At 43.0% G+C, this 144,179-nt stretch overlaps 3 protein-coding genes across 3 annotated transcripts; 2 read left to right on the forward strand and 1 right to left on the reverse strand.

The window, feature by feature from the left end:
• Positions 1-5,755: 5,755 nt before the first annotated feature.
• On the forward strand, positions 5,756-18,468 carry shkbp1 (SH3KBP1 binding protein 1). The gene is made up of 16 exons (XM_072461984.1): positions 5,756-5,945; positions 6,880-6,933; positions 7,022-7,067; positions 7,875-8,007; positions 8,810-8,890; positions 11,028-11,283; positions 11,598-11,788; positions 11,864-11,979; positions 12,121-12,208; positions 12,608-12,724; positions 14,769-14,939; positions 16,284-16,439; positions 16,700-16,796; positions 17,050-17,234; positions 17,306-17,408; positions 17,874-18,468. Exons 1-16 carry the CDS (start codon positions 5,890-5,892, stop codon positions 18,391-18,393), a joined length of 2,370 nt encoding a protein of 789 aa, XP_072318085.1. The 5' UTR covers positions 5,756-5,889; the 3' UTR covers positions 18,394-18,468.
• Positions 18,469-21,341: 2,873 nt separating this feature from the next.
• On the reverse strand, positions 21,342-116,494 carry ltbp4 (latent transforming growth factor beta binding protein 4). Its single transcript, XM_072456579.1, has 32 exons — positions 116,156-116,494; positions 109,585-109,821; positions 108,600-108,676; positions 107,862-108,020; positions 107,382-107,484; positions 104,965-105,024; positions 104,028-104,150; positions 101,721-101,897; positions 101,300-101,443; positions 100,390-100,746; positions 100,086-100,205; positions 99,885-100,016; positions 99,637-99,753; positions 99,414-99,533; positions 97,231-97,344; positions 96,997-97,116; positions 95,963-96,085; positions 95,199-95,318; positions 94,520-94,642; positions 33,904-34,026; positions 33,631-33,753; positions 32,362-32,496; positions 30,982-31,848; positions 30,806-30,877; positions 29,425-29,553; positions 27,158-27,298; positions 26,809-26,961; positions 26,570-26,701; positions 25,116-25,869; positions 24,031-24,539; positions 23,134-23,271; positions 21,342-22,268 (listed from the first exon to the last, which is right to left on the reverse strand). Exons 1-32 carry the CDS (start codon positions 116,478-116,480, stop codon positions 22,126-22,128), a joined length of 6,270 nt encoding a protein of 2,089 aa, XP_072312680.1. The 5' UTR covers positions 116,481-116,494; the 3' UTR covers positions 21,342-22,125.
• An 11,792-nt stretch (positions 116,495-128,286) lies between these two features.
• LOC140371911 (zinc finger BED domain-containing protein 4-like) lies at positions 128,287-136,932 on the forward strand. The gene is made up of 4 exons (XM_072459148.1): positions 128,287-128,367; positions 130,134-131,618; positions 134,084-134,238; positions 134,883-136,932. The coding sequence occupies exons 1-4, from the start codon at positions 128,287-128,289 to the stop codon at positions 135,100-135,102; spliced, it is 1,941 nt and encodes a 646-aa protein (XP_072315249.1). The 3' UTR covers positions 135,103-136,932.
• The last annotated feature ends 7,247 nt before the right edge of the window (positions 136,933-144,179 follow it).

Below are 144,179 nucleotides of genomic sequence, written 5' to 3' on the forward strand. Positions count from 1 at the left end.
GATTAAGCCAGGACTAAACCAAGACTAAGCCAGGGTCTCCAAAACCAGGACTAAACCAGGGTCTACAAAACCAGGACTAAGCCAGGACTAAGACGGGACTAAACCAGGACTAAACTAGGATTAAGCCAGGACTAAGCCAGGACTAAACCAGGACTAAGACAGGACTAAACCAGGATTAAGCCAAGGTCTCCAAAACCAGGGCCGGGCCTCAGTCTCACCTCCCAGAGACAGCTGGAGTGGTTGGCTTTGGGAGGAGAAGTTGTGGTTGAAAACCTGCTGGTGGTAAACACAGGTGTAGACTCCAGTGTGGGCGGGGCCAGCGTCAGTGAACAGGAAATGAGCGGAGTGATTGACAGCCGGCCTGGTGTGGTTCTGAGTAGGAGCAAGCAGCTCGTAGACCCCGCCTCCGTTGAACTGAGGTTCAACGGAGCATTCGAGCCTGAAGTCTGAGCCCAGCAACACCCGGACCTCCTGCAGCACCCGGACCTCCTGCAGCACCCGGACCTCCTGTGGTACCCGGACCCCCTGCACCTATCAGAGACCAGGAGTTATAAAGAACACTGGAGGATCATGGCAAATGCTGAGCAAAATTCTGATAAATACTCTTGTAGTGTGTGTTTTATCCACTTCACACTTTGTTTTGTTGCTGTGGTTTATCCTCTCTATTTATCCTCTGTGAGTTGTTTTAAGTGATTCCGCCCTCGTTGCCATGACTCTGTACAACATGTGACTGATGTTCCTCCAAATGCTGAGCAGGTAAACACCACATCTGGGCATGGAAAGCAGCCAGGAGACGCCAGACCGCGATGGTGGGCTGATGGGAGACACATGGGACCAGGGCAGGGACCACGGCAGGGACCAGGGCAGGGACCTGGGCAGGGACTAGGGCAGGGACCTGGGCAGGGACTAGGGCAGGGACCGGGGCAGGGATTGGGGCAGGGACCAGGGCAGGGACCAGGGCAGGGACCAGGGCAGGGACCTGGGCAGGGACCAGGGCAGGGACCTGGGCAGGGACTAGGGCAGGGACCGGGCAGGGACCAGGGCAGGGACCAGGGCAGGGACCTGGGCAGGGACCAGGGCAGGGACCAGGGCAGGGACCTGGGCAGGGACTGGGGCAGGGACCGGGGCAGGGACCGGGGCAGGGACCAGGGCAGGGGCCAGGGCAGGGACCAGGGCAGGGACCAGGGCAGGGACCTGGGCAGGGACCTGGGCAGGGACCTGGGCAGGGACCAGGGCAGGGACCAAGGCAGGGAAGGGACCGGGGCAGGGACCGGGGGCAGGGACCGGGGGCAGGGACCGGGGGCAGGGACCGGGGCAGGGACCGGGGGCAGGGACCAGGGCAGGGACCAGGGGTGGAATAGGGTCAATAGATGCCTCTAGTTTTGTCCACACCTGATTGTCGGGGAGCTGCTGGTCCTGGACACCGCGGGGCCCCGACACGGAGACGTTTGGACGAGAGAGCAAATCTGTGGAGCAGAGATGTTTCAGACACAACACGTTTGGACACCATTTTCTTTCATATTTTGCTTTGTCAGTATCTGTGTCTGTCAACGGCCATAAGTTTAGAGTAAAAAGTATTTTATACAATGTTGGAAACTTATTTAAGTGTCAATTGTAGTGATCTTGATAAATAATTCTTCGGATTCATATTCTTGGTCATTTTTTCTTTTGTTGTTTGCTCAAACCCCTTTTCAGTCCAAGTAGAAGTGAAAGTATACAATCCAAAATGTATTCAAGTAAAATACAGATCCCTAAATAATGTACTTCTAAAAAAAGTACAGTACTTTTACTTTTCTACTTTGTTACTTTCCATCACTGGTAGATTCTGACAGCTCAAACTCAGACGTACCGGAGCAGACCAGATAAAGCCCATTTGAGCCGGTATTGTTGGTGTCCAGCTCCACACATGGAGGGAGGAGCGGTGACAGGAGAGCACAGCCGGGGAAGATGTTGTTGTTGTTGTTGTTGTTGTTGTTTTATGGCGGTTGGCATCCAAGTGTTGCATTACCGCCAGACTTTATTCCTCAGCCGGGGAAGATGTTCCACACCGCTCTCTTTGAAAACGCTGTGGCATTCGCCGTGACCACAGAGCCACAGAGCAGCTGCTCGCAGGCCCTCATCCTGAGGCCCCAATCCTCTTCTCCGTAATAAAACACTGGCCTCCACTGACCCTGGTGCCTGACCTCCAGAGTCCCTGCGCAGCGGCTCGGCCCCACCAGCCTCAGGCCAGCAGAGGGCGCTGAGGAGAGAGGTGTGTAAATGTGAACCCGCAACAGTCAAATTAGCCCAGGTCACTTCAACAAAGAGAACGGGCCAGTCATACAGTGTGCTAATCAGCAGCACATTACTGGGCTGACAGGGTAACAAAGAAGATTAGTGTCAGGTGAAACAGAAGGAGGCTCAAAGAACAGAAGGAGGCTCTAATCCTCAGAGCCTCCATCTGTCCTAAAAGCCTTCCTTCTGTCCTTAGACCCTCCTTCTGTCCTTAGAGCCTCCTTCTGTTCTTAGAGCCTCCTTCTGTCCTTAGATCTTCCTTCTGTCCTTAGAGCCTCCTTCTGTCCTCAGAGCCTCCTTCTGTCCTTAAAGGCTTTTTACTTTATACAATAAAAAGCCTTCCTTCTGTCCTTAGACCCTCCTTCTGTCCTTAGAGCCTCCTTCTGTCCTTGGACCCTCCTTCTGTCCTTAGAGCCTCCTCTAAGGACAGAAGGCGGCTCTGAGGACAGACGGAGGCTCTAAGGACAGAAGGAGGCTCTAATGACAGAAGGAGGCTCTGAGGACAGAAGGAGGCTCTAAGGACAGAAGGAGGCTCTAAGGACAGAAGGAGGCTCTGAGGACAGAAGGAGGCTCTAAGGACAGAAGGAGGCTTTAAGGACAGAAGGAGGCTCTAAGGACAGAAGGAGGCTCTGAGGACAGAAGGAGGCTCTAAGGACAGGGGACTCTGGGACATTGCCATGTCCCTATGAACACTGTTTAATCTGTTTTTCACTGTCGCCCTCCGAGGCAACCGATGTGATTTTGGGCGTTACAAAAATCCTCCTCCTGTGAAACGTGAAAGAGCTGCTAGAATCTAAAGGTCGACAAATCTGCAGCTAAATATGAAGTTTGGACCTGACATCTAATAGAAGAAAATGAAATAGTTGTCGAAAAGCAGATAAACAGAGGTTAAAATGGAGCAGAAGTGGAACTGGACCGGTCTGAGGGACGAGGCCTAATCGAATTTAAAACATATTGTATCTTTTGAATGGAAAAACATCCTACAATTTTGCACAAAACAGGAAACTCTGCAGTTCTGCAGTTATTTAAAGAACGTCTGAGCGTTTGACCTTCTGCTTTGTGTTAATCGCACCTCCAAACACTTATAACCGCTTTCATTTAGAGGATTGAGTTAAATGATCTCATAAATAAGGAACGACTGTGATGAGACGTAACTGTTTTATGGCTGAGAGCATTGTAGTTTTAGTGTATTATTATGTTTATTGTGTTATAGTTTCTTATTACATTGTTTGTTTTTACGATAAAGAGTTGGTAAATAATGGTCGTCACAGCAATAATTGTCCAGTGCATATTTACTAAAGCTGTGCCAGATCAGACCTTTAAATAAATAATACAAACATGTCTGAACCGCTGTCGTTGACTTATTTTTATCAATGCTGATCTTATTCTAATTTGAATGCATTGATTTTATTCTTGTTTTAAATTGTCCTCTTCAAACCCATTTTACGTAACGATCTCTATTTGATGGAGCTCGTGAACGTCGACGTTAATGTATTTTAAAGGCTCTTTTCACCAAACCAAGCGGCTTGTTCCTGTTGCCTTAAAAATGCGGAGCTCCACTTCCTGCTCCGTTCATGCCTCACGGGGAATTAGCCGAGTCTCGCTAAAATAAATCAAAGATAAACTTATGTTATTGCGGTTAATGCTCCAAATAAATAAACCTCTGTACTATTAAACACACAAAGTATAATATTAAGATTCATTCATTCATTTTATTTTTATTTTTATTGCTTTATACAGGGTCATTGTTAAAATACAACACAGGAAGAACAACAGACACAAGATATTAAAACACAAATAATAATAATAATAAACTGGATAAATAATTATCAGACAAAATGTAAAAAAGAGCCTCAAACACAAACAAAAGGCAGAGCTGTAATGAACCTTAGAGCTGAACTTTAGAGGTGAACCTTAGAGCTGAACTTTAGAGCTGAACTTTAGAGGTGAACCTTAGAGCTGAACCTTAGAGCTGAACCTTAGAGCTGAACTTTAGAGCTGGACCTTAGAGGTGAACCTTAGAGCTGAACCTTAGAGCTGAACTTTAGAGGTGAACCTTAGAGCTGAACTTTAGAGGTGAACCTTAGAGCTGAACCTTAGAGCTGAACTTTAGAGCTGAACCTTAGAGCTGAACTTTAGAGCTGGACCTTAGAGCTGAACCTTAGAGCTGAACTTTAGAGCTGAACCTTAGAGCTGAACTTTAGAGCTGGACCTTAGAGCTGAACCTTAGAGCTGAACCTTAGAGCTGAATCTTAGAGGTGAACCTTAGAGTTGAACCTTAGAGCTGAACTTTAGAGCTGAACCTTAGAGCTGAACCTTATAGCTGAACCTTAGAGCTGGACCTTAGAGCTGAACCTTAGAGCTGAACCTTAGAGCTGAATCTTAGAGCTGAATCTTAGAGGTGAACCTTAGAGGTGAACCTTAGAGCTGAATCTTAGAGGTGAACCTTAGAGGTGAACCTTAGAGCTGAACCTTAGATCTGAACCTTAGAGTTGAACCTTAGAGCTGAACCTTAGAGTTAAACCTTAGAGCTGAGCCTTAGAGTTAAACCTTAGAGCTGAACCTTAGAGTTGAATCTTAGAGGTGAACCCTTGTTAATTGAATTCATTAACAATTATTTTAAATAAAAACACAATATTTTTGGATGGAGTGAGAATGTTGACTCCCTTGTGCAGCAGGGGGCGCTCTAACATTCAGAACTGCATCATCTGCACCTGTGGACGCTGCTGTGTTTTAGATTATGTCCAATTGAGTTTATATAAATAGTAAATAACAATGGTCCTAGGACAGAGCCTTGAGGAACTCCTTTCTCACAGTAAGGACCTTCAGATTGAAAGCATCAGCAGAAACAGTTTGAGCTCTTTTTGTGACGAAAACCATTTTATAGAATTTGTCTTGAAGAGAATAAAATGATCCACTTAAAGCCTTTGACAGATCAACACAAGCAGCACATTCTTCATGATCCAGTGCAACAGAAATATCATCAACTTTAATATCAGCTGTGATAGTGCTATGTAGTACTATGTACTAGTACATAGTACATGTAGTACTATGTACTACTATGTACTAGTACATAGTACTGCCCTGGTCCAAATCCAGACTGGAGCCATTTAAAACTGAATATTTGCTTAAGAAAGCATCTGGTTATTTATTAACCAGTTTTGCTCGGCAGGGTAGTTTTGATATTGGACGGAAATATTTTTCTGGCCTCTTTTATGCAAAGTGAGAACAAAAGTAGGTTTCCATAGTAATGGGATCAGTTTGAATTGTGAGATCATAATAATAATATGAACTCATTATAATAACGTCCCATCCATTTTCTGCCGCTTGTTCCCTTTCGAGGTCGCGGGTAACGTTCTCCTCTCTGGGTCTCCTCTCCGGGTCCTCCGCTCCGGGTCTTCTCTCCGGTCCGGGTCTCCTCTCCGGGTCTTCGCTCGTCCTCTGCCGCAGATGAATGACTCCAGTCCGGGCTTTGCTTCGCGCCACACCCGCTGACCGGAAGCCGCTTCTGCTCCACAACAACAACTTTAGCCAAATCCCTCAAACATGGAGTAAAAATCCCGACAAAACACTTTCTAAACGGGGCGAAAGAGCGGCTGGACGGAGACAGAGAGGATGGCCAGTCCGAGCAGGAGCGGCGACATCATCCACCTGAATGTCGGCGGGAAAAGGTGATGGAAAAGCGGGCAAGACGCGAGCAGAGAGTCGGTATATTACGAGAGCTCCGGCGGCTACATGCTAACACGATGCTAACGCCTGCTAGCCACCGGAAACGCTCGCAAAGCCGCAGAAAAGCTCATTTAAACCAACATAAAGCGTTTAAAATATGTGAAGTGACAATAAAAGTTATTATTTCATTAAATCTGTTCATATATTATTCAGCCTGTGCATTTTAAAGTGTAAAGAAGTAGTTCTGCAAATGTAAACATTAGCCGACAATTATAACATTCCACATCACACATTGATAAATCTTATTGTTATTACTTATTATGTGATACTTAAAGTTACTTAAAGTTTTAAAGACAGAAGAGTGTACCTGTAACATTTAGTTCATAATTAAATCCTGCTATTATAGTTGTTTAAGGTGTCAAATATTCACTGGAATAATTGTGAATAGTCTTATAATATGAATAAAATAAATCGTATTTTGATCATGTAACGATTCTTTGGATTATACAGACTATAAATCATTATGTAAATACGTGTTTTCCTGTTTTAAATCAAAGACTGGGTCAAAGAATAATTATTTTCATCAGTAATACACTTTATTCATAAACAAGTTCAAATTAAAATGTATTTAAAAAGTGTCAACGTTCAATAGAATTAATCGTTGTTTATTAAGTACGTCATTAGTTGCAGTAGAGTTTGAACAATGAGGTTTTAAGGGTTTTTATGCCTTTGTTATTGTGATTATGTTTTCCCAATCATAATGTTTACAACTGTTTTTAATTTGCATTTGTCTCGTATTTATTAAATTCAGGGATTGTTTACATCTCAAATTGTCCTGAAAAATGCTCAAAAACAGATTAACTGACCAAAACCCTTATTCACAAAGTCCAGTTTCTCCCAAATAATGCTGAAGTCATGACGTGTGTGTGATTTCAGGTTCAGCACGTCCCGACAGACGCTCACCTGGGTCCCGGACTCTTTCTTCTCCAGGTTTGTGCTCAGATCCATGTGAACAAAGAAGATTTATAAGAGTCTTTTTGAAATGTTGATTATGAGCTGGACCTTTTGTTTTGTGCAGTTTGCTGAGCGGTCGGATCTCGACTTTGAAGGACGAGACTGGAGCCGTGTGTGACTTTCTTTCAATACGCTGTCGGTTTATTCTCTCATGAACACGATAATTACTGAATTAACTTGAGATTGGACACATATTTTTGTGGGTTCATTATTTATCATGTGTGCCGTTGTATTAATAGTGAATTTGAGATTTGATTTGAGTAATTTCTGTGACAAATTTAAAATTTTAGGTGAATTCCAAAGTGTTTCTGTTAGTTTTTTTGCTGTTTAATGAACAGTTACTGTGAAAAAGGATTTACTGGGATTATAAAGCTTTTACTGGGATTCTGGGATTATGAGATTTTTACTGGGATTATGAGACTTTTACTGGGATTATGAGACTTTTACTGGGATTATGAGATTTTTACTGGGATTGAGACTTTTACTGGGATTATTAGACTTTTACGTATTTTTTGTCAGTGTTATAAAGTTGTTTCAATATTCAAATCTATATAATATTGAAAAAAAAAATCTGTCACATGATATTGTACTTTGTTTTTGTGACAGGCTTAATTATATCATTATTACAAGTCTCATTATTAGTTGTCAAAATAGCTTTTTAAAATAAATGTAGATCAAACTAAACTCTAACTGTTTCTAAACACTATTATACTTATATCTTCATGTTTCTTTCCTTCACAGATTCTTAAGTTTGTTAATGTTCTGGTGTTTTTGACGAATAAAAACTGTTTCATTTTACTCTTGTGTTTTCATGGTTATCTTGCACAAACATTCAGTCATAGTTCTGTGTTCTTTATTCCATGTTTATTGCCGGATAAACTTGGCACTGGATGAAAGTCTGTGGTTTGTTTGTCCAGATCTTCATCGATCGAGACCCGTCGCTCTTCGCTCCCATCTTGAACTTCCTCCGCTCCAAAGAGCTTCACCCGCGCTCCATCCACGTCCAGCTGCTGCTGCACGAGGCCGAATTCTACGGCATCACGCCCCTGGGTACGTTCACACACGCCGGCATCACATACGCAAGCATCACGCCCCTGGGTACGTTCACACACACGCCAGCATCACACGCCAGCATCACACACGCCAGCATCACACACGCCGGCATCACACACGCCGGCATCACACACGCCGGCATCACACACGCCGGCATCACACACGCCGGCATCAGGCCACGCCCTTCGGTACGTTCACACACACCAGCATCACGCCCCTCGATGCATCATGCCCCTCGTTACTCGGAGTACCCCAGGGCTCTGTTTTTGGGCCACTCGTATTTGCATTGATGCCAGTTATCACTTGCCCATCTTGGATTACGTTGACCTGATTTAACTGAATTTTTGGACTCAGTTTACTTTCTCTCTGTGACAAACTGTAAACCTCAGACTCTAAACTGCACACGCGTGTCGGCAGCACTGGACACTGGACACTCACAGGCTGGAACACAAAGATCAACATAAACATAGATGGACAGAAGACTCATGTTGCTTTCTCAAGTGATCTCACATGGAAGAACTTACAAAAGCTCTGGAGACTAAAAGAACTGGTTCCAATAGGTCAGTTTAAGTGTTGAAAGCTGTGGAAATGGGATCTGTAGTTTGTAGATGTTTTTAAGTATTCAAAAGCTGCAAATGTTTTTGTATCTAATGCGTCGACACATTTAGACCTGCTCTGTCCATTTTTCTGATTTAAACGTCCCAAATATGTGACCTTTAGGCAACATGAAAACACGCCACGATGATAAACTCATAACTCGTGTCTGGTGCTAATGCCACATAATCTCCTGTTGTTTCAGTGCGTAAACTGCAGTTATGTGACGAACTGGACCGGTCGTCCTGTGGAAACGTGTTGTTCAACGGATACCTGCCCCCTCCTGGTAAAACACTACAATCGCAATAACCAAGAGTCACTCGCTGTGTTCACATTTTATATTTATTATTATTATTAGGCCCGAGCGCCACAAGCTGGCGAGAGGCCTATTAGTCCCGTAAGACCGTGCAGAGCATGGCTGCGAAAGTGCGCACGAAATCGAGCACTAAGCGCTCGCCCACTTCCAAACACTCACTAACGCACTCCTCCACGCCCCGTGCATACTAATTAGTAGTAGGAAAATGGAACATTACCGTTGTAAACGGGCGAAGTCCGTGCAAAAGTGCGCACAAAACGAGCACTTTACATTGGGATTTGCGTTAAGTAGCTCACGAATACGTTCCCCATCTCTTGCATGTTCCGTGCTTTCCGAAAATGTATAGTTTATGATATTTGAAAAATGGGAAACATTGTTTTCGCATCGGAATATTATTCTTTCTTTCTTCTTTCTTCTTCTCGGGACCAACCCCCCTATTTTTCACCCAGTGAACATTGACGAAAAGTCACAAAAATTTGCACACCTCTAAAAATCGTGCCTCTCTACATTCTGGCAATTTCCCTTTTCTAAAATAAAACAAATTGGCGCGTCAGCGCCCCCAAATGTACCAAAAATGCATTGAGAGATAGGAAATGACCCAAAAAAAATCTGCTCGTAGAAGGTAGATGGTGACAAGAGAAGTAAAAATATTAAGATGGCAACGCCGTCTGCCCAACCAAATGTCGGCCATATTGGTTCAAAAATGGCTAAGCATGACTCGGGAGTTTTTCCAAACGTCGTACTTTTACGAACTCCTCTCAGGGTGTTGGCCCTAAAAAGCTGAAATTTGGTGAAAATGGTACTGAGGAGTGGGACATCAAAAATTATTCAAATTACATTGATACCTGTCACGGTCTCTGTGCGGCGAAGCCTCAAACTGTAGCTAGGATTTCAGAAATCTCCCAAATTTAAAATTTCTGCCGTTTGCGCAAATAAAGTCTGAATGGTGTCAAATTAGAATCAGTCAACTCAATTTTGGCATCCCCATCAAAATCCCCCAAGTCATAATTGTTACGACTTTGCCAACAATGACCGAAACCTCCCATGTTATTCCAATGGGGAAATTGCCAGAACATGCTTTTACTTTATACTTTCACGAACTCCTCCTCGGGCATTAGCCCTATTAACCTGAAATTTGGTGGTCTTCAGGGGTAAAAGTTATACACATTTTTATTGAAAGAGGCACGGTCTCTGTGCGGCAAAGCCGCACATTTTGCCAAGAATTCAAAATAAAATTGTTTTTTGAATGGTAAAACAAAGGGTGGAAGATGTGACAGCGTCACAGATTCAGCAGTGGATGTCATAAAAGGACAATTGGGGCGCTAACGTGCCCCCTCCTCTGGCGGCGGCATGGTGAGGGCCGATCATTGCCGCTTGCGGCTATATTTATCAGTTATTACCGTATTTTCCGCACTATACGGCGCATTGGATTATAAGGCGCACTGGATTATAAGGCGCACTATCTATGAATGGTCTATTTTTGATCATTCTTCATATATAAAGCGCACCGGACTTTAAGGCGAATTAAGCCAAACAAAACATGTACCACACAAAAAAGCTTCGAGGTCGGTAAAGCACAACTAGAATTATTCCACATATAAATCACACTGGATTATAAGGCTGCACTGTCGTTTTTTGAGAAAATGAAAGGCTTTTAAGTGCGCCTTATAGTGCGGAAACTACGGTATTTATTTATTATTATTTATTTTGAGACACGGAAAAGTCGAAAGACCCAGAATGACCTGGGTAAAATATTTAGTTCAATATTTTCTCCACCCAGGGCTCTGCTGGGAATAATAATTAGAAACTGTTTTGTCACATTGCTTATTGCTTTTCCCAAACACACAAAAGCACAATTATCAAACCATTAAATTAATTTAATTGAAATTTGCGTTTTGTAGTTTCTTTAATTCAAATTCTTACTATGAAGTATTCTCACTCTTACGTCTAACCAACTTCACACATGGGTCTTATTTTATTTACAAATTTAATTGAGCAGTTTTTGGAAAGCAAAAAGGCGTTGATCAATAATCAATATCTCAGACGGAACGTGCACAAACGCTGCATAACGCTACCGTGGTAACGTGGTGCTCTGTGTTGGCCGCAGTTTACCCGCTGAAGCGCCGGAACCGCCACAGCGTCGCCGGCTCGCAGCTGTCCAGCAGAGCGCCCCCAGTGGAGAGAGCCGTGCGCCGCAGCAACACCATGCCCCCGAACCTGGGACACTCCGGGATCCTGAGCCCGCGCGGGCCCGAGGAACGCCCCGCCCCTTCGCCGTCACACGACCCCGGCCTCGTGCGCATCATCTGCGGACATCACAACTGGATCGCCGTGGGCTACGCGCAGTTCGTCGTTTGCTACCGGTGAACGTTTAGATCAGTTACCATATTTTCCGGACTATAAGTTGCACCTTTTTTCATAGTTTTGCCCGGGGTGCGACTTATACTTATATTTATACTTATATACTTATACTCTGGCTGGAGTGACTTATATGTGATATTATTTGTTATTTTCACCCCTGCAACTGCATTTAATCCTCCAGTGTGATTTATATATATTTTTTTCTTCTCTGTTATGCATTTTTTGGTGGAATATACGGTACTCTCACCAGCGGCGGTTCGGGAAAAGAACGCACATAAAAAGAGCGTTTGTTAAAGTGCTATACGTGTTGTTCCAGGGTGAAGGAGTCGACGGGCTGGCAGACCGTCTTCACATCGCCGCGCCTCGACTGGTTCATCGACCGTGTGGCCCTGAACGCTAAGGTGATGGGCGGGGCCCTGGGGGAGCATGACAAAATGGTGGCGGTGGCCTCGCTCACGGAGATCATCCTGTGGTCCATCTGCCCCGACGGCAATGGCAACGAGATCGGTGAGCAGACGCCCCAACGCCTCCGTTCAGTGAGCGTCCCATAAAGCTAACGCCGCTCCCGCCGTCTTTTGCCAGGAGTGTTCAGCCTGAACGTTCCCGTGGAGGCGCTGTTCTTCATCGGGAACCAGCTGATCGCCACCAGCCACACGGGGAAAGTGGGAGTGTGGAACGCTGTCACCAAACACTGGCAGGTACAGGAGCCGAGAGAACAGTTTTGAAGTGACAAATACTGCAGAGGCTCCTGTGTGACCCACGTGTGACCCCCGTGTGACCCCTACGTGACCCCCCGTGACCCTTACATGACCCACTGTGACCCCCTGTGTCTCTGTCAGAACCAGGACGTGGTGCCCATCAGCTCCTACGACACGGCCGGCTCGCTTCTCATCCTCGGCTGCAACAACGGCTCCATCTACTACATCGGTCAGACTCTACACAAGCACATCCCAAAATACTTCAAATGTACTTCATACTGCACTTCATACTTCCAGAATATGAAGTATGACATGTACACGTTGCGTCTCATGAGTAGTGAGTCTGTGTTTGTCTGGACTAAACTGACTCTAAAACACTTAAACGAAAAGATCAAGACTAAATTAAGACGAACATTGTGTAAAATCAAATATTTAAACACAAATACTGCACATTTCAGTCGATATTGCAACATATTTTCTTGCGATGTTGATTTCCCGCTGGTTCTTTTAGCCGTGTATGTTGCATGAAGGTTTTTGCCGCAGCGATGCACCTTTCTTCACACGTTCCAGTACTGATGCTATTGTGTTAGCCTGATTTAAACCTCCTCGTCCCCCCCGCTGTGTTCAGACGTGCAGAAGTTTCCCCTGAGGATGAAAGACAACGACCTGCTGGTGACGGAGCTGTACCGAGATCCAACTGAAGACGCCATCACGGCCCTGAGCGTCTACCTCACTCCAAAATCAAGTAATGATGAGAATAATGATGAGAATAATGATGAGAATAATGGTGAGAATAATGGTGAGAATAATGATGAGAATAATGATGAGAATAATGGTGAGAATAATGATGAGAATAATGATGAGAATAATGGTGAGAATAATGATGATAATAATGGTGAGAATAATTATGATAATGATGATAATGATGATAATAGATAATAATAATAATACTGGCGGCAGCAATTGGACTAAACAGACTATATCAAACTGTCCAAAAATTATTAAATATTTGCACTTGATTCTCTCTGGAAGCTTCAGTCGCCATATTTACTCCTTTTTTTGCTGATAATGTGTTTAAAAATTCTAAATATATTATAAAATAATTGTTTGACTATCTTTTTAAGGTTTTAATGGACAAATTCTCAGAAATGTTGAGCGTCGTTTTTCAGTTTATCTATAGATATATTACACACTTTACCTCATTATGTTGTGAAGATCTAAATAGGAGAGCACAATAATTCACAACAAGAAAAATGCATTTAAATCACAAAGACAGAAATCACAAAACCTTCATTTCTTTTCATTCAATGCATACATTTTTCTGACATGAGCCATACATTTTGTCCGCGCTGAATGATCCAGATGGAAAACCAAATCTACTGGCCCACACTGGCCCACACTGGCCCACACTGGCCCACACTGGCCCACACTGGCCCACACTGGCCCACACTGGCCCACACTGGCTCACACTGACTCACACTGGCTCACACTGGCTCACACTGGCACTCCAGACACTCTTTCCCATATTTATTTGACATTGTCATGGTGACAGACGTCACCATGACATCACTTTTAGACTGATTCTTTCCCATGTTTGACCGTCCCTAGATGTCAGCGCACTATCTGCCTCTGCACACGTCTGTGCTGAGCGTATGTATCTTTAACCACGACTCTCTGGGCAACGCCTCCATCTTATGGGTGGAGCTTTGTATCTTTAACGACCCAGTCTCGTCTGCCCCGCCCTAGATTTAACTCTCACTAAACTAATCGTCCCAGACAAAACTCGACCAAAGCTTTTAGTGTTAATCTGGCTCCTGACCAGTGGGTCAGTGCCGGGCTCTATCTGGACTTTACAGTGGCATTAGAGCCGAATGAACATCTGACCAGAGTGTGTTCTGACCCTCTCCCCAGACACCTCCTATGAGGCTGCGCTTGGCTTTTGTGTCCAGAGGAATTATTTACATGTTCAATTGTAATTGTGTCTAAATATTATTTGTAGAATTCTAAAGAATTTATTTTTTAATTTAAAGACATTAAAAGGTGCTAATCCTCTAAACTCTGCTTTTCTAAACTCTACACTCTGGTGTTCTAAACTCCAAACTCTAGTGTTCAAAACTCTGGTGTTTTAAACTCTGGTGTTCTAAACTCTAGTGTTCTAAACTCTGGTGTTCTAAACTCTGGTGTTTTAAACTCTGGTGTTCTAAACTCCAAACTCTAGTGTTCAAAACTCTGGTGTTTTAAACTCTGGTGTTCTAAACTCTAGTGTTCTAAACTCTGGTGTTCTAAACTCTGGTGTTTTAAACTCTGGTGTTCTAAACTCTAGTGTTCTAAACTCTGGTGTTCTAAACTCTAGTGTTCTAAACTCTGGTGTTCTAAACTCTGGTGTTTTAAACTCTGGTGTTCTAAACTCTGGTGTTCTAAACTCTAGTGTTCTAAACTCTGGTGTTCTAAACTCTAGTGTTCTAAACTCTGGTGTTCTAAACTCTAGTGTTCTAAACTCTGGTGTTCTAAACTCTAGTGTTCTAAACTCTGGTGTTCTAAACTCTGGTGTTCTAAACTCTGGTGTTCTAAACTCTGGTGTTCTAAACTCTGGTGTTCTAAACTCTGGTGTTCTAAACTCTGGTGTTCTAAACTCTAGTGTTCTAAACTCTGGTGTTCTAAACTCTGGTGTTCTAAACTCTGGTGTTCTAAACTCTAGTGTTCTAAACTCTAGTGTTCTAAACTCTAGTGTTCTAAACTCTAACCTCTGTTGTTCTAAACTCCAAACTCTGTGTGTCTCTCTCTTTGAGGCGATAGCGGGAACTGGATCGAGATCGCGTACGGGACGAGTTCTGGGACGGTCCGGGTCATCGTGCAGCATCCGGAGACGGTGGGATCTGGACCGATGCTGTTCCAGACCTTCAGCGTCCACCGCAGTCCAGTCACCAAGATCATGCTGTCGGAGAAGCACCTCATCTCAGGTACTGAAGCTCCTCCCCTCAGGTACTGAAGCTCCTCCCCTCAGGTACTGAAGCTCCTCCTCTCAGGTACTGAAGCTCCTCCTCTCAGGTACTGAAGCTCCTCCTCTCAGGTACTGAAGCTCAGGTACTGAAGCTCCTCCTCTTAGGTACTGAAGCTGAGGTACTGAAGCTCCTCCTCTCAGGTACTGAAGCTCCTCCTCTCAGGTACTGAAGCTCCTCCTCTCAGGTACTGAAGCTCCTCCTCTCAGGTACTGAAGCTCCTCCTCTCAGGTATTGAAGCTCCTCCTCTCAGGTACTGAAGCTCAGGTACTGAAGCTCAGGTACTGAAGCTCAGGTACTGAAGCTGAGGTACTAAAGCTCCTCCCCTCAGGTACTGAAGCTCCTCCCCTCAGGTACTGAAGCTCCTCCTCTCAGGTACTGAAGCTCCTCCTCTCAGGTACTGAGGCTCCTCCTCTCAGGTACTGAAGCTCAGGTACTGAAGCTCCTCCTCTCAGGTACTGAAGCTCAGGTACTGAACCGCCTCCTCTCAGGTACTGAAGCTGAGGTACTGAAGCTCCTCCCCTCAGGTACTGAAGCTCCTCCCCTCAGGTACTGAAGCGCCTCCTCTCAGGTACTGAAGCTGAGGTACTGAAGCTCCTCCCCTCAGGTACTGAAGCTCCTCCTCTCAGGTACTGAAGCTCCTCCTCTCAGGTACTGAGGCTCCTCCTCTCAGGTACTGAAGCTCAGGTACTGAAGCTCCTCCCCTCAGGTACTGAAGCTCAGGTACTGAAGCTCCTCCTCTCAGGTACTGAAGCTCCTCCCCTCAGGTACTGAGGCTCCTCCTCTCAGGTACTGAAGCTCCTCCCCTCAGGTACTGAGGCTCCTCCTCTCAGGTACTGAGGCTCCTCCTCTCAGGTACTGAGGCTCCTCCCCTCAGGTACTGAAGCTCCTCCTCTCAGGTACTGAGGCTCCTCCCCTCAGGTACTGAAGCTCCTCTCAGTCAAATGCTAAGCAGATGCTAAGCTGTAACAAGGAGCTGCATCCATCAAACGATGGGATTTCTATGACTCATCATAGGGCTGTTTGGGTAACAAAGAAGATTAGTTTCAAGTGAGACTTATGTTCAGTGTAAACAAATAAAAAGACAGGCTATTATCAGGTAACTCCTCCCTGAGGGCGGGGCTTACTGAACTTGGGACCTCAGATTGAGAATGACTTTAGGATGTCCAGACTGCACTCTCCTGGACAAATGAGGAATACACCGACTCATAAATGTTCTCTCTCTTGAAGCTTCAGACACATGTCAACCTCGTATTTGGTTGTGTTGTGTGTTCAGTGTTTGTTCAGTGTGTGTTGTGTGTTCAGTGTGTGCAGACAATAACCACGTGCGCACATGGACCGTGACACGCTTCAGAGGGATGATCTCCACACAGCCCGGCTCCACCCCCCTCACCTCCTTCAAGATCCTGAGTCTGGACGAGGGAGAAGGTCAAGGTGGCTGCAGCGCCGGCTCCGACATCGGTAACTTCACATCAGACTTTACTATCGCCTAGCAACAGGCTCACATGTACGATCAGAGCCAATGAAACAATAAGGTTTGTCCCAAGTCTGGATGTTTTTCAGCTCCTGAGCGTGTGAAGACAACACTTTGACTTTCATCACGTGTTTAAAAACTGTTTGTTTGTTTGTTTGTTTGTTACAGAAACAGTTATTCCACGTCTTCACAGCAGATTTGAGCTTCTTCCACATTTGAGTCTGTTTTACTTCCTGTTTTCCCTCAGGTCCGTACGGCGAGCGAGACGACCAGCAGGTCTTCATCCAGAGAGTCGTCCCAGACACCGAGAAGCTCTACGTCCGACTGTCCTCCAACGGCAAGAGGTGCTGAATCCGGTCTAAACCCGGTCTGAACCCGGTCTGATACCGGCCTAAACCCAGTTCAAACCCTGGTCTAAACCCGTTCTGAACCCAGTCTAAACCCGGTCTAAACCCGGTCTAAACCCGGTCTAAACCCAGTTCAAACCCTGGTCTAAACCCGTTCTGAACCCAGTCTAAACCCGGTCTAAACCCGGTCTAAACCCCGGTCTAAACCCCGGTCTAAACCCCGGTCTAAACCCCGGTCTCTCTGGTGCAGGGTGTGTGAGGTGCGCTCGGTGGATGGCACGTCCATCACGTCCTTCACGGTTCACGAGTGCGAAGGCTCCAGCAGAATTGGGTCCAGACCTCGACGATATCTTTTCTCTGGACACAGCAACGGAAGCATCCAGATGTGGGACCTGACCACGGCCATGGAGATCGCAGGGAAGGTGGACATCCGAGGTGAGACCGGGACCAGGACCTGAGACCGGGACATGAGACCGGGACCAGGACTGACCTGTGTGTTTCTGCAGCTCTGGGAGGCCCCACAGAGGAGGAGCTGCTGGAGCTGCTGGACCAGTGTGACCTGGCTCTAACCCGGACCCCGGACAGCACGCCGAGGGCGTCGACCTGCAGGTGCTGGAGGCGGAGCAGAGTCTGGATCCTCGTGTGTGATCTTTAAATCCAGCGACGGATCAGACGTCACACACGACGATCCAGAGACGCTCGTGTGTTCTGTCAAAACCATGAAGCAGTAACCAGGGGCTTCAGGGGCGGGGCTTCAGGGGCGGGGCTTTAGGCGCGGGGCTTTAGGGGCGGGGCTTTAGGGGTGGGGTTTTAGGCGCGGGGCTTTAGGGGCGGGGCTTTAGGGGTGGGGTTTTAGGGGCGGGGCGTAAGGAGCAGACAGAATGATTACTTTATTACTCACTTCTCCTAAAGTTCATGTTCTTTTATTCACTTGTACTTTTCAAACAGAAAATATTAATCAAATTCCTGCAAAATATTTATATCTATCATTTCTGCGCATAATATATTATGATATTTTTGGTTCTTCGTGTTACAAACTGTACAAACGTGGTGTTTTCTCGTTTCTGTTTCCAGTCTTCAGTCTCAGCTCTGCGACTTCCGCCCTGAGCGACCTCACTCCAGAGGGGGCGGGGCCAGTGTGGGTGGGGCGTCATCCTGCTCTCTGATTGGCTTGCTCCCTCGCCACGCCCCGCCCCCCGCGCTTCAGTCCAGGCCCAGTCCCAGACCCAGTCCCAGGCCCAGTCCCAGTCCGAGGCCGCTGAGGTTCGTGGAGCGCTGTCAGGAGCTTGCCAAGGAGGGGGCGGGGCCAGAGCCAGGAAGGAGGAGTTTAGCTCTCTGCGCCGAATCAGAGGCCAGGTTCGGTCTGAGGACGACGCCCACTTCCTTCACAACGCCATCGCCTGGTAACCGCCTCTCCACGGCAACGTCGTCGTCAGCGTCGTCATCGATGACATCACCGCCACACCGCAGAGCCACGCCCCCCTCACCCTCTGGACACGCCCCCTCACATGCTATTGCTGCGGCAACGCCACACAGCCCCGAAAACCCGGCCCCCATCAGCCCCAAGCCCGCCCTCAACGAGACCAGCTTCTGAACCAGGTCTAAACCAGGTCTAAGCCAGGACTAAGCCAGGTCTAAACCAGGTCTAAACCAGGTCTAAACCAGGTCTAAACCAGGTCTAAACCAGGTCTAAACCAGGTCTAAACCAGGTCTAAACCAGGTCTGAACCAGGTCTGAACCAGGTCTAAATCAGGACTAAATCAGGACTAAACCAGGTCTAAACCAGGTCTGAACCAGGTCTGAACCAGGTCTGAACCAGGTCTGAACCAGGTCTAAATCAGGACTAAATCAGGACTAAACCAGGACTAAACCAGGACTAAACCAGGACTAAACCAGGTCTAAACCAGGTCTGAACCAGGTCTGAACCAGGTCTAAATCAGGACTAAATCAGGACTAAACCAGGTCTAAACCAGGTCTGAACCAGGTCTGAACCAGGTCTAAATCAGGACTAAATCAGGACTAAACCAGGACTAAACCAGGACTAAACCAGGTCTAAACCAGGTCTGAACCAGGTCTGAACCAGGTCTAAATCAGGACTAAATCAGGACTAAACCAGGTCTAAACCAGGTCTGAACCAGGTTTGAACCAGGTCTAAATCAGGACTAAATCAGGACTAAATCAGGACTAAATCAAGACGAAACCAAGACGAAACCAAGACTAAACCAGGATATAAATTAAAAGCTTTCTTTACATTAAAATGTATTTGCATCTTGGACACAGAGTTCATGAAAGTAGAAATTAAAGTCTTACAATTTGGTCCATTTAAATTAAAACCTTTAACATAACATTAAACCAGGACCATCTTTAGGTTTTGTTTGGACACTGGAGTCGTTTAGCCTGGTCTCTCTTCTGGACTCTGCACTGGTCATTATCTCTCTTCTGGACTCTGCACTGGTCATTATCTCTTCTGGACTCTGCACTGGTCATTATCTCTTCTGGACTCTGCACTGGTCATTATCTCTCTTCTGGACTCTGCACTGGTCATTATCTCTTCTGGACTCTGCACTGGTCATTATCTCTCTTCTGGACTCTGCACTGGTCATTATCTCTTCTGGACTCTGCACTGGTCATTATCTCTCTTCTGGACTCTGCACTGGTCATTATCTCTCTTCTGGACTCTGCACTGGTCATTATCTCTCTTCTGGACTCTGCACTGGTCATTATCTCTTCTGGACTCTGCACTGGTCATTATCTCTCTTCTGGACTCTGCACTGGTCATTATCTCTTCTGGACTCTGCACTGGTCATTATCTCTCTTCTGGACTCTGCACTGGTCATTATCTCTTCTGGACTCTGCACTGGTCATTATCTCTCTTCTGGACTCTGCACTGGTCATTATCTCTCTTCTGGACTCTGCACTGGTCATTATCTCTTCTGGACTCTGCACTGGTCATTATCTCTTCTGGACTCTGCACTGGTCATTATCTCTCTTCTGGACTCTGCACTGGTCATTTCACTCGCTGGTTTCACTGAATCAGGGCCAAAGTCGTGACTTTAACTCGAGTCACAAACGTGGGAACAAACTGCTGTTTTAAACCTTTAAACTCTGTGTCGTCCTGACCACAGCTCCAGAGGGGACTGTGCAGAGGGGACTGTGCAGAGGGGACTGTGCAGAGGGGACTGTGCAGATTGGACTGTGCAGAGGGGACTGTCCAGAGGGAACTGTAGTGGTTCTGGAGACTTTCAGACCCAGGAATTAACTACAGTTCCCCAGCACAGACCCATGGACTAAACACTGACTTAACGAGGACTAAAGCACTGGACTAAACCATGACTAAACTGGGGATAAAACGGGGCAAAAAATGGCAAAAATTAGGGCTAAAAATGTGCAAAAATTTAGCTAAAAGAGGTAAATGAGGCACAAAAAAAAGCTAAAGATTGGGCTAAAACGGTGCTATAATGGTTTAAAAATGGGGCTAAATCACATGGATAACCCATGACTAAACTAGGACTAAACCAGGAGATAATTGGGCCTAAATAAAGCCTGAACCAGGAGAAAAATCTGACCAAATACAAACTGATACGGGACTAAAACTAGGGTCGAACAAAGGGCCAAACCAAGGGGCAAACCAAGGGCCAAACCGGGACCATAAGAGACTTTTGTCCACCTCACTTTTCCATGGGAGCGTTTCCAGGACGACGCAGCGTTAAACATTTGCAGATTATTTGAAGAGGACTCGTTTTAGCTGCTTTTGATAATTATTTGTATTTTATCTAAATCTTCTGTTTTTAAAAAAAAGTTTCTACCGCGGCTTTTCGATATGTTTGTATCAAAAAATAAACAGATTTGAACAAAGTTTATTCCGTGTCACGTTTGATGCGTCGGAAACGTTGGATTTGATCAAGTTTGCAGTGTCAAAATAAGAGAAAAACTGGCAAAATATTTGATAAAATCTTAAATATAATAAAAAAAAATGTAACCTACAAAGAGAACACCGGGGATAAACAATATCATTTAAAGTGTCTCTGATGGAGTTATATATATTTAAAATTTTGCAAAAATTCGAAAAAAAAAACATCCTGGATTTTTTTGGTTTTATTATTGTACTTCCTGTTTGTAATTGATGACATCACACTAGCAACCACTGGGCCAAAACGTATCTATTGTTAAAAAAAAATGCAAAATAAAATTGATGAATAGAAATATATGAAAGCAACTTTATTTTATTGAATTCATGTTCAGAGGGTCAATGAGTGTCCCTGGTGTGATGTCACTTCCTGTTATTTTCTACAGATTATTCCACTTTTTCTCCACAAACAGCTGCTAGATTTTTGTTAAACTATCATATATTATATTCACAACAGGCACAAATACGCCAAATAAAGTCCAAAAATAGGTTAATAAATGACTGTTACTATTAGAGCGTTGCAAAGGGGCGGGGCAAAGGTCAGAAGGGGGCGCGGCACAAACAACAGGACACTTTGTTCACATTAAAAATATAATTCATTAGACAGTGATGAACTCCACAGTGCAGGTGAAATATAAAGTTAATTTAGGACACTTCATTCATGTCGCTCATTAGTAAAAAACACGGGTACAAAAACATTCAGAGAAATAACAGAAATTACACTTTTACAAAACATTAAAGGCACATCTTAAGTTTCAGTCGGTGTTTTAAAGTCGTATTACGTGACTTTTCACCTGTACAAACTGTCCCAGGCGTTTAAAAGATCCTCAGCACAAATGTGAACTGTTTAATGAGGAAATGATGTGTTATTTATTTAAAAATGTCCTGATTTATGATCAAGGGCCAAGCCTTTCTTTGGTTTTGTCGTTCTAAAAAGTATTGCTTTTGAAGTAAAATGTATACTTCTTAGAAAAGTACAAGCTGTTTACTTTTGTTTTTTACGGTTTTCTTTGATGGTCCACGTTGAGAAAAGGCGTATCACTTTGGACGATACGGTTTCCTCTATTAGCTCCGTAAAAGCTCTGCATTTTGTTCTGGGGGCGGAGCTTAGCGTTTTTATTTGTTATTTATTTATTTGTGTTTATTTTTGACAGTATATCATTTCACAACCAGAGAGTCGTTTAGAGAGTCGCGCGTCTCAAAGCTAATGCTAACTATGATTAGAAGGCCAAGCATTCAATAAAGAACCGATTAAAATAGTAATAGCATTAGCGTTAGCATTAGCATTGACCCACAAATAACTCTCCGTCACATTTGTCTTTGAGTTGAGGCGGGAACGCGGTGGTCGGGGCAGTCGCTGCAGTCCAGACGGCGGGAGGCGGGGCAGTTCGGTCAGGCGTTCCCCCCGGTTGCCACGGTTCAGGCGGCCACGCAGTAGTGGGGGCGGTTGGACAGGACGTATCCGCGGCGACACACGCAGCGGTACGAACCGTCCGTGTTGACGCAGCGGGCGTTGACGCAGGGAAACTCGAGCCGCACGCCGCCGTCGCACTCGTTTATGTCTGAAACACAGAGAAAACGGGTTTTAATGTGTTCGGAGCGGCGTCGAGGCGTCGTTCGAGTTCAGGGTCGCGTGGATGTGTCCGGAAGGCGTCGTTCGTGTTCAGGGTCGGCGTGGATGTGTCCGGAAGGCGTCGTTCGTGTTCAGGGTCGGCGTGGATGTGTCCGGAAGGCGTCGTTCGTGTTCAGGGTCGGCGTGGATGTGTCCGGAAGGCGTCGTTCGTGTTCAGGGTCGATGTGGATGTGTCCGGAAGGCGTCGTTCGTGTTCAGGGTCGGCGTGGATGTGTCCGGAAGGCGTCGATTGTGTTCAAAGTCGGCGTGGATGTGTCCGGAAGGCGTCGTTCGTGTTCAAAGTCGGCGTGGATGTGTCCGGAAGGCGTCGTTCGTGTTCAGGGTCGGCGTGGATGTGTCCGGAAGGCGTCGTTCGTGTTCAGGGTCGGCGTGGATGTGTCCGGAAGGCGTCGATTGTGTTCAAAGTCGGCGTGGATGTGTCCGGAAGGCGTCGTTCGTGTTCAGGGTCGGCGTGGATGTGTCCGGAAGGCGTCGTTCGTGTTCAGGGTCGGCGTGGATGTGTCCGGAAGGCGTCGTTCGTGTTCAAAGTCGGCGTGGATGTGTCCGGAAGGCGTCGTTCGTGTTCAGGGTCGGCGTGGATGTGTCCGGAAGGCGTCGTTCGTGTTCAGGGTCGGCGTGGATGTGTCCGGAAGGCGTCGATTGTGTTCAGGGTCGGCGTGGATGTGTCCGGAAGGCGTCGTTCGTGTTCAGGGTCGGCGTGGAGGTGTCCGGAAGGCGTCGATCGTGTTCAGGGTTTACGAGCCGTAGCTTTAGCGTGGTGCGTTCACAGTGGGCGTGTGGGTTCGGGGTCTCACCTGTGCAGGTCATGGTGGTCAGGTCCAGTTCGTATCCCTGGTAACAGTCGCAGGTGTAACCCTCGGCGACGCGGATGCACCGGCCGTTCACGCAACCGTCCGCGATCCCGCAGTCCTCCTCCGCCGCCTCAAAGTGCCCTGAGCCGGGGAGAAACGGGACTGAAAACGAGACTAAACCAGGTTTAGAGGACTAAATGAGGACTAAACCAGCAGAGGAACCAGGACTAAATGAGGACTAAACCAGCAGAGGAACCAGGACTAAATGAGGACTAAACCAGGACTAAACTATGACTAAACCAGGACTAAACGAGGAATAAACCAGGACTAAACCAGCAAACGAACCAGAACAAGAACAGGAGAAGAACCAGGACTAAAACAGCAGAAGAACCAGGACTAAAATAGCAGAAGAACCAGGACTAAAACAGCAGAAGAACCAGGACTAAAATAGCAGAAGAACCAGGACTAAAACAGCAGAAGAACCAGGACTAAAACAGCAGAAGAACCAGGACTAAAATAGCAGAAGAACCAGGACTAAATAAGGACAAAACCAGAATTAAACCAGAGAGAAACAAGACCAAAACAGCAGAACAACCAGGACTAAAACAGCAGAAAATCCAGGACTAAATGAGGACTAAACCAGAACTAAACCAGAGAGAAACAGGACTAAAATAGCAGAAAAAACAGGACAAAAGCAGCAGAAGAACCAGGACTAAACTAAGGCCTAATAAGAGCTCAAACAGAACAAAACCCGGGTTAAGCGAGACATAAAAAAGGTCAAATGCAGAGCTAAATCAGGACTAGTTTTAGATCTGAGAGAAACAAAAGAAGAACCAGGGAAATAATTGCGACTAAACCAGCGCTAACGTAGATCTAAACCAGGTCTAAACTGGTACTGACTGTCGTAGAGCCTCCTTGGTCCGGGTCTTGGTCCGGGTCTTAGTCTTGGTCCGGGTCTGGTGAACGGGGGGAATCCTCTCCAGTCCTCCTCGTCTCCGGTCCCGGGGTAAAACCGGTCTGAGGCGGGCGGCGCTTGGCCCTCAAATACCTCCTCAGATCTGGGGTCAGGCGGGACCAGGAAGGGTCCGGAGTCCGGACTGAAACTAGACCCATCTGGACTGAACCTGGAACCATCTGGACTGAACCTGGAACCATCTGGACTGAAACTTGACCCATCAGGACTAAATCTGGACCCATCTGGACTAAATCTGGACCCATCAGGACTAAATCTGGACCCATCTGGACTAAATCTGGACCCATCAGGACTAAATCTGGACCCATCTGGACTAAATCTGGACCCATCAGGACTAAATCTGGACCCATCTGGACTAAATCTGGACCCATCTGGACTAAACCCAGGCTGGTCCGGACTGTAGGGGTCGTAGTCTGGTCCGGGGAAGTATTCTCCGCTGGAACAAGATGAAAACAAGGCTCAAAAATGGCTGACACAACTTAAAGCAAAGGTTTATCTGGACACAGCTTTAGAAATCAACACATTTGGACATCCATCTGAAAGTCAATTTCAATCTGATGAAATGGATTGAGGATCAGCATTTTTCCTGAGCTCTGAAATATTGGCCTAATGTCTGGACTAAACATAAAAAGAACTGAAATCCTCTCTTACTGGCGACTCCCTTTGACTTTCAGAAAGACTGACTCATTTAAATGGCAAAGATTCTCTCATATTTAGTGTGGTTCTCCATAAGGACTTGTCAATCATTTTAGAAAAACTAAGCACCCCTTTTGAAAGACTTTGAAACATGGAATCTTATTCCACATTTCAGTCTAAGCCAAAGGATTGATATCTAGCCCAGATTTCTCTATCTATTCCAGCCACTGCCAATCTCTGTTTGATGTGTGGAAGAAAACAATCTTTAGATTTATATGGCATGGTAAAAAAAAATCCTTTCTGTTGTTGATATATGTGCAAATAAAAAATAAAATGCAAAAAATAATAATTGACCATATACAGTATATTTACTCACCCATAAGGAGGACTTCCAGGGTCATAGCCCCCTCCAGTGCCCCCTACAGGAGCAGAGTCGCCGTAGCGTCCCCCTACAGGAACAGAGTCGCCGTAGCGCCCTCCAGTGCCCCCTACAGGAGCAGAGTCGCCGTAGCGCCCTCCAGTGCCCCCTACAGGAGCAGAGTCGCCGTAGCGTCCTCCAGTGCCCCCTACAGGAGCAGAGTCGCCGTAGCGTCCTCCAGTGCCCCCTACAGGAGCAGAGTCGCCGTAGCGTCCCCCTACAGGAACAGAGTCGCCGTAGCGCCCTCCAGTGCCCCCTACAGGAGCAGAGTCGCCGTAGCGTCCCCCTACAGGAACAGAGTCGCCGTAGCGCCCTCCAGTGCCCCCTACAGGAGCAGAGTCGCCGTAGCGCCCTCCAGTGCCCCCTACAGGAGCAGAGTCGCCGTAGCGCCCCCCTACAGGAACAGAGTCGCCGTAGCGCCCTCCAGTGCCCCCTACAGGAGCAGAGTCGCCGTAGCGTCCCCCTACAGGAACAGAGTCGCCGTAGCGCCCTCCAGTGCCCCCTACAGGAGCAGAGTCGCCGTAGCGCCCTCCAGTGCCCCCTACAGGAGCAGAGTCGCCGTAGCGCCCTCCAATGCCCCCTACAGGAGCAGAGTCGCCGTAGCGCCCTCCAGTGCCCCCTACAGGAGCAGAGTCGTCGTAGCGCCCTCTAGGGTCATCGTAGTCCGGCGCAGGAGGGAACAGCTCTGAGGCGAAGGGAGGGAAGTATGGCACTGGGGAACACAATAAACACAATAACACACGGTCACATGATCTGAATGTCCACCTCAGCCCGTAACCTCTCACTCACAGCACAACCCTGCACTCTTTAGACTCGCTACAGAAACAAAATGCCTGCATTCCATTACCTGGTACCATTTCATGAGTTAGAATGAAAGAGTTAGCGTTAGCCTCAGAGTTAGCATTAGCCTCAGAGTTAGCGTTAGTTTTAGAGTTAGCGTCAGCCTCAGAGTTAGCATCACAAACTATGAAAAACCACTCAACCACACAAGAGTAACACCAGAGATCATTAATTAATTATATTTAATTAGCGATTAGCTGTGAAATTAAACATTTGTTAGATACAATGTTTTGCTGGACAATACTGCTCCAGAAACCTAGCGGGTCACAACAGTTTGGCAGGAAGTTTTTGAAGGTACTACTTTTTTACCTGCTGGACATTCAAATAGAGTGAGACCTAAATAGCGCCCTCTGCAGGGACAAAGTGGAAATTCGGACGGTCAAAGTTCTCGACACGTTCCTACGCATGCACTCTCTCACCCCTCTAAAGGCAGTTTAACGATTAGGCCGTGGCTGCAGAGCCGCGGTCAAATAGCCCAGCAGTTTCAGGAGCCGCGGCACAAAAACCCATGCAATTTCGGCCGCGCGCCGCGGCTCTGTAGACACTCCATAAGGATTATGTCACGTGGTCACCTGGAGGTCCTTCTCTGGCAGGTCCTGGTCCCGCTCTCGACCCGGTTCTGGATCCGGTCGAGGTCCTGGAGTCTGGGAAAGGTTCTGGGTAAAGTGGAGAATGCACTGAGCTGCAGAGTCTGGCGTAGTCCTCTGTGAAGACACGTTTGTAGATTGGGAATTACAGCAGCAGTAGTAGTGGTAGTAGTAGTTGTAATAGTAACAGTAAAAGTAGCAGTAAAGCAGGTAGTGGTACTCACCCGTGTCAGATCGGGGGCAGAGCGCGCACTCCAGGCCCCACCCTTCTCCGTACAAACAGCAGCAGTCGGTGAAGCTGAGCTGGGCCCCGAGAAGAAGAGACTGGCACAACAAGTCTGCGTTCACATGCTGCCAGCAGAGGGAGACATTGTCATCTGAGGAGAGACAAAACCAGAGTCAGAGGAGGAGCAGCAGAGGAAGAGGAGGAGAGGAAGAGGAGGAGCAGAGGAAGAGGAGGAGAGGAAGAGGAGGAGCAGAGGAAGAGGAGGAGAGGAAGAGGAGGAAGAGGAGGAGAGGAAGAGGAGGGGCAGAGGAGGAGGAGAGGAAGAAGAGGAGGAGGGGAGTTTGTACCTAGATTTTGTTGCGTGGCGTTGACACAGTTGCGTTGGGTGTCGTCCAGGACCAGAGGGTGAGGGCAGCTGCAGTAGGAGGACCCTTGGGTGTTCACACAGAGTCCTCCAGAGCAGAGCTCCTCCTCACACTCGTTGTGATCTGAGACAGACACACAATCCATGTTTAGTCCTGACTCTGGCACCAGCAGGAGGCCGGTCCATGTTTAGTCCTGACTCTGGCACCAGCAGGAGGCCGGTCCATGTTTAGTCCTGACTCTGGCACCGGCAGGAGGCCAGTCCATGTTTAGTCCTGACTCTGGCACCAGCAGGAGGCCGGTCCATGTTTAGTCCTGACTCTGGCACCAGCAGGAGGCCGGTCCATGTTTAGTCCTGACTCTGGCACCGGCAGGAGGCCAGTCCATGTTTAGTCCTGACTCTGGCACCAGCAGGAGGCCGGTCCATGTTTAGTCCTGACTCTGGCACCAGCAGGAGGCCGGTCCATGTTTAGTCCTGACTCTGGCACCAGCAGGAGGCCGGTCCATGTTTAGTCCTGACTCTGGCACCAGCAGGAGGCCGGTCCATGTTTAGTCCTGACTCTGGCACCAGCAGGAGGCCGGTCCATGTTTAGTCCTTACTCTGGCACCAGCAGGAGGCCGGTCCATGTTTAGTCCTGACTCTGGCACCAGCAGGAGGCCGGTCCATGTTTAGTCCTGACTCTGGCACCAGCAGGAGGCCGGTTCATGTTTAGTCCTGACTCTGGCACCAGCAGGAGGCTGGTCCATGTTTAGTCCTGACTCTGGACACCAGCAGGAGGCCGGTCCATGTTTAGTCCTGACTCTGGGCACCAGCAGGAGGCCGGTCCATGTTTAGTCCTGACTCTGGGCACCAGCAGGAGGCCGGTCCATGTTTAGTCCTGACTCTGGCACCAGCAGGAGGCCGGTCCATGTTTAGTCCTGACTCTGGCACCAGCAGGAGGCTGGTCCCTGAGGTCCTCAGAGTTCATATGGCACTAACATGTTAGAGATGTACTTTGGTGCTAGGCCTTGGAGAGACAAAATCAGAGCTGCTTTAAAGTCTCTTCTCTGAGCCACAGGGAGCAGTGCAGAGACCTGAGAACAGGACTAATGTGATGGTACTTCCTGGTTCTAGTCAGGACTAATGTGATGGTACTTCCTGGTTCTAGTCAGGACCTGAGCAGCAGCGTTCTGAATGAACTGCAGCTGTTTTACAGCTCGTTTGGAGAGGCCAGTGAGCGGCCGTCTAATCTACTGGACACACTATACTTTTGATTTTACCAATGTTTTTAGATGGTAAAAATCTGTTGATGTTTAAGTTCAAGTCTGAGTCCATTATTACCTCCAGATTTCTAACTTGATTAGAGACTCTGGAGGTGACGCAACTGACTACTTTAAGAGGGGGTCTTACCCTCGCACATGAGCGTTGTGTGGTTGTGGTCTTACATGAGCGTTGTGTGGTTGAGGTCTTACATGAGCGTTGTGTGGTTGTGGTCTTACATGAGCGTTGTGTGGTTGTGGTCTTACATGAGCGTTGTGTGGTTGAGGTCTTACATGAGCGTTGTGTGGTTGTGGTCTTACATGAGCGTTGTGTGGTTGTGGTCTTACCCTCGCACGTGAGCGTTGTGCGGATGAGGTCTTACATGAGCATTGTGTGGTTGTGGTCTTGCATGAGCGTTGTGTGGTTGTGGTCTTACATGAGCGTTGTGTGGTTGTGGTCTTACATGAGCGTTGTGTGGTTGTGGTCTTACATGAGCGTTGTGTGGTTGAGGTCTTACATGAGCGTTGTGTGGTTGTGGTCTTACATGAGCGTTGTGTGGTTGTGGTCTTACCCTCGCACATGAGCGTTGTGTGGTTGAGGTCTTACATGAGCATTGTGTGGTTGAGGTCTTACATGAGCATTGTATGGTTGAGGTCTTACATGAGCATTGTGCGGTTGAGGTCTTACATGAGCATTGTGTGGTTGAGGTCTTACATGAGCATTGTGCGGTTGAGGTCTTACATGAGCATTGTGCGGTTGAGGTCTTACATGAGCATTTTGTGGTTGAGGTCTTACATGAGCATTGTGCGGTTGAGGTCTTACATGAGCGATGTGTGGTTGAGGTCTTACATGAGCATTGTGTGGTTGAGGTCTTACATGAGCATTGTGTGGTTGAGGTCTTACATGAGCGTTGTGTGGTTGAGGTCTTACATGAGCGATGTGTGGTTGAGGTCTTACATGAGCATTGTGTGGTTGAGGTCTTACATGAGCGATGTGTGGTTGTGGTCTTACCCTCGCACGTGAGCGTTGTGTGGTTGAAGACGTAGCCGCTGGTGCAGTAGCAGCTGAAGCCCGGGATGTTGTTCACACAGACACCGTTTTTACAAACCTCAGGACCAAAACGTTTGCACTCGTCCACATCTGAGAGAAAAGAAGAGTTATCAGGACTAAACCAGGGCTAAACCAGGACTAAACCAGGGCTAAACCAGGTCCAAACCAGGTCCAAACCAGGTCTAAACCAGGGCTAAATGTGATAAAATGTAAATATATGATTATATTTCTGTGATGTATTTTATCTGCATAATAGTGATATGACGATATTTGTATATTATCTGCATCATTAGTCTAAGAGAAAAACGGCATGTGTTCAAAACTGCATTTGTGAAGGTGTCGTGAAGATGGTGCAAAGGAATGTTTACTCCAGGGAGGGGTGTAGCACCCCAGGGGAGTTTAGGTAAACCTTACCCATGCTTTATCTCTAAGGAAAATACCAACTGTTGTAAAAGACAAGTGCCTTGATGTGAAGTTAACCAATGAGAATGTGACCCGCCTATTCCATAATTTGTAATACAGTGACCCCTCGCTATAACGCGGTTCACTTTTCGCGGTCTCGCTGCTTCGCGGATTTTCATCATGCATTGTGTTCTGCATTCTGATTGGCTAAACAGTCTCTGCGCGTCTTCTCTACCTGTGTGTCAATAACGTTATGGATTAATATGTACATGTACGTAAAACCGCTTGCCAAATTGAAGTTTGCGAGGCCGGTGAGAGCGGCGCGTGTGAGCTGCGGGACACGCCGGTGAGAGCACGCGTGTGAGAGGCCGGTGAGAGCGGCGCGTGTGAGCTTCAATGTTTTATTGAGTATTTCATTGTATAATAACTGTAAAAAAATAAAGGTTTCTACTTCGCGGATTTCGACTCCCGCGGGTTCTTCTTGGAACGTAACCCCCGCGATAAACGAGGGATCACTGTAAAACCAACCTGCAAGAGAAAAAACGTCGTGAGACCAAGGAGGGTCGGCAGGCTGCTTACAACAGCCTTGACGACCCGGCCCGACGGTTTCTCCCATGCATGCTACACAAAAGTCTGACGTTTCTGTATCGTTTCATATTCTAAGTTGAATTGTGTTCTCTGTGTGTTAAGGAATAGCATTGGTTTATGTCTAATTTCTTGACACTAAATCAGGGCTAAACCAGGGCTAAACCAAAGCTAAACCAGAGCTAAACCAGGGCTAAACCAGGGCTAAACCAGGACTAAACCAGGGCTACCCCAGGGCTAAACCAGGACCAAACCAGGACTAAACCAGGGCTACCCCAGGGCTAAACCAGGATTAAACCAGGACTAAACCAGGACTAAACCAGGGCTAAACCTCATTCTGTGCCTCAGGACTGACCTCTGTAGTCGAAGGCTCCTGGTCCTGTGGTCACGTAGCCTCGGCCGTTTGGACACAGACTCTGGAATTCCTCTGAAACAAAAGCAAAACAACCATAAATAAAGTGCTAAAAAATGAACCATAAACATTTGACTTGGATGAGCTGAGACATAGCCTGTGTGTGGGAGTGGTCTCACCTGTGTGTAGGCGGGGACAGGTATGGTAGACGCAGCCCCGCCCCCAACCCCGCCCCTCAGTGCAGCAGCATTCCTGCAGTGTGGTGTTGGACGAGAGAACGCTGCAGACGCCGCTCTCCAGGTTGTAGTAGCACTCGCGCAGCTTGCCTCGGCCAGCAGGGGGCAGAGGGGAGAGTGACACGGAGGGGGCGGGGTCAGGGGAGGCATCTGGGGAGAGGGGGGAGGGGACGGAGCCTGCAGAGGCGGGGGAGGAGCCTGCAGAGGCGGGGGAGAATTCTGCAGAGGATGAGGAGGAGCCTGCAGAGGCGGGGGAGGAGCCTGCAGAGGAGGAGGAGCCTGCAGAGGCGGGGGAGGAGCCTGCAGAGGAGGAGGAGCCTGCAGAGGCGGGGGAGGAGCCTACAGAGGAGGAAGAGAAGCCTGCAGAGGAGGAAGAGGAGCCTGCAGAGGAGGAAGAGGAGCCTGCAGAGGAGGAGCCTACAGAGCCTGCAGAGGCGGGGGAGGAGCCTACAGAGGATGAGGAGGAGCCTGGGACCAAGACAGAGGTGTGTGAGACAGAAGAAGAGCCTGAGATGGAGGAGTCTAATGTAGAGGAGGAGGAGCCTGCAGAGGCGGGGGAGGAGCTTGCAGAGGAGGAGGAGCCTGCAGAGGCAGGGGAGGAGTCTGCAGAGGAAGGGCCTGCAGAGATGGAGGAGGAGCCTGCAGTGGAGAGGGAGGAGCTTTCAGTGAAGGAGGAGGAGCCTTCAGTGGAGGAGGAGGAGCCTTCAGTGGAGGGGGAAGAGCCTGCATGGGAATGGGAAGAGCCTCTGGTAGCGTGGGAGGAGTCTTTAGAAGAGGAGTGGTCAGAGGAAGGGGCTGATGCTGAAGTCGCTGTGAAGAGAAACAGAACCAAAACTTATAATTCACTTAATTTAATCCACATCAAAGTGAGGCCTGGTGAGACTGGACACATGGTCAGGCCGTTTACACTGGTCAAAGTGAAGCCTGGTGTGACCGGACACATGGTCAGGCCGTTCACACTGGTCAAAGTGAAGCCTGGTGTGACTGGACACATGGTCAGGCCGTTCACACTGGTCAAAGTGAAGCCTGGTGTGACTGGACACATGGTCAGGCCGTTCACACTGGTCAAAGTGAACCGCAGGACGACTGCCCCAGATTCATTTAAAGTAAAACCACTGAGTGTCTAAAGACTAAAGCTGGTGCAGAATTAGCAGAATTAGCAGTATATTTAAAAGTATTAAAAGTCGTATTAGCAGCATTGGCATAAGCAGAATCATTAGCATTAGCAGCATTAGCATTAGCAGCATTACCTCCCTGTGTGTCAAATGCCCTCCCCGTGTGTCAGATGCCCTCCCTGTGTGTCAGATGCCCTCCCGCACTCACCCACACACTCTCCACCTCCGGGCGATGCCCTGAACCCAGGCTGACACGACGTGAGGCAGCGGAACGAGCCGATGGTGTTCTGACAGCGCCGAGATCCACAGACTAAGCCCTGAGACGACACGCACTCGTCCACATCTGAGACGAGAGAGGGGGAGAGAGAGGAGGAGAGAGGGGGAAGGAAGGAGGAGAAAGGGGGGAGGGGGAGAGAAAGGGGGGAGAGCGAGAGAGAGGGGTAGAGTGTCACATATATTTATATAATTAATTCCAAAATATATCCAAATTTGCCCATTTCCCTCTCACTTCTGCTGCTGAAACTGGGCCTAAGTCACAGTTTCTTTAGTGACCTCTACAGGCCGCTGAGCAGCACTGCAGGAAGCTTGGTACTTCTTCTCCTTCAGCTTCTCAGTCTGTGGGCGTGTTCAGAGGCCCGTACATGCTCCGCCCTCTAACATGAGCTTCTAGAACCAGAAGTGAAGCCCAAACTGAGCATGTGCAGAGAAGAGAAGAGAAGCTCTAACTGAGCATGTGCAGAGAGGAAGAGAAGCTCTAACTGAGCATGTGCAGAGGAGAAGAGAAGCTCTAACTGAGCATGTGCAGAGGAGAAGAGAAGCTCTAACTGAGCATGTGCAGAGGAGAAGAGAAGCCCTAACTGAGCATGTGCAGAGGAGAAGCTCTAATTGAGCATGTGCAGATGAGAAGAGAAGCTCTAACTGAGCATGTGCAGAGGAGAAGAGAAGCCCTAACTGAGCATGTGCAGAAGAGAAGAGAAGCTCTAACTGAGCATGTGCAGATGAGAAGAGAAGCTCTAACTGAGCATGTGCAGATGAGAAGAGAAGCTTTAACTGAGCATGTGCAGAGGAGAAGAGAAGCCCTAACTGAGCATGTGCAGAGGAGAAGAGAAGCTCTAACTGAGCATGTGCAGATGAGAAGAGAAGCTCTAACTGAGCATGTGCAGATGAGAAGTGAAGCTCTAAGTGAGCATGTGCAGAGGAGAAGTGAAGCCCTAACTGCTACTGTTTTATAGACGAGTAATATTAAACCGTCTCGGAGCATGTTGGACAATCTGTACAGTATGAGTATGTGACATTTTGCTCCTCTGACTTTTTAAAGACGGCAGAAGGACATGAGCTTTCGTATCTTTGATCTGTATCTTTGCCCTTGGGCATCATGTGACGCTCCTCTGCTGGCACTAAAACCCTCGGCCATTCTTCACACACGCTCCACAAACATGCAGTGGCTTCAGTGTTTCAGTTTCAGTGAGAGTTTTACCCAGGCAGTGGTTCTTCTCTGGGCTGGGGCTGAAGCCTCGGTCACAGAGGCAGTGATAAGAACCGTCTGAGTTCACACAGCGACCTCCTTCACACACTCCAGACCTCGAGCACTCGTCTATATCTGAGAGAGAGGTTTAGATACAGTGATGTCACAGCTGCAGTACTGTGCAGTACTGTGCAGTACTGTGCAGTACTGTGCAGTACTGTGCTGTATTGTTTATGTTTAAATAAAAAATGATTTTTTTATTTAAACATTCTCCTGATGTCTCACCGCTGCAGCTGGTTTTGTTGAGGCTCAGACTGAAGCCCTGAGCACAATCACAAGTGAAGGAGCCCAGAGAGTTCACACAGTCTCCTCCAGAACAGACTCCACGCTGCAGGCACTCGTTTATATCTAGGAGAGAAACATGAGAGAGAAACATGAGAGAGAAACATGAGAGAAACATGAGAGAGAAACATGAGAGAGAAACATGAGAGAAACATGAGAGAGAACATGAGAGAGAACATGAGAGAGAAACATGAGAGAGAAACATGAGGGAGAAACATGAGAGAGAAACATGAAAAAGAAACATGAGAGAGAACATGAGAGAGAAACATGAGAGAGAAACATGAAAAAGAAACATGAGAGAGAACATGAGAGAGAAACATGAGAGAGAAACATGAGAGAGAAACATGAGAGAGAAACATGAGAGAGAAACATGAGAGAGAAACATGAGAGAAACATGAGAGAGAAACATGAGAGAGAAACATGAGAGAAACATGAGAGAGAACATGAGAGAGAACATGAGAGAGAAACGAGAGAGAAACATGAGAGAGAAACGAGAGAGAAACATGAGAGAGAACATGAGAGAGAAACATGAGAGAGAAACATGAGAGAGAAACATGAGAGAGAAACATGAGTGAAACATGAGAGAAACATGAGAGAGAAACATGAAAGAGAAACATGAGAGAGAAACATGAGAGAGAAACACGAGAGAGAACATGAGAGAAGCATGAGAGAGAAACATGAGAGAGAAACATGAGAGAGAAATGAGAGAGAAACATGAGAGAAACATGAGAGAGAAATGAGAGAGAAACATGAGAGAGACACATGAGAGAAACATGAGAAACATGAGAGAGAAACATGAGAGAAACATGAGAGAGAAACATGAGAGAGAAACATGAGAGAGAAACATGAAAAAGAAACATGAGAGAGAACATGAGAGAGAAACATGAGAGAGAAACATGAGAGAGAAACATGAGAGAGAAACATGAGAGAAACATGAGAGAGAAACATGAGAGAGAAACATGAGAGAAACATGAGAGAGAAACATGAGAGAGAAACATGAGAGAGAAACATGAGAGAGAAACATGAGAGAAACATGAGAGAGAAACATGAGAGAGAAACATGAGAGAAACATGAGAGAAACACGAGAGAGAAACATGAGAGAACATGAGAGAGAAACATGAGAGAGAACATGAGAGAGAAACATGAGAGAGAACATGAGAGAGAAACATGAGAGAGAAACATGAGAGAGAACATGAGAGAGAAGCATGAGAGAGAAATGAGAGAGAAACATGAGAGAGAAACATGAGAGAGAAACATGAGAGAGAAACATGAGAGAGAAACATGAGAGAGAAACATGAAAAAGAAACATGAGAGAGAACATGAGAGAGAAACATGAGAGAGAAACACGAGAGAGAACATGAGAGAGAAACATGAGAGAGAACATTAGAGAGAAACATGAGAGAGAAACATGAGAGAGAAACATGAGAGAGAAACATGAGAGAGAAACATGAGAGAGAACATGAGAGAGAACATGAGAGAGAAACATGAGAGAGAAACATGAGAGAGAAACATGAGAGAAACATGAGAGAGAAACATGAGTGAAACATGAGAGAAACATGAGAGAGAAACATGAAAGAGAAACATGAGAGAGAAACATGATAGAGAAACACGAGAGAGAACATGAGAAAGAAACATGAGAGAGAACATGAGAGAGAAACATGAGAGAGAAACATGAGAGAGAAAATGAGAGAGAAACATGAGAGAAACATGAGAGAGAACATGAGAGAGAAACATGAGAGAGAAACATGAGAGAAGCATGAGAAACATGAGAGAGAAATATGAGAGAAACATGAGAGAGAAACATGAGAGAGAAACATGAGAGAGAAACATGAGAGAGAAACATGAGGGAGAAACATGAGAGAGAAACATGAAAAAGAAACATGAGAGAGAACATGAGAGAGAAACATGAGAGAGAAACATGAGAGAGAAACATGAGAGAGAAACATGAGAGAGAAACATGAGAGAGAAACATGAAAGAAACATGAGAGAGAAACATGAGAGAGAAACATCAGAGAAACATGAGAGAGAACATGAGAGAGAACATGAGAGAGAAACGAGAGAGAAACATGAGAGAGAAACGAGAGAGAAACATGAGAGAGAACATGAGAGAGAAACATGAGAGAGAAACATGAGAGAGAAACATGAGAGAGAAACATGAGAGAGAAACATGAGTGAAACATGAGAGAAACATGAGAGAGAAACATGAAAGAGAAACATGAGAGAGAAACATGAGAGAGAAACACGAGAGAGAACATGAGAGAGAAACATGAGAGAGAAACATGAGAGAGAAACATGAGAGAGAAAATGAGAGAGAAACATGAGAGAAACATGAGAGAGAAATGAGAGAGAAACATGAGAGAGACACATGAGAGAAACATGAGAGAGAAATGAGAGAGAAACATGAGAGAGAAACATGAGAGAGAAAATGAGAGAGAAACATGAGAGAAACATGAGAGAGAAATGAGAGAGAAACATGAGAGAGACACATGAGAGAAACATGAGAGAGAAACATGAGAGAAACATCAGAGAGAAACATGAGAGAGAAACATGAGAGAGAAACATGAAAAAGAAACATGAGAGAGAACATGAGAGAGAAACATGAGAGAGAAACATGAGAGAGAAACATGAGAGAGAAACATGAGAGAAACATGAGAGAGAAACATGAGAGAGAAACATGAGAGAAACATAAGAGAGAAACATGAGAGAGAAACATGAGAGAAACATGAGAGAAACACGAGAGAGAAACATGATAGAGAACATGAGAGAGAAACATGAGAGAGAACATGAGAGAGAAACATGAAAGAGAACATGAGAGAGAAACATGAGAGAGAAACATGAGAGAGAACATGAGAGAGAAGCATGAGAGAGAAATGAGAGAGAAACATGAGAGAGAAACATGAGAGAGAAACATGAGAGAGAAACATGAGAGAGAACATGAGAGAGAAACATGAGAGAGAAACACGAGAGAGAACATGAGAGAGAAACATGAGAGAGAACATGAGAGAGAAACATGAGAGAGAAACATGAGAGAGAAACATGAGAGAGAACATGAGAGAGAACATGAGAGAGAAACATGAGAGAGAAACATGAGAGAGAAACATGAGAGAAACATGAGAGAGAAACATGAGTGAAACACTAGAGAAACATGAGAGAGAAACATGAAAGAGAAACATGAGAGAGAAACATGATAGAGAAACACGAGAGAGAACACGAGAGAGAAACATGAGAGAGAACATGAGAGAGAAACATGAGAGAAACATGAGAGAGAAACATGAGAGAGAAACATGAGTGAAACATGAGAGAAACATGAGAGAGAAACATGAAAGAGAAACATGAGAGAGAAACATGATAGAGAAACACGAGAGAGAACACGAGAGAGAAACATGAGAGAGAACATGAGAGAGAAACATGAAAAAGAAACATGAGAGAGAAACATGAGAGAGAAACATGAGAGAGAAACATGAGAGAAACATGAGAGAGAAACATGAGAGAGAAACATGAGAGAGAAACATGAGAGAGAAACATGAGAGAAACATGAGAGAAACATGAGAGAGAACATCAGAGAGAAACATGAGAGAGAAACACGAGAGAGAAACATGAGAGAGAACATGAGAGAGAAACATGAGAGAGAACATGAGAGAGAAACATGAGAGAAACATGAGAGAGAACATGAGAGAGAAACATGAGAGAGAAACACGAGAGAGAAACATGAGAGAGAACATGAGAGAGAAACATGAGAGAGAACATGAGAGAGAAACATGAGAGAGAACATGAGAGAGAACATGAAAGAGAAACATGAGAGAGAAACATGAGAGAGAAACATGAGAGAGAAGCATGAGAGAGAAATGAGAGAGAAACATGAGAGAGAAACATGAGAGAGAACATGAGAGAGAAGCATGAGAGAGAAATGAGAGAGAAACATGAGAGAGAAACATGAGAGAGAAACATGAGAGAGAAACATGAGAGAGAAACATGAGAGAGAAACATGAGGGAGAAACATGAGAGAAACATGAGAGAGAAACATGAGAGAAACATGAGAGAAACATGAGAGAGAAACATGAGAGAGAAACATGAGGGAGAAACATGGGAGAGAACATGAGAGAGAACATGAGAGAGAAACATGAGAGAGAAACATGAGAGAGAACATGAGAGAGAAACATGAGAGAGAAACATGAGAGAGAAACATGAGAGAGAAACATGAGAGAGAACATGAGAGAGAAAATGAGAGAGAAACATGAGAGAGAAACATGAAAGAGAAACCTGAGAGAGAACATGAGAGAGAAACATGAGAGAGAAACATGAGTGAGAAATGAGAGAGAAACATGAGAGAGAAACATGAGAGAGAACATGAGAGAGAACATGAGAGAGAAACATGAGAGAGAAACATGAGAGAGAAACATGAGAGAGAACATGAGCGAGAACATGAGAGAGAAACATGAGAGAGAACATGAGAGAGAAACATGAGAGAGAAACATGAGAGAGAAACATGAAAGAGAAACATGAGAGAGAAACATGATAGAGAAACACGAGAGAGAACACGAGAGAGAAACATGAGAGAGAACATGAGAGAGAAACATGAGAGAGAAACATGAGAGAGAAAATGAGAGAGAAACATGAGAGAAACATGAGAGAGAAATGAGAGAGAAACATGAGAGAGAATCATGAGAGAAACATGAAAAACATGAGAGAGAAACATGAGAGAAACATGAGAGAGAAACATGAAAAAGAAACATGAGAGAGAAACATGAGAGAAACATGAGAGAGAAACATGAGAGAGAAACATGAAAAAGAAACATGAGAGAGAAACATGAGAGAGAAACATGAGAGAAACATGAGAGAAACATGAGAGAGAACATGAGAGAGAAACATGAGAGAGAAACACGAGAGAGAAACACGAGAGAGAACATGAGAGAGAAACATGAGAGAGAACATGAGAGAGAAACATGAGAGAGAAACATGAGAGAGAAACATGAGAGAGAAACATGAGAGAAACATGAGAGAAACATGAGAGAGAACATGAGAGAGAAACATGAGAGAGAAACACGAGAGAGAAACATGAGAGAGAACATGAGAGAGAAACATGAGAGAGAACATGAGAGAGAAACATGAGAGAGAACATGAGAGAGAACATGAGAGAGAAACATGAGAGAGAAACATGAGAGAGAACATGAGAGAGAAGCATGAGAGAGAAATGAGAGAGAAACATGAGAGAGAAACATGAGAGAGAAGCATGAGAGAGAAATGAGAGAGAAACATGAGAGAGAAACATGAGAGAGAAACATGAGAGAGAAACATGAGGGAGAAACATGAGAGAAACATGAGAGAGAAACATGAGAGAAACATGAGAGAAACATGAGAGAGAAACATGAGAGAGAAACATGAGGGAGAAACATGGGAGAGAACATGAGAGAGAACATGAGAGAGAAACATGAGAGAGAAACATGAGAGAGAACATGAGAGAGAAACATGAGAGAGAAACATGAGAGAGAAACATGAGAGAGAAACATGAGAGAGAACATGAGAGAGAAAATGAGAGAGAAACATGAGAGAGAAACATGAAAGAGAAACCTGAGAGAAAACATGAGAGAGAAACATGAGAGAGAAACATGAGTGAGAAATGAGAGAGAAACATGAGAGAGAAACATGAGAGAGAACATGAGAGAGAACATGAGAGAGAAACATGAGAGAGAAACATGAGAGAGAAACATGAGAGAGAACATGAGCGAGAACATGAGAGAGAAACATGAGAGAGAACATGAGAGAGAAACATGAGAGAGAAACATGAGAGAGAAAATGAGAGAGAAACATGAAAAAGAAACATGAGAGAGAAACATGAGAGAGAAACATGAGAGAAACATGAGAGAAACATGAGAGAGAAACATGAGAGAGAAACATGAGAGAGAAACACGAGAGAGAACATGAGAGAGAAACATGAGAGAGAACATGAGAGAGAAACATGAGAGAGAACAAGAGAGAGAAACATGAGAGAAACATGAAAGAAACATGAGAGAGAAACACGAGAGAGAACATGAGAGAGAAACATGAGAGAGAACATGAGAGAGAAACATGAGAGAGAAACATGAGAGAGAAACATGAGAGAAACATGAGAGAGAAACATGAGAGAGAAACATGAGAGAGAAACATGAGAGAGAAACATGAGAGAAACATGAGAGAGAAACATGAGAGAGAAACATGAGAGAGAACACGAGAGAGAACATGAGAGAGAAACATGAGTGAGAAATGAGAGAGAAACATGAGAGAAACATGAGAGAGAACATGAGAAAGAAGCATGAGAGAGAAATGAGAGAGAAACAAGAGAGAGAAACATGAGAGAGAAAATGAGAGAGAAGCATGAGAGAGAAATGAGAGAGAAACATGAGAGAGAAACAAGAGAGAAACATGAGAAACATGAGAGAGAAACATGAGAGGAACATGGGAGAGAAACATGAGAGAGAAACATGAGAGAGAAAATGAAAAAGAAACATGAGAGAGAACATGAGAGAGAAACGAGAGAGAAACTTGAGAGAGAAACATGAGGGAGTAACATGAGATAGAAACATGAAAAAGAAACATGAGAGAGAACTTGAGAGAGAAACATGAGAGAGAAACATGAGAGAGAAACATGAGAGAGAAACATGAGAGAAACATGAGAGAGAAACATGAGAGAAACATGAGAGAGAAACATGAGAGAAACATGAGAGAGAAACATGAGAGACACATGAGAGAGAACATGAGAGAGAACATGAGAGAGAAACGAGAGAGAAACATGAGAGAGAAACGATAGAGAAACATGAGAGAGAACATGAGAGAGAAACATGAGAGAAACATGAGAGAGAAACATGAGAGAGAAAATGAGAGAGAAACATGAGAGAAACATGAGAGAGAAATGAGAGAGAAACATGAGAGAGACACATGAGAGAGAAACATGAAAAAGAAACATGAGAGAGAACATGAGAGAGAAACATGAGAGAGAAACATGAGAGAGAAACATGAGAGAGAAACATGAGAGAAACATGAGAGAGAAACATGAGAGAGAAACATGAGAGAAACATGAGAGAGAAACATGAGAGAGAAACATGAGAGAAACATGAGAGAAACACGAGAGAGAAACATGAGAGAGAACATGAGAGAGAAACATGAGAGAGAACATGAGAGAGAAACATGAGAGAGAACATGAGAGAGAAACATGAGAGAGAAACATGAGAGAGAACATGAGAGAGAAGCATGAGAGAGAAATGAGAGAGAAACATGAGAGAGAAACATGAGAGAGAAACATGAGAGAGAAACATGAGAGAGAAACATGAGAGAGAAACATGAAAAGGAAACATGAGAGAGAACATGAGAGAGAAACATGAGAGAGAAACACGAGAGAGAACATGAGAGAGAAACATGAGAGAGAACATGAGAGAGAAACATGAGAGAGAAACATGAGAGAGAAACATGAGAGAGAAACATGAGAGAGAAACATGAGAGAGAACATGAGAGAGAACATGAGAGAGAAACATGAGAGAGAAACATGAGAGAGAAACATGAGAGAAACATGAGAGAGAAACATGAGAGAGAAACATGAGTGAAACATGAGAGAAACATGAGAGAGAAACATGAGAGAAACATGAGAGAGAAACATGAAAGAGAAACATGAGAGAGAAACATGATAGAGAAACACGAGAGAGAACATGAGAGAGAAACATGAGAGAGAACATGAGAGAAAAACATGAGAGAGAAACATGAGAGAGAAAATGAGAGAGAAACATGAGAGAAACATTATAGAGAAATGAGAGAGAAACATGAGAGAGACTCATGAGAGAAACATGAGAAACATGAGAGAGAAACATGAGAGAAACATGAGAGAGAAACATGAGAGAGAAACATGAGAGAGAAACATGAGAGAGAAACATGAAAAAGAAACATGAGAGAGAAACATGAGAGAGAAACATGAGAGAGAAACTTGAGAGAGAAACATGAGAGAAACATGAGAGAGAAACATGAGAGAGAAACATGAGAGAGAAACATGAGAGAGAAACATGAGAGAAACATGAGAGAAACATGAGAGAGAACATGAGAGAGAAACATGAGAGAGAAACACGAGAGAGAAACATGAGAGAGAACATGAGAGAGAAACATGAGAGAGAACATGAGAGAGAAACATGAGAGAGAACATGAGAGAGAAGCATGAGAGAGAAATGAGAGAGAAACATGAGAGAGAAACATGAGAGAGAAACATGAGAGAGAAACATGAGGGAGAAACATGAGAGAAACATGAGAGAGAAACATGAGAGAAACATGAGAGAGAACATGAGAGAGAACATGAGAGAGAAACATGAGAGAGAAACATGAGAGAGAAACATGAGAGAGAAACATGAGAGAGAAACATGAAAAAGAAACATGAGAGAGAAACATGAGAGAGAAACATGAGAGAGAAACATGAGAGAGAAACATGAGAGAGAACATGAGAGAGAAACATGAAAAAGAAACATGAGAGAGAACATGAGAGAGAAACATGAGAGAGAAACACGAGAGAGAACATGAGAGAGAAACATGAGAGAGAACATGAGAGAAACATGAGAAACATGAGAGAGAAACATGAGAGAAACATGAGAGAGAAAAATGAGAGAGAAACATGAGAGAGAAACATGAAAAAGAAACATGAGAGAGAACATGAGAGAGAAACATGAGAGAGAAACATGAGAGAGAAACATGAGAGAAACATGAGAGAGAAACATGAGAGAGAAACATGAGAGAGAAACATGAGAGAGAAACATGAGAGAAACATGAGAGAAACACGAGAGAGAAACATGAGAGAGAACATGAGAGAGAAACATGAGAGAGAACATGAGAGAGAAACATGAGAGAGAACATGAGAGAGAAACATGAGAGAGAAACATGAGAGAGAACATGAGAGAGAAGCATGAGAGAGAAATGAGAGAGAAACATGAGAGAGAAACATGAGAGAGAAACATGAGAGAGAAACATGAGAGAGAAACATGAGAGAGAAACATGAGAGAGAAACATGAAAAAGAAACATGAGAGAGAACATGAGAGAGAAACATGAGAGAGAAACACGAGAGAGAACATGAGAGAGAAACATGAGAGAGAACATGAGAGAGAAACATGAGAGAGAAACATGAGAGAGAAACATGAGAGAGAAACATGAGAGAGAAACATGAGAGAGAACATGAGAGAGACCATGAGAGAGAAACATGAGAGAGAAACATGAGAGAGAAACATGAGAGAAACATGAGAGAGAAACATGAGTGAAACATGAGAGAAACATGAGAGAGAAACATGAGAGAAACATGAGAGAGAAACATGAAAGAGAAACATGAGAGAGAAACATGATAGAGAAACACGAGAGAGAACATGAGAGAGAAACATGAGAGAGAACATGAGAGAAAAACATGAGAGAGAAACATGAGAGAGAAAATGAGAGAGAAACATGAGAGAAACATGAGAGAGAAATGAGAGAGAAACATGAGAGAGAATCATGAGAGAAACATGAGAAACATGAGAGAGAAACATGAGAGAAACATGAGAGAGAAACATGAGAGAGAAACATGAGAGAGAAACATGAAAAAGAAACATGAGAGAGAAACATGAGAGAGAAACATGAGAGAGAAACTTGAGAGAGAAACATGAGAGAAACATGAGAGAGAAACATGAGAGAGAAACATGAGAGAGAAACATGAGAGAAACATGAGAGAAACATGAGAGAGAACATGAGAGAGAAACATGAGAGAGAAACACGAGAGAGAAACATGAGAGAGAACATGAGAGAGAAACATGAGAGAGAACATGAGAGAGAAACATGAGAGAGAACATGAGAGAGAACATGAGAGAGAAACATGAGAGAGAAATATGAGAGAGAACATGAGAGAGAGGCATGAGAGAGAGATGAGAGAGAAACATGGGAGAGAAACATGAGAGAGAAACATGAGAGAGAAACATGAGGGAGAAACATGAGAGAAACATGAGAGAGAACATGAGAGAAACATGAGAGAAACATGAGAGAGAACATGAGAGAGAACATGAGAGAGAAACATGAGAGAGAAACATGAGAGAGAAACATGAGAGAGAAACATGAGAGAGAAACATGAAAAAGAAACATGAGAGAGAAACATGAGAGAGAAACATGAGAGAGAAACATGAGAGAGAAACATGAGAGAGAACATGAGAGAGAAAAATGAGAGGGAAACATGAGAGAGAAACATGAGAGAGAAACATGAGAGAGAACATGAGAGAGAAAATGAGAGAGAAACATGAGAGAGAAACATGAAAGAGAAACCTGAGAGAGAACATGAGAGAGAAACATGAGAGAGAAACATGAGTGAGAAATGAGAGAGAAACATGAGAGAGAAACATGAGAGAGAACATGAGAGAGAACATGAGAGAGAAACATGAGAGAGAAACATGAGAGAGAAACATGAGAGAGAACATGAGCGAGAACATGAGAGAGAAACATGAGAGAGAACATGAGAGAGAAACATGAGAGAGAAACATGAGAGAGAACATGAGAGAGAAACATTAAAAAGAAACATGAGAGAGAAACATGAGAGAAACATGAGAGAGAAACATGAGAGAAACATGAGAGAAACATGAGAGAGAAACATGAGAGAGAAACATGAGAGAGAAACACGAGAGAGAAACATGAGAGAGAACATGAGAGAGAAACATGAGAGAGAACAAGAGAGAGAAACATGAGAGAAACATGAAAGAAACATGAGAGAGAAACACGAGAGAGAACATGAGAGAGAAACATGAGAGAGAACATGAGAGAGAAACATGAGAGAGAAACATGAGAGAGAAACATGAGAGAAACATGAGAGAGAAACATGAGAGAGAAACATGAGAGAGAAACATGAGAGAGAAACATGAGAGAAACATGAGAGAGAAACATGAGAGAGAAACATGAGAGAGAAACACGAGAGAGAACATGAGAGAGAAACATGAGAGAGAAAATGAGAGAGAAACATGACTGAGAAATGAGAGAGAAACATGAGAGAAACATGAGAGAGAACATGAGAAAGAAGCATGAGAGAGAAATGAGAGAGAAACAAGAGAGAGAAACATGAGAGAGAAAATGAGAGAGAAGCATGAGAGAGAAATGAGAGAGAAACATGAGAGAGAAACAAGAGAGAAACATGAGAAACATGAGAGAGAAACATGAGAGAAACATGGGAGAGAAACATGAGAGAGAAACATGAGAGAGAAACATGAGAGAGAAACATGAAAAAGAAACATGAGAGAGAACATGAGAGAGAAACATGAAAAAGAAACACGAGGGAGAACATGAGAGAGAAACGAGAGAGAAACTTGAGAGAGAAACATGAGGGAGTAACATGAGATAGAAACATGAAAAAGAAACATGAGAGAGAACATGAGAGAGAAACATGAGAGAGAAACATGAGAGAGAAACATGAGAGAGAAACATGACAGAAACATGAGAGAGAAACATGAGAGAAACATGAGAGAGAAACATGAGAGAAACATGAGAGAGAAACATGAGAGACACATGAGAGAGAACATGAGAGAGAACATGAGAGAGAAACATGAGAGAGAAAATGAGAGAGAAACATGAGAGAAACATGATAGAGAACATGAGAGAGAAACATGAGAGAAACATGAGAGAGAAACATGAGAGAGAAACATGAGAGAGAAACATGAGAGAGAAACATGAGAGAAACATGAGAGAGAAACATGAGAGAAACATGAGAGAGAAACATGAGAGAGAAACATGAGAGAGAAACATGAGAGAGAAACATGAAAAAGAAACATGAGAGAGAACATGAGAGAGAAACATGAGAGAGAAACATGAGAGAGAAACATGAGAGAAACATGAGAGAGAAACATGAGAGAAACATGAGAGAGAAACATGAGAGAACCATGAGAGTGAAACATGAGAGAGAAACATGAGAGAAACATGAGAGAGAAAATGAGAGAGAACATGAGAGAGAACATGAGAGAGAAACATGAGAGAGAAACATGAGAGAGAAACATGAGAGAAACATGAGAGAGAAACATGAGAGAAACATGAGAGAAACATGAGAGAGAAACATGAGAGAGAAACCTTAGAGAAACATGAGAGAGAAACATGAAAGAGAAACATGAGAGAGAAACATGAGAGAGAAACATGAGAGAGAAACATGAGAGAGAAGCATGAGCGAGAAATGAGAGAGAAACATGAGAGAGAACATGACAGAGAAACAAGAGAGAGAAACATGAGAGAGAAACATGAGAGATAACATGAGAGAGAAGCATGAGAGAGAAATGAGAGAGAAACATGAGAGAGAAACATGAGAGAAACATGAGAAACATGAGAGAGAAACATGAGAGAAACATGAGAGAGAAACATGAAAGAGAAACATGAGAGAGAAACATGAGAGAAACATGAGAGAGAAAATGAGAGAGAACATGAGAGAGAACATGAGAGAGAAACATGAGAGAGAAACATGAGAGAGAAACATGAGAGAGAAACATGAGAGAAACATGAGAGAGAAACATGAGAGAAACATGAGAGAAACATGAGAGAGAAACATGAGAGAGAAACCTTAGAGAAACATGAGAGAGAAACATGAAAGAGAAACATGAGAGAGAAACATGAAAGAGAAACATGAGAGAGAAACATGAGAGAGAAAATGAGGGAGAACATGAGAGAGAAGCATGAGCGAGAAATGAGAGAGAAACATGAGAGAAACATGAGAGAGAAGCATGAGCGAGAAATGAGAGAGAAACATGAGAGAGAACATGAGAGAGAAACAAGAGAGAGAAACATGAGAGAGAAACATGAGAGATAACATGAGAGAGAAGCATGAGAGAGAAATGAGAGAGAAACATGAGAGAGAAACATGAGAGAAACATGAGAAACATGAGAGAGAAACATGAGAGAAACATGAAAAAGAAACATGAGAGAGAAAATGAGGGAGAACATGAGAGAGAAGCATGAGCGAGAAATGAGAGAGAAACATGAGAGAAACATGAGAGAGAAGCATGAGCGAGAAATGAGAGAGAAACATGAGAGAGAACATGAGAGAGAAACAAGAGAGAGAAACATGAGAGAGAAACATGAGAGATAACATGAGAGAGAAGCATGAGAGAGAAATGAGAGAGAAACATGAGAGAGAAACATGAGAGAAACATGAGAAACATGAGAGAGAAACATGAGAGAAACATGAAAAAGAAACATGAGAGAGAAACAAGAGAGAGAAACATGAGAGAGAAACATGAGAGATAACATGAGAGAGAAGCATGAGAGAGAAATGAGAGAGAAACATGAGAGAGAAACATGAGAGAAACATGAGAAACATGAGAGAGAAACATGAGAGAAACATGAAAAAGAAACATGAGAGAGAAAATGAGGGAGAACATGAGAGAGAAGCATGAGCGAGAAATGAGAGAGAAACATGAGAGAAACATGAGAGAGAAGCATGAGCGAGAAATGAGAGAGAAACATGAGAGAGAACATGAGAGAGAAACAAGAGAGAGAAACATGAGAGAGAAACATGAGAGATAACATGAGAGAGAAGCATGAGAGAGAAATGAGAGAGAAACATGAGAGAGAAACATGAGAGAAACATGAGAAACATGAGAGAGAAACATGAGAGAAACATGAAAAAGAAACATGAGAGAGAACATGAGAGTGAAACATGAGAGAGAAACACGAGGGAGAACATGAGAGAGAAACATGAGAGAGAACATGAGAGAGAAACATGAGAGAGAAACATGAGAGAGAAACATGAGAGAAACATGAGAGAAACATGAGAGAAAAACATGAGAGAAACATGAGAGAGAAACATGAGAGAAACATGAGAGAGAACATGAGAGAGAACATCAGAGAGAAACGAGAGAGAAACATGAGAGAGAAACATGAGGGAGAAACATGAGAGAGAAACATGAAAAAGAAACATGAGAGAGAACATGAGAGAGAAACATGAGAGAGAAACATGAGAGAGAAACATGAGAGAAACATGAGAGAGAACATGAGAGAGAAACATGAGAGAGAAACATGAGAGAGAAACATGAGAGAAACATGAGAGAGAAACATGAGAGAAACATGAGAGAGAAACATGAGAGAAACATGAGAGAGAAACATGAGAGAAACATGAGAGAGAACATGAGAGAACATGAGAGAGAAACGAGAGAGAAAGATGAGAGAGAAACGAGAGAGAAACATGAGAGAGAACATGAGAGAGAAACATGAGAGAGAAACATGAAAGAGAAAAATGAGAGAGAAACATGAGAGAGAAACACGAGAGAGAACATGAGAGAGAAACACGAGAGAGAACATGAGAGAGAAACATGAGAGAGAAACATGAGAGAGAAACATGAGAGAAACATGAGAGAAATGAGAGAGAAACATGAGAGAGAAACATGAGAGAAACATGAGAAACATGAGAGAGAAACATGAGAGAAACATGAGAGAGAAACATGAGAGAGAAACATGAGAGAGAAACATGAGAGAAACATGAGAGAGAAACATGAGAGAAACATGAGAGAGAAACATGAGAGAACCATGAGAGAGAAACATGAGAGAGAAACATGAGAGAAACATGAGAGAGAAAATGAGAGAGAACATGAGAGAGAACATGAGAGAGAAACATGAGAGAGAAACATGAGAGAGAAACATGAGAGAAACATGAGAGAGAAACATGAGAGAAAAATGAGAGAAACATGAGAGAGAAACATGAGAGAGAAACATGAGAGAGAAACATGAGAGAGAAACATGAGAGAGAAAATGAGGGAGAACATGAGAGAGAAGCATGAGCGAGAAATGAGAGAGAAACATGAGAGAAACATGAGAGAGAAGCATGAGAGAGAAACATGAGAGAGAAACATGAGAGAGAAACATGAGAGAAACATGAGAGAGAAACATGAGAGAAACATGAGAGAAACATGAGAGAGAAACATGAGAGAGAAAACTTAGAGAAACATGAGAGAGAAACATGAGAGAGAAAATGAGAGATAACATGAGAGAGAACATGAGAGAGAAACATGAGAGAGAAACATGAGAGAGAAACATGAGAGAGAAACATGAGAGAAACATGAGAGAGAAACATGAGAGAAACATGAGAGAAACATGAGAGAGAAACATGAGAGAGAAAACTTAGAGAAACATGAGAGAGAAACATGAAAGAGAAACATGAGAGAGAAACATGAGAGAGAAACATGAGAGAGAAACATGAGAGAGAAACATGAGAGAGAAACATGAGAGAGAAACATGAAAAAGAAACATGAGAGAGAACATGAGAGATAAACATGAAAAAGAAACACGAGGGAGAACATGAGAGAGAAACGAGAGAGAAACTTGAGAGAGAAACATGAGGGAGTAACATGAGATAGAAACATGAAAAAGAAACATGAGAGAGAACATGAGAGAGAAACATGAGAGAGAAACATGAGAGAGAAACATGAGAGAGAAACATGAGAGAAACATGAGAGAGAAACATGAGAGAAACATGAGAGAGAAACATGAGAGAAACATGAGAGAGAAACATGAGAGACACATGAGAGAGAACATGAGAGAGAACATGAGAGAGAAACGAGAGAGAAACATGAGAGAGAAACGATAGAGAAACATGAGAGAGAACATGAGAGAGAAACATGAGAGAAACATGAGAGAGAAACATGAGAGAGAAACATGAGAGAGAAACATGAGAGAGAAACATGAGAGAGAAACATGAGAGAAACATGAGAGAGAAACATGAGAGAAACATGAGAGAGAAACATGAGAGAGAAACATGAGAGAGAAACATGAAAAAGAAACATGAGAGAGAACATGAGAAAGAAACAATAGAGAGAAACATGAAAAAGAAACATGAGAGAGAACATGAGAGAGATACATGAGAGAGAAACATGAGAGAGAAACATGAGAGAAACATGAGAGAGAAACATGAGAGAAACATGAGAGAGAAACATTAAAGAGAAACATGAGAGAGAAACATGAGAGAGAAACATGAGAGAGAAAATGAGGGAGAACATGAGAGAGAAGCATGAGCGAGAAATGAGAGAGAAACTTGAGAGAAACATGAGAGAGAAGCATGAGCGAGAAATGAGAGAGAAACATGAGAGAGAACATGAGAGAGAAACAAGAGAGAGAAACATGAGAGAGAAACATGAGAGATAACATGAGAGAGAAGCATGAGAGAGAAATGAGAGAGAAACATGAGAGAGAAACATGAGAGAAACATGAGAAACATGAGAGAGAAACATGAGAGAAACATGAGAGAGAAACATGAGAGAAACATGAGAGAGAAACATGAGAGAGAAACATTAGAGAGAAACATGAGAGAGAAACATGAGAGAAACATGAGAGAGAAAATGAGAGATAACATGAGAGAGAACATGAGAGAGAAACATGAGAGAGAAACATGAGAGAGAAACATGAGAGAGAAACATGAGAGAAACATGAGAGAGAAACATGAGAGAAACATGAGAGAAACATGAGAGAGAAACATGAGAGAGAAACCTTAGAGAAACATGAGAGAGAAACATGAAAGAGAAACATGAGAGAGAAACATGAGAGAGAAACATGAGAGAGAAACATGAGAGAGAAACATGAGAGAGAAACATGAGAGAGAAACATGAGAGAGAAACATGAAAAAGAAACATGAGAGAGAACATGAGAGAGAAACATGAAAAAGAAACACGAGGGAGAACATGAGAGAGAAACGAGAGAGAAACTTGAGAGAGAAACATGAGGGAGTAACATGAGATAGAAACATGAAAAAGAAACATGAGAGAGAACATGAGAGAGAAACATGAGAGAGAAACATGAGAGAGAAACATGAGAGAGAAACATGAGAGAGAAACATGAGAGAAACATGAGAGAGAAACATGAGAGAAACATGAGAGAGAAACATGAGAGAAACATGAGAGAGAAACATGAGAGACACATGAGAGAGAACATGAGAGAGAACATGAGAGAGAAACGAGAGAGAAACATGAGAGAGAAACATGAGAGAGAAACATGAGAGAGAAACATGAGAGAGAAACATGAGAGAAACATGAGAGAGAAACATGAGAGAAACATGAGAGAGAAACATGAGAGAAACATGAGAGAGAAACATGAGAGACACATGAGAGAGAACATGAGAGAGAACATGAGAGAGAAATGAGAGAGAAACATGAGAGAGAAACAATAGAGAAACATGAGAGAGAACATGAGAGAGAAACATGAGAGAAACATGAGAGAGAAACATGAGAGAGAAACATGAGAGAGAAACATGAGAGAGAAACATGAGAGAGAAACATGAGAGAAACATGAGAGAGAAACATGAGAGAAACATGAGAGAGAAAAATGAGAGAGAAACATGAGAGAGAAACATGAGAGAGAAAAATGAGAGAGAAACATGAAAAAGAAACATGAGAGAGAACATGAGAGAGAAACATGAGAGAGAAACATGAGAGAAACATGAGAGAGAAACATGAGAGAAACATGAGAGAGAAACATGAGAGAACCATGAGAGAGAAACATGAGAGAGAAACATGAGAGAAACATGAGAGAGAAACATGAGAGAGAAACATGAGAGAGAAACATGAGAGAGAAACATGAGAGAGAAAATGAGGGAGAACATGAGAGAGAAGCATGAGCGAGAAATGAGAGAGAAACATGAGAGAAACATGAGAGAGAAGCATGAGCGAGAAATGAGAGAGAAACATGAGAGAGAACATGAGAGAGAAACAAGAGAGAGAAACATGAGAGAGAAACATGAGAGATAACATGAGAGAGAAGCATGAGAGAGAAATGAGAGAGAAACATGAGAGAGAAACATGAGAGAAACATGAGAAACATGAGAGAGAAACATGAGAGAAACATGAGAGAGAAACATGAGAGAAACATGAGAGAGAAACATGAGAGAGAAACATTAGAGAGAAACATGAGAGAGAAACATGAGAGAGAAACATGAGAGAAACATGAGAGAGAAAATGAGAGATAACATGAGAGAGAACATGAGAGAGAAACATGAGAGAGAAACATGAGAGAGAAACATGAGAGAAACATGAGAGAGAAACATGAGAGAAACATGAGAGAAACATGAGAGAGAAACATGAGAGAGAAAACTTAGAGAAACATGAGAGAGAAACATGAAAGAGAAACATGAGAGAGAAACATGAGAGAGAAACATGAGAGAGAAACATGAGAGAGAAACATGAGAGAGAAACATGAGAGAGAAACATGAAAAAGAAACATGAGAGAGAACATGAGAGAGAAACATGAAAAAGAAACACGAGGGAGAACATGAGAGAGAAACGAGAGAGAAACTTGAGAGAGAAACATGAGGGAGTAACATGAGATAGAAACATGAAAAAGAAACATGAGAGAGAACATGAGAGAGAAACATGAGAGAGAAACATGAGAGAGAAACATGAGAGAGAAACATGAGAGAAACATGAGAGAGAAACATGAGAGAAACATGAGAGAGAAACATGAGAGAAACATGAGAGAGAAACATGAGAGACACATGAGAGAGAACATGAGAGAGAACATGAGAGAGAAACGAGAGAGAAACATGAGAGAGAAACGATAGAGAAACATGAGAGAGAACATGAGAGAGAAACATGAGAGAAACATGAGAGAGAAACATGAGAGAGAAACATGAGAGAGAAACATGAGAGAGAAACATGAGAGAGAAACATGAGAGAAACATGAGAGAGAAACATGAGAGAAACATGAGAGAGAAACATGAGAGAGAAACATGAGAGAGAAACATGAAAAAGAAACATGAGAGAGAACATGAGAAAGAAACAATAGAGAGAAACATGAAAAAGAAACATGAGAGAGAACATGAGAGAGATACATGAGAGAGAAACATGAGAGAGAAACATGAGAGAAACATGAGAGAGAAACATGAGAGAAACATGAGAGAGAAACATTAAAGAGAAACATGAGAGAGAAACATGAGAGAGAAACATGAGAGAGAAACATGAGAGAGAAAATGAGGGAGAACATGAGAGAGAAGCATGAGCGAGAAATGAGAGAGAAACATGAGAGAAACATGAGAGAGAAGCATGAGCGAGAAATGAGAGAGAAACATGAGAGAGAACATGAGAGAGAAACAAGAGAGAGAAACATGAGAGAGAAACATGAGAGATAACATGAGAGAGAAACATGAGAGAAACATGAGAGAGAAACATGAGAGAGAAACATTAGAGAGAAACATGAGAGAGAAACATGAGAGAAACATGAGAGAGAAAATGAGAGATAACATGAGAGAGAACATGAGAGAGAAACATGAGAGAGAAACATGAGAGAGAAACATGAGAGAGAAACATTAGAGAAACATGAGAGAGAAACATGAGAGAAACATGAGAGAAACATGAGAGAGAAACATGAGAGAGAAACCTTAGAGAAACATGAGAGAGAAACATGAAAGAGAAACATGAGAGAGAAACATGAGAGAGAAACATGAGAGAGAAACATGAGAGAGAAACATGAGAGAGAAACATGAGAGAGAAACATGAGAGAGAAACATGAAAAAGAAACATGAGAGAGAACATGAGAGAGAAACATGAAAAAGAAACACGAGGGAGAACATGAGAGAGAAACGAGAGAGAAACTTGAGAGAGAAACATGAGGGAGTAACATGAGATAGAAACATGAAAAAGAAACATGAGAGAGAACATGAGAGAGAAACATGAGAGAGAAACATGAGAGAGAAACATGAGAGAGAAACATGAGAGAGAAACATGAGAGAAACATGAGAGAGAAACATGAGAGAAACATGAGAGAGAAACATGAGAGAAACATGAGAGAGAAACATGAGAGACACATGAGAGAGAACATGAGAGAGAACATGAGAGAGAAACGAGAGAGAAACATGAGAGAGAAACATGAGAGAGAAACATGAGAGAGAAACATGAGAGAGAAACATGAGAGAAACATGAGAGAGAAACATGAGAGAAACATGAGAGAGAAACATGAGAGAAACATGAGAGAGAAACATGAGAGACACATGAGAGAGAACATGAGAGAGAACATGAGAGAGAAATGAGAGAGAAACATGAGAGAGAACATGAGAGAGAAACATGAGAGAAACATGAGAGAGAAACATGAGAGAGAAACATGAGAGAGAAACATGAGAGAGAAACATGAGAGAGAAACATGAGAGAAACATGAGAGAGAAACATGAGAGAAACATGAGAGAGAAAAATGAGAGAGAAACATGAGAGAGAAACATGAGAGAGAAAAATGAGAGAGAAACATGAAAAAGAAACATGAGAGAGAACATGAGAGAGAAACATGAGAGAGAAACATGAGAGAAACATGAGAGAGAAACATGAGAGAAACATGAGAGAGAAACATGAGAGAACCATGAGAGAGAAACATGAGAGAGAAACATGAGAGAAACATGAGAGAGAAAATGAGAGAGAACATGAGAGAGAACATGAGAGAGAAACATGAGAGAGAAACATGAGAGAGAAACATGAGAGAAACATGAGAGAGAAACATGAGAGAAACATGAGAGAAACATGAGAGAGAAACATGAGAGAGAAACCTTAGAGAAACATGAGAGAGAAACATGAAAGAGAAACATGAGAGAGAAACATGAGAGAGAAACATGAGAGAGAAACATGAGAGAGAAAATGAGGGAGAACATGAGAGAGAAGCGTGAGCGAGAAATGAGAGAGAAACATGAGAGAAACATGAGAGAGAAGCATGAGCGAGAAATGAGAGAGAAACATGAGAGAGAACATGACAGAGAAACAAGAGAGAGAAACATGAGAGAGAAACATGAGAGATAACATGAGAGAGAAGCATGAGAGAGAAATGAGAGAGAAACATGAGAGAGAAACATGAGAGAAACATGAGAAACATGAGAGAGAAACATGAGAGAAACATGAGAGAGAAACATGAAAGAGAAACATGAGAGAGAAACATGAGAGAAACATGAGAGAGAAAATGAGAGAGAACATGAGAGAGAACATGAGAGAGAAACATGAGAGAGAAACATGAGAGAGAAACATGAGAGAGAAACATGAGAGAAACATGAGAGAGAAACATGAGAGAAACATGAGAGAAACATGAGAGAGAAACATGAGAGAGAAACCTTAGAGAAACATGAGAGAGAAACATGAAAGAGAAACATGAGAAAGAAACATGAGAGAGAAACATGAGAGAGAAACATGAGAGAGAAAATGAGGGAGAACATGAGAGAGAAGCATGAGCGAGAAATGAGAGAGAAACATGAGAGAAACATGAGAGAGAAGCATGAGCGAGAAATGAGAGAGAAACATGAGAGAGAACATGAGAGAGAAACAAGAGAGAGAAACATGAGAGAGAAACATGAGAGATAACATGAGAGAGAAGCATGAGAGAGAAATGAGAGAGAAACATGAGAGAGAAACATTAGAGAAACATGAGAAACATGAGAGAGAAACATGAGAGAAACATGAGAGAGAAACATGAGAGAAACTTGAGAGAGAAACATGAGAGAGAAACATTAGAGAGAAACATGAGAGAGAAACATGAAAAAGAAACATGAGAGAGAACATGAGAGAGAAACATGAGAGAGAAACACGAGGGAGAACATGAGAGAGAAACATGAGAGAGAACATGAGAGAGAAACATGAGAGAGAAACATGAGAGAGAAACATGAGAGAAACATGAGAGAAAAACATGAGAGAAACATGAGAGAGAAACATGAGAGAAACATGAGAGAGAAACATGAGAGAAACATGAGAGAGAACATGAGAGAACATGAGAGAGAAACGAGAGAGAAACATGAGAGAGAAACGAGAGAGAAACATGAGAGAGAACATGAGAGAGAAACATGAGAGAGAAACATGAGAGGGAAACATGAGAGAGAAACATGAGTGAAACATGAGAGAAACATGAGAGAGAAACATGAAAGAGAAAAATGAGAGAGAAACATGAGAGAGAAACACGAGAGAGAACATGAGAGAGAAACACGAGAGAGAACATGAGAGAGAAACATGAGAGAGAAACATGAGAGAGAAACATGAGAGAAACATGAGAGAGAAATGAGAGAGAAACATGAGAGAGAAACATGAGAGAAACATGAGAAACATGAGAGAGAAACATGAGAGAAACATGAGAGAGAAACATGAGAGAGAAACATGAGAGAGAAACATGAGAGAGAAACATGAGAGAGAAACATGAAAAAGAAACATGAGAGAGAACATGAGAGAGAAACATGAGAGAGAAACATGAAAAAGAAACATGAGAGAGAACATGAGAGAGAAACATGAGAGAGAAACATGAGAGAGAAACATGAGAGAAACATGAGAGAGAACATGAGAGAGAAACATGAGAGAGAAATATGAGAGAGACATGAGAGAAACATGAGAGAGAACATGAGAGAGAAACATGAGAGAGAAACATGAGAGAGAAACATGAGAGAAACATGAGAGAGAAACATGAGAGAAACATGAGAGAGAAACATGAGAGAAACATGAGAGAGAACATGAGAGAACATGAGAGAGAAACGAGAGAGAAACATGAGAGAGAAACGAGAGAGAAACATGAGAGAGAACATGAGAGAGAAACATGAGAGAGAAACATGAGAGAGAAACATGAGAGAGAAACATGAGTGAAACATGAGAGAAACATGAGAGAGAAACATGAAAGAGAAAAATGAGAGAGAAACATGAGAGAGAAACACGAGAGAGAACATGAGAGAGAAAGACGAGAGAGAACATGAGAGAGAAACATGAGAGAGAAACATGAGAGAGAAACATGAGAGAAACATGAGAGAAACATGAGAGAAACATGAGAAACATGAGAGAGAAACATGAGAGAAACATGAGAGAGAAACATGAGAGAGAAACATGAGAGAGAAACATGAGAGAGAAACATGAGAGAGAAACATGAAAAAGAAACATGAGAGAGAACATGAGAGTGAAACATGAGAGAGAAACATGAAAAAGAAACATGAGAGAGAACATGAGAGAGAAACATGAGAGAGAAACATGAGAGAGAAACATGAGAGAGAAACATGAGAGAAACATGAGAGAGAAACATGAGAGAGAAACATGAGAGAGAAACATGAGAGAAACATGAGAGAAACATGAGAGAGAACATGAGAGAGAAACATGAGAGAGAAACACGAGAGAGAAACATGAGAGAGAACATGAGAGAGAAACATGAGAGAGAACATGAGAGAGAAACATGAGAGAGAACATGAGAGAAGCATGAGAGAGAAATGAGAGAGAAACATGAGAGAGAAACGTGAGAGAAACATGAGAGAGAAACATGAGAGAAACATGAGAAACATGAGAGAGAAACATGAGAGAGAAACATGAGAGAACCATGAGAGAGAAACATGAGAGAGAAACATGAGAGAGAAACATGAAAAAGAAACATGAGAGAGAACATGAGAGAGAAACATGAGAGAGAAACACGAGAGAGAACATGAGAGAGAAACATGAGAGAGAACATGAGAGAGAAACATGAGAGAGAAACATGAGAGAGAAACATGAGAGAAACATGAGAGAGAAACATGAGAGAAACATGAGAGAGAAACATGAGAGATAACATGGGAGAGAACATGAGGGAGAAACATGAGAGAGAAACATGAGAGAGAAACATGAGAGAGAAACATGAGCGAGAAACATGAGAGAGAAACATGAGAGAGAAACATGAGAGAAACATGAGAAACATGAGAGAGAAACATGAGAGAGAAACATGAGAGAACCATGAGAGAGAAACATGAGAGAGAAACATGAGAGAGAAACATAAAACAGAAACATGAGAGAGAACATGAGAGAGAAACATGAGAGAGAAAAACGAGAGAGAACATGAGAGAGAAACATGAGAGAGAACATGAGAGAGAAACATGAGAGAGAAACATGAGAGAGAAACAAGAGAGAAACATGAGAGAGAAACATGAGAGAAACATGAGAGAAACATGAGAGAGAACATGAGAGAGAACATGAGAGAGAAACATGAGAGAGAAACATGAGAGAGAAACATGAGGGAGAAACATGGGAGAGAACATGAGGGAGAACATGAGAGAGAAACATGAGAGAGAAACATGAGAGAGAAACATGAGAGAGAAACATGAGAGAAACATGAGAGAGAAACATGAGAGAGAAACATGAGAGAGAAAATGAGAGAGAAACATGAGAGAGAAACATGAAAGAGAAACCTGAGAGAGAACATGAGAGAGAAACATGAGAGAGAAACATGAGAGAGAACATGAGAGAGAAAAATGAGAGAGAACATGAGAGAGAAACATGACAGAGAAACATGAGAGAGAAACATGAGAGAGAACATGAGAGAGAAACATGAGAGAGAAACATGAGAGAGAACATGAGAGAGAAAAATGAGAGAGAACATGAGAGAGAAACATGACAGAGAAACATGAGAGAGAAACATGAGAGAGAAACATGAAAAAGAAACATGAGAGAGAAACATGAGAGAAACATATGAGAGAAACATGAGAGAGAGACATGAGAGAGAAACATGAGAGAGAAACATGAGAGAGAAACACGAGAGAGAACATGAGAGAGAAACATGAGAGAGAACATGAGAGAAACATGAGAGAGAACCATGAGAGAGAACATGAGAGAGAACATGAGAGAGAAACATGAGAGAGAAACATGAGAGAGAACATGAGAGAGAAAAATGAGAGAGAACATGAGAGAGAAACATGACAGAGAAACATGAGAGAGAAACATGAGAGAGAAACATGAAAAAGAAACATGAGAGAGAAACATGAGAGAAACATATGAGAGAAACATGAGAGAAACATGAGAGAGAGACATGAGAGAGAAACATGAGAGAGAAACATGAGAGAGAAACACGAGAGAGAACATGAGAGAGAAACATGAGAGAGAACATGAGAGAAACATGAGAGAGAACCACGAGAGAGAAACATGAGAGAGAAACATGAGAGAGAACATGAGAGAGAAACATGAGAGAGAAACATGAGAGAGAAACATGAGAGAGAAACATGAGAGAGAAACATGAGAGAGAACATGAGAGAGAAACATGAGAGAGAAATATGAGAGAGACATGAGAGAAACATGAGAGAGAACATGAGAGAGAAACATGAGAGAGAAACATGAGAGAAACATGAGAGAGAAACATGAGAGAAACATGAGAGAGAAACATGAGAGAAACATGAGTGAGAAACATGAGAGAAACATGAGAGAGAACATGAGAGAACATGAGAGAGAAACGAGAGAGAAACATGAAAGAGAAAAATGAGAGAGAAACATGAGAGAGAAACACGAGAGAGAACATGAGAGAGAAACACGAGACAGAACATGAGAGAGAAACATGAGAGAGAAACATGAGAGAGAAACATGAGAGAAACATGAGAGAGAAATGAGAGAGAAACATGAGAGAGAAACATGAGAGAAACATGAGAAACATGAGAGAGAAACATGAGAGAGAAACATGAGAGAGAAACATGAGAGAGAAACATGAAAAAGAAACACGAGAGAGAAACATGAGAGAGAAACATGAGAGAGAAACATGAGAGAGAACATGAGAGAGAAACATGAGAGAGAAACATGAGAGAGAAACATGAGAGAGAAACATGAGAGAAACATGAGAGAGAAACATGAGAGAGAAACATGAGAGAGAAACATGAGAGAAACATGAGAGAAACATGAGAGAGAACATGAGAGAGAAACATGAGAGAGAAACACGAGAGAGAAACATGAGAGAGAACATGAGAGAGAAACATGAGAGAGAACATGAGAGAGAAACATGAGAGAGAACATGAGAGAAGCATGAGAGAGAAATGAGAGAGAAACATGAGAGAGAAACGTGAGAGAAACATGAGAGAGAAACATGAGAGAAACATGAGAAACATGAGAGAGAAACATGAGAGAGAAACATGAGAGAACCATGAGAGAGAAACATGAGAGAGAAACATGAGAGAGAAACATGAAAAAGAAACATGAGAGAGAACATGAGAGAGAAAATTGAGAGAGAAACACGAGAGAGAACATGAGAGAGAAACATGAGAGAGAACATGAGAGAGAAACATGAGAGAGAAACATGAGAGAGAAACATGAGAGAAACATGAGAGAGAAACATGAGAGAAACATGAGAGAGAAACATGAGAGATAACATGGGAGAGAACATGAGGGAGAAACATGAGAGAGAAACATGAGAGAGAAACATGAGAGAACCATGAGAGAGAAACATGAGAGAGAAACATGAGAGAGAAACATGAAAAAGAAACATGAGAGAGAACATGAGAGAGAAACATGAGAGAGAAACACGAGAGAGAACATGAGAGAGAAACATGAGAGAGAACATGAGAGAGAAACATGAGAGAGAAACATGAGAGAGAAACAAGAGAGAAACATGAGAGAGAAACATGAGAGAAACATGAGAGAAACATGAGAGAGAACATGAGAGAGAACATGAGAGAGAAACATGAGAGAGAAACATGAGAGAGAAACATGAGGGAGAAACATGGGAGAAACATGAGAGAGAAAAATGAGAGAGAAACATGAGAGAGAAAATGAGAGAGAAACATGAGAGAGAAACATGAAAGAGAAACCTGAGAGAGAACATGAGAGAGAAACATGAGAGAGAAACGTGAGTGAGAAATGAGAGAGAAACATGAGAGAGAAACATGAGAGAGAACATGAGAGAGAACATGAGAGAGAAACATGAGAGAGAAACATGAGAGAGAACATGAGAGAGAAAAATGAGAGAGAACATGAGAGAGAAACATGACAGAGAAACATAAGAGAGAAACATGAGAGAGAAACATGAAAAAGAAACATGAGAGAGAAACATGAGAGAAACATATGAGAGAAACATGAGAGAAACATGAGAGAGAGACATGAGAGAGAAACATGAGAGAGAAACATGAGAGAGAAACACGAGAGAGAACATGAGAGAGAAACATGAGAGAGAACATGAGAGAAACATGAGAGAGAACCACGAGAGAGAAACATGAGAGAGAAACATGAGAGAGAACATGAGAGAGAAACATGAGAGAGAAACATGAGAGAGAAACATGAGAGAGAAACATGAGAGAGAAACATGAGAGAAACATGAGAGAGAAACATGAGAGAGAAACATGAGAGAGAAACATGAGAGAAACATGAGAGAGAACATGAGAGAGAAACATGAGAGAGAAACATGAGAGAGAAACATGAAAAAGAAACATGAGAGAGAAACATGAGAGAGAAACATGAGAGAAACATGAGAGAGAAACATGAGAGAAACATGAGAGAAACACGAGAGAGAACATGAGAGAGAAACATGAGAGAGAAAATGAGAGAGAAACATGAGTGAGAAATGAGAGAGAAACATGAGAGAGAAACATGAGAGAGAAACATGAGAGAGAACATGAGAGAGAAGCATGAGAGAGAAATGAGAGAGAAACATGAGAGAGAAAAATGAGAGAGAACATGAGAGAGAAGCATGAGAGAGAAATGAGAGAGAAACATGAGAGAGAAACATGAGAGATAACATGAGAGAGAAGCATGAGAGAGAAATGAGAGAGAAACATGAGAGAGAAACATGAGAGAAACATGAGAAACATGAGAGAGAAACATGAGAGAAACATGAGAGAGAAACATGAGAGAAACATGAAGGAGAAACATGAGAGAGAAACATGAGAGAGAAACATGAAAAAGAAACATGAGAGAGAAACATGAGAGAGAAACATGAGAGAAACATGAGAGAGAAACATGAGAGAAACATGAGAGAGAAACATGAGAGAACCATGAGAGAGAAACTTGAGAGAGAAACATGAGAGAGAAACATGAGAGAAACATGAGAGAGAAACATGAGAGAGAAACATGAAAAAGAAACATGAGAGAGAAACATGAGAGAAACATATGAGAGAAACATGAGAGAAACATGAGAGAGAGACATGAGAGAGAAACATGAGAGAGAAACATGAGAGAGAAACACGAGAGAGAACATGAGAGAGAAACATGAGAGAGAACATGAGAGAAACATGAGAGAGAACCACGAGAGAGAAACATGAGAGAGAAACATGAGAGAGAACATGAGAGAGAAACATGAGAGAGAAACATGAGAGAGAAACATGAGAGAGAAACATGAGAGAGAAACATGAGAGAGAACATGAGAGAGAAACATGAGAGAGAAATATGAGAGAGACATGAGAGAAACATGAGAGAGAACATGAGAGAGAAACATGAGAGAGAAACATGAGAGAAACATGAGAGAGAACATGAGAGAGAAACATGAGAGAGAAACATGAGAGAGAAACATGAGAGAGAAACATGAGAGAAACATGAGAGAGAAAAATGAGAGAGAAACATGAGAGAGAAAATGAGAGAGAAACATGAGAGAGAAACATGAAAGAGAAACCTGAGAGAGAACATGAGAGAGAAACGTGAGTGAGAAATGAGAGAGGAACATGAGAGAGAAACATGAGAGAGAACATGAGAGAGAACATGAGAGAGAAACATGAGAGAGAAACATGAGAGAGAACATGAGAGAGAAAAATGAGAGAGAACATGAGAGAGAAACATGACAGAGAAACATGAGAGAGAAACATGAGAGAGAAACATGAAAAAGAAACATGAGAGAGAAACATGAGAGAAACATATGAGAGAAACATGAGAGAAACATGAGAGAGAGACATGAGAGAGAAACATGAGAGAGAAACATGAGAGAGAAACACGAGAGAGAACATGAGAGAGAAACATGAGAGAGAACATGAGAGAAACATGAGAGAGAACCACGAGAGAGAAACATGAGAGAGAAACATGAGAGAGAACATGAGAGAGAAACATGAGAGAGAAACATGAGAGAGAAACATGAGAGAGAAACATGAGAGAGAAACATGAGAGAAACATGAGAGAGAAACATGAGAGAGAAACATGAGAGAGAAACATGAGAGAAACATGAGAGAGAACATGAGAGAGAAACATGAGAGAGAAACACGAGAGAGAACATGAGAGAGAAACATGAGAGAGAAAATGAGAGAGAAACATGAGTGAGAAATGAGAGAGAAACATGAGAGAGAAACATGAGAGAGAAACATGAGAGAGAACATGAGAGAGAAGCATGAGAGAGAAATGAGAGAGAAACATGAGAGAGAAAAATGAGAGAGAACATGAGAGAGAAGCATGAGAGAGAAATGAGAGAGAAACATGAGAGAGAAACATGAGAGATAACATGAGAGAGAAGCATGAGAGAGAAATGAGAGAGAAACATGAGAGAGAAACATGAGAGAAACATGAGAAACATGAGAGAGAAACATGAGATAAACAAGAGAGAGAAACATGAGAGAAACATGAGAGAGAAACATGAGAGAGAAACATGAAAAAGAAACATGAGAGAGAAACATGAGAGAGAAACATGAGAGAAACATGAGAGAGAAACATGAGAGAAACATGAGAGAGAAACATGAGAGAACCATGAGAGAGAAACTTGAGAGAGAAACATGAGAGAGAAACATGAGAGAAACATGAGAGAGAAACATGAGAGAGAAACATGAAAAAGAAACATGAGAGAGAAACATGAGAGAAACATATGAGAGAAACATGAGAGAAACATGAGAGAGAGACATGAGAGAGAAACATGAGAGAGAAACATGAGAGAGAAACACGAGAGAGAACATGAGAGAGAAACATGAGAGAGAACATGAGAGAAACATGAGAGAGAACCACGAGAGAGAAACATGAGAGAGAAACATGAGAGAGAACATGAGAGAGAAACATGAGAGAGAAACATGAGAGAGAAACATGAGAGAGAAACATGAGAGAGAAACATGAGAGAGAACATGAGAGAGAAACATGAGAGAGAAATATGAGAGAGACATGAGAGAAACATGAGAGAGAACATGAGAGAGAAACATGAGAGAGAAACATGAGAGAAACATGAGAGAGAAACATGAGAGAAACATGAGAGAGAAACATGAGAGAAACATGAGAGAGAAACATGAGAGAAACATGAGAGAGAACATGAGAGAACATGAGAGAGAAACGAGAGAGAAACATGAGAGAGAAACGAGAGAGAAACATGAGAGAGAACATGAGAGAGAAACATGAGAGAGAAACATGAGAGAGAAACATGAGAGAGAAACATGAGTGAAACATGAGAGAAACATGAGAGAGAAACATGAAAGAGAAAAATGAGAGAGAAACATGAGAGAGAAACACGAGAGAGAACATGAGAGAGAAACACGAGACAGAACATGAGAGAGAAACATGAGAGAGAAACATGAGAGAGAAACATGAGAGAAACATGAGAGAGAAATGAGAGAGAAACATGAGAGAGAAACATGAGAGAGAACCACGAGAGAGAAACATGAGAGAGAAACATGAGAGAGAACATGAGAGAGAAACATGAGAGAGAAACATGAGAGAGAAACATGAGAGAGAAACATGAGAGAGAAACATGAGAGAGAACATGAGAGAGAAACATGAGAGAGAAATATGAGAGAGACATGAGAGAAACATGAGAGAGAACATGAGAGAGAAACATGAGAGAGAAACATGAGAGAAACATGAGAGAGAACATGAGAGAGAAACATGAGAGAGAAACATGAGAGAGAAACATGAGAGAGAAACATGAGAGAAACATGAGAGAGAAAAATGAGAGAGAAACATGAGAGAGAAAATGAGAGAGAAACATGAGAGAGAAACATGAAAGAGAAACCTGAGAGAGAACATGAGAGAGAAACGTGAGTGAGAAATGAGAGAGGAACATGAGAGAGAAACATGAGAGAGAACATGAGAGAGAACATGAGAGAGAAACATGAGAGAGAAACATGAGAGAGAACATGAGAGAGAAAAATGAGAGAGAACATGAGAGAGAAACATGACAGAGAAACATGAGAGAGAAACATGAGAGAGAAACATGAAAAAGAAACATGAGAGAGAAACATGAGAGAAACATATGAGAGAAACATGAGAGAAACATGAGAGAGAGACATGAGAGAGAAACATGAGAGAGAAACATGAGAGAGAAACACGAGAGAGAACATGAGAGAGAAACATGAGAGAGAACATGAGAGAAACATGAGAGAGAACCACGAGAGAGAAACATGAGAGAGAAACATGAGAGAGAACATGAGAGAGAAACATGAGAGAGAAACATGAGAGAGAAACATGAGAGAGAAACATGAGAGAGAAACATGAGAGAAACATGAGAGAGAAACATGAGAGAGAAACATGAGAGAGAAACATGAGAGAAACATGAGAGAGAACATGAGAGAGAAACATGAGAGAGAAACACGAGAGAGAACATGAGAGAGAAACATGAGAGAAAATGAGAGAGAAACATGAGTGAGAAATGAGAGAGAAACATGAGAGAGAAACATGAGAGAGAAACATGAGAGAGAACATGAGAGAGAAGCATGAGAGAGAAATGAGAGAGAAACATGAGAGAGAAAAATGAGAGAGAACATGAGAGAGAAGCATGAGAGAGAAATGAGAGAGAAACATGAGAGAGAAACATGAGAGATAACATGAGAGAGAAGCATGAGAGAGAAATGAGAGAGAAACATGAGAGAGAAACATGAGAGAAACATGAGAAACATGAGAGAGAAACATGAGATAAACAAGAGAGAGAAACATGAGAGAAACATGAGAGAGAAACATGAGAGAGAAACATGAAAAAGAAACATGAGAGAGAAACATGAGAGAGAAACATGAGAGAAACATGAGAGAGAAACATGAGAGAAACATGAGAGAGAAACATGAGAGAACCATGAGAGAGAAACTTGAGAGAGAAACATGAGAGAGAAACATGAGAGAAACATGAGAGAGAAACATGAGAGAGAAACATGAAAAAGAAACATGAGAGAGAAACATGAGAGAAACATATGAGAGAAACATGAGAGAAACATGAGAGAGAGACATGAGAGAGAAACATGAGAGAGAAACATGAGAGAGAAACACGAGAGAGAACATGAGAGAGAAACATGAGAGAGAACATGAGAGAAACATGAGAGAGAACCACGAGAGAGAAACATGAGAGAGAAACATGAGAGAGAACATGAGAGAGAAACATGAGAGAGAAACATGAGAGAGAAACATGAGAGAGAAACATGAGAGAGAAACATGAGAGAGAACATGAGAGAGAAACATGAGAGAGAAATATGAGAGAGACATGAGAGAAACATGAGAGAGAACATGAGAGAGAAACATGAGAGAGAAACATGAGAGAAACATGAGAGAGAAACATGAGAGAAACATGAGAGAGAAACATGAGAGAAACATGAGAGAGAAACATGAGAGAAACATGAGAGAGAACATGAGAGAACATGAGAGAGAAACGAGAGAGAAACATGAGAGAGAAACGAGAGAGAAACATGAGAGAGAACATGAGAGAGAAACATGAGAGAGAAACATGAGAGAGAAACATGAGAGAGAAACATGAGTGAAACATGAGAGAAACATGAGAGAGAAACATGAAAGAGAAAAATGAGAGAGAAACATGAGAGAGAAACACGAGAGAGAACATGAGAGAGAAACACGAGACAGAACATGAGAGAGAAACATGAGAGAGAAACATGAGAGAGAAACATGAGAGAAACATGAGAGAGAAATGAGAGAGAAACATGAGAGAGAAACATGAGAGAAACATGAGAAACATGAGAGAGAAACATGAGAGAGAAACATGAGAGAGAAACATGAGAGAGAAACATGAAAAAGAAACATGAGAGAGAAACATGAGAGAGAAACATTAGAGAGAAACATGAGAGAGAACATGAGAGAGAAACATGAGAGAGAAACATGAGAGAGAAACATGAGAGAGAAACATGAGAGAAACATGAGAGAGAAACATGAGAGAGAAACATGAGAGAGAAACATGAGAGAAACATGAGAGAAACATGAGAGAGAACATGAGAGAGAAACATGAGAGAGAAAATTGAGAGAGAAACATGAGAGAGAACATGAGAGAGAAACATGAGAGAGAAACATGAGAGAGAAACATGAGAGAAACATGAGAGAGAAACATGAGAGAAACATGAGAGAGAAACATGAGAGATAACATGGGAGAGAACATGAGGGAGAAACATGAGAGAGAAACATGAGAGAGAAACATGAGAGAGAAACATGAGCGAGAAACATGAGAGAGAAACATGAGAGAGAAACATGAGAGAAACATGAGAAACATGAGAGAGAAACATGAGAGAGAAACATGAGAGAACCATGAGAGAGAAACATGAGAGAGAAACATGAGAGAGAAACATGAAAAAGAAACATGAGAGAGAACATGAGAGAGAAACATGAGAGAGAAACACGAGAGAGAACATGAGAGAGAAACATGAGAGAGAACATGAGAGAGAAACATGAGAGAGAAACATGAGAGAGAAACAAGAGAGAAACATGAGAAAGAAACATGAGAGAAACATGAGAGAAACATGAGAGAGAACATGAGAGAGAACATGAGAGAGAAACATGAGAGAGAAACATGAGAGAGAAACATGAGGGAGAAACATGGGAGAGAACATGAGGGAGAACATGAGAGAGAAACATGAGAGAGAAACATGAGAGAGAAACATGAGAGAGAAACATGAGAGAAACATGAGAGAGAAAAATGAGAGAGAAACATGAGAGAGAAAATGAGAGAGAAACATGAGAGAGAAACATGAAAGAGAAACCTGAGAGAGAACATGAGAGAGAAACATGAGAGAGAAACGTGAGTGAGAAATGAGAGAGAAACATGAGAGAGAAACATGAGAGAGAACATGAGAGAGAACATGAGAGAGAAACATGAGAGAGAAACATGAGAGAGAACATGAGAGAGAAAAATGAGAGAGAACATGAGAGAGAAACATGACAGAGAAACATGAGAGAGAAACATGAGAGAGAAACATGAAAAAGAAACATGAGAGAGAAACATGAGAGAAACATATGAGAGAAACATGAGAGAAACATGAGAGAGAGACATGAGAGAGAAACATGAGAGAGAAACATGAGAGAGAAACACGAGAGAGAACATGAGAGAGAAACATGAGAGAGAACATGAGAGAAACATGAGAGAGAACCACGAGAGAGAAACATGAGAGAGAAACATGAGAGAGAACATGAGAGAGAAACATGAGAGAGAAACATGAGAGAGAAACATGAGAGAAACATGAGAGAGAAACATGAGAGAGAAACATGAGAGAGAAACATGAGAGAAACATGAGAGAGAACATGAGAGAGAAACATGAGAGAGAAACACGAGAGAGAACATGAGAGAGAAACATGAGAGAGAAAATGAGAGAGAAACATGAGTGAGAAATGAGAGAGAAACATGAGAGAGAAACATGAGAGAGAAACATGAGAGAGAACATGAGAGAGAAGCATGAGAGAGAAATGAGAGAGAAACATGAGAGAGAAAAATGAGAGAGAACATGAGAGAGAAGCATGAGAGAGAAATGAGAGAGAAACATGAGAGAGAAACATGAGAGATAACATGAGAGAGAAGCATGAGAGAGAAATGAGAGAGAAACATGAGAGAGAAACATGAGAGAAACATGAGAAACATGAGAGAGAAACATGAGAGAAACATGAGAGAGAAACATGAGAGAAACATGAGAGAGAAACATGAGAGAGAAACATGAGAGAGAAACATGAAAAAGAAACATGAGAGAGAAACATGAGAGAGAAACATGAGAGAAACATGAGAGAGAAACATGAGAGAAACATGAGAGAGAAACATGAGAGAACCATGAGAGAGAAACTTGAGAGAGAAACATGAGAGAGAAACATGAGAGAAACATGAGAGAGAAACATGAAAGAGAAACATGAGAGAGAAACATGAAAGAGAAACATGAGAGAGAAACATGAGAGAAAAATGAGAGAGAAAATGAGAGATAACATGAGAGAGAACATGAGAGAGAAACATGAGAGAGAAACATGAGAGAGAAACAGGAGAGAAACATGAGAGAGAAACATGAGAGAAACATGAGAGAGAAACATGAGAGAGAAACATGAGAGAGAAACATGAGAGAGAAACATGAGCGAGAAACATGAGAGAGAAAATGAGGGAGAACATGAGAGAGAAGCATGAGCGAGAAATGAGAGAGAAACATGAGAGAAACATGAGAGAGAAGCATGAGCGAGAAATGAGAAACATGAGAGAGAACATGAGAGAGAAACAAGAGAGAGAAACATGAGAGAGAAACATGAGAGATAACATGAGAGAGAAGCATGAGAGAGAAATGAGAGAGAAACATGAGAGAGAAACATGAGAGAAACATGAGAAACATGAGAGAGAAACATGAGAGAAACATGAGAGAGAAACAAGAGAAACATGAGAGAGAAACATGAGAGAGAAACATTAGAGAGAAACATGAGAGAGAAACATGAAAAAGGAACATGAGAGAGAACATGAGAGAGAAACATGAGAGAGAAACAAGAGGGAGAACATGAGAGAGAAACATGAGAGAGAACATGAGAGAGAAACATGAGAGAGAAACATGAGAGAGAAACATGAGAGAAACATGAGAGAAAAACATGAGAGAAACATGAGAGAAACATGAGAAACATGAGAGAGAAACATGAGAGAAACATGAGAGAGAAACATGAGAGAGAAACATGAGAGAGAAACATGAGAGAAACATGAGAGAGAAACATGAAAGAGAAACATGAGAGAGAAACATGAAAGAGAAACATGAGAGAGAAACATGAGAGAAAAATGAGAGAGAAAATGAGAGATAACATGAGAGAGAACATGAGAGAGAAACATGAGAGAGAAACATGAGAGAGAAACATGAGAGAAACATGAGAGAGAAACATGAGAGAAACATGAGAGAAACATGAGAGAGAAACATGAGAGAGAAACATGAGAGAGAAACATGAGAGAGAAACATGAGCGAGAAACATGAGAGAGAAAATGAGGGAGAACATGAGAGAGAAGCATGAGCGAGAATTGAGAGAGAAACATGAGAGAAACATGAGAGAGAAGCATGAGCGAGAAATGAGAGAGAAACATGAGAGAGAACATGAGAGAGAAACAAGAGAGAGAAACATGAGAGAGAAACATGAGAGATAACATGAGAGAGAAGCATGAGAGAGAAATGAGAGAGAAACATGAGAGAGAAACATGAGAGAAACATGAGAAACATGAGAGAGAAACATGAGAGAAACATGAGAGAGAAACATGAGAGAAACATGAGAGAGAAACATGAGAGAGAAACATGAGAGAGAAACATGAGAGAAACATGAGAGAAACATGAGAGAGAACATGAGAGAGAAACATGAGAGAGAAACACGAGAGAGAAACATGAGAGAGAACATGAGAGAGAAACATGAGAGAGAACATGAGAGAGAAACATGAGAGAGAACATGAGAGAAGCATGAGAGAGAAATGAGAGAGAAACATGAGAGAGAAACGTGAGAGAAACATGAGAGAGAAACATGAAAAAGAAACATGAGAGAGAACATGAGAGAGAAAATTGAGAGAGAAACACGAGAGAGAACATGAGAGAGAAACATGAGAGAGAACATGAGAGAGAAACATGAGAGAGAAACATGAGAGAGAAACATGAGAGAAACATGAGAGAGAAACATGAGAGAAACATGAGAGAGAAACATGAGAGATAACATGGGAGAGAACATGAGGGAGAAACATGAGAGAGAAACATGAGAGAGAAACATGAGAGAGAAACATGAGCGAGAAACATGAGAGAGAAACATGAGAGAGAAACATGAGAGAAACATGAGAAACATGAGAGAGAAACATGAGAGAGAAACATGAGAGAACCATGAGAGAGAAACATGAGAGAGAAACATGAGAGAGAAACATGAAAAAGAAACATGAGAGAGAACATGAGAGAGAAACATGAGAGAGAAACACGAGAGAGAACATGAGAGAGAAACATGAGAGAGAACATGAGAGAGAAACATGAGAGAGAAACATGAGAGAGAAACAAGAGAGAAACATGAGAGAGAAACATGAGAGAAACATGAGAGAAACATGAGAGAGAACATGAGAGAGAACATGAGAGAGAAACATGAGAGAGAAACATGAGAGAGAAACATGAGGGAGAAACATGGGAGAGAACATGAGGGAGAACATGAGAGAGAAACATGAGAGAGAAACATGAGAGAGAAAATGAGGGAGAACATGAGAGAGAAGCATGAGCGAGAATTGAGAGAGAAACATGAGAGAAACATGAGAGAGAAGCATGAGCGAGAAATGAGAGAGAAACATGAGAGAGAACATGAGAGAGAAACAAGAGAGAGAAACATGAGAGAGAAACATGAGAGATAACATGAGAGAGAAGCATGAGAGAGAAATGAGAGAGAAACATGAGAGAGAAACATGAGAGAAACATGAGAAACATGAGAGAGAAACATGAGAGAAACATGAGAGAGAAACATGAGAGAAACATGAGAGAGAAACATGAGAGAGAAACATGAGAGAGAAACATGAGAGAAACATGAGAGAAACATGAGAGAGAACATGAGAGAGAAACATGAGAGAGAAACACGAGAGAGAAACATGAGAGAGAACATGAGAGAGAAACATGAGAGAGAACATGAGAGAGAAACATGAGAGAGAACATGAGAGAAGCATGAGAGAGAAATGAGAGAGAAACATGAGAGAGAAACGTGAGAGAAACATGAGAGAGAAACATGAAAAAGAAACATGAGAGAGAACATGAGAGAGAAAATTGAGAGAGAAACACGAGAGAGAACATGAGAGAGAAACATGAGAGAGAACATGAGAGAGAAACATGAGAGAGAAACATGAGAGAGAAACATGAGAGAAACATGAGAGAGAAACATGAGAGAAACATGAGAGAGAAACATGAGAGATAACATGGGAGAGAACATGAGGGAGAAACATGAGAGAGAAACATGAGAGAGAAACATGAGAGAGAAACATGAGCGAGAAACATGAGAGAGAAACATGAGAGAGAAACATGAGAGAAACATGAGAAACATGAGAGAGAAACATGAGAGAGAAACATGAGAGAACCATGAGAGAGAAACATGAGAGAGAAACATGAGAGAGAAACATGAAAAAGAAACATGAGAGAGAACATGAGAGAGAAACATGAGAGAGAAACACGAGAGAGAACATGAGAGAGAAACATGAGAGAGAACATGAGAGAGAAACATGAGAGAGAAACATGAGAGAGAAACAAGAGAGAAACATGAGAGAGAAACATGAGAGAAACATGAGAGAAACATGAGAGAGAACATGAGAGAGAACATGAGAGAGAAACATGAGAGAGAAACATGAGAGAGAAACATGAGGGAGAAACATGGGAGAGAACATGAGGGAGAACATGAGAGAGAAACATGAGAGAGAAACATGAGAGAGAAACATGAGAGAGAAACATGAGAGAAACATGAGAGAGAAAATGAGAGAGAAACATGAGAGAGAAAATGAGAGAGAAACATGAGAGAGAAACATGAAAGAGAAACCTGAGAGAGAACATGAGAGAGAAACATGAGAGAGAAACGTGAGTGAGAAATGAGAGAGAAACATGAGAGAGAAACATGAGAGAGAACATGAGAGAGAACATGAGAGAGAAACATGAGAGAGAAACATGAGAGAGAACATGAGAGAGAAAAATGAGAGAGAACATGAGAGAGAAACATGACAGAGAAACATGAGAGAGAAACATGAGAGAGAAACATGAAAAAGAAACATGAGAGAGAAACATGAGAGAAACATATGAGAGAAACATGTGAGAAACATGAGAGAGAGACATGAGAGAGAAACATGAGAGAGAAACATGAGAGAGAAACACGAGAGAGAACATGAGAGAGAAACATGAGAGAGAACATGAGAGAAACATGAGAGAGAAAAATGAGAGAGAACATGAGAGAGAAGCATGAGAGAGAAATGAGAGAGAAACATGAGAGAGAAACATGAGAGATAACATGAGAGAGAAGCATGAGAGAGAAATGAGAGAGAAACATGAGAGAGAAACATGAGAGAAACATGAGAGAGAACATGAGAGAGAAACATGAGAGAGAAACACGAGAGAGAACATGAGAGAGAAACATGAGAGAGAAAATGAGAGAGAAACATGAGTGAGAAATGAGAGAGAAACATGAGAGAGAAACATGAGAGAGAAACATGAGAGAGAACATGAGAGAGAAGCATGAGAGAGAAATGAGAGAGAAACATGAGAGAGAAAAATGAGAGAGAACATGAGAGAGAAGCATGAGAGAGAAATGAGAGAGAAACATGAGAGAGAAACGTGAGAGAAACATGAGAGAGAAACATGAGAGAAACATGAGAAACATGAGAGAGAAACATGAGAGAGAAACATGAGGGAGAAACATGGGAGAGAACATGAGGGAGAACATGAGAGAGAAACATGAGAGAGAAACATGAGTGAGAAATGAGAGAGAAACATGAGAGAGAAACATGAGAGAGAAACATGAGAGAGAACATGAGAGAGAAGCATGAGAGAGAAATGAGAGAGAAACATGAGAGAGAAAAATGAGAGAGAACATGAGAGAGAAGCATGAGAGAGAAATGAGAGAGAAACATGAGAGAGAAACATGAGAGATAACATGAGAGAGAAGCATGAGAGAGAAATGAGAGAGAAACATGAGAGAGAAACATGAGAGAAACATGAGAAACATGAGAGAGAAACATGAGAGAAACATGAGAGAGAAACATGAGAGAAACATGAGAGAGAAACATGAGAGAGAAACATGAGAGAGAAACATGAAAAAGAAACATGAGAGAGAAACATGAGAGAGAAACATGAGAGAAACATGAGAGAGAAACATGAGAGAAACATGAGAGAGAAACATGAGAGAACCATGAGAGAGAAACTTGAGAGAGAAACATGAGAGAGAAACATGAGAGAAACATGAGAGAGAAACATGAAAGAGAAACATGAGAGAGAAACATGAAAGAGAAACATGAGAGAGAAACATGAGAGAAAAATGAGAGAGAAAATGAGAGATAACATGAGAGAGAACATGAGAGAGAAACATGAGAGAGAAACATGAGAGAGAAACAGGAGAGAAACATGAGAGAGAAACATGAGAGAAACATGAGAGAGAAACATGAGAGAGAAACATGAGAGAGAAACATGAGAGAGAAACATGAGCGAGAAACATGAGAGAGAAAATGAGGGAGAACATGAGAGAGAAGCATGAGCGAGAAATGAGAGAGAAACATGAGAGAAACATGAGAGAGAAGCATGAGCGAGAAATGAGAAACATGAGAGAGAACATGAGAGAGAAACAAGAGAGAGAAACATGAGAGAGAAACATGAGAGATAACATGAGAGAGAAGCATGAGAGAGAAATGAGAGAGAAACATGAGAGAGAAACATGAGAGAAACATGAGAAACATGAGAGAGAAACATGAGAGAAACATGAGAGAGAAACAAGAGAAACATGAGAGAGAAACATGAGAGAGAAACATTAGAGAGAAACATGAGAGAGAAACATGAAAAAGGAACATGAGAGAGAACATGAGAGAGAAACATGAGAGAGAAACAAGAGGGAGAACATGAGAGAGAAACATGAGAGAGAACATGAGAGAGAAACATGAGAGAGAAACATGAGAGAGAAACATGAGAGAAACATGAGAGAAAAACATGAGAGAAACATGAGAGAAACATGAGAAACATGAGAGAGAAACATGAGAGAAACATGAGAGAGAAACATGAGAGAGAAACATGAGAGAGAAACATGAGAGAAACATGAGAGAGAAACATGAAAGAGAAACATGAGAGAGAAACATGAAAGAGAAACATGAGAGAGAAACATGAGAGAAAAATGAGAGAGAAAATGAGAGATAACATGAGAGAGAACATGAGAGAGAAACATGAGAGAGAAACATGAGAGAGAAACATGAGAGAAACATGAGAGAGAAACATGAGAGAAACATGAGAGAAACATGAGAGAGAAACATGAGAGAGAAACATGAGAGAGAAACATGAGAGAGAAACATGAGCGAGAAACATGAGAGAGAAAATGAGGGAGAACATGAGAGAGAAGCATGAGCGAGAATTGAGAGAGAAACATGAGAGAAACATGAGAGAGAAGCATGAGCGAGAAATGAGAGAGAAACATGAGAGAGAACATGAGAGAGAAACAAGAGAGAGAAACATGAGAGAGAAACATGAGAGATAACATGAGAGAGAAGCATGAGAGAGAAATGAGAGAGAAACATGAGAGAGAAACATGAGAGAAACATGAGAAACATGAGAGAGAAACATGAGAGAAACATGAGAGAGAAACATGAGAGAAACATGAGAGAGAAACATGAGAGAGAAACATGAGAGAGAAACATGAGAGAAACATGAGAGAAACATGAGAGAGAACATGAGAGAGAAACATGAGAGAGAAACACGAGAGAGAAACATGAGAGAGAACATGAGAGAGAAACATGAGAGAGAACATGAGAGAGAAACATGAGAGAGAACATGAGAGAAGCATGAGAGAGAAATGAGAGAGAAACATGAGAGAGAAACGTGAGAGAAACATGAGAGAGAAACATGAGAGAAACATGAGAAACATGAGAGAGAAAAATGAGAGAGAAACATGAGAGAACCATGAGAGAGAAACATGAGAGAGAAACATGAGAGAGAAACATGAAAAAGAAACATGAGAGAGAACATGAGAGAGAAAATTGAGAGAGAAACACGAGAGAGAACATGAGAGAGAAACATGAGAGAGAACATGAGAGAGAAACATGAGAGAGAAACATGAGAGAGAAACATGAGAGAAACATGAGAGAGAAACATGAGAGAAACATGAGAGAGAAACATGAGAGATAACATGGGAGAGAACATGAGGGAGAAACATGAGAGAGAAACATGAGAGAGAAACATGAGAGAGAAACATGAGCGAGAAACATGAGAGAGAAACATGAGAGAGAAACATGAGAGAAACATGAGAAACATGAGAGAGAAACATGAGAGAGAAACATGAGAGAACCATGAGAGAGAAACATGAGAGAGAAACATGAGAGAGAAACATGAAAAAGAAACATGAGAGAGAACATGAGAGAGAAACATGAGAGAGAAACACGAGAGAGAACATGAGAGAGAAACATGAGAGAGAACATGAGAGAGAAACATGAGAGAGAAACATGAGAGAGAAACAAGAGAGAAACATGAGAGAGAAACATGAGAGAAACATGAGAGAAACATGAGAGAGAACATGAGAGAGAACATGAGAGAGAAACATGAGAGAGAAACATGAGAGAGAAACATGAGGGAGAAACATGGGAGAGAACATGAGGGAGAACATGAGAGAGAAACATGAGAGAGAAACATGAGAGAGAAACATGAGAGAGAAACATGAGAGAAACATGAGAGAGAAAAATGAGAGAGAAACATGAGAGAGAAAATGAGAGAGAAACATGAGAGAGAAACATGAAAGAGAAACCTGAGAGAGAACATGAGAGAGAAACATGAGAGAGAAACGTGAGTGAGAAATGAGAGAGAAACATGAGAGAGAAACATGAGAGAGAACATGAGAGAGAACATGAGAGAGAAACATGAGAGAGAAACATGAGAGAGAACATGAGAGAGAAAAATGAGAGAGAACATGAGAGAGAAACATGACAGAGAAACATGAGAGAGAAACATGAGAGAGAAACATGAAAAAGAAACATGAGAGAGAAACATGAGAGAAACATATGAGAGAAACATGTGAGAAACATGAGAGAGAGACATGAGAGAGAAACATGAGAGAGAAACATGAGAGAGAAACACGAGAGAGAACATGAGAGAGAAACATGAGAGAGAACATGAGAGAAACATGAGAGAGAAAAATGAGAGAGAACATGAGAGAGAAGCATGAGAGAGAAATGAGAGAGAAACATGAGAGAGAAACATGAGAGATAACATGAGAGAGAAGCATGAGAGAGAAATGAGAGAGAAACATGAGAGAGAAACATGAGAGAAACATGAGAGAGAACATGAGAGAGAAACATGAGAGAGAAACACGAGAGAGAACATGAGAGAGAAACATGAGAGAGAAAATGAGAGAGAAACATGAGTGAGAAATGAGAGAGAAACATGAGAGAGAAACATGAGAGAGAAACATGAGAGAGAACATGAGAGAGAAGCATGAGAGAGAAATGAGAGAGAAACATGAGAGAGAAAAATGAGAGAGAACATGAGAGAGAAGCATGAGAGAGAAATGAGAGAGAAACATGAGAGAGAAACATGAGAGATAACATGAGAGAGAAGCATGAGAGAGAAATGAGAGAGAAACATGAGAGAGAAACATGAGAGAAACATGAGAAACATGAGAGAGAAACATGAGAGAAACATGAGAGAGAAACATGAGAGAAACATGAGAGAGAAACATGAGAGAGAAACATGAGAGAGAAACATGAAAAAGAAACATGAGAGAGAAACATGAGAGAGAAACATGAGAGAAACATGAGAGAGAAACATGAGAGAAACATGAGAGAGAAACATGAGAGAACCATGAGAGAGAAACTTGAGAGAGAAACATGAGAGAGAAACATGAGAGAAACATGAGAGAGAAACATGAAAGAGAAACATGAGAGAGAAACATGAAAGAGAAACATGAGAGAGAAACATGAGAGAAAAATGAGAGAGAAAATGAGAGATAACATGAGAGAGAACATGAGAGAGAAACATGAGAGAGAAACATGAGAGAGAAACAGGAGAGAAACATGAGAGAGAAACATGAGAGAAACATGAGAGAGAAACATGAGAGAGAAACATGAGAGAGAAACATGAGAGAGAAACATGAGCGAGACACATGAGAGAGAAAATGAGGGAGAACATGAGAGAGAAGCATGAGCGAGAAATGAGAGAGAAACATGAGAGAAACATGAGAGAGAAGCATGAGCGAGAAATGAGAGAGAAACATGAGAGAGAACATGAGAGAGAAACAAGAGAGAGAAACATGAGAGAGAAACATGAGAGATAACATGAGAGAGAAGCATGAGAGAGAAATGAGAGAGAAACATGAGAGAGAAACATGAGAGAAACATGAGAAACATGAGAGAGAAACATGAGAGAAACATGAGAGAGAAACATGAGAGAAACATGAGAGAGAAACATGAGAGAGAAACATTAGAGAGAAACATGAGAGAGAAACATGAAAAAGGAACATGAGAGAGAACATGAGAGAGAAACATGAGAGAGAAACAAGAGGGAGAACATGAGAGAGAAACATGAGAGAGAACATGAGAGAGAAACATGAGAGAGAAACATGAGAGAGAAACATGAGAGAAACATGAGAGAAAAACATGAGAGAAACATGAGAGAAACATGAGAAACATGAGAGAGAAACATGAGAGAAACATGAGAGAGAAACATGAGAGAGAAACATGAGAGAGAAACATGAGAGAAACATGAGAGAGAAACATGAAAGAGAAACATGAGAGAGAAACATGAAAGAGAAACATGAGAGAGAAACATGAGAGAAAAATGAGAGAGAAAATGAGAGAGAACATGAGAGAGAACATGAGAGAGAAACATGAGAGAGAAACATGAGAGAGAAACATGAGAGAAACATGAGAGAGAAACATGAGAGAAACATGAGAGAAACATGAGAGAGAAACATGAGAGAGAAACATGAGAGAGAAACATGAGAGAGAAACATGAGCGAGAAACATGAGAGAGAAAATGAGGGAGAACATGAGAGAGAAGCATGAGCGAGAATTGAGAGAGAAACATGAGAGAAACATGAGAGAGAAGCATGAGCGAGAAATGAGAGAGAAACATGAGAGAGAACATGAGAGAGAAACAAGAGAGAGAAACATGAGAGAGAAACATGAGAGATAACATGAGAGAGAAGCATGAGAGAGAAATGAGAGAGAAACATGAGAGAGAAACATGAGAGAAACATGAGAAACATGAGAGAGAAACATGAGAGAAACATGAGAGAGAAACATGAGAGAAACATGAGAGAGAAACATGAGAGAGAAACATGAGAGAGAAACATGAGAGAAACATGAGAGAAACATGAGAGAGAACATGAGAGAGAAACATGAGAGAGAAACACGAGAGAGAAACATGAGAGAGAACATGAGAGAGAAACATGAGAGAGAACATGAGAGAGAAACATGAGAGAGAACATGAGAGAAGCATGAGAGAGAAATGAGAGAGAAACATGAGAGAGAAACGTGAGAGAAACATGAGAGAGAAACATGAGAGAAACATGAGAAACATGAGAGAGAAAAATGAGAGAGAAACATGAGAGAACCATGAGAGAGAAACATGAGAGAGAAACATGAGAGAGAAACATGAAAAAGAAACATGAGAGAGAACATGAGAGAGAAAATTGAGAGAGAAACACGAGAGAGAACATGAGAGAGAAACATGAGAGAGAACATGAGAGAGAAACATGAGAGAGAAACATGAGAGAGAAACATGAGAGAAACATGAGAGAGAAACATGAGAGAAACATGAGAGAGAAACATGAGAGATAACATGGGAGAGAACATGAGGGAGAAACATGAGAGAGAAACATGAGAGAGAAACATGAGAGAGAAACATGAGCGAGAAACATGAGAGAGAAACATGAGAGAGAAACATGAGAGAAACATGAGAAACATGAGAGAGAAACATGAGAGAGAAACATGAGAGAACCATGAGAGAGAAACATGAGAGAGAAACATGAGAGAGAAACATGAAAAAGAAACATGAGAGAGAACATGAGAGAGAAACATGAGAGAGAAACACGAGAGAGAACATGAGAGAGAAACATGAGAGAGAACATGAGAGAGAAACATGAGAGAGAAACATGAGAGAGAAACAAGAGAGAAACATGAGAGAGAAACATGAGAGAAACATGAGAGAAACATGAGAGAGAACATGAGAGAGAACATGAGAGAGAAACATGAGAGAGAAACATGAGAGAGAAACATGAGGGAGAAACATGGGAGAGAACATGAGGGAGAACATGAGAGAGAAACATGAGAGAGAAACATGAGAGAGAAACATGAGAGAGAAACATGAGAGAAACATGAGAGAGAAAAATGAGAGAGAAACATGAGAGAGAAAATGAGAGAGAAACATGAGAGAGAAACATGAAAGAGAAACCTGAGAGAGAACATGAGAGAGAAACATGAGAGAGAAACGTGAGTGAGAAATGAGAGAGAAACATGAGAGAGAAACATGAGAGAGAACATGAGAGAGAACATGAGAGAGAAACATGAGAGAGAAACATGAGAGAGAACATGAGAGAGAAAAATGAGAGAGAACATGAGAGAGAAACATGACAGAGAAACATGAGAGAGAAACATGAGAGAGAAACATGAAAAAGAAACATGAGAGAGAAACATGAGAGAAACATATGAGAGAAACATGTGAGAAACATGAGAGAGAGACATGAGAGAGAAACATGAGAGAGAAACATGAGAGAGAAACACGAGAGAGAACATGAGAGAGAAACATGAGAGAGAACATGAGAGAAACATGAGAGAGAAAAATGAGAGAGAACATGAGAGAGAAGCATGAGAGAGAAATGAGAGAGAAACATGAGAGAGAAACATGAGAGATAACATGAGAGAGAAGCATGAGAGAGAAATGAGAGAGAAACATGAGAGAGAAACATGAGAGAAACATGAGAGAGAACATGAGAGAGAAACATGAGAGAGAAACACGAGAGAGAACATGAGAGAGAAACATGAGAGAGAAAATGAGAGAGAAACATGAGTGAGAAATGAGAGAGAAACATGAGAGAGAAACATGAGAGAGAAACATGAGAGAGAACATGAGAGAGAAGCATGAGAGAGAAATGAGAGAGAAACATGAGAGAGAAAAATGAGAGAGAACATGAGAGAGAAGCATGAGAGAGAAATGAGAGAGAAACATGAGAGAGAAACATGAGAGATAACATGAGAGAGAAGCATGAGAGAGAAATGAGAGAGAAACATGAGAGAGAAACATGAGAGAAACATGAGAAACATGAGAGAGAAACATGAGAGAAACATGAGAGAGAAACATGAGAGAAACATGAGAGAGAAACATGAGAGAGAAACATGAGAGAGAAACATGAAAAAGAAACATGAGAGAGAAACATGAGAGAGAAACATGAGAGAAACATGAGAGAGAAACATGAGAGAAACATGAGAGAGAAACATGAGAGAACCATGAGAGAGAAACTTGAGAGAGAAACATGAGAGAGAAACATGAGAGAAACATGAGAGAGAAACATGAAAGAGAAACATGAGAGAGAAACATGAAAGAGAAACATGAGAGAGAAACATGAGAGAAAAATGAGAGAGAAAATGAGAGATAACATGAGAGAGAACATGAGAGAGAAACATGAGAGAGAAACATGAGAGAGAAACAGGAGAGAAACATGAGAGAGAAACATGAGAGAAACATGAGAGAGAAACATGAGAGAAAAACATGAGAGAGAAACATGAGAGAGAAACATGAGCGAGACACATGAGAGAGAAAATGAGGGAGAACATGAGAGAGAAGCATGAGCGAGAAATGAGAGAGAAACATGAGAGAAACATGAGAGAGAAGCATGAGCGAGAAATGAGAGAGAAACATGAGAGAGAACATGAGAGAGAAACAAGAGAGAGAAACATGAGAGAGAAACATGAGAGATAACATGAGAGAGAAGCATGAGAGAGAAATGAGAGAGAAACATGAGAGAGAAACATGAGAGAAACATGAGAAACATGAGAGAGAAACATGAGAGAAACATGAGAGAGAAACATGAGAGAAACATGAGAGAGAAACATGAGAGAGAAACATTAGAGAGAAACATGAGAGAGAAACATGAAAAAGGAACATGAGAGAGAACATGAGAGAGAAACATGAGAGAGAAACAAGAGGGAGAACATGAGAGAGAAACATGAGAGAGAACATGAGAGAGAAACATGAGAGAGAAACATGAGAGAGAAACATGAGAGAAACATGAGAGAAAAACATGAGAGAAACATGAGAGAAACATGAGAAACATGAGAGAGAAACATGAGAGAAACATGAGAGAGAAACATGAGAGAGAAACATGAGAGAGAAACATGAGAGAAACATGAGAGAGAAACATGAAAGAGAAACATGAGAGAGAAACATGAAAGAGAAACATGAGAGAGAAACATGAGAGAAAAATGAGAGAGAAAATGAGAGATAACATGAGAGAGAACATGAGAGAGAAACATGAGAGAGAAACATGAGAGAGAAACATGAGAGAAACATGAGAGAGAAACATGAGAGAAACATGAGAGAAACATGAGAGAGAAACATGAGAGAGAAACATGAGAGAGAAACATGAGAGAGAAACATGAGCGAGAAACATGAGAGAGAAAATGAGGGAGAACATGAGAGAGAAGCATGAGCGAGAAATGAGAGAGAAACATGAGAGAAACATGAGAGAGAAGCATGAGCGAGAAATGAGAGAGAAACATGAGAGAGAACATGAGAGAGAAACAAGAGAGAGAAACATGAGAGAGAAACATGAGAGATAACATGAGAGAGAAGCATGAGAGAGAAATGAGAGAGAAACATGAGAGAGAAACATGAGAGAAACATGAGAAACATGAGAGAGAAACATGAGAGAAACATGAGAGAGAAACATTAGAGAGAAACATGAGAGAGAAACATGAAAAAGAAACATGAGAGAGAACATGAGAGAGAAACATGAGAGAGAAACACGAGGGAGAACATGAGAGAGAAACATGAGAGAGAACATGAGAGAGAAACATGAGAGAGAAACATGAGAGAGAAACATGAGAGAAACATGAGAGAAAAACATGAGAGAAACATGAGAGAAACATGAGAGAGAAACATGAGAGAAACATGAGAGAGAAACATGAGAGAGAAACATTAGAGAGAAACATGAGAGAGAAACATGAAAAAGAAACATGAGAGAGAAACATGAGCGAGAAACATGAGAGAGAAACATGAGAGAGAAACATGAGAGAAACATGAGAAACATGAGAGAGAAACATGAGAGAGAAACATGAGAGAACCATGAGAGAGAAACATGAGAGAGAGACATGAGAGAGAAACATGAAAAAGAAACATGAAAGAGAACATGAGAGAGAAACATGAGAGAGAAACACGAGAGAGAACATGAGAGAGAAACATGAGAGAGAACATGAGAGAGAAACATGAGAGAGAAACATGAGAGAGAAACAAGAGAGAAACATGAGAGAGAAACATGAGAGAAACATGAGAGAAACATGAGAGAGAACATGAGAGAGAACATGAGAGAGAAACATGAGAGAGAAACATGAGAGAGAAACATGAGGGAGAAACATGGGAGAGAACATGAGGGAGAACATGAGAGAGAAACATGAGAGAGAAACATGAGAGAGAAACATGAGAGAGAAACATGAGAGAGAAACATGAGAGAAACATGAGAGAGAAACATGAGAGAGAAAATGAGAGAGAAACATGAGAGAGAAACATGAAAGAGAAACCTGAGAGAGAACATGAGAGAGAAACATGAGAGAGAAACGTGAGTGAGAAATGAGAGAGAAACATGAGAGAGAAACATGAGAGAGAACATGAGAGAGAACATGAGAGAGAAACATGTGAGAGAAACATGAGAGAGAAACATGAGAGAGAACATGAGAGAGAAAAATGAGAGAGAACATGAGAGAGAAACATGAGAGAGAAACATGAGAGAGAAACATGAGGGAGAAACATGAGAGAGAAACATGAAAAAGAAACATGAGAGAGAACATGAGAGAGAAACATGAGAGAGAAACATGAGAGAAACATGAGAGAGAAACATGAGAGAAACATGAGAGAGAACATGAGAGAACATGAGAGAGAAACGAGAGAGAAACATGAGAGAGAAACGAGAGAGAAACATGAGAGAAACATGAGAAACATGAAAGAGAAAAATGAGAGAGAAACATGAGAGAGAAACACGAGAGAGAACATGAGAGAGAAACACGAGAGAGAACATGAGAGAGAAACATGAGAGAGAAACATGAGAGAGAAAATGAGAGAGAAACATGAGAGAAACATGAGAGAGAAACATGAGAGAAACATGAGAGAGAAACATGAGAGAAACATGAGAGAGAAACATGAGAGAGAAACATTAGAGAGAAACATGAGAGAGAAACATGAAAAAGGAACATGAGAGAGAACATGAGAGAGAAACATGAGAGAGAAACAAGAGGGAGAACATGAGAGAGAAACATGAGAGAGAACATGAGAGAGAAACATGAGAGAGAAACATGAGAGAGAAACATGAGAGAAACATGAGAGAAAAACATGAGAGAAACATGAGAGAAACATGAGAAACATGAGAGAGAAACATGAGAGAAACATGAGAGAGAAACATGAGAGAGAAACATGAGAGAGAAACATGAGAGAAACATGAGAGAGAAACATGAAAGAGAAACATGAGAGAGAAACATGAAAGAGAAACATGAGAGAGAAACATGAGAGAAAAATGAGAGAGAAAATGAGAGATAACATGAGAGAGAACATGAGAGAGAAACATGAGAGAGAAACATGAGAGAGAAACATGAGAGAAACATGAGAGAGAAACATGAGAGAAACATGAGAGAAACATGAGAGAGAAACATGAGAGAGAAACATGAGAGAGAAACATGAGAGAGAAACATGAGCGAGAAACATGAGAGAGAAAATGAGGGAGAACATGAGAGAGAAGCATGAGCGAGAAATGAGAGAGAAACATGAGAGAAACATGAGAGAGAAGCATGAGCGAGAAATGAGAGAGAAACATGAGAGAGAACATGAGAGAGAAACAAGAGAGAGAAACATGAGAGAGAAACATGAGAGATAACATGAGAGAGAAGCATGAGAGAGAAATGAGAGAGAAACATGAGAGAGAAACATGAGAGAAACATGAGAAACATGAGAGAGAAACATGAGAGAAACATGAGAGAGAAACATTAGAGAGAAACATGAGAGAGAAACATGAAAAAGAAACATGAGAGAGAACATGAGAGAGAAACATGAGAGAGAAACACGAGGGAGAACATGAGAGAGAAACATGAGAGAGAACATGAGAGAGAAACATGAGAGAGAAACATGAGAGAGAAACATGAGAGAAACATGAGAGAAAAACATGAGAGAAACATGAGAGAAACATGAGAGAGAAACATGAGAGAAACATGAGAGAGAAACATGAGAGAGAAACATTAGAGAGAAACATGAGAGAGAAACATGAAAAAGAAACATGAGAGAGAAACATGAGCGAGAAACATGAGAGAGAAACATGAGAGAGAAACATGAGAGAAACATGAGAAACATGAGAGAGAAACATGAGAGAGAAACATGAGAGAACCATGAGAGAGAAACATGAGAGAGAGACATGAGAGAGAAACATGAAAAAGAAACATGAAAGAGAACATGAGAGAGAAACATGAGAGAGAAACACGAGAGAGAACATGAGAGAGAAACATGAGAGAGAACATGAGAGAGAAACATGAGAGAGAAACATGAGAGAGAAACAAGAGAGAAACATGAGAGAGAAACATGAGAGAAACATGAGAGAAACATGAGAGAGAACATGAGAGAGAACATGAGAGAGAAACATGAGAGAGAAACATGAGAGAGAAACATGAGGGAGAAACATGGGAGAGAACATGAGGGAGAACATGAGAGAGAAACATGAGAGAGAAACATGAGAGAGAAACATGAGAGAGAAACATGAGAGAGAAACATGAGAGAAACATGAGAGAGAAACATGAGAGAGAAAATGAGAGAGAAACATGAGAGAGAAACATGAAAGAGAAACCTGAGAGAGAACATGAGAGAGAAACATGAGAGAGAAACGTGAGTGAGAAATGAGAGAGAAACATGAGAGAGAAACATGAGAGAGAACATGAGAGAGAACATGAGAGAGAAACATGTGAGAGAAACATGAGAGAGAAACATGAGAGAGAACATGAGAGAGAAAAATGAGAGAGAACATGAGAGAGAAACATGAGAGAGAAACATGAGAGAGAAACATGAGGGAGAAACATGAGAGAGAAACATGAAAAAGAAACATGAGAGAGAACATGAGAGAGAAACATGAGAGAGAAACATGAGAGAAACATGAGAGAGAAACATGAGAGAAACATGAGAGAGAACATGAGAGAACATGAGAGAGAAACGATAGAGAAACATGAGAGAGAAACGAGAGAGAAACATGAGAGAAACATGAGAAACATGAAAGAGAAAAATGAGAGAGAAACATGAGAGAGAAACACGAGAGAGAACATGAGAGAGAAACACGAGAGAGAACATGAGAGAGAAACATGAGAGAGAAACATGAGAGAGAAAATGAGAGAGAAACATGAGAGAAACATGAGAGAGAAACATGAGAGAAACATGAGAGAGAAACATGAGAGAACCATGAGAGAGAAACTTGAGAGAGAAACATGAGAGAGAAACATGAGAGAAACATGAGAGAGAAACATGAAAGAGAAACATGAGAGAGAAACATGAAAGAGAAACATGAGAGAGAAACATGAGAGAAACATGAGAGAGAAAATGAGAGATAACATGAGAGAGAACATGAGAGAGAAACATGAGAGAGAAACATGAGAGAGAAACATGAGAGAAACATGAGAGAGAAACATGAGAGAAACATGAGAGAAACATGAGAGAGAAACATGAGAGAGAAACATGAGATATAAACATGAGAGAGAAACATGAGCGAGAAACATGAGAGAGAAACATGAGAGAGAAACATGAAAAAGAAACATGAGAGAGAACATGAGAGAGAAACATGAGAGAGAAACACGAGAGAGAACATGAGAGAGAAACATGAGAGAGAACATGAGAGAGAAACATGAGAGAGAAACATGAGAGAGAAACATGAGAGAAACATGAGAGAGAAACATGAGAGAAACATGAGAGAAACATGAGAGAGAACATGAGAGAGAACATGAGAGAGAAACATGAGAGAGAAACATGAGAGAGAAACATGAGGGAGAAACATGGGAGAGAACATGAGGGAGAACATGAGAGAGAAACATGAGAGAAAAACATGAGAGAGAAACATGAGAGAGAAACATTAGAGAGAACATGAGAGAGAAAATGGAGAGAAACATGAGAGAGAAACATGAAAGAGAAACCTGAGAGAGAACATGAGAGAGAAACATGAGAGAGAAACGTGAGTGAGAAATGAGAGAGAAACATGAGAGAGAAACATGAGAGAGAACATGAGAGAGAACATGAGAGAGAAACATGAGAGAGAAACATGAGAGAGAAACATGAGAGAGAACATGAGAGAGAAACATGAGAGAGAACATGAGAGAGAACATGAGAGCGAAACATGAGAGAGAAACATGAGAGAGAAACATGAGAGAGAACATGAGAGAGAAACATGAGAGAGAACATGAGAGAGAAACATGAGAGAGAAACATGAGAGAGAAACATGAGAGAGAAACATGAAAAAGAAACATGAGAGAGAAACATGAGAGAAACATATGAGAGAAACATGAGAGAAACATGAGAGAGAAACATGAGAGAGAAACATGAGAGAGAAACACGAGAGAGAACATGAGAGAGAAACATGAGAGAGAACATGAGAGAGAAACATGAGAGAGAACATGAGAGAGAAACATGAGAGAAACATGAGAGAAACATGAGAGAGAAACACGAGAGAGAAACATGAGAGAGAACATGAGAGAGAAACATGAGAGAGAAACATGAGAGAGAAACATGAGAGAGAAACATGAGAGAAACATGAGAGAGAAACATGAGAGAGAAACATGAGAGAGAAACATGAGAGAAACATGAGAGAGAACATGAGAGAGAAACATGAGAGAGAAACACGAGAGAGAACATGAGAGAGAAACATGAGAGAGAAAATGAGAGAGAAACATGAGTGAGAAATGAGAGAGAAACATGAGAGAGAAACATGAGAGAGAACATGAGAGAGAAGCATGAGAGAGAAATGAGAGAGAAACATGAGAGAGAAACATGAGAGAGAACATGAGAGAGAAGCATGAGAGAGAAATGAGAGAGAAACATGAGAGAGAAACATGAGAGATAACATGAGAGAGAAGCATGAGAGAGAAATGAGAGAGAAACATGAGAGAGAAACATGAGAGAAACATGAGAAACATGAGAGAGAAACATGAGAGAAACATGAGAGAGAAACATGAGAGAAACATGAGAGAGAAACATGAGAGAGAAACATGAGTGAGAAACATGAGAGAGAAACATGAAAAAGAAACATGAGAGAGAACATGAGAGAGAAACATGAAAAAGAAACACGAGGGAGAACATGAGAGAGAAACGAGAGAGAAACATGAGAGAGAAACATGAGGGAGAAACATGAGAGAGAAACATGAAAAAGAAACATGAGAGAGAACATGAGAGAGAAACATGAGAGAGAAACATGAGAGAGAAACATGAGAGAGAAACATTAGAGAGAAACATGAGAGAAACATGAGAGAGAAACATGAGAGAAACATGAGAGAGAAACATGAGAAACATGAGAGAGAAACATGAGAGAAACATGAGAGAGAACATGAGAAAGAACATGAGAGAGAAACGAGAGAGAAACATGAGAGAGAAACGAGAGAGAAACATGAGAGAGAAACATGAGAGAGAAAATGAGAGAGAAACATGGGAGAAACATGAGAGAGAAATGAGAGAGAAACATGAGAGAGAAACATGAGAGAGAAACATGAAAGAGAAAAATGAGAGAGAAACATGAGAGAGAAACACGAGAGAGAACATGAGAGAGAAACATGAGAGAGAACATGAGAGAGAAACATGAGAGAGAAACATGAGAGAGAAACATGAGAGAGAAACATGAGAGAGAAACGAGAGAGAAACATGAGAGAGAACATGAGAGAGAAACATGAGAGAAAGATGAGAGAGAAACATGAGAGAGAAACATGAGAGAGAAACATGAGAGAGAAAATTGAGAGAGAAACATGAGTGAAACATGAGAGAAACATGAGAGAGAAACATGAAAGAGAAAAATGAGAGAGAAACATGAGAGAGAAACACGAGAGAGAACATGAGAGAGAACATGAGAGAGAAACATGAGAGAGAAACATGAGAGGGAAACATGAGAGAAACATGAGAGAGAAACATGAGAGAACCATGAGAGAGAAACATGAGAGAGAAACATGAGAGAGAAACATGAGAGAAACATGAGAGAGAAATGAGAGAGAAACATGAGAGAGAAACATGAGATAAACATGAGAAACATGAGAGAGAAACATGAGAGAAACATGAGAAACATAAGAGAGAAACATGAGAGAGAAACATGAGAGAAACATGAGAGAAACATGAGAGAGAAACATGAGAGAGAAACATGAGAGAGAAACATGAAAAAGAAACATGAGAGAGAACATGAGAGAGAAACATGAGAGAGAAACATGAGAGGGAAACATGAGAGAAACATGAGAGAGAAACATGAGAGAAACATGAGAGAGAAACATGAGAGAAACATGAGAGAGAAACATGAGAGAACCATGAGAGAGAAACATGAGAGAGAAACATGAGAGAGAAACATGAGAGAAACATGAGAGAGAAACATGAAAGAGAAACATGAGAGAGAAACATGAGAGGGAAACATGAGAGAAACATGAGAGAGAAAATGAGAGAGAACATGAGAGAGAACATGAGAGAGAAACATGAGAGAGAAACATGAGAGAGAAACATGAGAGAAACATGAGAGAGAAACATGAGAGAAACATGAGAGAGAAAATGAGAGAGAACATGAGAGAGAACATGAGAGAGAAACATGAGAGAGAAACCTGAGAGAGAAAAATGAGAGAAACATGAGAGAGAAACATGAGAGAAACATGAGAGAGAAACATGAGAGAGAAACATTAGAGAAACATGAGAGAAAAACATGAAAGAGAAACATGAGAGAGAAACATGAGAGAGAAACATGAGAGAGAAACATGAGAGAAACATGAGAAACATGAGAGAGAAACATGAGAGAAACATGAGAGAGAAACATGAGAGAAACAGGAGAGAGAAACATGAGAAAGAAACAGGAGAGAAAAACATGAAAAAGAAACATGAGAGAGAACATGAGAGTGAAACATGAGAGAGAAACAAGAGGGAGAACATGAGAGAGAAACATGAGAGAGAACATGAGAGAGAAACATGAGAGAGAAACATGAGAGAGAAACATGAGAGAGAAACATGAAAAGGAAACATGAGAGAGAACATGAGAGTGAAACATGAGAGAGAAACACGAGGGAGAACATGAGAGAGAAACATGAGAGAGAACATGAGAGAGAAACATGAGAGAGAAACATGAGGGAGAAACATGAGAGAGAAACATGAAAAGGAAACATGAGAGAGAAACATGAGAGAGAAACATGAGAGAAACATGAGAGAGAAATGAGAGAGAAACATGAGAGAGAAACATGAGAGAAGCATGAGAAACATGAGAGAGAAACATGAGAGAGAAACATGAGAGAGAAACATGAGAGAGAAACATGAGAGAGAAACATGAGAGAGAAACATGAGAGAAACATGAGAGAGAAACATGAGAGAAACATGAGAGAGAAACATGAGAGAAACATGAGAGAGAAACATGAGAGAAACATGAGAGAGAACATGAGAAAGAACATGAGAGAGAAACGAGAGAGAAACATGAGAGAGAAACGAGAGAGAAACATGAGAGAGAACATGAGAGAGAAACATGAGAGAGAAACATGAGAGAGAAATATGAGAGAGAAACATGAGTGAAACATGAGAGAAACATGAGAGAGAAACATGAAAGAGAAACATGAGAGAGAAACATGAGAGAGAAACACGAGAGAGAACATGAGAGAGAAACATGAGAGAGAACATGAGAGAGAAACATGAGAGAGAAACATGAGAGAGAAAATGAGAGAGAAACATGAGAGAAACATGAGAGAGAAACGAGAGAGAAACATGAGAGAGAAACGAGAGAGAAACATGAGAGAGAACATGAGAGAGAAACATGAGAGAGAAACATGAGAGAGAAATATGAGAGAGAAACATGAGTGAAACATGAGAGAAACATGAGAGAGAAACATGAAAGAGAAACATGAGAGAGAAACATGAGAGAGAAACACGAGAGAGAACATGAGAGAGAAACATGAGAGAGAACATGAGAGAGAAACATGAGAGAGAAACATGAGAGAGAAAATGAGAGAGAAACATGAGAGAAACATGAGAGAGAAATGAGAGAGAAACATGAGAGAGAAACATGAGAGAAGCATGAGAAACATGAGAGAGAAATATGAGAGAAACATGAGAGAGAAACATGAGAGAGAAACATGAGAGACAAACATGAAAAAGAAACATGAAAGAGAACATGAGAGAGAAACATGAGAGAGAAACATGAGAGAGAAACATGAGAGAGAAACATGAGAGAGAAACATGAAAAAGAAACATGAGAGAGAACATGAGAGAGAAACATGAGGGAGAAACATGAGAGAGAAACATGAGAGAGAAACATGAGAGAGAAACATGAGAGAGAAACATGAGAGAGAAACATGAGAGAGAAACATGAGAGAGAAACATGAGAGAAACATGAGAGAAACATGAGAGAGAACATGAGAGAGAAACATGAGAGAGAAACACGAGAGAGAAACATGAGAGAGAACATGAGAGAGAAACATGAGAGAGAACATGAGAGAGAAACATGAGAGAGAACATGAGAGAGAACATGAGAGAGAAACATGAGAGAGAAACATGAGAGAGAACATGAGAGAGAAACATGAGAGAGAAACATGAGAGAAACATGAGAGAGAAACATGAGAGAGAAATGAGAGAGAAACATGAGAGAGAAACATGAGAGAAACATGAGAGAGAAACATGAGAGAAACATGAGAGAGAAACATGAGAGAGAAACATGAGAAAGAAACATGAAAAAGAAACATGAGACAGAAATGAGAGAGAAACATGAGAGAGAACATGAGAGAGAAACATGAGAGAGAACATGAGAGAGAAACATGAGAGAGAAACATGAGAGAAACATGAGAGAGAAACATGAGAGAAACATGAGAGAAACATGAGAGAGAAACAGGAGAGAGAACATGAGAGAGAAACATGAGAGAGAACATGAGAGAGAAACATGAGAGAGAACATGAGAGAGAAACATGAGAGAAGCATGAGAGAAACATGAGAGAGAAACACGAGAGAGAACATGAGAGAGAAACATGAGAGAGAACATGAGAGAGAAACATGAGAGAGAAACATGAGAGAGAAACATGAGAGAGAAACATGAGAGAAACATGAGAGAGAAACATGAGAGAGAAACATGAGAGAGAAACATGAGAGAGAAACATGAGAGAAACATGAGAGAGAACATGAGAGAGAAACATGAGAGAGAAACACGAGAGAGAACATGAGAGAGAAACATGAGAGAGAAAATGAGAGAGAAACATGAGTGAGAAATGAGAGAGAAACATGAGAGAGAAACATGAGAGAGAAACATGAGAGAGAAACATGAGAGAAACATGAGAAACATGAGAGAGAAACATGAGAGAAACATGAGAGAGAAACATGAGAGAAACATGAGAGAGAAACATGAGAGAGAAACATGAGAGAGAAACATGAAAAAGAAACATGAGAGAGAACATGAGAGAGAAACATGAAAAAGAAACACGAGGGAGAACATGAGAGAGAAACGAGAGAGAAACATGAGAGAGAAACATGAGGGAGAAACATGAGAGAGAAACATGAGAGAGAACATGAGAGAGAAGCATGAAAGAGAAATGAGAGAGAAACATGAGAGAGAAACATGAGAGAAACATGAGAAACATGAGAGAGAAACATGAGAGAAACATGAGAGGGAAACATGAGAGAAACATGAGAGAGAAACATGAGAGAGAAACATGAGAGAGAAACATGAAAAAGAAACATGAGAGAGAACATGAGAGAGAAACATGAAAAAGAAACACGAGGGAGAAACATGAGAGAGAAACATGAGAGAAACATGAGAGAGAAACATGAGAGAGAAATATGAGAGAAACATGAGAGAGAAACATGAGAGAAACATGAGAGAGAAATATGAGAGAGAAACATGAGAGAGAAAAATGAGAGAGAAACATGAGAGAAACATGAGAGAGAAACATGAGAGAAACATGAGAGAGAACATGAGAGAGAAACATGAGAGAGAAACACGAGAGAGAAACATGAGAGAGAACATGAGAGAGAAACATGAGAGAGAACATGAGAGAGAAACATGAGAGAGAACATGAGAGAGAACATGAGAGAGAAACATGAGAGAGAAACATGAGAGAGAACATGAGAGAGAAACATGAGAGAGAAACATGAGAGAAACATGAGAGAGAAACATGAGAGAGAAATGAGAGAGAAACATGAGAGAGAAACATGAGAGAAACATGAGAGAGAAACATGAGAGAAACATGAGAGAGAAACATGAGAGAGAAACATGAGAAAGAAACATGAAAAAGAAACATGAGACAGAAATGAGAGAGAAACATGAGAGAGAACATGAGAGAGAAACATGAGAGAGAACATGAGAGAGAAACATGAGAGAGAAACATGAGAGAAACATGAGAGAGAAACATGAGAGAAACATGAGAGAGAAACATGAGAGAAACATGAGAGAGAAACAGGAGAGAGAACATGAGAGAGAAACATGAGAGAGAACATGAGAGAGAAACATGAGAGAGAACATGAGAGAGAAACATGAGAGAAGCATGAGAGAAACATGAGAGAGAAACACGAGAGAGAACATGAGAGAGAAACATGAGAGAGAACATGAGAGAGAAACATGAGAGAGAAACATGAGAGAGAAACATGAGAGAGAAACATGAGAGAAACATGAGAGAGAAACATGAGAGAGAAACATGAGAGAGAAACATGAGAGAGAAACATGAGAGAAACATGAGAGAGAACATGAGAGAGAAACATGAGAGAGAAACACGAGAGAGAACATGAGAGAGAAACATGAGAGAGAAAATGAGAGAGAAACATGAGTGAGAAATGAGAGAGAAACATGAGAGAGAAACATGAGAGAGAAACATGAGAGAGAAACATGAGAGAAACATGAGAAACATGAGAGAGAAACATGAGAGAAACATGAGAGAGAAACATGAGAGAAACATGAGAGAGAAACATGAGAGAGAAACATGAGAGAGAAACATGAAAAAGAAACATGAGAGAGAACATGAGAGAGAAACATGAAAAAGAAACACGAGGGAGAACATGAGAGAGAAACGAGAGAGAAACATGAGAGAGAAACATGAGGGAGAAACATGAGAGAGAAACATGAGAGAGAACATGAGAGAGAAGCATGAAAGAGAAATGAGAGAGAAACATGAGAGAGAAACATGAGAGAAACATGAGAAACATGAGAGAGAAACATGAGAGAAACATGAGAGGGAAACATGAGAGAAACATGAGAGAGAAACATGAGAGAGAAACATGAGAGAGAAACATGAAAAAGAAACATGAGAGAGAACATGAGAGAGAAACATGAAAAAGAAACACGAGGGAGAAACATGAGAGAGAAACATGAGAGAAACATGAGAGAGAAACATGAGAGAGAAATATGAGAGAAACATGAGAGAGAAACATGAGAGAAACATGAGAGAGAAATATGAGAGAGAAACATGAGAGAGAAACATGAGAGAGAAACATGAGAGAAACATGAGAGAGAAACATGAGAGAAACATGAGAGAGAAATATGAGAGAGAAACATGAGAGAGAAACATGAGAGAGAAACATGAGAGAAACATGAGAGGGAAACATGAGGGAAATTTAAAATGTCAGAAGACGCTCCAGTGTGCGTTGACCATTAGACCCAGTCCTGTAAACAGACTATGACCTCTAACCTCTGACCTCAGCCTCTGACCTCAGCCTCTCACCTGAGCAGCTTCGACCTGGTCCTGGTTTATATCCTGGAGAACAGTCACAGCTGAAAGAGCCCAGAGTGTTGACACAGAGACTGTCTGAGGGACAAGAGCCGGGGTCCAGGCACTCGTCTGTGTCTGAGAGAGAGAGAATGTGTTAAAGGAGAACGACAGAGAACTCGTCTGTGTCTGAGAGAGAGAGAATGTGTTAAAGGAAAACGACAGAACACTCGTCTGTGTCTGAGAGAGAGAGAATGTGTTAAAGGGGAACGACAGAACACTCGTCTGTGTCTGAGAGAGAGAATGTGTTAAAGGAGAACGACAGAACACTCGTCTGTGTCTGAGAGAGAGAGAATGTGTTAAAGGAGAACGACAGAGCACTCGTCTGTGTCTGAGAGAGAGAGAATGTGTTAAAGGAGAACGACAGAGCACTCGTCTGTGTCTGAGAGAGAGAGAATGTGTTAAAGGAGAACGACAGAGCACTTGTCTGTGTCAGAGAGAGAGAATGTGTTAAAGGAGAATGACAGGATTCAAAGGAGCGAGGCGCAGTCACATGTGAAGGGGGCGGTACACGGGCGGAGTTTGGTGGGGGAGGAAGGCTTTGACGATAAAATTACATCGTGCACCACTATTGCCCCGCCCTAATCTGACTTCAACTGGAGAGACGTGTGCGCGTGTTGTGTCTGAGGTTTACCGTGACAGGAGCCGTCGCGGGCGCTGTATCCATGACGACAGGACACACATCTGTACGAGCCCACGGTGTTCACACACATCTGCCCCGGACACTGCGAAGAGGATGCACACTCGTCTATGTCTGAAACACACACAACACACACGTCTATGTCTGAGACACACACAACACACACGTCTATGTCTGAGACACACACATGAAACACAAAGGTTTATACAAATTATACAGTTAGAGCGACAACGGACGGCTATTTGAATTGAACTTTGAACTTTGAACTGAACTATGAATTGAACTTTGAACGGAACTTTGAATTGAACGTTGAACTTAACTTTGAACTGAACTTTAAACTGAACTTTGAACTGAACTATGAACTGAACTATGAATTGAACTTTGAATTGAACGTTGAACTTAACGCTGAACTGAACTTTGAACTGAACTATGAATTGAACTTTGAATTGAACTTTGAACTGAACTATGAACTGAACTATGAACTGAACTTTAAACTGAACTTTGAACTGAACTTTGAATTGAACTTTGAACTGAACTTTGAACTGAACTATGAACTGAACTTTAAACTGAACTTTGAGAACTGAACTTTGAATGGAACTTTGAATGGAACTTTGAATTGAACTTTGAACTGAACTTTGAATTGAACATTAAATTGAACTTTGAACTGAACTTTGAGCTGAACTTTGAACTGAACTTTGAATTGAACTTTTCCCTTTAGTCCCTCCTCCGTGCTCTTTAGTCCCTCCTCTCGTTCTCACCAGTGCAGACTCCACTGACGGAGCTGTATCCTTCAGAACAGGACACACAGCTGTAGGATCCATCAGAGTTCACACACTTCTGTCCTGGACACGCCTGCTGTCTCTCCTCGCACTCGTCCACGTCTGAAACACACAGGACACGTACAGGTCACACACACAGGTCACACACAGGTCACACACAGGTCACACACAGGACACACACAGGACACACACAGGGCAGACACAGGACACACACAGGTCACACACAGGTCACACACAGGTCACACACGGGACACACACAGGACACACACAGCTCACACACAGGACACACACAGAACACGCACAGGACACGCACAGGACACACACAGGTCACACACAGGACACACACAGGACACACACAGGGCACACACAGGTCAGACACAGGACACACACAGGTCACACACAGGTCACACACAGGTCACACACAGGACACACACAGGACACACACAGCTCACACACAGGACACACACAGAACACGCACAGGACACGCACAGGACACACACAGGTCACACACAGGACACACACAGGACACACACAGGGCACACACAGGTCAGACACAGGACACACACAGGTCACACACAGGACACGCACAGGACACGCACAGGACACACACAGGTCACACACAGGACACACACAGGTCACACACAGGTCACACACAGGACACACACAGGACACACACAGCTCACACACAGGACACACACAGAACACGCACAGGACACGCACAGGACACACACAGGTCACACACAGGACACACACAGGTCACACACAGGTCACACACAGGTCACACACAGGACACACACAGGTCACACACAGGACACACCCAGCTCGCACACAGGACACACACAGGTCACACACAGGACACACACAGGACATACACAGGTCACACACAGGACACACACAGGACACACACAGCTCACACACAGGACACACACAGCTCACACACAGGACACACACAGGACACACACAGCTCACACACAGGACACACACAGGTCACACATTAGGTTTAGTTTAGTTACCGATGCACTGCCGATGTCGTAGTCTGTATCCATGACGACAGGACACACATCTGTACGAGCCGACAGTGTTCACACACATCTGCCCCGGACACTGCAACAAGTCTGCACACTCGTCTATGTCTGAAACACACACAACACAAGACACATGAAACACACACATGAAACACACAACACAAGACACATGAAACACACATGAAACACACATGAAAGGGTCAGTTTGTGTGTGTGTTTTACCTGAGCAGGTGTTGTTGCTGAGCTGGTATCCATGGCGACAGATGCAGCGGTAACTCCCTGGGGTGTTTTCGCAGCGTCCGTTGGTGCACGGCGCCTGACGACACTCATCAATGTCTGAGAAAAACACTTTCATCACAATCATAAACTAGATTCAGTGTGAATGTGCCTATTTACTCTTTCTGTCACAATGTGGTTCAATATTATGGGTAAATCTTAACAAAAATGATAATTTACCCTCGATGTACTTGACTCGGCCCCTCAGAGTGGGAGGGGGGGGGGGCCTGGGGGCCGAGCCCCACTTACCACTCACTAGAAACTCCCCTGGGGGTCTTCAGCTTTTTGTCCTCAGGGCCAACCTTTCCTATCAGTAACTCGGTTCCCAATCACATTTTAAATGTATTATTTTATATTGATTGTGAGGCCTCCAGTACCAGAGGCCCCGATACTACCAGAAGATCCTGGACTGTTGGAGCAGTTGGTTTTGCTCCTCACACAATCACAAATGTGACATTTGCTGGTCATGTGGTCAAAACACTGTTTTGACCACAGATAAGGAGTGAAAAATATAGAAACTAAATGAGAAGATGAGAGTGCTCAGCGTCATCGTCATAGCGATAGGACAAACTTTAAAGCAAATTGGAACTATTTCAGGGAAGAAGCCGGTCTCACATCTTCAGGAAAGCATCAGCAGTAAAAGGAGTAATAGTTATAGTAATGGTTTTAGTAGTAATAGTAGTAATAGTAATAGTCGTAATAGTAGTAACAGTAGTAACAGTAGTAGCAATAGTAGTAATAGTAGTAATAGTAGTAGTAACAGTAGTAACAGTAGTAGTAGTAGTAGTAGTAGTAATAGTAGTAATAGTAGTAACAGTAGTAACAGTAGTAATAGTAGTAATAGTAGTAACAGTAGTAATAGTAGTAACAGCAGTAACAGTAGTAACAGTAGTAACAGTAGTAGTAGTAGTAATAGTAGTAACAGTAGTAACAGTAGTAATAGTAGTAATAGTAGTAACAGTAGTAACAGTAGTAATAGTAGTAACAGTAGTAACAGTAGTAATAGTAGTAACAGTAGTAACAGTAGTAACAGTAGTAATAGTAGTAACAGTAGTAACAGTAGTAATAGTAGTAACAGTAGTAACAGTAGTAGTAGTAGTAGTAGTAGTAGTAGTAGTAGTAGTAACAGTAGTAACAGTAGTAACAGTAGTAACAGTAGTAACAGTAGTAACAGTAGTAGTAATAGTAGTAATAGTAGTAGTAATAGTAGTAACAGTAGTAACAGTAGTAACAGTAGTAGTAGTAGTAGTAGTAATAGTAGTAATAGTAGTAACAGTAGTAACAGTAGTAATAGTAGTAATAGTAGTAACAGTAGTAATAGTAGTAACAGCAGTAACAGTAGTAACAGTAGAAACAGTAGTAGTAGTAGTAATAGTAGTAACAGTAGTAACAGTAGTAATAGTAGTAACAGTAGTAACAGTAGTAATAGTAGTAACAGTAGTAACAGTAGTAATAGTAGTAACAGTAGTAACAGTAGTAACAGTAGTAATAGTAGTAACAGTAGTAACAGTAGTAGTAGTAGTAGTAGTAACAGTAGTAACAGTAGTAACAGTAGTAACAGTAGTAATAGTAGTAATAGTAGTAACAGTAGTAATAGTAGTAATAGTAGTAACAGTAGTAACAGTAGTAACAGTAGTAATAGTATTAATAGTAGTAATAGTAGTAACAGTAGTAACAGTAGTAATAATATTAATAGTAGTAATAGTAGTAACAGTAGTAACAGTAGTAATAGTAGTAACAGTAGTAACAGTAGTAACAGTAGTAATAGTAGTAATAGTAGTAACAGTAGTAATAGTAGTAATAGTAGTAATAGTAGTAATAGTAGTAACAGTAGTAACAGTAGTAACAGTAGTAATAGTAGTAACAGTAGTAACAGTAGTAACAGTAGTAATAGTAGTAATAGTAGTAACAGTAGTAATAGTAGTAACAGTAGTAACAGTAGTAACAGTAGTAACAGTGGTAATAGTAGTAACAGTAGTAACAGTAGTAACAGTAGTAATAGTATTAATAGTAGTAATAGTAGTAACAGTAGTAATAATATTAATAGTAGTAATAGTAGTAACAGTAGTAACAGTATTAATAGTATTAATAGTATTAATACTAATAATAGCAGTATAAGTGTGTGTTACCGGTGCATTGCCGGTGCAGAAGTCCAAACCCTGGTTTACAGGAGACACAGCTGAAGGATCCTGGAGCGTTCACACACTCCTGACCCGGGCACAGCAGAGGATCCTCACACTCATCCACGTCTGAAACAACAGGCACCTGTTTGCACCTGTCTGTTTGCACCTGTCTGTTTGCACCTGTCTGTTTGCACCTGTCTGTGTGTCTGTACACAGGGACGTGTCTTACCTGTGCAGGTGAGTCCTCTAAGCTTGTATCCATGGTGACAGACACAGGTGAAGCTGCCAGGTGAGTTTTGGCAGCGAGCGGCAGGTCCACAGGGGCCCTGTCTGCACTCGTCTGTGTCTGAGGAACACGATTTAATTCACATGAAGAGTTTTTATATAAATTATAGTTTTGCACTAATTAAATCTACGTTTGTGGAGAAAAGTTGAAAATCTTTTGAAAATTTCATCAGAGAGAAACATCAGTCTCACCTCGGCAACTGCTGTTGAGTGCGTTGAGCTCGTATCCATGGTGACACACGCAGCTGTACCTCCCCATTGGCTGATTCAGACACAGGCCCCGCCCACACACACCTGGTCTGGCCTGACACGCCCCCAACGCACCTGTGGACGAGACAGCGTGACATCACTTCCTGTTCTCTTGAATCTTTCAGCTCAAGGGGCAGTACTCACTGTGGACTCTAGGGGGACGCATGGAGGTGGTGGTGGTTGTCGTGGTGACAGGGCGCCTGGTCGTGGTGGTGACAGGTCTCTGGGGGTGGAGCCTCGTCTGCTCAAGCGCTGAAGGAAAAGTGTGATGTCATCAAAGAGCGTTTGAGCGTTGGGAGAGAGACAGGTCTTTAACTGGTCATAACACGACCGAATCAGAAGAGCGGTTTGAACAAAGCTCTGTCGCCACCGGATTATGAATAAACCACATTTAAATTACCCTAAATAAAGTTTTGACTAAATCTCTCTCCTCGACACGAGACAGTACCTTGAGTTTGTCTTGGATTCTGAGGTTTGTCCCGAGTGAACACCAACGAGGAGGACGAGGAGGACGAGGAGGACGAGGAGGGCAAGGAGGATGAGGAGGACGAGGAGGGCAAGGAGGACGAGGAGGACGAGGAGGACGAGGAGGACGAGGAGGACGAGGAGGACGAGGAGGAGGATGCTTGGCTGTGTCTCTGAGGAGGTGAGGACCTGCTGGACTCGGACTGGGATGGGACCAGTCTGATCCCGGCCTCTGGAGCTTCAGGTGGACTCTGTTTCTTTGGCTCAGATGGACCTGGGTTTGTGTTGGACTGAGGAGGACTAAATCTGGTGAGGACCGCTCCAAAACCAGGACTGAGGCCTGGAAAGACAAGAAGGACAAAGCCACAGATGCAGTTGAGAAGGTGTGAATAATGCTCCATGACACGTGTGATGAAGCTCCTGCAGTGGAAGCGTGAGCAGATGACACTGTGTTGAGCTTTCAGAGCGGACAATCATTTGTGTCATAGGGTTTGGGATTTTTCCTGAAATGTTTTTAATTAACCTGAAAAAACTTGTTTGAATTTTTATTGTGTTTTTTCTCAGTTAAAAAAATTCTAAATTTAGAAATGCGCCCCAATTTTCAAGCTCTAAATCCAACAGTTTAAAGCCACAGTGTAAAAACTGAAGTGGATTTTAGAGAATCCTGCATCTTGAATCTTGAATTTAGAGCTTGAAAATTGGGGCACATTTCTTTATATCCATTTTTTTTAACTGAGAAAAAACACAATGAAAATTCAAACATGTTTTTTTCAGGATAATAAAAAAAATTTCAGGTTGAAATTTGATAAAACGACATTTAAACTGACACTGCTGAGTCCACAGCCACAGAACGATAAACGCTAAAGGCTCAAATCAGGGCGCGGCTCTGTTACCTGCAGTGGCTTTCTCCGTGGCGTTGGATGGCAGCAGCGACGCCCCCCGGTGGCCCAGTCGCTCCATGGCTCTCTGGGTGAACTGCAGCGCTGAGGCCGAGTAATGATACCCGGGACCGGCAGGGCAGATCTCCTTAAACGCAGCTGAACGACACATTGAGATAAAATAGATTTAAGAGACACAAATACAGGCGTTCAGCGGGTTAAAGGTCCCATATCATGCGAAATGGACTCTTCAGAGCTTTTAACCTTCTTACAGCGCTATCGGTGCCTCATATATGTGCCCGAAGTGTTTTTTTTTATTGATTTCCGCCGTTTTTAGCGAGAGAACAGTCTCTATCCTTCTCCTCGGATGAGCAGACGAACGGTTGGTACTCACATTATCACTATTCCCTCCTGCTCGAGCCGCGGAGTGACTGACCTGAGCCGAAGGCGGGGCACCTGAGGCAGCGCTCACCCCACGCTTTGCCCACTCGACTGCAGCAGCAGATCTGTTTGGTGATGGAGCGGAGGATGGGCAGAGCGCAGGACGACGGAGACGAGAGAGGAGAGACCACCCGGAAACACTGGCCCTTCTCCTCCGAAATCACTCTGTGGGCTGAGAGCAGGAGAGACATTAGGGGGAGAGAGAAGGAGGGGGAGAACGCGAGAGGACGGAGGTGTTTCAGGCACGTGCTCATGCAGACGGCGAACAGATCAGCCACGAGACAAACGCCGGACACGACTGTGAAAGTGTTAAAAGTCTTCTTCATCTTGGCGTAATCCTTCATTCGTCCAGCAGAGGGCCAAAGGTTTCATCTGGACGCAGTTTTAGAAATCAAGACGCTTTAATTTTCGATCAGATGAAACGGTTTGAGCAGCAGCATTTATACTGAGTTCTGATTGGTTCTAAAAAACTGAGAACTTGATAAAAGTACATCGAATGTCAAAGTTTGTGCCGAGGCCTTATGAGGCTGTTATAGACTGAGGGGAGATTGTATAAACAGTGTCTAGATCAAACCAGATCAAACCAGATCAAACCTTTGAAGTCTTTTCTACTATTTCCTCAACGTCATTCTGAAAAGAGACGTCTTCTGGATTTGACCTGCTCTTCGGTGTCTCTGGGTTAAACCTGTCAGGAGCAGCGAGCGACACAGGCAGCACAAGCAAACAGAGACAGGAAACTCAGTCGGGACTCGGACACAGCGACACAGGAAGCACATAAAGACCAGCGTTGCGTTCTGATTGGTGGGTCTGTTACCAACGGACACAGAGTTACTCACAGAAAAAGAGTTACTCACAGACACAGAGTTACTCACAGATACAGTTACTCACAGACAGTGTTACTCACAGATACAGAGTTACTCACAGATACAGAGTTACTCACAGACAGAGTTACACACAGATACAGAGTTACTCACAGATACAGAGTTACTCAGACAATGTTACTCACAGATACAGAGTTACTCACAGATACAGAGTTACTCACAGACAGAGTTACACACAGATACAGAGTTACTCACAGATACAGAGTTACTCACAGATACAGAGTTACTCACAGACAATGTTACTCACAGATACAGAGTTACTCACAGATACAGAGTTACTCACAGACAGAGTTACACACAGATACAGAGTTACTCACAGATACAGAGTTACTCACAGATACAGAGTTACTCACAGACAGAGTTACTCACAGATACAGAGTTACCTACAGATACAGAGTTACTCACAGACAGAGTTACTCACAGACAGAGTTACTCACAGATACAGAGTTACTCACAGAGTTACTCACATACAGAGTTACTCACAGATACAGTTACTCACAGATACAGTTACTCACAGATACAGAGTTACTCACAGACAGAGTTACTCACAGACAGAGTTACTCACAGATACAGAGTTACTCACAGACAGAGTTACTCACATACAGAGTTACTCACAGATACAGTTACTCACAGATACAGTTACTCACAGATACAGAGTTACTCACAGAGTTACTCACATACAGAGTTACTCACAGATACAGTTACTCACAGATACAGTTACTCACAGACAGAGTTACTCACAGATACAGAGTTACTCACAGACAGAGTTACTCACAGATACAGAGTTACTCACAGATACAGAGTTACTCACAGATACAGAGTTACTCACAGACAGAGTTACTCACAGATACAGAGTTACTCACAGATACAGTTACTCACAGATACAGTTACTCACAGATACAGAGTTACTCACAGATACAGAGTTACTCACAGACAGAGTTACTCACAGACACAGAGTTACTCACAGATACAGTTACTCACAGATACAGTTACTCACAGATACAGAGTTACTCACAAACAGAGTTACTCACAGATACAGTTACTCACAGATACAGTTACTCACAGATACAGTGTTACTCACAGATACAGAGTTACTCACAGATACAGAGTTACTCACAGACAGAGTTACTCACAGACACAGAGTTACTCACAGATACAGTTACTCACAGATACAGAGTTACTCACAGACAGTTACTCACAGATACAGTTACTCACAGATACAGTTACTCACAGATACAGTGTTACTCACAGATACAGAGTTACTCACAGATACAGAGTTACTCACAGATACAGAGTTACTCACAGACAGAGTTACTCACAGATACAGAGTTACTCAGAGACAGAGTTACTCACAGACACAGAGTTACTCACAGATACAGTTACTCACAGATACAGAGTTACTCACAGACAGAGTTACTCACAGATACAGAGGCCGTGGGTGGCGTCCAGGATGAAGCCTTCACTGCACACACAGCTGTAGCTCCCCCTGGTGTTCACGCACAGACCGTTCTCACAGCGGCCGCGCTCCTCGCACTCATTTACATCTTTGATTACGACACATTCACACAGAGATATAGACACAGACACGCAGACGCAGCCGTGAACACCAGGGGGCAGCGGTCACACGGGAGGACAGTTTCAGTTACGCTAATGCAGATTGCACAGTGTATTTAAGTAAAGCGCTGCATGTTTTACAGTCTGACAACTTCATCGTTTCATAAAACAGAGTAACAGCTCTTTTAGTGACAACACATGCAAAACGTTTATTTTATAAGCAGTGTTGGGAAGAATACTTTGAACATTTGGATGCATTCAAGAGACAGACCAAAATATTGAGCCAATTTCTGTCAACTTTAAAGCTCGATATTTCCTTTTGTTTGGGGAAAAACCTCACTAAAGAAAAAACACTAGCGCAGCTTTAACTTCAGACTGTACAAACTGTGACTCCTGCTGTGGGAGTTTAAAAACCATCGCTAATATTCTTATTTATTATGTTTATTATGCAAAGCAGTGCGCTGAAACATAATGTAGAGTTCAGCGTTATCTAGAGTCTCAGAATATCAGCAGAACTTCTCGGACATAGACTGCTCTAATTTCAAAAACACAGAGTCAATTGGTCAATTTTGTCTAATCATGCAATTTGACCCTTACATTAAAGACTCAAGTACCACCTTAAACAGTTTTAGTTTGGAAAGTAACTGTATTCTGAACAGCAGATGAAAGTTTCCTTAATTATTATTCCTAACGCTGTTAATAAGTGACACAAACTACGCTAATGATCCAGTAAAAGGTCAGACGTGTTCATTAAACGTTAAACTTTGCTGCAGTGAACACAAATGACCTGTAGGTGGTGCTCACCTTCACACTTGGTCCCATTGACCTTCTCAAACCCAACTGGACAGCTGCTGTTGCCTCGGTCTGAAACACAAAGACATAAGTCAGATTTCTCTGCTCAGGACCGAGCGCTCGGAGTAGAGCCGCTGCTCCTCCACAACCGGGAAAAACACAAACATGGCAGACAGTGTGAAGAGGACAGTGTGTAGAGGACAGTGTGTAGAGGACAGTGTGTAGAGGACAGTGTGCAGAGGACTGTGCAGAGGACAGTGTGTAGAGGACAGTGTCTAGAGGACAGTGTGTAGAGGACAGTATGTAGAGGACAGTGTGTAGAGGACAGTGTGTAGAGGACAGTGTGTAGAGGACTGTGCAGAGGACAGTATATAGAGGACAGTATGTAGAGGACAGTGTGTAGAGGACAGTGTGTAGAGGACAGTGTGCAGAGGACAGTGTGCAGAGGACAGTGTGCAGAGGACAGTGTGTAGAGGACTGTGCAGAGGACAGTATATAGAGGACAGTGTGCAGAGGACAGTGTGTAGAGGACAGTGTGTAGAAGACAGTGTGCAGAGGACAGTGTGTAGAGGACAGTGTGCAGTGTGCAGAGGACAGTGTGTAGAGGACAGTGTGCAGTGTGCAGAGGACAGTGTGTAGAGGACAGTGTGTAGAGGACAGTGTGCAGAGGAGGAGTTGGTCTCTGGACACACATTCCTTCAGTCTGACTCAGACTCACAGTTTAAAGCCGGAAAACATAACATTTATTTTTGGTCAAATAAGAGTTGTGGGGCTCTTGGTTGTGGGGCTCTTGGTTGTGGGGCTCTTGGTTGTGGGGCTCTTGGTTGTGGGGCTCTTGGTTGTGGGGCTCTTGGTTGTGGGGCTCTTGGTTGTGGAGCTCTTGGTTGTGGGGCTCTTGGTTGTGGGACTCTTGGTTGTGGGGCTCTTGGTTGTGGGGCTCTTGGTTGTGGGGCTCTAGGTTGTGGGGCTCTTGGTTGTGGGGCTCTTGGTTGTGGGGCTCTTGGTTGTGGGGCTCTAGGTTGTGGGGCTCTTGGTTGTGGGGCTCTTGGTTGTGGGGCTCTTGGTTGTGGGGCTCTTGGTTGTGGGGCTCCCTAAAAGTCTGGCATTTGGCCCAGGGGTCGTCACCAGCATTTCATGTCCCAAAATTGAATAATTTATCATCCAAATCCTAATTTGACCCTGATGTGAAATAATACATTGTCTGGTCACTTGTTTGTGTTAAGTCTGGTCACATGTTTTGGTTAAGTCTGGTCACACGTTTGGGTTAAGTCTGGTCACATGTTAGGGTTAAGTCTGGTCACATCCATCCATCCATCCATTTTCTGCCGTTTATCCGGGGCCGGGTCGTGGGGGCAGCAGTCTGAGCAGGGACTCCCAGACTTCCTTCTTCCCAGACACTTCCTCTAACTCCTCCGGGGGGATCCCGAGGCGTTCCCAGGCCAGCCGAGAGACATAGTCTCTCTAGCGTGTCCTGGGTCTTCCCCGGGGCCTCTTCCCGGTGGGACATGCCTGAAACACTTCCCGAAGGAGGCGCCCAGGAGGCATCCGGAACAGATGCCCGAGCCACCTCAGCTGGCTCCTCTCGACGTGGAGGAGCAGCGGCTCTACTCCGAGCTCCCCCCGTGTGGCCGAGCTCCTCACCTTATCTCTAAGGGAGCGCCCAGCCACACGGCGGAGGAAACTCATTTCGACCGCTTGTATCCGCGATCTTGTTCTTTCGGTCACTACCCAAAGCTCATGACCATAGGTGAGGTCAGAACGTAGACCGACCGGTAAATAGAGAGCTTTGCCTTTCGGCTCAGCTCCCTCTTTACCACAACGGTCCGATGCAGCGACTGCATCACTGCAGCCGCTGCACCGATCCGCCTGTCGATCTCACGCTCCATCCTTCCCTCAATCGTGAACAAGACCCCGAGATACTTGAACTCCTCCACTTGGGGCAAGGACTCCCCACCCACCTGAAGAGGGCAAGCCACCTTTTTCCAGGTCTGGTCACATGTTTGTGTATAGACTGGTCATATGTTTGGGTTAAGTTGGTCACATGTTTCGGTTAAGTCTGGTCACATGTTTGTGTAAAGTCTGGTCACATGTTTCGTTTAAGTCTGGTCACATGTTTGTGTTAAGTCTGGTCACATGTTTGTGTTAAGTCTGGTCACATGTTTGTGTTAAGTCTGGTCACGTGTTTGGGGAGGACTCACTCTGACCAAGATTTAAAACATCAGACAGTTTTGATACAAATCGCAGCTCGTCTTTGGTCGTACGAGGAAACATTATCCTGATAAAATGATGATCGTAAGACGGTTCAAAGTTTAATCCTTGTGTGACTGTATGACCTCCGACCCCCGGTCAGGGTGCAGTGCCCCCGGGCAGGGTGCAGTGCCCCCGGGTCAGGGCGCACACGCAGTGGACGCTTCCGGACGTGTTTGTACCTGTGTGGTTTGGACAGAGCTCACAGTCGCTGAGGCCCCAAGCTTTTCCGACGCCTCTGCAGCAGGTTTCTCTGCTCCTGAGGCCGGGGAGAGGAGAACTGCACTGAACACACACACAACACACACATTCACACACACACACACACACACACAGGGTAATTACACACACAATCATCTCACTGTTAATTATTATGGCAAAAACCACATGATCAAAACTACAGCACTTAATTTTTTACGTCAAATAAAGACATAATACTTGACATTTAATCAGTCAGAACTTGTTTTCAGCCTGTGACAGCACTTTTACCACTGAAAAAATATAATATTTTGTCATAATGTTTCATTATTCAGAAACCCATGAAAAGGCTGATGGGAGGGCATCTGAGGAACACTGAGAGGCCGGGAGGGCATCTGAGGCACAGTGAGAGGCCGGAAGGGCATCTGAGGCACAGTGAGAGCCTGGGAGGGCATCTGGCTTACCTGTCCCCGGCTGACCTCTCTGAAGCAGTACTTGAAGCCTGAGTGTTGGCTGTAAGTCCCGCCTCCTGTGACGGTCTGAGCCTGAACGGCCCTGAGCACCGGGGCAGGGAACCCTGCTGACCCCGAGGTGACCCCAGAGCGCTGAGACGACCCCGGAACCTGAAGGCAACAAGAGAACCATGTGACGTCACTCAAACATAATCTACACTTTTCAATCCTGAGGCCGATTTGAGCGATTCCCAGTGTGTATGTGAGGGACGTGGCTAAAGCTAGCGTGCACAGGAACAGTTTTGCCTCATTTCTTTGACTTCTCTCAAAGCCTCTACGCCACGTTTGAACCTCTCTTTATGTCACGCTTTGGCTTTGGATCATGTCAGACACATTATGACCTGGAAATATCAGATTTTGCGGTGATAAACAGGAAACAGCTAATGCTAACGCCCTTTGCTAGCTTTGTGTTGCTAAGGCTCCACATATAATTTAGCATCAGTGGAAATACGACGCAAACTCAAAGTTTGGCAAGAAATGCCTCTTTAGTGTTTTCTCTGCTTTTTGCCTCTTGTTTTGGCCTGAGTCTGCATTCTCTCTCTCGTCCAATCATCTGGCTGTGCCGTGAAGCTCCTCCTTATCTTGTCTGATTTGTGCACTTTCTTGTTTTTATTTGAGGTCCGAGTTCTGGAGAGAGAGTGGCATGAAGCTGAACCAGGTCAAACACAGAAGACAAAGTAAAGAGTTCACCTGGAGGACCCGATGCATTGTGACTTTGGCCTCTGGGGGGTGCTGCACTCTCACCTTCACCATGTGAGGGCTGGGAGCTGCACACAGAGGAAGGTTACTCTGGGAGGGCATCTGGCACACATGTCATTCATACATTTCGAATTTACCAGATTTGCGTCAAACATGCAAGTCATGCTGGTCATGCTAGTCATGCTAGTCGCAGTTGAAACATTCTGTCAGTTGTAGTTTTAGTTTAGCTTTAACTACGAAGAGGTGGGGCTTGTCAATATGAAGAGGAGGGGCTTGTCACTATGGAGAGGTGGGGCTTGTCACTATGAAGAGGTGGGGCTTGTGACTATGGAGAGGCGGGGTTTATCACTATGAAGAGGAGGGGTTTATCACTATGGAGAAGAGGGGCGTGTCACTATGGAGAGGAGGGGCTTGTCACTATGGAGAGGCGGGGCTTGTCACTATGAAGAGGAGGGGCTTGTCACTATGAAGAGGAGGGGCTTGTCACAATGGAGAGGCGGGGCTTGTCACTATGGAGAGGTGGGGCTTGTCACTATGGAGAGGCGGGGCTTGTCACTATGAAGAGGAGGGGCTTGTCACTATGAAGAGGAGGGGCTTGTCACTATGAAGAGGAGGGGCTTGTCACAATGGAGAGGCGGGGCTTGTCACTATGGAGAGGCGGGGCTTGTCACTGTGAAGAGGCGGGGCTTGTCACTATGAAGAGGTGGGGCTTGTCACTATGGAGAGGTGGGGCTTGTCACTATTGAGAGGCGGAGTTTATCACTATGAAGGGGAGGGGCTTGTCACTATGGAGAGGCGGGGCTTTTCACTATGAAGAGGTGGGGCTTGTCACTATGAAGAGGCGGGGCTTGTCACTATGGAGAGGCGAGGTTTGTCACTATGGAGAGGCGGGGCTTGTCACTATGGAGAGGCGGGGCTTGTCACTATGGAGAGGTGGGGCTTGTCACTATGGAGAGGCGGGGCATCTGAGTCTCACCTCCGGCGCTCTGAGTTTCCTGGTTCGGTCCGAGGGGCAGAACAAACTCGGACCGTACGAGTTCCTGATTGGCCGAGCGCAGACTGGACGAGGGGCTGTGATTGGACAAGGGGGCGCTGTGGGAGGTGTTGGAGGACACCGGGATTTGGCAGAACTTCCCGGTGAAGCTCGGCGGGCACAGGCAGCGATCCTTCTGCAGACACAGGCCTCCATTCTTACACAGCAGCGGGCACATGACTGAAACACACACAAACAAACAAACACACACAAACAAACAAATCTACAATCATTATTCTGCAGAAAGAAGTGGATGTCACAGAACATCTATTATAGACTGGTCATTTTAGTGTCATTTATAGGAAGGTTTTTAGCATAACATCACCTGCCCATCATCTGCTCATCATCTGCCCATCATCCGCTCATCATCCGCCCATCATCTGCTCATCATCCACTCATCATCCGCTCATCATCCGCTCATCATCCGCTCATCATCCGCTCATCATCCGCTCATCATCCGCCCATCATCTGCTCATCATCCACTCATCATCCGCTCATCATCCGCTCATCATCCGCTCATCATCCGCTCATCATCCGCTCATCATCCGCTCATCATCCGCTCATCATCCGCTCATCATCCGCCCATCATCTGCTCATCATCCACTCATCATCCGCTCATCATCCGCTCATCATCCGCTCATCATCCGCTCATTATCCGCTCATCATCCGCTCATCATCTGCCCATCATCTGCTCATCATCCGCCCATCATCCGCCCATCATCTGACCATCATCCGCCCGTCATCCGCTCATCATCCGCTCATCATCTCCCCACCTCTGCCCATCATCCGTCCATCATCTGCTCATCGTCCGCTCATCATCCGCTCATCGTCCGCTCATCATCCGCTCATCATCTGCACGTTGGGTACAAAGCATCGCTCTTGTCCAGGTCCTTGTGTTCATTGTCTCTGTCTCATTAAATAACTAAACTAAATGTTATTTCTTCACTTCCTGTGCTTCACCCTCAGACCTCTTGGCACCAGTTTATGGCTTTTACTCTTCATTTTGTGATGTAATTTTCTCATTTCTAATGTTTGGATTATTACATTTGTTCCAAGTGTTTATGAATAAATGATTGATGTATTTCTGTGACTTTGTGGACATAAAAACGTACAGACTTCTACAGACGCAGAGCTGTTTGTTTATTCATGAATAAGACGTGGAAACATAACGGTCTGAACGTGGGCCAGGTCTGAATGTGGGCCAGGTCTGAACATGGGCCAGGTCTGAATGTGGGCCAGGTCTGAACATGGGCCAGATCTGAACATGGGCCAGGTCTGAATGTGGGCCAGGTCTGAACATGGGCCAGGTCTGAACATGGGCCAGATCTGAGCATGGGCCAGGTCTGAACATGGGCCAGGTCTGAACATGGGCCAGATCTGAACATGGGCCAGGTCTGAACATGGGCCAGGTCTGAACATGGGCCAGGTCTGAGCGTGGCCAGGTCTCAGTCGTGACCTCCGGCTCAGACGTCGCTGGGATTGATGGTTTTCAGTGAAAGTGTCGGATCACAATCTCAGACAAACATTTCCTACTTCCTGTCGGACAGGAAGTGATCATTGTTCCCAGGGTTCACCCTGATCCTGCTCTGCCCTGATCCTGAGGCTGGCACTGACCGGGCATCGGCCCAAGTCTCCTCAAACTCCTGCAGTCGGCCCACTTACATCCCTCTGTTCTAATGTTACACAGTGGGGCTTTAATCCTGTTCTAATGTTACACAGTGAGGTTTAATCCTGTTCTAATGTTACACAGTGGGGCTTTCATCCTGTTCTAATGTTACACAGTGGGGCTTTAATCCTTTTCTAATGTTACACAGTGGGGCTTTAATCCTGCTCTAATGTTACACAGTGGGGTTTAATCCTGTTCTAATGTTACACAGTGGGGCTTTCATCCTGTTCTAATGTTACACAGTGGGGCTTTAATCCTGCTCTAATGTTACACAGTGGGGCTTTAATCCTGTTCTAATGTTACACAGTGGGGCTTTAATCCTGCTCTAATGTTACACAGTGGGGCTTTAATCCTGTTCTAATGTTACACAGTGGGGCTTTAATCCTGCTCTAATGTTACACAGTGGGGCTTTCATCCTGTTCTAATGTTACACAGTGGGGCTTTAATCCTGCTCTAATGTTACACAGTGGGGCTTTAATCCTGCTCTAATGTTACACAGTGGGGCTTTAATCCTGTTCTAATGTTACACAGTGGGGCTTTAATCCTGCTCTAATGTTACACAGTGGGGCTTTAATCCTGTTCTAATGTTACACAGTGGGGCTTTAATCCTGCTCTAATGTTACACAGTGGGGCTTTAATCCTGCTCTAATGTTACACAGTGGGGCTTTCATCCTGTTCTAATGTTACACAGTGGGGCTTTAATCCTGCTCTAATGTTACACAGTGGGGCTTTAATCCTGCTCTAATGTTACACAGTGGGGCTTTGCTCACACTCTGTTTCACTGCATGATGTCATCAGGTGGTGATCTATGAAGCTCTTTTTAATCTTCACTAAACTCGCATCAGCTCAAATGTCTCTTGTTTTTGAAGCTGATCAAAGGAAAGTAAAAGTTGTGCAAAGTAGATGAAAAAGTCATGATATAATTCATGATGTAGATATTTTAGTTGATGTGAAAAGATAAAAGATAAAGTGCCTTTTTGGCAAGTTTATGCATTTGCACAATATTTGGACTTTGTAAATAGTTTAGTTTAGTTTAACTGGATTTTGATAAATATTTATTTATACTTTTATAAAAAGTATGTTTGTGGATGAGAACAAATCCAGTACCTGCAGTAAACTCTAACAAAGGAGAACTCTAAATCAGCTCAAATCAGAACTCTAAATCGGCTCAAATCAGAACTCTAATTCAGAACTCTAAAACAGCTCAAATCAGAACGCTAAAACGGCTCAAATCAGAACTCTAAATCGGCTCAAATCAGAACTAAATCAGCTCAAATCAGAACTCTAAAACGGCTCAAATTAGAACTTTAAATCGGCTCAAATCAGAACTCTAAAACGGCTCAAATCAGAACTCTAAAACGGCTCAAATCAGAACTCTAAATCAGGGCAAAGATCAGTTCATGTCCTGATTAATGACAGATTTTCACACTTTATATGATCACTTCTTCCCTTCCAGAGCGGCTGTAACGAGGAGCAGCTAAACAAAGCCTGAAGCCTTTTAGAGGGTGTAAACTCCTCATAAAGTCCTAAGCTGTGGAGCAGCATCAGTGAAAATCTGCAGATGCTGAGAATGAAGCTGTCACTGATGAGCCACGTTTCCACTGGTTCATTTTGTCCAGTCCTAAAGTGTGTCTCTGTCTGGTCTGGCCCGTGTCTTGGATCCAAAGTGGCCCCTGAGAGGTTCTGGCTCCCAAAGTGCTCTGGCTCTTGGATTCCTGGTGGACTTTAGCTCAGGGGGAGGAGCTTCACAGCACAGCCAGATGATTGGACGAGAGAGAGAACGCAGACTCAGGCCAAAACAAGAGGCAAAAAGCAGAGAAACACTAAAGACTCATTTGTCTCCAAACTCTGACTTGATCTCGTGCTAAAGCGCCGTGTTCCCACTGATGCTAATGACTATGTCGAGCCTTAGCAACGCAAAGCTAGCAAAGCACGTTAGCAACAGCCGTTTCCTGTTTATCGCCACATGGCACTCGCTTTGTCAAGAGCCACAATCTGATTTTTCCATGTCATAATGCGTCTGACATGATCCATAAAGAGAGGTTCAAACCAGGGCCAAACCAGGGCTAAACCAGGACTAAACCAGGACTAGACCTCAGGGTTTAAAAAAACATAATTGAGGTACCGGGATTAGATTTTTGAAGAAAACACAAGTTATGTTTGTGTGACAGGAAACACTGGCCACGTTACAAGAAGTAGTCCAAAGGTGGGTCGGTTTCGTGGGCCGGTTTCGTGGACCAGGACCAGTCCAAACGTTGCTGTAGAAACGATCAGGGAAAACATTAGTGGATTCTACTCTTGGACAGAGGAACAGCAGCTCTAACGCTTCATTCACTCCAAAAACCTCAGGACAGTTACAGTGTTGTAAAAGTGGAGCAGCTCTGACCCAGATGTGCCTCCAACAGATGGAGCGGATCAGGAGCTACATGTAAACAAGAAGAACAAGAGAGAGAGAGAGAGAGAGAGAGAGAAAGAGAGAGGGAGAGAGAGAGAGAGAACGAGAGAGAGGGAACAAGAGAGAGAGAGAGAACGAGAGAGAGAGAGAGAGAGGGAGAGAGAGAGAGAGAGGGAACGAGAGAGAGAGAGAACGAGAGAGAGGGAACGAGAGAGAGAGGGAACAAGAGAGAGAGAGAGAACGAGGGAGAGAGAGAAAGGGAACGAGAGAGTGAGAGAACGAGAGAGAGGGAGAGAGAGAGAGAGAAAGAGAGAGGGAACGAGAGAGTGAGAGAACGAGAGAGAAAGAGAAAGAGAATGAGAGAGAAAACGAGAGAGAGAGCGAGAGAGTGAGAGAGCGAGAGAGTGAGAGAGAGAGAGAACCAGAGAGAGAGAGAACCAGAGAGAGAGAGAAAAAGCGAGAGAGAGAGAGAACCAGAGAGAAAGAGAGAACGAGAGAGAGAGAACGAGAGAGAGAGAGAGAGAGAGAGAGAGAGAGAGAGCTGCAGAAACACGGGGGAGCAGGCGGGACGTGGCCCAATCCGGCGATCTTATCTCAGAAATGTGGGCGCGGTTATGGTCAGAGCTCCACCTGAGCCAGGAGCCGGATGACGGAGATTGTTGTGCAGGTTTTAGGTTAATGAGGGAAACCAGAGGAAAACCCACAGACACAGGGAGAACGTGCAAAGAGCAGGCTGATGGTGACGATGACCTCACACGTGATGATCACAGAGTTTTAGCTAAATATATAAAAACAAACACACTGAAGAAAAAAAGAAGGGAGTTTTCTCTAAAATTGTGTAGATGGAGGATTACACCCTGGAGTCAGCTGCTGTTACAAACATAAATTGAATTTGGGAGAGTCTGTTTGTCATTTAAAGGTCTTTCTGAAGTCAAAGGGGTCGACAGTGAGAGAGTTGCACAACGGCAGTTTTAGGTTTCAGCTCATAAATTGTTACATCGTGGATTGTTTTTTGATTTTCTAATATATTGGGCCAATGTCCAAGTGCAAAGTGAACAAGAGGAGGGACCAAGCACAGCTCTGCCCCACCCCTCGAGCCAGAGTCAGTGGGTCAGTCCGGGGAGCCTCGTAAAATGGCCCCATATTTTGATTAAACTTATTATTACAGCTTTGTTTTGTTGTTTGTGTCTGATTATTGTGAATGAACATTAGGAGTATTTGTTCCATTCATTTGGACATAATTGGGGGGTAAATACACGGCACACGCCGTTAGCTTTGATTACAGCGCAAATTCACCGTGGCATCGTTTTAAAGTGAATCCACATTTTAATTTAGTCTCAGATCCGTAATATAATGACTTTCTCACACGTTATAATGGTGGAGGATTTAAGTAAAAAGTACTTCAAGATCACGTGGGTCATTTCACCTGCCGAAGGGCCAATAAATGAAGGCCCTGGACACAGTTTGGTGTTAATGTGTCCAGTGTAAAAAAGTATTAAGAGTTTTAGCCTCGGAGGATGATGTCATCAGTGAGAGAGTAATGCTCTCCATGTGTCTGTGCCACATCAAAGCCCTGGCCCACAATGCACTTCACCTGCAGGGCCGCAGGGGCGACAAGGGCCAGCAAGAGCGACAGGGGTGGCGGGGGGTGACAGGGGCCAGCATGGGCGACAGGGGCGCAAGGGGGTGGCAGGTGCAGGTCTGTCAGGTGCGTGACACAGACTGTCCAGGTGTGGGCTTTTCACAACACGTGGTGATGGTCGTAAAGCATGAAGTCTCACTTTTGTAGTCTGTCCCAGGGCAGCTGTGACTTCAGGATGATCTGACCTTTGCCCCGTGAGCAGCGAGTGAAGGCACAAAAGCCCAGCACAGTAAGACTAATGTTTAAGATCAGTGTTCTCTCTGGGCTGAGGTGTGAGGATGGAGGTGGGACACTGCTGTAGGCCGCGCTCGATATGGAACGCCAATATGATCACACTCCGCCTCTTAGGAGCGGCGTATTGCAGCGTATTTTCCGACGTTTTTACAAAATAAAGCGATGCTTCAACCTTTAATACCTGGTGGTTTCCCTCAGCGAGAACACTGAAGATGCGAAAACTGTTAAAAGTCCGCTGCCATGGTTAGTGTCATGTCCTCACATGTCCCTCAGTACTCACAGACTCTGAAGGGGGCGCAGTACTCACAGACACTGAAGGGGGCGCAGTACTCACAGACACTGAAGGGGGCGCAGTACTCACAGACACTGAAGGGGGCGCAGTACTCACAGACTCTGAAGGGGGCGCAGTACTCACAGACTCTGAAGGGGGCGCACTACTCACAGACTCTGAAGGGGGCGCAGTACTCACAGACTCTGAAGGGGGCGCAGTACTCACAGACTCTGAAGGGGGCGCAGTACTCACAGACTCTGAATGTCCCGCACTACTCACAGACTCTGAAGGGGGCGCACTACTCACAGACTCTGAAGGGGGCGCAGTACTCACAGACTGTGAAGGGGGCCCCTGGCGTCCCGTCGCTGCTGTACACCGTGGTCACCTCCCCTCGGTCGCACAGGTTCACGCAGCGGCCCTGAGCGCACCGCACTTTGCACACGGTCGGCGTGAACATCACCTGGATCCTCTCCGCTCGACCTCTGACCTCCGCCGAGCTCCCGCCTCCTCCTCCGACCTCCGCCGAGCTCTGACCCCCTCGACCTCCGACCTCCGCTGAGCTCTGTCCATCTCCTTCATGAAAACAGCAGAACGCGGCGAGGAGTAGAGTGAGCGCAACGCGACGCTGCATCGTTCACTCGCTCGGGCTCCAAAACCAAGAGTGAGGGCGATTTAAAGGAGCAGAGAGAGAGAGAAGAGAGAAAGAGAAAGAGAGAGAGAGGGGAGAGAGAGAGGGGAGAGAGAGAGAGAAGAGAGAAAGAGAGAGAGAGAGAAAGAGAGAGAGAGAGGGGAGAGAGAGAGAGGGGAGAGAGAGAGAGAGAGAGAGAGATAGAGAGAGAGAGGGGAGAGAGAGAGGGGAGAGAGAGAGGGGAGAGAGAGAGAGAGAGAGAGAGGGGAGCGAGAGAGAGAGAGAGAAGAGAGAGAGAGAGAGAGAGAGGGGAGAGAGAGAGGGGAGAGAGAGAGAGAGAGAGGAGAGAGAGAGGGGAGAGAGAGAGAGAGAGAGGGGAGAGAGAGAGAGAAGAGAGAAAGAGAGAGAGAGAGAGAGAGAGAGAGAGAGGGGGGAGAGAGAGAGAGAGAGAGGGGAGAGAGAGAGAGAGCGAGAGAGAGGGGAGAGAGAGCGAGAGAGAGAGAGAGAGAGAGAGAGAGAGAGGATGTCAACAAGTGTAATGAGAGAGCAGAAAGAGGTAAGATAAGAGTTTAAAAGAGGTGGGAGAGAGAGAAAAGAAAAGAAAAGAGAGAACGAGGAGAGGTAATGATTGAGAGAAAGGAGTGAGAAGAGAGAGAGAGAGGCGGTTTACCTCCCAGTGCTAACAGAGAGAAGAAAGAATGGAAAGAGTTATGGGAACGTGGGAGAGAGCGAGGGGGAGGAGGAGAAACGAAAGAAAGGGATGTCCACACACGTAACGAGAGAAAAAGGAAGAGACAGGTGAGAGAAAGGGAAGAGAAAAGAAAGAGAAAGAGGAGAGAGAATGAAGACGAGCAGGAGGAAAGAGAAAGAAAAGACAGAAGAGAGAGAGAGAATCTTTAAAAAGCATGACAACAAAGAGAGGGATGGAGAGGAGATGAGGGGCAGGAGAAAGAGAAGGAGTGAGAGGAGGAGAAAAGAGAAAGAAACGAAAGTGGGAAAAGAAAGAGAGGAGAAAAGGAGGGAGAGAATGAACAGGAGAAAGAAAGAAAAAGAGAAAGATTGGAAAAAGAGAGCAATAATGCACAAGAGTTAGAATGAGAGAAAGAGGAGAGAGAAGCAAGAGGAAGAGATAAAAGTGGGAGAGAAAGAGCAGGAGAAAGAAAGAAAAAAAAAGAGAAGAGAGAAAGCAAAAAGAAAGGATGTCCACACGCGTAACAAGAGAAAAAAGAGAGAGAGAATGTGCAATAGTTAGGAGATAAGAGAAAAGGAGAGAAAAGGTAGAGAGAAGAGGAAGAGAGAGAGAAGAGGTAGAAAGAGAGAGAGAGAAGAGGTAGAGAGAGAAGAGGTAGAAAGAGATAGAGGAGGACAGATAGAGGAGGACAGATAAATAAGGACAGATAGAGAAGGACAGATAGAGGAGGACAGAAAGAGGAGGACAGATAGAGGAGGACAGATAGAGGAGGACAGATAGAGGAGGACAGTTAGAGGAGGACAGATAGAAGAGGACAGATAGAGGAGGACAGATAGAGGAGGACAGATAGAGGAGGACAGATAGAAGAGGACAGATAAATAAGGACAGATAGAGAAGGACAGATAGAGGAGGACAGATAGAGGAGGACAGATAGAAGAGGACAGATAGAGGAGAACAGATAGAGGAGGACAGATGGAGGAGGACAGATAGAAGAGGACAGATAGAGGAGGACAGATAGAGGAGGACAGATAGAAGAGGATAGATAGAGGAGGACAGATAGAGGAGGACAGATAGAGGAGGACAGATAGAAGAGGACAGATAGAGGAGGACAGATAGAGGAGGACAGATAGAGGAGGACAGATAGAGGAGGACAGATAGAAGAGGACAGATAGAGGAGGACAGATAGAGGAGGATAGATAGAGGAGGACAGATAGAGGAGGACAGATAGAAGAGGACAGATAGAGGAGGACAGATAGAGGAGGACAGATAGAGGAGGACAGATAGAGGAGGACAGATAGAAGAGGACAGATAGAGGAGGACAGATAGAGGAGGACAGATAGAGGAGGACAGATAGAAGAGGACAGATAGAGGAGGACAGATAGAGGAGGACAGATAGAGGAGGACAGATAGAAGAGGACAGATAGAGGAGGACAGATAGAGGAGGACAGATAGAAGAGGACAGATAGAAGAGGACAGATAGAGGAGGACAGATAGAGGAGGACAGATAGAGGAGGACAGATAGAGGAGGAGTGGAGCTGTGGATAATTGAAAGCAGTTTTGTGGCTTGGGTCCAAACTAAACTTTTGTCCAGAGTGAACTGAGCGTGTGCAGCACAGAGCTCCCATGATGCAACTGCCTCCCCTGGACTCGGCGTGTGTCGGATGCCCACCCCTCCTCCCGCCCCTCCTCTCTTCCATTCTGAGAGTTCTTTTGTGTTCTTTCTGCATCTGTTTCACGTTAACGGACAAAACGATGACTAAAAGTGTTTGATTCTAATTATGCGCATCTCATTAGCGCTGGTTATGGTGGGCGTGGCCTGCTCTGGGGGTCTTGTCGCCTGTTGCTCCCGGAAAATGTAAAAAATTAGATGACGTTTGTCTTTTTTCCTCAATTTTTATCACATTTTTTTTCTAATTTCCAGTCTGGTTCACACTTGTCGATGTTTGGATCCAGAATAAGCCCAGTTTAGTCCTGATCTGGATCTAGTTTAGGTCTGGACCTAGTTTAGGTTTAGTTTCAGGATGAAGTGTAGAAAAAGATTCATCAGGACTAGGGATGCAGACCTAAACCCGCGTTCAGGTTCAAGTCCGGATTCGAATCCAGAGGTTTAGGTTTAGGTCCGGACCTAATGAGTCCGGACCTAAACCATGCCATATTTGCATAATGTTATAACAGCGTAACACAAGACACTTGGCTCAATTAAGTTGAACAAGGACGACTATCAAACACAAGGCTTAAATGCAGATTGAAATAAACTCAACTTGTCTGCTTTATTCACTGTTTTTAACAGAAGTTACAACTTACAAATCACAAGCTACGAGCTAAGACTCAACTCAACAACAGGAGCATGTTGAATATTGTTGTCAGGGTCAGTCTGGGTCAAGGGTCAAAGCAGCCGTTTCATCTGATACAATGTTTTGCCTTTAGACACATTTCTACTCTTTAATGTTACAGATCCATTAGCATCAAAAGTCAGGTAAAAACCTTCAAACAGACAAAACACCAGTGTAAATAAGTCACAGTGTAAAATAACAGAGTTACAAAAACTAGCATAAAAGTCAACTTGAATCACTATAAAGCATCAACTTAGCGGTATCAAAAGTAGAATATGAAAATATTTTACGCTACATATCAAAATGATACATCATATTAGCAGCATTAAACACCATATTTAACAACTGTAGAATACAAATGCAAAATACTATTACAAAATATAAACTCCAATTAGGGATGCAGACCTAAACCCACGTTCAGGTTCAAGTCCGGATTCTAATCCAGAGGTTCAGGTTCAGGTCCGGACCTAATGAGTCCGGCTGAACTCATGCCTCTCCTCTCTCCTCCTCCTCCCCCCTCCTCTCCTCCCCCACTTCTCTGCTCCTCCCCCCTCCTCTCCTCCTCCTCCCTCTCCTCTCTCCTCCTCCTCTCCTCCTCCCCCCTCCTCTCCTCCCCCTCCTCCTCTCCTCCCCCACTTCTCTGCTCCTCCCCCCTCCTCTCCTCCTCCTCCCTCTCCTCTCTTCTCCTCCTCTCCTCCTCCCCCCTCCTCTCCTCCCCCTCCTCCTCTCCTCCCCCACTTCTCTGCTCCTCCCCCCTCCTCTCCTCCTCCTCCCTCTCCTCTCTTCTCCTCCTCTCCTCCTCCCCCCTCCTCTCCTCCCCCTCCTCCTCTCCTCCCCCTCCTCCCCCCTCCTCTCCTCCCCCTCCTCCTCTCCTCCCCCACTTCTCTGCTCCTCCCCCCTCCTCTCCTCCTCCTCCTCTCCTCCTCCTCTGCTCCTCATGATGATGGATGATGTTTGCTCTTGCACACACTGGTTCCTTGTGCAGTGTTTTTGAATGAGCTCATGAGAGGAAACAGGTCCAGCCCAAAGCCTCACGCACTGACCACCACTTTATAATGTCTGAAGAAACAGAGGTGGAGGAGGTGGAGGAGGACGAGGAGGTGGAGGAGGAGGTGGAGAAGGAGGTGGAGGAGGACTCAAAGCCTGACGCACTGACCACCTCTTTATAATGTCTGAAGAAACAGAAGTGGAGGAGGTGGAGGACGAGGTGGGGGACGAGGAGTTGGAAGAAGCAGAGGAGGTGGAGGAGGACGACGAGGAGGACGGGGAGGTGAAGGAGGATGAGGATGTGGAGGATGAGGTGTAGGGGGACAAGGAGGTGGAAGAGGAGGTGAAGAAGGACAAGGAGGAAGAGGAGGAAGTAGAGGGGGACGAGGAGGTTTAGGGGGACGAGGAGGTTTAGGGGGACGAGGAGGTGGAGGAGAAGGTAAAGGAGGACGAGGAGGTGGGGGACGAGGAAGTGGAGGTGAAGGAGGACGAGGAGGTGAAGGGGGACGGGGAGGTGAAGGAAGAGGTGTAGGGGGAAGAGGAGGTGGAAGAAGAGGTGAAGAGTACGAGGAGGTAGAGGAGGAGGTGTAGGGGAACGAGGAGGTGGAGGACACATCTGTAAACAGTGCCCCCTGGTGACAGTGTTGTGTATTTGCTTTCACTCTTTGAGACGTAGTATTTTTGCTGCAGTCCCACAGACTGACCACTAGAGACTATCCTGATGTGTTCAGATGTTCGTACCTGGAGTGATGCGGACGGTGTACTGCCCCCTGTGGGTGTGGATGACTCTCTCTCTGACCGGAGCCAGCATCACCGCGGTGACGTTTTTGCTGTTCGTTGCCGCGGTAACGGTGCGGAGCCACCCGCGCTGCTTCTCAATGTGTCTCATGAGGAGGGCGGCCATCTTGTCTCCTCTGCCGCCGCCGCTGCCGCCGCCGCCGCCGGCCTTCCTCAGGAGCAGAGCCTGAACTTCACGCACGCTGCAGCGGGACAGGGACAGGGTCAGGGACAGGAAGAGGGACAGGGACAGGAATAGGAACAGGGACAGGGTCAGTGACAGGAAGAGGGACAGGAACAGAGACAGGGACAGGAACAAGGACAGGGACAAGAACAGGAACAAGGACAGGGACAGGGACAGGAACAGGAACAGGAACAGGAACAAGGACAGGGACAATAACAGGAACAAGGACAGGGACAGGGACAGAAAGGACAAAGAGTTTCAGTTCACGATTCAGTTCACGAAGTTCCAAAGGTTTTATCTGGCGTTTTAAAATCTGCGTTTCGACTTCTCGTGGGACCGGCTTCTTCCGATTGGTCTGAACAAACGAGGGTTTACGCCCACTTTACAAACATGATTTATTCATTTTTCTTCTTTGCGTAAAACGTCTTCAAACGTGTGATTCATGGCTTTGAGATGAAGACGCACCGCTGATTGCAAACCTGAAATCCAGTGTCTACTGTGTTTGCGACACGACATTTGGTGATTTGTAATGATATCGTGGGCCGTCGTATTGTTGGTATATTTTGTAATGTATTGTATTTCTATTTCATGTAAAACTCACTTTCTATTTTTGGGATGTACTTCATGTTGTTTTATTCAGTTTAACACAGATCTGTCCGTGTAAAATGTAAACCTCAAATATAACGTTTTAAAGACACGTTTCAGTTGGATTGACATAATAACGCTGCATAAAGTCATTCGGAGCTCTAATCCTTATCCTTTCTATCCTGTTCTCGGCCCCCGTGTGTTCTGGGCCCCCGCGTTCGGGCCCTCTGCAGTGTTGTTCCTGCGATAGTGGGACAAACGCAAACATAACGGGTTTATCGCAAGACGAAGAGACGCCTGGAATCCCCCCACAGGACGCACAGGGACGTGTCAAAGGAGCGTGCGTAAGAGGACGTGATGGAACTGTCATTAGACACGCATTTTTAATGATTGCATTTGATTAGAAAAAAGAACAATGAAGGTCCTGGAAAGGTAAAACATGAAACAAAAGCAAGAATAACCCATTTATTATTATTTTCAGTCAAATCAAAAGCTCTGTTCAGGCTTAAAACTTCAAACTGGACTTTAACTACACAGTGTAACCATAGAAACCAAGTCTAAAATTACGTGTCGCTGTTCTGGGAAGATTCAGTTTTTTACTCCAAAATAAAATTAAATAAAACAAAATAACATAAATAAAGAAAAATAATTAAAGAAAAAAATAATAAAAAAATAAATACAAATAAATAAATACAATTATTTGATTAAGAAATAATTAAAAAAAACAATAATAATGATGAATAAAATAAATCCTTATATAATCTTTTAACCTAAAATGATAATATTTCATTAAAAAAAAAAAAATCCATAAATCTCATTTTTTAGCTATATTAACTTTAGTTTGGAAAAATGAATCGTCAGAAACTGCCCAGTCGACTGTCGTGACTCATTTTATTCTGACTGAGTTTTAGGGAAAATCAGTGTTGGAACTATAACTATAACTCCACCAGCGCCCCCCAGTGGACACAATATAACCACACCGAAGCATGTTCTGGTAAGTCAGAGAAAACGTTTAAAGTTTAAAGATGTGTTTGCAGCTCAAAGGAATATATTTGTGACGAGACTCTTGGTGCTTTGAGACGTTTCAGCTCAATAATAATAATCATAATAATCATAATAATAAAGTGCAGTTGTGGTGCAGGAGGTTAAGCGTGTACCTGCCATGTTACCAACGTGTTTCTTCATCCATTTCTAACTCAAAGCTTGATGTGGATTGTGAGTTAATCCTGTTTTGTTTTGTATTTGAGGCTCAAGTGTTTTCTTGTTTTCACCTACCCGCTAGCCCCGCCCACATCCCTCTTTACTCATCGAGATCACGTGACACACTCCGAGTGACACACATTGGATTCAGAATGTTTAGTGGGATAACATTCTCCAAAAACGAAAATGCATGAATCAAAATCCGCTGCTTATTACAGGGAAATGTCACTATGAGGAGGCGGGGCTTATCGCAATGAAGAGGCGGGGCTTATCACAATCAGCTCCACAATTTTGAAAAGGAAATCATCTTTTATCAAGCTGTTTTAGATCAAAATGAGATTGAACAATGAACAAAATGTAAAATGTTGATCTAGTTTTGTTGTTCTAATATTAAGATGCAGAGAAAAGCATGATACGTCTCCTTTAAAGTGACTGTGACATGTTGAACAGCACATTAGACTAAAACGCGGTTAAGATAATGATATTGAATATTTTGATCCTTTTTTAATACCGATTTTTATTCCGGTTTTGCTTTTTTTTTTTTAGGTTTAAAGGGTTGTTATTCTGCTCACAGTGGAGCTCTGAATGAAGGCTACTTCTCACCTCTGATCAAACAAACCATAAAACACATAAATCCTCTTTATACGAGTTCTCTCTGTTTCAGGAAACACAAACATGGACCGACCGAGGAGGAAAGACCTGCATCAGGAGAAAGAAAAAGCAAAAGACAAGAAACAACACGATCGAGTGAAGGAAACAGTCCAGTTCAGTCCAGTTCAGTTCAGTTCAGTTCAGTCCTCTGTCATTATCTGATTTAATATAATATCATATCATATTTAACTCTGTAAAACATGTTGAAAAAATCTGGTCTAAACTTCAGTGCTCGTGAGTAATGACCATGGATCTATTAGAACATGACGGACTTTATGAAACACAAACCACGGCCGCGTCGCCATGACGTTTAAGTGTGTGTCAGGAGGACTTCCTCTCACTTCCTCACACCAGGACTTCCTTTCACTTCCTCACACTTCCTCACACCATGTGATAAAATGTGAATATATGATTATATTTCTGTGATGTATTTTATCTGCATAATAGTTATATATTATCTGCATCATTAGTCTAAGAGAAGAACGGGTGTGTGACAGCATTTATTTGTGAAGGGGTCGTAAAGATGGGCCAAAGGATGTTTACCCTAGGGGGGGTGATAACCCAGAGGAGTCTGGGTAATGTTTACCCAAGGCTTGATCTCTACGGAAAAATACCAAGTGCCTTGATGTGAGGCTGACCAATGAGAAATGTGACCCGCCTATTCCAGAATATCTAATAAAACCAACCAGCATGGGAAAAAACGGTGTGAGACGCGGGGGTGAGACGCAGGAGGGTCAGCCAGGCTCCTTACAACGGCCTGGCTGACACAGTCCCCGCGTTTTCTCCCATGCATGCCACACAAATGTCTGATGTTTCTGTGTCGTTTCATATTCTAGGTTGAATTGTGTTCTCGATGTGTTACGGAATAGCATCGGTGTATGTCTAATTCCATGACACACCAGGAGGACTTCCTCACACTTCCTCACACCAGGAGGACTTCCTCTCACTTCCTCACACTTCCTCACACCAGGAGGACTTCCTCACACTTCCTCACACCAGGAGGACTTCCTCACACTTCCTCACACCAGGAGGACTTCCTCTCACTTCCTCACACCAGGAGGACTTCCTGACACCAGGAGGACTTCCTCTCACTTCCTCACACCAGGAGGACTTCCTCACACCAGGAGGACTTCCTCTCACTTCCTCACACCAGGAGGACATCCTCACACCAGGAGGACTTCCTCTCACTTCCTCACACCAGGAGGACATCCTCACACCAGGAGGACTTCCTCTCACTTCCTCACACCAGGAGGACATCCTCACACCAGGAGGACTTCCTCTCACTTCCTCACACCAGGAGGACTTCCTCACACCAGGAGGACTTCCTCTCACTTCCTCACACCAGGAGGACTTGCTCTCACTTCCTCACACCAGGAGGACTTCCTCACACCAGGAGGACTTCCTCACACTTCCTCACACCAGGAGGACTTCCTCTCACTTCCTCTCACCAGGAGGACTTCCTCTCACCAGGAGGACTTCCTCCACAGATCCAGGTCGTTTCAGATGTTTCAGTTTAAAACGTTCAAACACGACTCACCTCAACGTCACCTTGTTCTTCCTCACCGGCTTCACCAGCTCAATCTCCTCTGGTTTCCCATCATGCATCTCTGGAGCAGCAGCAGCAGCAGCAGCAGTAGTAGCAGTAGTAGTAGTATCAGTAGTAGTAGTAGTATCAGTAGTATCAGTAGTAGAAGTAGTAGGAGTAGTAGTCGTAGTAGTATCAGTAGTAGTAGTAGTAGTATCAGTAGTATCAGTAGTAGTAGTATCAGTAGTATCAGTAGTAGTAGTAGTAGTAGTATCAGTAGTAGTAGTAGTAGTAGTAGTAGTAGTAGTAGTACTCTTCAGCTTCTCTTCTGCCCTGAGGGAAACATGACACGCTGCTTCTCGTTCACTAAATTCAGCAACACATTTTCAAACATGTTTTAATTCTGTGTCAAACCTTGCTGCAGCTTCTTCTTCTTCTACTTCTTCTTCTTCTTCTTCTTCTTCTTCTTCTTCTTCTTCTTCTTCTTCTTCTTCTTTTCCTTCTCCTTCTTCTCCTGCTCTGACTAAAACCTCATTTTCGCCCTGGTTTCTTCTCTCCGTTAAAGTCCGACTGCAAACAGAGTGACTCGTTTAGACGGCCGCGTGTCGTTTGTGATGATTCAAACTGTTCAAAATGTCACTCCAAACTCCAGCATGATATTTCTACTCCTTTGTGCTTCATTTTTGAACCGGGATCATCAGCAGACTCTTCCAAAAGACTGAAATATTCCCTTTTGCCATTGGAATATTCATAACCAGTCGACTATTATTATTATATCTATATTTTGATAACAAATAAGTTAACGATTACTATTGAACATTGAGAGTTTGTTTACGCTAGCGACTAGAACCAAGATGGCCGCCGGTGGCACAGGTGGTTTAATGGTTGCAGTGCGATTATACAGACTTAAACACACACATAAAGACTTTTTAGAACAAAAACAGTGGCATTATTAAATCAGAATTCAATTAAGAATAAACTATTTCAAATTTTCACCAATAATACACTTTATTCATAAATATTCTCTATGCCGTTAGTCGCATTATTTACACATTTATTTGGTTAAAAATCAAATAAATAAATGGTCGTTTGACGTCGGACACTAAAATAATCGTTCCGTTTCACCTTTTTAACGACATAACTCGGTGTTTTTTCACAAACCCTGGATCCTCGCTCTTCCCGACGACCACGCGGACCGTCCTGACCGCTCGGCTCTGATTGGACGAGGATGACGTCGCCGCCGTGTACAGGAGCGTCACCGCGGAGAACTGGCACTGGTCGCCGTGGAAACCCGGCCGGCACGCGCAGCGGCTCGGGGCGAGGCACACGGCTCCGTTGTGGCACCGCGGGACGCACCGGGCTAAAAACCATAAAAGACGTTAGAAAACAAAATGTATAAACCCTGTAAACAACAACAACAACAACACACAATCAGGAATGAATGAAATTGATCTTTTTAAGCTTTAAATGCTTCTTTAACTTATTTAGTGACACATTTTATGAATTAATTGACAATTTAATAAATTAAATGCGCCGTTTCAATTCATTAAATACTTACATGATTAATTAAAGGCGCAATGGACGATTTTTCGGCGATTTGAGAACGCAGGCGGAAGTGCGCATGCGCACTCCCCCGTGCGGACCGATACAACACACACGTGCGTTTGTTTATTAGCGCAATGGAGCGCATCGCATCTCTCGTCTCCCGTAGATTTCTGTCCACTTCTGCGTCAGCTCGAACTGTCTTTCTCCGTCTTCATTTTGCCCCGTACACTGAGGGAACTATATCATGATAGATCCATGCGCTTAGGCACGCAGAAACGTGGGGACGAACCGCACGCGGCTGCAGGTGAGCGATGGGTGCGTTTTATGATTGATACATGGCAGGACAAATGATTTATCCACGCCACGAGGAAATATGATAAAAAATTTGCTGAAAAAAATCGTCCATTCCACCTTTAATAGTACATTTAATCTATTATAATTGAATTTTGGCAAACTAAACCCTCCATAGCTCTGGAGCAGCTGAAAGATTTACTGTGTTTTACTTAAATTGACTTTATTTAAGATAAGATAAGATAAGATATTCCTTTATTGTCCCATATGGGGAAATTTCATTGGTGCAACGCAGGTAGATACAGAGGTAGATACAGAAGAACAGATCACTTATAGGAAGTCTGAAAAACACTTTCAGTAGAAGATCTCCTACAAATAAAAACTCCCATAGACAAATAAATAAATACATAAATACCATTGCATGTGATCACGACAGTAATTGCACATGAATATGTGTCACGACAGCACATAGATTGTACATGAATTTCACAGTAATTGCACAGTAATTGCACATATGACAGGAGCAGCTGAAAGATTTACCAATTTAGTAACCAAAGGCTGTCAAAGTAAAATACGAGTAAACAAGAGTAAATAATGTCTTATTTTGTGTTTTTGTTCAATAATTGGAAACAGTGTGCACTTACAGTTTAATTCATGCGTTTTATTAATTTTCTCAGTCAATTTTAGGTCCCCCATGTGTAATCTCTTATTTGTCCTTGATATATTTGCAACTTGTTTGTCATTTATTTGCTGGAATAAACGTTAGAAGTCTGTAGAGAAAATAATAATAAAGAATAACCCAATAATGTATAGATAATCACAAAGAGTCGCCTGAAAATTATCCTAAACAACCTTTTACAATAAAACTTCTCACATAAACAACTTAATTTCACTGTCATCACGTAGAGGACGACTCATTCTTTTGATAAACGTATTCAAACTGACATTTAGACTCTAGAAACGCGTTTTTTGTGAGATTATTGCGCCGATTTTCACCTTTGTTTTGGCACTCTGTTATCGGCCGATTTCTGCTCAGGCACATGCGCGGGCGACCACGTGACGGAAGGACCCGCGCAGGAAACGCCGCAGAAACAAAAACAGCGAAAGTTTGTGATAAAAAGGTAAGTTCTGCGCGGCTTTTGCGTGACACGCGCGGGCTTTGAGTCCACAGGAATGTTCCGTGTGATCTTTAACGCTCCTCTGCGGTTTTAAAGTCATCGAAGTGAGCGCGTCTGTGGAAATGTGAGATAAGGAAGAGGACATGGCCGTTTTTAGGGAGAAAAGAAACAAAAACGCGCAGTAAAAACACATTTAAACATCTTCTACTTTTAACACGGCGCCTTTGTTCTCAGGAGTTATTTAATATTTATTATTTACAGCAGAAAGTGCATTATTTAGACTGAATGAAACGTGTTCACAAAGATCTGATATTTATACTCAAAAGTACTGTTACTTATATGTGTATTACTACTCAAGTACATGTCAGGCCAGGAAGTAGTAATAGTTTTATTGAAAAACTGGAATATAATGAATAATAATAATTGCAATAAGCATTTGAAGTGGACTTAAACTAACCATTGCCGTGTTAAAGCCACTCTATGGAACCTTCACCTGCTCGTCCGTTTATTATAGCATTAAACATACACATTGCCATGGAGATTGGAGACCGTTTGTATCTATTAAATATATAAAAATACCTGTAATTGAATAGGTCCGAAAGAAAGGAAAAGCAGTTTGTGGAGAAATTATTGCAAGTTTTTGTAATGCGCTAATTGTTTCTATTGAAATTATGATTTATTTATGTTTATTTATGTTTTATGCCTCGACAGTAGCGTTAGCATTGAGACACAAACACGTCCTTTTATAAACACACTTTGGTCCTTTTGAAGTGAAGTGTTGAACCTTAACTCACTGTTCACTGCCCGATCTGAACTTTTAATCATTTTAGACTGAAAACTCCAGAGAGATAGAATTATGCAGCGTTCCAGTGTCACGTCGTGTGTTACAGTTTATGAACGACTCGAAAACAAATTATACAAACCAGAGCTATGAACCCGGACTGTGTTATTACATTTACAGTTAATAAAGCATCGTCTGAGAGTGAAGTTTTGAGAGTGAACTCGGGATCTGAAATGTTTCCCGAGAAAGAATTCCGAGATGTGAGAAAGTCAGAACTTGGAAAATCCAACCTCCAAAGTACTGAAGCTAACTCTGAGCTGACTCTGAGCTATCTCTGAGCTATCTCTGAGATACCTTTGAGCTATCTCTGAGCTAACTGAGCTAACGCTGAGCTAGCATGACTACTAACATAAAATAACTAAATAAATCCACACTTGTGCAAGGAAAATTTACACGATAAATATTGTGCCCAGAAAAATATAGTTCCATATTTCATTTATTGAACAATGAGTTCTTATGGTGACTTTAGACCCAGTTCAGACCCATTTTAGTCCTGTTTTTGTTATTTTACAGTCGTGCTAATGTTAAGTTATCTATACTTTACTTAAGTAGTTTTTACCATGGGTCCTTTTTACTTTACTACATCCGAGAGCAGAAATGTGTACTTCCTGCTGCACTATATGTTTAAACTGGACTCAAAAGTAGAAAGTACTTTTGGGGGTTATTTTTAGCGTGTTCGTGGTGACATCCGACCTAAAGGACTTGAGTTAATGCCTCATCCTTGAGGAAACCAAATTATACATGACATTCTCTAGAAAAAAAATTGAAATGTATTCAAATTGCTTCTGTTGACCAAAAATCAGCCCAAAATCACCACATTTGTCACGTCTTAAATAGGTACTTTGCTCCTTTTACTTAAGAAACAAGTAAGCACACCGAGTACTTCCTCCCGCGCAGACCTTGACCGAAGTTGCTTCTCGTTTTGCAGAAGATGCCCAAAAAACTGTTTAACCCGCTGTGGCTGCACTTCAACGAGCCGACGCCGGGCAGAGGGAAGTGCCTCCACTGCGACCAGATGGTGAGCATGGGCGCCACGGCGGGCAGGAACAAGAACACCACCAACCTGTGGAAGCACCTGGAGAACCACCACGCCGACGTCTTTCGAGAGGCCAAGAAGCGCAAGGAGGACATGAAAAACGCTGAGCTGACGTCCGGCGGCTCGAACATCATCGCCCGGATAGCGTCTGCCCAACCGCAGTCCGACAAGTGGAAAGAGGTCGAGCTCAAATCCAAGAAAATAGACAAACTGGTGGCGGAAATGTGCGCCGCCGACGACCAGCCGTTCTCCGTTGTGTCCGGGAAAGGGTTCAAGCGCCTGATCGCGGCGCTGGAGCCAAAATACACGGTGAAAAGTGAACATTTTTACCATTCTCACCTCTTGGAGAACCTGTACAAGAAAGTTCAAAGCTGCATTCGGGGGCTCATCTCACCGAAAGGACGAAAGGAGCAGTTCCTGTCGTTCACGGCCGATTGTTTGCCGGGACGGGCGGAGTCCATGATGAGCTTGACGTGTCATTTTATCGACGAGACGTGGGAAAGGCGACAGGCGGTTTTGCATGTTAAAACCATGACGGACGCGAGCACGGTCACCTACATCCACCAGTTTTTCTTGCCGCTGCTGAAGTACTGGGGCATCGACCAGAGCCGGGTGTTCCTGGTGCTCCGGGACGGTGGCGCGGACATCTCGGAGGACCAGCGGCTGATGGAGATACCGGGTCTCGACTGCTCGGCGCGCGTCCTCCAGAGCGTGATCGACGAGGGCATCGACAGCCAGCGCGACGTCAAAGAGGTCATCGCCAAGGTCCGGACGTGCGCCGGGCACTTTCGGGATTCCGTACTCGCGAAGCAGCGGCTCAAGGTGATCCAGGTCGAGCTGAACGTGCCGCAGAACGCCGTGGTCCTGGACGACGCGGCGCGGTGGGTCTCGACGCTGCGGATGCTGAGGCGGGCGCAGGAGCAGAGGCGGCCGCTCTCCGGCTACGCGCAAAAGTACGGACACTTCCAGACGCCGACCAGCGACGAGTGGGAGCTGGTCAGGGCCGTGATCGAGACGCTGCTGCCGTTCGAGGAAGTGGCCGGGGAGATCTGCGACAGTGCCTCGTCCCTGTCGTGCGTCATCCCGAGCATTTCCGTCCTGAAGGTGATCCTGCGGGCGGACTGCGCGGCGGCGAAGGCAACGGCGACTCTGCGGCGGACGATGCTGAGCGGTTTGGAGCGGCGGTACGCCAAGCTGGAGGAGGGCAAGGTTCTGGTGCTGGCGACGCTGCTGGACCCACGGTACAAGTGCAACGTGCTGTGCGGGGACGCCGTCAACAACGCCCCCAAGTGGCTGAAAGAGGAGTGCACCGCGTGTTCGGCCGTGAAGGAGGAAGAGGGCGAGGCGGCGGGCGAAGGAGGAGAGGGGAGTGAACCGGTAAGTCCGCCACGGCAGTTGGACGAGGGTTGTAACGGCGCGCGAGGGCGTAGGGGTCGTTTCGGTGCGGCGCGTGGTTCACAAAAGTTCACCAGCGTCGCACCATACGACCAAAGAGACACTATTAAAGGTCCCATAACATGCAAAATTGACTTTTCAGAGCTTTTAACCTTCTTACATTGCTATTTGTGCTTCATATATGTACCCAGAGTGTTTTTTTGATTGATTCCCGCAGTGTTTAGCTATACTGTATTACAGACTATCTCCTTTCCTCGAATCTCCAAACTGACGGGCGGTGGGGCAAGACCGCGTCATAAGGGCAAGCACGCGTCACCATCCCCTCTCTCCACCCCCCCTCCCCTCCCGCCTCCCGCCTGGTGCCTCCCGCCCCCTTCCCCCCGGCTCCGCGCTGCTGTCTCCCCACAAGCCCATTCCGGAGTATTTCTGCTTCGATTTACGACGAAGCACGGCTCAAAGAGGCCCAAAACTTCATTAATGATATCGCACTCTTTACTATTATCACAATGGTGAAGGTTTATGTGGCAGTTGCGGGAAAATAAACAGAGAGAAGTTCTATCCGATACCGAAAAACCAGGAAATAAGAGCGCGATGGACATAAGACTTTTATATATATATATATATATATATAATATATATATATATATATATATATATATATATATATATATATATATATATATATGTTCTGCGCACGCTGTAGAATAAACACCAGATTTATTTTGGCTCAAAGTAGTGTTGATCTGAAGTTCTATTGTTTCTCACTCAGTCGCGCGGCAGGAGCGGCGCAGCACGGAGCAGACAGCTGTGGGGCTACGTCACGGGTGGGCAGGGCACACACGCGCTCTCTGAGACTACGTCACGGGTTGGGCGGGGGAGCCGGATCGCTCTTTGCAAGGGTGGGGGCGAATATCAAACCAAGCCGTTTGCATTTCCGGGTTGGTGAGGAGGTCCAAGGTCTGGGTGATATTTCTTAACTATTATGTTAAGGGTGTTGCACAACCCTTATTATTATCAATTATACACTTAGGATAGACTACGAAACGTGAAAAAAGCATGTTATGGCACCTTCAAGCAACGGATTAGCCTTTTTAGAAATGTTTAGGTTGTTTTTTTTAACATGCACAAATTAAAAAACACAACTAGAACACAGAGAGCGACACACAAACGACATGAGCGGTCCTAAATTTGTACTCTTGCCTGTCCCATTGTGTCCAAAGTCCAACAAATTTGTCTAAACAAATTTAGTCCGAATCTATTCAATTTTTTCCAATGTCAATTACAATGTCTGCGTAAATAAAGACTTTTATTCACTTCTGATTCTTCTTTCTTGGCTCATTATCCATCAGAGATTCGGACTGCGACTGCAGCGCTGCTCAAGGGACAAACACAACTCCTGCTACTAATGGAAAGGTTTACACCCCTAATGCTCATCGTCCAATACAAAAGTCAACTCAGGGCAATCAAGGCAAGCAGTGATTGACCAATAAAATATAAAATTACCGTGTGTCACAACTATTTAAAAAAAAAAAAATATCCAAAATATATCCAAATAATCTCGTTTCCCTCTCACTTCTGCTGCTGAAACTGGGCCTAAGTACTTCAGGGTGTAGTACTGTCTTGAAGTGGCCTCTACAGGCCGCTGAACAGTACTGCAGGAAGCTTGGTTCTTCTTCTGCAGATGCTCAGTCTGTAGGCGTGTTCAGAGGCCCGTTCATGCTCTCTAACATGAGCCTCTAACATGAGCATGTGCAGAGGAGAAGTGAAGCAACAGCTTAAAAACTATCTTTAGAGACAAGTCTGTGTCAGAAATTTGTGGTGTGTTGTCAGGTGTGTAAAGGGTGTTGTCAGGTGTGTAACGTGTGTTGTCAGGTGTGTAACGTGTGTTGTCAGGTGTGTAAAGGGTGGTTAGGTGTGTAAAGGGCGTGGTCAGGTGTGTAAAGGGTGTGGTCAGGTGTGTAAAGGGTGTTGTCAGGTGTGTAACGTGTGTTGTCAGGTGTGTAAAGGGTGTTGTCAGGTGTGTAACGTGTGTTGTCAGGTGTGTAAAGGGTGGTCAGGTGTGTAAAGGGCGTGGTCAGGTGTGTAAAGGGTGTGGTCAGGTGTGTAAAGGGTGTTGTCAGGTGTGTAACGTGTGTTGTCAGGTGTGTAAAGGGTGTTGTCAGGTGTGTAACGTGTGTTGTCAGGTGTGTAAAGGGTGGTCAGGTGTGTAAAGGGCGTGGTCAGGTGTGTAAAGGGTGTGGTCAGGTGTGTAAAGGGTGTGGTTAGGTGTGTAACGTGTGTTGTCAGGTGTGTAAAGGGTGTGGTCAGGTGTGTAAAGGGTGTGGTCAGGTGTGTAAAGGGTGTGGTCAGGTGTGTAAAGGGTGTGGTGTGTTATCAGGTGTGTAAAGGGTGTGGTCAGGTGTGTAAAGGGTGTGGTCAGGTGTGTAAAGGGTGTGGTGTGTTGTCAGGCGATCAAACAGGAGCAGGACGAAGTGAAGCCGGCAGGAGCTGGTCTGGTGGAGCAGATCTTTGCCAGTCTTTTGGGTCAAACGCCTGTGGAACATCGGAGTCCAGAACTGTCTGGGCAACTGGAGCAGTACCTCAACGAACCACTCATCGACAGGTAACTGAACCTGGACTAAAGCAGGACTATAACTGGACTAAAGCAGGACTAAAGTTGGACTAAAGAAGGGACTAAAGATGGACTAAAGAAAGGACCAAAACTGGACTAAAGCAGACCTAAAGAAAGGACTAAAGACGGACTAAAACTGGAGTAAAGAATGGACTAAAAATGACTAAAACTGGACTAAGTAAGGGTCTAAAGAAGGGTTAACGAAGGACTAAAGAAAAGACTAAAGAAAGGACTAAAGAAGGCCTAAAGAAAGGACTAAAGAAAGGACTAAAGAAGGGACTAAAACTGGAGCAAAGCAGGTCTACAGCAAGACTAAAACTGAAGTAAAGAGGGGCCTAAAGAAGGACTAAAGAAAGGACCAAAACTGGACAAAAGCAAGACTAAAGCAGGATTAAAGAAAGGACTAAAGAAGGACTAAAACTGGAGTAAAGAAGGGACTAAAGAAGGACAAGGGAAGGGACTGAAGAGGGACAAAGGAAGGGACTAAAGGACTAAGACTGGACTAAAGGAAGGACTAAGGAAGGGACTAGATAAGGCTCTAAAAAGGATTGAAACAAATAACCTCTTAAATATGGCTACAGAACTGCGTCTGTATAAATAGCGTGAATGCTAACGCGTTTCCCCGGTGACCGCAGGAAGTCGGGCGACCCTCTGGGCTGGTGGCGCAGCAACACGTCCCGGTTCGACCTTCTGGCCCCTCTGGCTCGTCGGCTCCTGTCGGCTCCCCCGGCGTCGGTCCCCGTCGACAAGGTGTTCAACGGCGGCGACGAGCGGACGATCCGGACCAGCGACGAAAACGCTGAAAAACTCTTCTTCCTCAAGCTCAACCTGCCGCTCATCAAGTGGGAATACTGACATTTGACCTCGGAAAGACTTGTAAAGACTTGTAAAGGCTCGGAAGGACTCTGAAAGACTTTGAAAGGCTTGGGAAAACCCGGAAAGACTTGTAGAGACTCGGAAGGACTTGTAAAGACTCGGAAAGACTTGTAGAGACTCGGAAAGACTTGTAGAGACTTGTAAAGACTCGGAAAGACTTGTAAAGCCTTTCTTTGTTTGTGAACAGAACTCTTTCGCTCTCAAACCATCGAACACGTACTACAGCTGTGCCGCTCAGGGGCGTTTGCTGAATGTCCCACTCGCGCTTACACCGTCCTGTCCAATAAAGCCTACAGCCCAAAAAATACTGTAAAAGAAGGAGTCGTTTTGTGATTGGCGGCCACTTCAACTCACGTTACCGCCGGCAATTTGAATCATTTGCAGAATTTACGTCGGTCGTGCTAGCCGTTAGCTTGACTTTTTAAATTTTTCTTTTTTTATTTACATAAAACAAACAAATATATATACTAAGAAAAAAAAACACATACACAGCCGGCGAGACCAGTAAAGACTAAAATGGCGTGAGTAAGGTGGTCCAAAGAAAAGAAGGGCTAAAGCACACAAAGCTACTATGCTAACAAAGAGTCCCAGGTTTCATTATCTTTTCTTCTTTTAAAATTAAAACCTGTAATTGATGCAGAATTAAACTTTGTACCATTTGTCTGTTCACGTGCTCCACCAGCATCACTGTAAACGTTTATTATCTACTATTAAATCATGTTTGTTCACATTAGTTTGGTCGAATTCATCACAAAATCATGATTCAAAATGAGTTCTTCGGTAGAACTTTGTTATTGTAGGTTACCATGGCGACTCCGGCCACGGTTCCAGGAGTATGTTTCTCATAAAGGGACAGGATGGAGGATGTCTGTTCATCTTTCAATAACTATAATTCTGTGATATGAATCGAATGTTTACACTTTTCTGCACAAATAGACACTTGATTGGTTTTAAAATTATAGTATAATGTATTTATCCCTCCAAATGAAGTCAAAATGAGACTTTATTGTTGTACGCTTGTTTAATCTAATGTCATTCTGCAGCTAATTAGTTCTATATAACTGTATGTTATTCAAAAAGACACTTTAATTCATAAATATTCTCTCTAAAAGCCTTTTAACAATCTGCATGTCTCACACGCTGACTGCCCCTTAAACCAGGACTAAACCAGGCCTAAACCGGGCCTAAACCAGAACTAAACCAGGACTAAACCAGGCCTAAACCGGGTCTAAACCGGGCCTAAACCGGGCCTAAACCAGGACTAAACCAGGACTAAACCAGGCCTAAACTAGCACTAAACCAGGACTAAACCAGGACTAAACCAGGCCTAAACTAGCACTAAACCAGGACTAAACCAGGCCTAAACCGGGTCTAAACCAGGCCTAAACCGGGCCTAAACCAGGACTAAACCAGGACTAAACCAGGCCTAAACCGGGTCTAAACCAGGCCTAAACCAGGCCTAAACCGGGCCTAAACCAGGACTAAACCAGGACTAAACCAGGCCTAAAGTAGCACTAAACCAGGACTAAACCAGGACTAAACCAGGCCTAAACTAGCACTAAACCAGGACTAAACCAGGCCTAAACCAGGTGTTGGACTCACGTTTGCTGCAGCCTCTGGTTCGGTGGGACCAGGTCCATCCGTCACAACATCTTCCTCCACAAACGTTCTGCCTGAAATGCACAAAACACATGTTTCTGTTTCTGTTCAGATGAGAAACAAACGGCCCTCGAGGAGGCGGAGCTGAAACGCCTCTGCGAGGATTTAAATTAAATAAGTCATGTTTAAATAAAGGCTTTTTTACTTCAACTCGTCAGAGTGTCTTTGTTTCTTCATCTGCCACTTCTACGTCATCGTCAACAAAGTCTCTTTGGAATCCACCGCCAAAGAGAACCTGGCCCACTTTAAACATGCTCACGCCTTTCACTTTAACCCTAACCCTAACCCTAACCCTGGCCCTGGCCCTGGCCCTGGTCCTGGCCCTGGTCCTGGTCCTGGCCCTGGTCCTGACCCTGGTCCTGGCCCTGGCCCTGGCCCTGGCCCTGGCCCTGGTCCTGGCCCTGGCCCTGGCCCCGGCCCTGGCCCCGGTCCTGGTCCTGGTTCACATGTGGAGGTTGTTTGCGTCTCAAACACAGCTCTGTTTGTGAAGGAAATAAAAGCCTGAGTCGCACCTCAGTCTGACCTCTGACCTTTAACCTCCGGAGGACAAACTACAGCTCAGGACAAACTACAGCTCAGGGCAAACGTGCGGCTGCGGAAAAGTCCAGAAGGAAAATGCACAAATGAGACATAATAAAGGAGAGATCGTCGCCATGGTAACCTTCTAACCCGTTGGCTGAAGGTGAGTTCTCCAGCAGAACGTGGAGCTGGGCGTGTGGGTCACTGTGGGTCACTGTGGGTCACTGTGGGTCACTGTGGGTTGCCGTGGCGATGACCTCTCCAGAGCTGTGTTTACCTTGCCGGGATGGACGTACATTAAATCTGGAGTGAGTGTTTTGTGACGCCTCCAGCTGCAGACGGGTCCTCCACGTTTCTAAAGACGACGGTAGCGTAGCACCCGCGCTAACCATGCATCAGCGTTTTACATCCGCGACGCTGCAGTTTGTGAAGACGTTTGGAAGAATAAAAGACTCAGCCGATTCCCCATGTGAATGAAGGGAGCAGGAAGTGGAGCTCCGCGGTTTTAAAGCAACAGGAACTAGCTGCTCAGCGTTGGCCTGGGTTAGCTAGAATGCCGCCAACGGGAAGGGAGCGGGAGTGAACACAGAAACACACTCCAACTAAAGTACACATCATTTATCAGTAAAACTCTTACTCAAGTCTTTAAAAATGTAATTTAGTTTACATTTAAAAGCAGAATTCTGCACGAAACACTTTTACACGTGAGAATACTCTCTAACTCTGCTCCGGTGTTAGTCTCGTGTTTGAGTCGTTTCAGTCGCCAAAACACCACTGGTTTTTCATAGCGACGTCTGAGGCTAATGCTGAGGCTAAAGCTAAAACGCTGAGGATAACTTTAACTCTGAGGCTAACGCTGAGAATAAAGCTAACTATGAGGCTAACGCTGAGGCTAACTTTAACTCAGAGGCTAACGCTGAGGCTAATGCTGAGGCTAACACTAACTCTGAGGCTAATGCTGAGGCTAACACTAACTCTGAGGCTAAAGCTGAGGCTAATGCTGTGGCTAACACTAACTCTGAGGTTAAAGCTGAGGCTAATGCTGAGGCTAACACTAACTCTGAGGCTAATGCTGAGGCTAACTCTGAGGCTAAGGCTAACGCTAACTCTGAGGCTAATGCTGAAGCTAATGCTGAAGCTAACTCTGAGGCTCTGAACATGCATGAGCGCTAACACAGGGCTTGGGTCTGTTTACGAGGGGATTTGAGTTTGGATTATGTGTTTATCTTTAGGAATAGTTTATTTGACTAAGATTAGAGCTTTGGGACGTGGAATGTTATAATTATATTGTTTTCACACATTTTTGGACAATATATTCTTTCAGATTCAGGATAGAATTAGGGTCAAGATTAGGTTTGATTTCATGAAAAGGCAACATGCAAATGAGAAAATATCATTTACAGCAGTTTTCTGAGTTTAAACAACATTTAACAAAATAAAGGTGTTGCTGTCGATATAAATTAAAATCTGTTTTAGTTTAATGCACAGTTTATTATCACTAATGCAATAATCAATATATCGCAACAAATGAAACATGAAACACATCGAGCTCCTCCTCTGACAGAAACAAACAGTTTTAAAGACGAAAACTATTATTGTTCATTTTTCTTTTCAGTCAAAATTAACTTTATTTAGTCACAGTTTTGTCTCTGTTCAGTTTTATTTTGGCACAGTTTAAATTAAAGCATGAACATGAGTATGTTATATAATATATATATATATATATATATATATATATATATATATATATACATATATACACACACACACACACACACACATACAACTGCAATTATCCAGTTTTATATATATATTACACCGACATTATTGTTGCTACAATTTACTGTGATATTCAATGTACTGTAAACTTACTAAAAGTGAAATGAAAATGAAAGAAAATGACTTTTTGTTTCTGATCAATAAATTAAGTCGAGTATAATCTGAAGCACTGACCCCCGGAGAGGCGCTGTCCCGTGTGTCCCGTGCGTCCCTCTGTCCTCGCGCACAGATGTGTCTGTGGCTCGTGCGCCGCGTCCTGGTGCGTGAAGTGCGAGGAAGAAGAGCAAAGAAAAGAGGAAGAGGAGCACGGGCCGCTTCATCTTTGGCCCCGCGCGTGAGGCTCCGGGGGTCCGGCTCTGTCTTCTGTCCTCTCTCCCAGTTTTTCCCAGGTCTGTCCCCGGTCTGTTCCCGGTCTGTCCGTGCCTGTGTCTGCGGTGGGACTTGTTCTGTGATTGGGGCCAAAGCCAGGGGCCACAGGGGGATACGAGCGCGGGCCCCGCAGCCAATCAGTGCAGCGGGAGCAGGACAGGAGCCAATGAGGACAGGACCGTGATAATCCCGGAGCTGGAGAGAGAATGTTCTGAATGAAACGGGATTGAACAGAAAAATAAACCAGGCAAAGCCCGGATCTGAGTCCAGATTCAGCCTGTTCAACAACAACCGACCCATGTCAGGGGTCGATGTCACTGTGGGGTCGGTTGTCACTAGGGGGTCGGTTGTCACTAGGGGGTTGTCACTGTGGGGTCGGTTGTCACTGTGGGGTCGGTTGTCACTAGGGGATCGGTTGTTGTCTATGTATAATCATGCTTTTTAAAAATACTGTAACTTTTTTGTCTTTTGAGATGAAATAAGTTTTAAATAATGCCAATCATCACATGACATGTTCTAAGCCCCAAGCTCCACAACCAGCCCCAGGCCCCACAACCAGCCCCAGGCACCACAACCAGCCCCAGGCACCATAACCGGCCCCAAAGAGAGGGCGGTGCTGGTGATGAATTGAGAGAAGTTGATATTATAAAATCTAGAAAATGCATCTCAGTGTTTTAGGTGGTTCTCATGTGGGAGATGGAGCAGGACATGTGTGTGAAGTCTTCATGGTGTTACGGTCAGAACAATTTGGGGTTTGTCCGGGTCATATGTGGGTGTCAGATGTGGGTGTCACATGTGGGTATCACAGTGTTGGAGTAAGGTCTGCGACGGGTCAGTCTTAGTGTCACGGCAAAACGCGCTGGAAAAAATGTGGTAAACAGGTTTAAAATGTGTATTTGCGATTAAGGGAGTTGGCGCTGCAGACGATGGGACGGGCACGCGCATCTTCACATTCTCTTCCGGGGCCACGCGCAAGGACGAGGCTGCTCCGTCACAGACTCCTGCAGGAAAAATAGCTTCACACGCTCTTATCTTTTGACTTAATACCGATTTTTATATTTCATTTAATGCTATTTTGAGTTGGCGGCGGTACTGTAGAAATCAATAATCTAAGTACGGCGAATCCGTGAACAAAGTAATAAATAACTGTGGCCTAAACATACTATTACATGGTGTATAAACCTAAACATACTATTACATGGTGTATAAGCCTAAACATACTATTACATGGTGTACAAGCCTAAACATACTATTACATGGTGTATAAGCCTAAATATACTATTACATGGTGTATAAGCCTAAACATACTATTACACGTGTATAAGCCTAAACATACTATTACACGTGTATAAGCCTAAACATACTATTACACGGTGTATAAGCCTAAACATACTATTACATGGTGTATAAGCCCAAACATACTATTACACGGTGTATAAGCCTAAACATACTATTACATGGTGTATAGGCCTAAACATACTATTACACGGTGTATAAGTCTAAACATACTATTACACGTGTATAAGCCCAAACATACTATTACACGTGTATAAGCCCAAACATACTATTACACGTGTATAAGCCCAAACATACTATTACACGGTGTATAAGTCTAAACATACTATTACACGTGTATAAGCCCAAACATACTATTACACGTGTATAAGCCCAAACATACTATTACATGGTGTATAGGCCTAAACATACTATTACACGGTGTATAAGCCTAAACATACTATTACATGGTGTATAAGCCCAAACATACTATTACATGGTTTATAAGTCTAAACATACTAATACATGGTGTATAAGCCTAAACATACTATTACACGTGTATAAGCCCAAACATACTATTACATGGTGTACAAGCCTAAACATACTATTACATGGTGTATGAGCCTAAACATACTATTACACGGTGTATAAGTCTAAACATACTATTACATGGTGTATAAGCCTAAACATACTATTACATGGTGTATAAGCCTAAACACACTATTACATGGTGTATAAGCCTAAACATACTATTACACGGTGTATAAGCCTAAACATACTATTACATGGTGTATAAGCCCAAACATACTATTACATGGTTTATAAGTCTAAACATACTATTACATGGTGTATAAGCCTAAACATACTATTACACGTGTATAAGCCCAAACATACTATTACATGGTGTACAAGCCTAAACATACTATTACATGGTGTATGAGCCTAAACATACTATTACACGGTGTATAAGTCTAAACATACTATTACATGGTGTATAAGCCTAAACATACTATTACATGGTGTATAAGCCTAAACACACTATTACATGGTGTATAAGCCTAAACATACTATTACACGGTGTATAAGTCTAAACATACTATTACACGGTGTATAAGCCTAAACATACTATTACATGGTGTATAAGCCTAAACACACTATTACATGGTGTATAAGCTTAAACACACTATTACATGGTGTATAAGCCTAAACATACTATTACACGGTGTATAAGCCTAAACATACTATTACATGGTGTATAAGCCTAAACACACTATTACATGGTGTATAAGCCTAAACACACTATTACATGGTGTATAAGCCTAAACACACTGTTACATGGTGTATAAGCCTAAACATACTATTTCACGGTTTATAAGCCCAAACACACTATTACATGGTGTATAAGCCTAAACATACTATTACATGGTGTATAAGCCCAAACACACTATTACATGGTGTATAGGCCTAAACATACTATTACATGGTGTATAAGCCTAAACATACTATTACACGGTGTATAAGCCTAAACATACTATTACATGGTGTATAGGCCTAAACATACTATTACATGGTGTATAAGCCTAAACATACTATTACATGGTGTATAGGCCTAAACATACTATTACACGTGTATAAGCCCAAACATACTATTACATGGTGTATAAGCCTAAACATACTATTACAGTGTATAAGCCCAAACATACTATTACATGGTGTATAAGCCCAAACATACTATTACACGGTGTATAGGCCTAAACATACTATTACACGTGTATAAGCCCAAACATACTATTACATGGTGTATAAGCCTAAACATACTATTACATGGTGTATAAGCCAAAACATACTATTACACAGTGTATAAGCCTAAACATACTATTACACGTGTATAAGCCTAAACATACTATTACACGGTGTATAAGCCTAAACATACTATTACATGGTGTATAGGCCTAAACATACTATTACACGTGTATAAGCCCAAACATACTATTACACGGTGTATAAGCCTAAACATACTATTACACGGTGTATAAGCCTAAACATACTATTACACGGTGTGTAAGCCTAAACATACTATTACACGGTGTGTAAGCCTAAACATACTATTACACGGTGTGTAAGCCTAAACATACTATTACATGGTGTATAGGCCTAAACATACTATTACACGTGTATAAGCCCAAACATACTATTACATGGTGTATAGGCCTAAACATACTATTACACGTGTATAAGCCTAAACATACTATTACATGGTGTATAAGCCTAAACATACTATTACTGTCATGGTCACCGTCTGTCTGGTGATGTATAGTTTGTCTTGTTTTACTCACGGTGTTTCTGTTTCTGCCCTCTTCGTTTCCCCCCTCCCTTCTTGTTCTCCTCCCTGGTTACCGCCCCTTTGTCTCTCAGGCTCCTCACACCTGTGAGTGGGTTCACAGCTGTATCTGATTGTTTATCACTGGGTGTAGTATATTAGTGTGTGGGTTCTTTGTCTCAGGGCGAGATTGTCTGTTTTTGCCCTGTTAGCTCCAGCATTCAAGCGTTCTTGATCCTGATTACCTTTTTACTTTTGACTCTGATTCCTGCCTGTCCCTCGTGATTCCTGTTTGCCGTCATCGACCCTGGACCGTCCTGAGACTACCCTTTTCGCCTATTCCCTGTTAACGCTGCCTTGCCTGTGTACTGAACCTGGAACGGACCTGACTACGCCTCTCGTCTGGCCTCCGACACCGCGGTTGCTGGCGCTGCCCACCGCTGGAACGATCTTTTGTTTTCGTTACCCTTGACCAAGAGTTTTGTAGTTTTCTGTTCACTATCATTAAAGACTCTTTATTCATCGGGAGTGTCTGCAGAGCCGCGGGGCGCGGCCGAAACTGCCATGTTATTTTTGTGCCGGCTGCGCGCCGCGGCTCCTGAAACTGCGCCGCTATTTGACCGCGTTTTAGCGCCGTTTTAGACCGCGCCGGGTTAAGGTTAGGGTTAGGGTTAGATTTAGGGTTAGCCATGAGGCTATAACGGGCTATAAGGGAAATGCCGCGATCCCTGAAACTGCGCGGCCATTTGACCGGGCCGCGGCTCTCCAGCCACGGCCTTATTCATCACCTGTTTCCAGCCCCGTAAATTGGCTCCGTTCTGCCGTTCATGACAATTACATGGTGTATAAGCCCAAACATACTATTACATGGTGTATAAGCCTAAACACACTATTACACGGTGTATAAGCCTAAACATACTATTACATGGTGTATAGGCCTAAACATACTATTACACGTGTATAAGCCCAAACATACTATTACATGGTGTATAAGCCTAAACATACTATTACATGGTGTATAGGCCTAAACATACTATTACACGTGTATAAGCCCAAACATACTATTACACGTGTATAAGCCCAAACATACTATTACATGGTTTATAAGTCTAAACATACTATTACATGGTGTATA

This window comes from Eucyclogobius newberryi, unplaced genomic scaffold (genome assembly GCF_026437365.1).
Source record: "Eucyclogobius newberryi isolate DKJ021-1_F unplaced genomic scaffold, fEucNew1.0.hap1 SCAF_10, whole genome shotgun sequence".
Classification (NCBI taxonomy): Eukaryota; Metazoa; Chordata; class Actinopteri; order Gobiiformes; family Gobiidae; genus Eucyclogobius; species Eucyclogobius newberryi.

Coding starts and splice junctions, on each gene's coding strand:
- ltbp4 (XM_072456579.1), bottom strand. CDS start 116,480: ATGCAGCGTCGCGTTGCGCTCACTCTACTCCTCGCCGCGTTCTGCTGT. Junction 109,822..116,155: donor CTGCGCCCCCTTCAGAGTCT/GTGAGTAGTGCG, acceptor TGTGTGTTTCAG/TCATGTGCCCGCTGCTGTGT. Junction 94,643..95,198: donor CCGCGACGGCTCCTGTCACG/GTAAACCTCAGA, acceptor TCTCTCTCTCAG/ACACAGACGAGTGCCTGGAC.
- LOC140371911 (XM_072459148.1), top strand. CDS start 128,287: ATGCGCGGGCGACCACGTGACGGAAGGACCCGCGCAGGAAACGCCGCA. Junction 128,368..130,133: donor CGAAAGTTTGTGATAAAAAG/GTAAGTTCTGCG, acceptor CTCGTTTTGCAG/AAGATGCCCAAAAAACTGTT. Junction 131,619..134,083: donor GAGGAGAGGGGAGTGAACCG/GTAAGTCCGCCA, acceptor GTGTGTTGTCAG/GCGATCAAACAGGAGCAGGA.
- shkbp1 (XM_072461984.1), top strand. CDS start 5,890: ATGGCCAGTCCGAGCAGGAGCGGCGACATCATCCACCTGAATGTCGGC. Junction 11,284..11,597: donor CAGTTCGTCGTTTGCTACCG/GTGAACGTTTAG, acceptor GTGTTGTTCCAG/GGTGAAGGAGTCGACGGGCT. Junction 11,980..12,120: donor CTGTCACCAAACACTGGCAG/GTACAGGAGCCG, acceptor TGTCTCTGTCAG/AACCAGGACGTGGTGCCCAT.